The sequence below is a fragment of the Doryrhamphus excisus genome, linkage group LG1, assembly GCF_037039965.1.
Source record: "Doryrhamphus excisus strain RoL-2023G ecotype Guam linkage group LG1, RoL_Dexc_Guam_v1.1, whole genome shotgun sequence".
Classification (NCBI taxonomy): Eukaryota; Metazoa; Chordata; class Actinopteri; order Syngnathiformes; family Syngnathidae; genus Doryrhamphus; species Doryrhamphus excisus.
In genome coordinates, this window is record NC_136357.1 from 11,116,766 (window position 1) to 11,260,944 (window position 144,179).

A 144,179-nucleotide genomic window follows, 5' to 3' on the forward strand; every position below is an offset into this window, starting at 1 on the left:
TGTCTGGCGTCACCATCGCTGATTTTGAACCAACTCCCTCTGGTGAATTTTTGTACAGTATGTGCACGGCTGCATCATTTCCTGTGCAAACATTACTTCACTCTAATGGTGAGTAGCTTTTCTTATAGCCTTAATATTCTACCAACCCATGATGAATTGTGCATTCAGCCATCACATGTCATAAACACAATTGTATGATAAAAAAAAAAACTAAATCACCAAAAGCAAATTAGTTTATGCTCTCTGACATCTTATTGGTCGAATGCATTCATGGAAACAGTATTATGGGGCAGTCATTAAGAAGCTTACAGACGTTCTGGCAGATTAGGTTTTTCTCTTCTAATCCCGTAGATTAGCGCGAACCTGCTGCCTGAGAGTGTTTTGTCGTGCTGTACCGTTTCTTTACATTGATCTTTTTTTGTATGTGCGTCTTTGCAGCATAACTAGAGGATGTAGTGGATGCCAGCAAGGGAGAGAGGAGGTCAAAGTGCATTCTGACTGCAGACTGCAGAAAAAAAGCTGCAGATGAGGGCAGGATTTTGGGATGCATCTGGAATTAATAAAACGCTGCGTGTATTTTTTTGTAAATATTACATCATGGGAATATTTTAGTGCTTTTGGAAGGGTGTAAGCGTTTCAGCGCTGAGCTACAACCTGACTTACACCTGAGAGCGTCAACTAATTCTGGAGAGCAGATGGTGTCCACCGCTCTCTGAAACGGGAAATGGAACTAGAGCCTTGTGAGGAGTACAAAGTGGTGGACCTTCAGATGAAAGACGCCACACTTGAGCTTGCAGACATGGTCGGACACAGTGTGCTGCCCTGTGGTCCTGATGAGGTATGTGAGGAGCTGTGTACCAGCAACAATGGGGATGATGAAGGAAACAGTAAGAACACTGAGACCACATGCTCCACTGATACTAAAGAAGAGGGTGCCGGGATGACAAGATGCCAAGAGCAGAGGAAGCTGAAGAAGACAAACAGCTGGAAGATGGTGCGATTCCAAGATCCATCCATGGAGGATGATGTTCTGGAGAGAGACAGTTCAGTGGAGAGTCTCTTTCCAGATTATGCTTTGGAGGAGTGGACCATGACCTCCTTTGAGGAGCTGTTTGTGAAGGAAGACTGGCAGGACATAACAGGTAGGAGACCATACAATATTACTCTTTTGGCATGTCCTGCAGCTCCAGAAAGTTGGAGGACTACATGACAACGTACAGCTGTGACATTTACATTTCAGTAGTGGCCCTCACTGTAACATTGGTGTATGTACAGTTAGTTGCAGACTTGAACAATAACAATAACTCATACGAAATTTGGAGGAGAAAGCCAAAATCCACGAACAGAGGTATGACCATTTCATGTTAGAGGTTGTTTTCGTGGCGAAAAACCTCTAACTGACCAACTGACTGACTGACCTTCTTTCTTCTCCTGCGTGTACTTTAGATGACCGACTGTTGAGGAAGAAGGTACTGGAGGCTGCTACCGCAGACGCCCAAATTCCCACCTGGGGCCAGGAGGTCACCGTGAAGATGCAGGGTGTTCTGGAGGATCGTACAGTTGTAGAGAAGGACTGCAAGTTGGTGTTTGTTATCGGAGAAGGAGATGCGAGCCAGGTAATTACTACAGTGAGCTTTACTTTACATCATAGTTACTTACTTAGTAATATACTTTGGTATTTCTGCACCATGGTATGTTAAATAGTGGGAAAATGGGTCCAAAGGTCAGCCATTTTGCGGACAAAGTTACATTCTGGTACATCACCATTCGCTTAAAATAGAGTTACTGGTATTGCAGAGGAATAATGTTTTTTCCATGCTGCCATGGAGTTTGACTTACCAAATATGATTCCTTGCCCTACTATAGACAAAGGACTACTGTGGCTTTGAAAGTTTCCAGGTAATACTTTTTAACATTGTTATTACAGGAAACCTTCACTTCCCTGAAAGAAACTAGGCCTGGCTTTCACTTTAAGTGCATTGCTGTGTACAGTACTGTAATGTTTACTTAAAGATTATTGTGTGTATGAACTGAATCATTTTTCATGTCCACTGACCTTCTGCACTCTCTGCATTACACTAAAAATGTATCTGTTGTATCGACTGCCAAACAAATTAGGTAGTGAGCTAACACTATGCTAATGACCCGACTATCTACACTATCTATCTATTTAGCCATACTGAATTCAGTATTTGTAAGATACCAAGCTAATTTGCTACGCACCTTTCTAGGTAGTCAATCAAAAGAGGTATGTACCTACAGAGTTATCAAGGAAAATGTCCTCATGTCATGTTTTCACATCCTGTTGTGAACGTCCTGTTTCTTTAAATACTGATGAAAATGTTTTCATTGAGCCATTAAATTGACCAGAACCAGAGCAAGATGTCGTCCTTGAGCATCTACATGTCATCCTACATGTTCCTGTCGACATTATCCTCCCTACCAACCAAATTATCTTGATACACCATTTTTAGCAACCTAACTAGCTGTTAGGCTTGATCAAAAACAATCTCATTTTGAATGTTTATTTCCTTCTAAAAGCGAAAACATCAAACCTGAACTAGCTATTTACCCACCAAGCTAATTATCACTTTTGTACGTACCCTTACAACCTAGTTACCTAGCAAAACTAGCTAGTTAGCACCCTTGTTAGCAACCTAATTAGCCAGTTTCCTACCTCCCTACCCACCAGTATCGATCAGTCACCTACCAAGCTAATAATTTTTTTTACATTATTATTTTACACATCCTACCTACAAAGCTAGCTAGTTAGCTACCACCCTGCTAGCTACCACCCTGCTAGCTACTTTTTTATCTATGTATCTCTCTATCTATCCGTGTGTTTAGCTACATTAGCTATGTACCTACCTCCATCCTTGCAACTACCGGCATAATAGTACTTGTTCTAAGGCTACAATTTTACTTGCAGTAACACACTGCTGTAATGTGTACACAGGCACTGGAGGAGTGTGTGCTATCCATGCACAGGGGCGAGATCACATTACTGCTGGCAGATTCACAGTATGCATATGGGCTTCTGGGAAGGTAAGACTTGTGCAGCTGTTTATGGTAAATGTCAAGGCAACAGAATGGCACACTTTTTGATGGTCATCTTTATAAAAAAAAAAATATTGACGTGATATCGGGCCGAGGCTCAGGCCTGCTGTACCTGTTGCTGTGGGGGCAGCCTGTTTTTCCAGGGCAGCAAGGTTAATGAACCATAAACAGGAGCAGATGGCTTCCTCCGAGCCCCATTGAGAGTCCGCCTATGTTTGTAACCTCCCAACCTATGGGAGGACACTGCTCATGTTACGACCAATGGCTTAGGTTTTGAACCTTTCCAGTATAAACACAGCCCACGATGGTGTGACACGGATGAAAATATTTGTGTAAAATTGCTATTTGTTTAAAATGTTTGCGAGAGATAACCTCACAAGATTAGGTCAAGACAATAAAACCGTACCTTGATTTGATGGCATAATACATTTGAGAGAGAAAATACATTTAAACAGCCAGTTGTTGTTGATTATGTTGTTGGTATTGGTCATAAACAACCTCATTTTGGATGTTTATATCCTTCTAAAAATGAAAACATCGAACCTGAGCTGTTTTTTTAAATACCTGACATGCATTACAGCAGAGTAAACAAGATTAGGTGATTTCAGACAAGCTGCCATTACTATATATGTGCTAGGAGTGCATGGCAGCCCTCTGGTTCTGTTAAATGAACATGTTGCCGTAAGAGCTGAATGAAAACCAGGATATGGCAGTAAATGTGCATTTTTGTGAAGCACACAGGACTAATGCACAAAAGCAAAAACCAGATACAATTTTACAGCTGGTAGTGCATGTGATAATTGCCGGCAATATTGTGTTCTCAACTTTGTACTTTTACAAAATTTTTATAGCAGAGTGAGCTAGCGTTGTGAGTGTGTTATGTCCCGTCCATGCCAATCCAGTAGTTGGCAATGAATTTTTGTCCTCTTGCCCTCCATCTTGAATATTCTTCGTTTAAGACTGTTGTAAGACATGCATATGGCGTTGGAAATGTGACAAAAGTCGAGAGGGGCAAAAAAGAAATGTACGACCAGTTTGTTTCAATTAAATTAGAGTATTGTAGAATATACTTGCATGCGCACTTGACCACAAGCTCTCTATAGTGCTACATAGTACACATCGTACACGTGCGGTGGTTTTCTACACGTGAATGTATAATTCTTAAAACTGATTTTTGGCCGGACTCAGCAAAAGCATAGAGCTGCTTGTGATTGGTTGCTTTCTAGGATACCCCACCCTTGTGACTTTTTCCTCTCAGTTGATTGACAGCTAGCTATCTGTTCCATCATCTAACTCGAGGAGTCCCAAGTGGGGTAAATATGTTTATTTTGAATATATCATGAATGTAATAACAACAGTTATCTATATGTAATGGAATAGAGTAGTCTACAAGTCCACAACCACATGACAATTAACATCATGTAGACACTGTTAGTTTAGTAACATCTGAGCTAAGCTAACGTTAGCCTGTGTGACAGAATACAGCAGACCCAATTCACATTCAAACTTTTATTAAATGGTAGCATTTAATAAATGCAACAAATACATATCTCAAACAGTGACATTGGTTCAATAAGATGCTAAAAAGAAATACAAATTATCAACGTTTTTGCAAGACTTCTTGCAGAATAATTTTACACATATAACTCATAGAAAGTTAGGGATACAGAAACACTTTATGTTTCCTGGAAAGCAACCAATGACAGGCAGCTCTGTGCTTCTGGGTCCTGCCTCCAAACTTCCAAAGTCAATTTTGAATACGGCCCCCAAAACATAAAAAAATAAGTATTTAAAGAGTGGTTCTTTGATAAGTGAGGGGAGGGTTATTGTGTGGGAAAACTGAACCAGTTGACATAAACTAACAAATGGAGAGATTGTGTGTGTGTGTGTGTATACGTGCACAGTGTTTATCAGTGCTTTTATATATGTTTAGATATTATGATGACGTAATAGCTGTAATGAAGAGGAAGGAAGAATAAGGAAAAAATGAATGAATGAATGAGCGGCTTGAGAAAAACACAGAAAGATATCTTTGACAAAGCTAACTTCCGTTAATGAATTAGATTATTTTGAGAGTTGTGTCACATCTATTCTGTCTGTAATCCTTACACCAACAAGAATAGTATTGTGTACTGCTTTACTGGCTCCTCTCGGCGGTTTCTATTGAAAAGATTATACAAATCAGCAGACTAAATCCCAGGATTCTGACATTCCCAAACTACATTTGACAGCTTCAACATTTCTGTGCTGTAAAAAGACAGCGGGACAATGACAGAAAATCTTGTTCGTCTGTCTATGTTTTATTGATTGAACTCAGTTGCTTGATGCAAACACTGTGGCTAAGAGCACTTCCATGCAGTTATTTATTAGAGCAGTGCTCAAAGCAGGTCACGCTGCGGGATTCATTTGGCACAGTGGAGCGGTCGTCATCCCGGCTGTGCATAGCCCATGTGATGTCATCAGGACTGAAAAAAGGTGACTACAAGGCTAATGGAACAGTCTAGAAGGTGATTGAACACAACAAACAGGGTGGGCCGTGACTTGTCGATAATGAAATACAGTGATGTGTGCCTTTTGAAGGACAAATAGTGACTGAATACGCCATCACCTGCCTTTGAAAGGAACATCAGATTCCCTACGGACAAACGCTGTCGAGTCACTGGTACGGTAGTCAAATTTAGTGAGCCTCCTCTCAGAGAATACAATATGGTTAGGTCCTTCCCTAATGCCTTAAAAGCTAAATTCTTTTGCCTTTAAACACAAGTGAAATTAGCTTAGCATGTTTGATTTATTTTTCTCATGCTGCTGCGCCTTCCCTGAAGTATTCTGGCAGTTAGCTGAAACTGAAATTGAACAAAATCTTTGTTGTTGTGTAAACGCCAACATTTAAAAAAGAATTAGAAAAGGATAGTGTAACAAAGGATGCAGGGGCCACTTGTATGTTTTTCAGAAATATTTTGTAAAAAGGTTCAACATACAATTAAAGACAAGGCAGTAACAACATTTAAGCCTTTTCTCCATAAATACTGCCTTTAACTCTAGGTACAATTTTCATCATTATATGAAAACTGAGGTTTGATTATATTTATTCAGCTCAATGCCCAAACTGAATTAGCTTTTCTTTGGACCACCCATCCGCCAATTTGGTCACTAATGAAATGGTAAATTATCAAAAACATTACCTCCTTGCCATGAAACAGCATTACATTTTATGGCCTATTTTTCCTGCGTGTGAAATGAAGTGCAGTAATGTTATTTTAAACAGCTGTCAGCAAACATAAACACCAGTTTAGTACTAGTACAGTTTAGTGCAGCCAGAAAATGTCAGCTAGTTAATCATTGTTACAGCATGTGTCATCTGTGCTATTTATGAAGATCGCTTGCAGCATTTCTCACCAAGTGGCAAATATAAGTGTGTTTCACTTTCCCTGGCGTATGAGAGAAGTGTACTACAGGGGTACTTTTTCCTTCTATCAATATCAAGTTATTGTTGGAAATAAGTAGTTGTGTGGTCTGGTTAACGCATGTGAAACATGCAGTTGATTGATTGCCGTTCATTATATTGCTGGTTAAACATTAGTATTTAACTAATGTGGTCAGTCAGCAGTAAGTACAGTTTGACTTTTATTTCCATAGTAGCAAGATTCACACAATAATAAGGGTCTTAGGGTTAAACCCTTGGGCACCCATGTTTCCTATCCAAATAAAACATTAAGCCTCCATATAGTTCAAGTGGATAATCACCAAATAAAACCCTTCAGTAGAACTGGGTGTGGGATGAATCTCTGTTCTTTGGTTTAGCCTGCCTGAGCCTTGGTTGTACAAATGATGGCGATGAAAGCAATCATCTGTTCATTGCCGAGAATTCACACACTTACTGTGATGATTGATGACTGCATATTATCTACGAATGTGAAGTTTGTTTTGGCTGTATCAAAGTCTTGTGTTGTGATTAGTTTTTTGAGTTTTGGCTTTTTGACTGATTGATTACAACGTCATGTAAAGGTGAGTCTCCGATTATGCTGCCTTGCTTGTTTATCCAGGACTAATCTGGCAGAATGCCATCCCACCATGTCACTTCACAGCATAAAGTATCGTGATGAAGCCTTCTGTAATGGATGACTGTGTTGTGGTGATTTGTTTTACTGGAAATTTATAAAAGCTGTATTGTGCTGGCTATTTATTTTACACGGCAAATGAGTTGTTGGAAAACCGGTCTCAAAGTGTACGTTTATGAAAAAGCTCTGTCCCATTGTGTCGTTCAACAATTCCGTCAGAAAAACAAAGGCAGATGTTTTTTCACCTTTTTAATTCGTTTCTCAGCTTGCATACAGACATGTCTGGATGCTGACAGATGATGCTAGCCGTTCCACACTTTTTTTCTGTTTTCACTGTTACTTGGGCAAAATCTGACTGCTTTTTATACTTTTATGGCTGTTGGGCAGGCATGCAGCCTGTCCTACTCCAATCACTGAACTCACCATACTCAACATAATGCTAATTAAATAAAGTTACTGTTGTTTGCCAAGTTTATTTGTTAGTTGAGTACTTTTTTTTTGCTTTTTTTTGAGGTGGACAAAAAAAAACGTAAAATCAGATCTGTTTATTTGTAGGGATCGCCAGGACTGTACGGTTAGCTTTATTGGAGCACAGGTGCTCCTACATGAATTAATGCGGATTTAATGCGCACCATACGGGAATTCAGAGCGAAGTTACGATGCATACAAACAAAAAATGTATTTTAGCAAATGAGTGGGACAGCACTTACATCACAGAGAATAGTCATCTTTTCGAAGTTGCGGCAGTATCCATCTGATAACATACCTAGTTAGCTCTATGTCAGCGAATGCAGCTACACTCTCTCAGAGGAGTGTGTCCATGCTATATTTTCGTAGCACTATCACTAAATGACCCTTTCTAAAAGCAAAGGCTGGATGCAGGTTTCCACAGCAGTGCACATACACTGGCTTGAGGGGGTATGCTCTGGCAACAAGCTTCTGTGGGAACTTGTTGATGTTGATTACACAGTAAATGCATGATGGAAGAAACAGGTCATCGCTTGATCAATCGCATTGTAGCCCTGTGCTTTCACAACAAAAAAAGAATATTCAACTATTATTCTTACGTACACAATAGTTACAAAATCAGATTTGACTATTTTCAGTCAGTTTTGCAGGACTCTAGGAACAGGAATATTTTTTACATTTTTTAAGTTAAAGTCAAATGTCGGTACGTCCTTCCAATTTTTTTGTTTGTTCGTGACATTTCATTTTCTCTTCCCGCAAACATGTTTGCTATCACTGCAATGTCATCCTAACTAGGTCTTAAATTAATCTGCAATACTACAGTAGTTTTGAAGCCTTGCTTTGACTAAAACGTGAAAATTGACATAGATGCACGGGATGTGTTTGAGTTGAAATATCAAATGTTTAGCCAGAACAAATAACTTAAGGTGACAGGTGAAACATCTTGGAAATGGGCTCAAAGGTAATCATTGTTGACACTTTGAAGATGTTGGCAAATGCAGAGGCCTTTTCATGGCCTCACAGGCATACCCATGAGAAGCGAAAGGTAACAGTCCACATGGTTATATAAGCGACAACATGAAGACAGCCCTAAAAATCTAAGTCTTGAATGAGGTTATATGTGAGCTGCCATTTAACACAGAAAACACCTTCTAAACACTCAGTGTTTGTATATGCTGTCCAAATGTCACACATGAGATTCATGTTTTTTTATTTGCGTGTGTCCTTCCCGTAGATGTCCTTTTTCCTTTTATCACCATATGTAATATAAGACGGGCAAGAACTGGTACTTCTGCTTTTCATTGCAGCCAGACAGAGTAACTAATTCCCCGCAGAGGTTTTATAGGTTTCTGTCATTTTTATGGGCATGACTTGACTCCTCGACACTGTCAGAAAAAGTGTAAATCATTAAACACTTGGCTGTGCAAGGACTTGTCCCTGGGGTGATGCCATCAAAGGTACCGTATTTTCGTACTATAAGACACACTTAAGCCTTTAATTTGATTAAAATCGATGATGCGCCTTATATTCCGGTGCACCTTATGTGTGCACTGAGTTCAAAAATCTGAAAAATGTTGTGTTGATTGAATGGCTGACCATTTCCCACTGACACAGGGACGTAATCCGTACATAATACATACAATGGCAGCGATAAACCAATGAGAGAATAATGCGTAATATGTATAGTACTAGTGACCGAAAGGACAAGAAACGGCCGAAATGAGTTTTCTCCGCAGGGTGGCTGGGCTCTCCCTTAGAGATAAGGTGAGAAGCACTGTCATTCGGGAGAGACTCGGCGTAGAACCGCTACTCCTACGCATTGAGAGCAGCCAGATGAGGTGGCTTGGGCATCTGGTTAGAATGCCTCCTGGACGCCTCCCTGGGGACCATGTCTCCCAACTGGCCTGGAAACGCCTCAAGAGGAGCTGGACGAAGTGGCTGGGGAGAGGGAAGTCTGGGCCTCCCTGCTTGGGCTGCTACCCCCGCAACCTGATCCGGATAAGCGGTAGTAGATGGATGGATGTATAGTACATACATATGAAACAACATTGCACCCATCTCTCTGCTACTGTTGAAGACCAAGTGAAGCAAATTAATTTGGAGCTTGCCATCATTAGGAGAACTCCAACTTGTGGACATTGGTGTAAACAGGGCGTTCAAAGTGAAGTTGCGAGCAGCGTGAGAGCGATCGATAAAAGACGGCAACATATGATTGACACCACCATATGTGAATGGATTCCGGATGCTTGGGCTAAAGTACTGCATAGCTACCTGACAATGAGACTGACTCCGACAATGATGTGAGGGAACCCGCCATGTCTGATGGCGAAATTGTCCAGCTATTCAATTCAGAGTCATAAGATGAGGACTTTGATGGATGTGTGGGAGAAGAATGTTAAATAGTAGAATAAAGTTCAACTAAACTCACTGCTTTGCATCCGTTGCCTTTTTTTGTTTAGACCGCATGTTTTAGCATGTACCTTATAATACGGTGTGCCTTATGTATGCGTTGTATGTATGTATGCAACAATGACACACACGTCAACAATATCTCACTGCAGAGCTCAGATGTGATCTGAAAATTATTGTTTTTTTGTTTTTTTATCTGTATGATCACCTGGCCCAAACAAGTTCTACTGAGATGTCCAAAGCTGTTTCTGTCTCTGTTTTCCGCAACGGGAACCACACCCACAAAGGCCTCAAAGTTTAGGAGGAGGCCGTTGATCACCAGCAGCTTTAGTGAACTCCAGATAAGATCGGGCAAACATGTTCTCCTCTTTTTTATAACAACCATTGCTGCATTAACTTGACACTTAAAGGACCTGAAAATACAAATTTTCAAAAGATCTGTTTAGCTGTGAAAGGGACACAGCTGTATTTTTGCAACCGAGCGCAGCTTTTTCACAGAGTGTGTCTCTCGTTTAATCTCTGTGGATGTTTACTTATCCCCAACACACACCCCCACACACACACCCTCTACAGCAAGCGAGCTTATCTCTGTCATCTATGCAGGCTTTCTTGTAATATAGCACTGTCTTCAGTTACAGCTACTTCTCTATTTCACGGGCATGGGGTGTTTAGTGGGACCGTAACATTTATTTGAATAGCATATTTTTAGACAAGGCAACTCACCATTTGGCTGAGCTGGCTTTGTCGTGAATGACCACCACATGTTTTTTGTTTGTCTTAGTATATTTTGGTTGAACTTGTCTCTCTAAACTATTGGGTTTGCTGTGTCACTTCTCACAAATGGATTTTTAAAGTGCATGCACAAGTTGCTGGGATGCTCTTTAATTATCTTAATTACTCTTGAAAATACAGTTACTGGCCATGGGTCATGACTTGCTTCAACTTCAGATTCTAAACTTAACTCCAACATCTGTTATTTGCCAGTTAGATCTGGTTGGAAATTTGGAGCCACAGTAAAATTATTAAAGAATTTCAGAACTCTGCACTTGTCCAGCAGACAACAAATATATCATATTTGGGAATTTCTCTTGGAGATGAATGATCTGTCTATCTATATGTAGTTCTGTGTCACAGTGCAAACATTACAATCCATTTTAAATACCAAAATCATGCTAGGTTAGTGTAAAGAAAATCAAAATGTTAAAAACTTACAGTTCAGATGACTGTAGCTGATTGATGGATACTAGTTGCCAGCACTCCAGGCTTTGTACTAAGATATTTAGCACAGGCGATGTTACTGTTAGAACATCATAGGGGTGCTTAAAGAATGTTAAAGTGCTACTTAAAACATTGACACTATACATTTAATAAGGGTTCTTTGATGGCAACAGTTTGACCCAGGAATGATTATTTATATTCGAAAATAATTGGTTACAAATCTGACAAGCATGTCAAAATCGGACTTGACCTTTAAGGTTCAATGTAACATTACTGAGAGTATCTACACCCTTGCATCATGTCTCTGACTGATGAGTTAGTGAAAAAAAAATGTTTGTGTACGCTGGAATGCAGCAGTGATCTGTGTCACTGCGAGAAACCCTCATCATGCATCTGCAGCTGGCTGAAGCTATGTTGTTTAATCATGACGCTCAGCATGCTTTCAGGGCAAAACAAAATGTGAGGCGGCTGCTCGCTTAAAACTCCTCCTTTGAGCCGCCCTGAAGAAACACGAGTGGCTTCTAAAACAAATCCCATATGACTTCAAGTATGCTGTGTTCTATAGTGTTCAAAACACAGGAGAAGGATATGATTTATTTATTAATCAATTAGGGCCATCTCTCTACATTCAAATGTTACAATGGGAATCCCTTCCTCCAATATACCTTTTCCCAATTTCTATACTTCACTGCTCTCCATTTCAGCATCAAGTTCAGTCTGAGCAGTACAGGTAAATAAATAGTAAGGATGAGCCAGATACTCATAAACGAGTATCCGTTACGGATAATGCATTTTTGCAGAGTATGAGCAGCTCTTCATTATCCGTAATCGTAATGATGAAAAATCCTCAACATGCATTCACGCTCTGTGATTGGCCCGTCACACACAGTGACCGCCCCACCCTAGACGGACTCGCTGGCGCCTGCCTGTGTGTCAAGGCTGTACAGGGAGTTTTCAACCCTTTCATTTGCATTTTGCTCTTGAAATAAGTCCAAATAAAGTGTTTCAAACGATACAGCATTTTTTGCACATCTGTATATAAATCTACAACTTTGCCTTGTTCACTTTGGCAACTCTTGCATTGACGCCCGATGACGTCTCAGCCGTACAACATACACTTGAAGCTAACTGACATAGCTCACTAGCTATGTTATTTGATGGATACTGGAGCTCCCAGTGACGTAAGTTCTCTCCCACTCATGCACTAAAAGTCTCACAAATTCCTGCACGAGAAAACTTGTCGCTGGAGTGTACCCCCACAACCTGGTGTGTGTGCACTGCTGTGGAAGCCTTTGCTTGTCGAGGGGGTCATTTAGTGATATTGCTAAGAAAATACAGCATGGAAACACTCATTTATTGACACTCCTCTCTCCCTGTGAAATATGTAAACCAGGGATGTCTAAAGTACGGGCTTGTTAATGGCACATTACACAAACAAAATATAAAATAAAACTGGAAAAATGAAACAAAAATGCATAAAGTAACCATGAAAGACTGAAAGTTGTAGAAGATTTGATACTAAAAAGGAAAAGTTTTTCAGATCACTTGCACACATGCACAGTACACATAACAGAATAATAAACAATAAAAATACATGGCAAGTTCAGATTTACACCACGGCCAATTCCTGTTTATGTCCCGCCCATCCCGAGTACAGATACAGATTCAGTACTTGCTCATCTTTAATAAATAGATATTATCTATGAAAACATTTCAACATCCCTCAGTGGGAGCATGACAAAAATAATTGAGAACCACTACTGCAGAGGGATGTGAACCACATTCATGCGGTGTTGCAATGGTGTGTGAGAATAAGCATGTATGACGATGTCTGTGCTGAAAAGATGTGTGAGGTGACGAGGGGTAGCCTGGAGGACGGAGGGTACTCTGTCACTCAGGACAAGGAGGGTGAGTCATCTCACTGAGACGTCACTGTTTCGTCATCAGTCGTCTGGAACATTATATACGTACATGTTCACACACACACACACACACTTTGACCGTGAACCTAAAGACTTCCACTGATGCTTGAGTGTTGGGGATTAACTCCTGTCGTCATTAAAATTATGTCTGACTTGTTTGATGCTAAACTGATAAGCTGCAGTCATTTTAATTATAGTCATCACCTTATTTGGAGTAAAAAAACACAATTCACTTATTGTGGTCAAGTCCGGAACCACTTAACCGCAATAAACAAAGGATGACTGTACTTTTCAAGACTCTTGTAAAATATGTTTCCTTGGTTTTGCATATATACTGCTGTTTGAGAGCAAATGATCCTCATGAGTCTCCTTGTAAAAGTCAGTCACTTATAGTGAATTGCTGTTGAAAGGCCACCATTTGCTCTGCAGATACCCTGAGGCCAAGATTGGATTGATTTTAACAGGATCAGAAAATCAGCTGTAGATTATATGGAGACTTTTGAGAAGCTTGGCAGTCAGGACTTCCCCTGGCTTATAGCTGCAGCAGGAAATACAAACAAACAGGAGAGGGAAGCACATGGCGCGGAAGCAGCTCAGGGGCCTCACACTGTTTATTTCACTCTAATAGGAGGCTGTTTTTCGGAACATTGGTCAGTGTGGCAACATGCGAGGGAAAACAGATGTGACGTCTTACCGAGGGCAGGATAGCAGCTAAGCTACTTAACAAGGTTGGAGTGGTGCTGCACATCTAGCCAGGAGTCAAAACAGACACAACACACATCAACAATATATCTTTGTGTATTGGTCACAAAGCATAAAAATATACAAATACACAGTACATTTTCACTTCCTGTAGGTGAAATAACTTTTGACTTACTAATTTCTACATAACTCATTCCTCATTGGCCAGTCTACTAGTCAGTCATTGTCTGTACTGTAGTACAAATGATTAGTCATTTATGTACCCGACTTTTCATGAATCGTGTCAATCATTCCAATTCTGTGTGAGTGTTTGTTCACTTATGGAACCCGCTGTTTATTGGTCAGTTTGTAGCACATAGCACCAGGAAGTAAATTATTGTTGTGTCACATAATTATGGAAATAATTACTGTATTTTCCAGACTGTAAGTTGCTCTGAAGTATAAGTTGCATCAATCAAAATGTGTAATGAATAGTCAAAAAACATTACATTTTAATCTATATACTGTAAGTATATAAGTCGCACCTGACTATAAGTCGCAAGACCAGCCAAACTATGAAAATAAGTGTGACTTATAGTCCCAAAAATATGGTATTTAAACAGACGACAAGCAGTACCGTAATGGAGACAGAAAGTGAAATGCTTTTTAGCATCTGACATTTTCTTTTAATCAGTGGCTATAAAAAGAACTCATCACTAGTCATTGATTGATCTGATCTGTCATTGTTATCTTGTGAACCGTCATCAATGCATCAAAGTTAAATGTCATACTTTAACCTAAGCTTCAATAATTGTATTCACCCTAAAAGAATTATCAGGCTTTTCATAATTATGCAAGCTTCTCTCCACATGTATTTCTATATTAGTATGATATCCAGGTTGTAACCATAGAAACCACTGTGATGCACAACACTGGCCTTTGGAGTGGAGAGCCTGACGTCAAAGTAACTGCTGATTTGCTCTGAGGGACATTTTCCTTTCATTGAGAGCAGCGAGGGGTCTGCATGGCAGATAACAGGGTGAGTCAGACCACTATCACACATCTTAGTTAGGATGTCTGCCGACGCGCGACAAACAATTGAATTCAGTTCATGTGAAATGCAAACACAACTTCCCATAACACAGCAGGGGAAAAAGTGCTTTGCTTCGCTCAAGATGACCGACCAGATGTTGACACTGACAATACGACCGCGTCACACCGACGTCAGGCACTAAATCACTACTGACTCGTAAACAGTGAGTGTATTCACTCATTGTTGATTAGATTGTTTCATTCGTCGTGTGGCTTTACACGTACGGTGTTTATGGGAGCAGGAAAAACCGTGCATGCGTGGGTTTTCTCCGGGTACTCTGGTTTCCTCCCACATTCCAAAAACATGCTAGGTTAATTGGCCACTCCAAATTGTCCATAGGTATGAATGTGAATGGTTGTTTGTCTATATGTGCCCTGTGATTGGCTGGCGACCAGTCCAGGGTGTACCCCGCCTCTCGCTCGAAGACAGCTGGGATAGGCTCCAGCATCCCCCGCGACCCTCGTGAGGAAAAAGTAGAAAATTAATGAATATATACAGTAACATATTTTACTATGAAGCAGTGCAGTTGTGCACCACAGGAAGCCACAACCACATTAATAAACATGTACTTTTTTGGGCTCTTTCTGCATGAAAGTGTTTTTTGTGTGTCAGAGGGACCAAAAATAGGAAATATGCCACTAAAAAAAAAAACCTTTAAGTTGCCTGTGTCTCACTCAGAGCCTCTGCCTCATTAAACTTTCACCTCAGCTCTGCCGCTGTGCCAAATTATCAAGTCATTTTTTCCCCTGCAAGGTGGTTTGTAAATACAGAAACTCTCGAGCTCCTAACAAATGTTCAAGTGTCAGTATTTTAAGACCAACTAATAATATTTTTAGCTATGCACACTAGAAGCATTCACTTTGGATCCATTTGAATTTTGTCAAAACCCTTTCATAAAAAAAAAGTAGTTTACAAAGTGTGACTTGTGTGGTAGGCTTTGGCACCTTCATTCATTTTCTACCACTTATCCTCACAAGGGTCGTGGGGGTGCTGGAGCCTATCCCAGCTGTCTTCGGTCGAGAGGCGGGGTACACCCTTAACCTAACATGTTTTGTGGGCGCACCCTGGACTGGTACCCTGTCTCTCACCCGAGGAAAGCTGGGATAGGCTCCAGCATACCCACGACCCTCGTGAGAATAAATGAATGAATGTCAAAGTATTAGAGTACCAGTTGCCCAATTAATGCCAATTAATTACGTTTCCTTTTTAATTTCGCTAGGTAAGTGAACGAGTTGAGCGGCACAGCGGTTGAGTGGTTAGCGCAGCTAGGAGACCAGGGTTCAATTCCACCCTTGGCCATCTCTGTGTGGAGTTTGCATGTTCTCCCCATGCATGTGTGGGTTTTCTCCGGGTACTCCGGTTTCCTCCCACATTCCAAAAACATGCTAGGTTAATTGGTGACTCCAAATTGTCCATAGGTATGAATGTGAGTGTGAATGGTTGTTTGTCAATATGTGCCCTGTGATTGGCTGGTGACCAGTCCAGGGTGTACCCCGCCTCTCGCCCAAAGACAACTGCCTCGACCCTCGCGAGGAAAAGCGGTACAAAATGAATGAATGAATGAAGTGAATGAGTTACTCAGACAAATACCCATGAGTGTCGGTTCAGTAAAAAAATCTAAGCAACTCAGTCACTACTCAACTATTTCTAGTTCATCCTCATGGACATGATGTTGCCTCTGAGTCGCTCCTAACCAGAAGAACCTGCCTCATGTATACGCCTACCAATTCATGGAGGACAGGCCTCTCTACACGTGTTAAAATAAAGCCTGGAGCTGTCAACACACTTGGGAGCTCATTTGATCCATTAGATTTCTTAGCCTAACCTAGCAATGAAATGTTATCACGGTAGCACACATAGTACCGTTGATAACGTTTGTGGCCGAGCGCTGCCACTCACAAGCAGCAGCCCACTGGTGTGTCACTAATCACCCTCATGACACCCGAAACCTTGTAGATCTGTCAGTGAGCTCGCATTCTCAGATTACATTCAACAGCTCGCCAGTCATGTCGACCTTACTTAATGCTCATGATGGAAGTCTGAGCTCATTCCTTTGAACGTTAATCCTCCATGTGAAGAGTTGTTCAACGCGGTGCTTTAAAGGTCACCCCGCTGAACGCTTCCAGTGACAGCCTGCTTTTGTTTAAGATGGTAAGGTTTGTCCTCTCGGGCTGCAGCTGCTCTCTACCTGCATTGATTATTTGAAAAAAAAAAATGACTCAGGCGTCCTCTTTGTGAGTCATGAACCGCAAACTGGGTGTGTCCTAATGAGCCTGAGGTTTTACAGCCGAGATAATTGCAAAGCAAACACTTATTAATCACACCATGTACATTTGTGACGTTCATCTGAAACAAAAGCTCTTTCCATCAGGAAATGTTTCTAACTAAGTTTAATTAAGTTGTGTAGCTAGACATAACCATTTCCACAGTGTAGTGGAACATCAATAACAATAATAATCATGCCACAGGGCATCTTTCATGTTTTGATGATGATTAAACAACAGTGACGACTGTTGGCATTCATTGCTGATTGGTGCTCTCTGCAGAGGGAACAACCACTTTCAAGCATGTCATAATACTAGTTCAAATCTCAACTGGGGGGGGGGGGGGGGGGCAGACTTTAATCTGTCCTTGTCAATGCATAGTGAAAAGTATGAAATCACACCAGCCTCATTTATTTATTTTTATTAGCATCATATATTGTATGTGCATACAGTCAAAAGCTATATATCTAACTATATGATATTTGGAATTAACATTATATTTTGTATTATTTTTTTAAGTTATTTACAATGTTTGAAATTTTGTATTTGTCAAACTACATAATGTGTAGTTCATACTACATAATGTTCAAACTATATAATGTTTCTAACTTATATATTATTTTCTGTATTAATTAATTTATTCATTTTCTATCGATTAGCCTCATAAGGGTCGCGGGGGGTGCTGGAGCCTATCCCAGCTGTCTTCAGGCGAGAGGCGGGGTACACCCTGGACTGGTTGCCAGCCAATCACAGGGCACATATAGACAAACAACCATTCACACTCACATTCATACTTATGGACAATTTGGAGTCGCCAATTAACCTAGCATGTTTTTGGAATGTGGGAGGAAACCAGCGACCCAAATGCGTTGCGGTGCAAAGAGAACAGAGCAGAAAGGAGACAGAACGTTAAGTAGTTCATTGCTCTGTATGCACTATATGAACACATATGTAAATTGGATTTTTTGCATTGTGAGTGTTTAATCGTGAAGATTTTCTTTATATTGGTGGTCCAAACCCCGCATGGTACAGCAATGAAAAGTGAAAATGAGGCTCTATTGCTGGTTGTAAGTAACTTTGTATTTTGGATGCTGCTTTATCGTGATTGTTAAACCTTCCCAAAATGAATATGCAGACTTAAAGACTTAAAGTGAAAGATGCCAACATCAGACTGGAATAAAAGCTATGTAGGATTTTTACTTACAGTATCTATTTATAAGACTTGCTCAAAATGTGACCATGCGTAATACATATTTTTGACACGGAATCACCGTTAAATGAATGAACCAATTAATTGTGTTCAGTATTAAAAGTTAATTAAGATAAAAAGTGTGCTAGTGTAAACGGTACATGGCTTCAAGTCAAATGTCTGAAAGGGTATTTTATTGTCAAAATTATAGGGAACCACAGCTCTATATGATATTTTACATTTTTCAATGTTTTATTTATTTCAATCTACGGTATAATAATTTTTATTCAGTATTTAATTTGTATTTTTCTTTATTTTTGTAAATGTTAACTGTTTCTATTATTTTTTATTTGCACTATTATAGTTTATTTTTTGACACTACAATCTATTTGTGGTCATGGTGTTTCATGAGTAGGTGTGTGTGTGTGTGTGTGACACAAACAAAAAGAAAATAGTGACAGACTTTAACAGATATCATGGGAACAGATTTCTCTGCGTGGATAAATTCATTCCGCGGATTTTCTGGTTACACAAGTAGAATTTACCAGTAATGTAAAAGACAAAAGATCTCTTATAGGGGTTTTAGGCAGGATGTGCGTTAATTATCACTTACATGCACAGAGTTCAATTACTGATATCATTGTATTGTGTATGTACAGTATGTATATTATGTAATGTTTTCCAATAAGAGCAAAAAGGAGCACAATAACATAAAACATGTTGCGTATCGGGTGACGGCATCACATTCTTACAGTATTTGTTTGCACAGAATCTGCGTCTAATGGCGCTCTGATGTGTGAGGCCTATTTAGAAAGACTAATGGTTCCCGTGCAAACCAAGTCACGTGCGGATTAGTCTTCATGAATGAATTGACTTGTTTTCTTGTGCTGGTTAGAAACAACTGATGGCACATGAAGGAATGAAAAACTACAAGAGAGGACAAACCTGTCTTTCTTTGGTCCTGATTGCTCATGTCTGGGAACCTTCAGGCCTTGAGCATGTAGGTTTTCCAGGTTTTAGAGATATGTGCTGATGGACTTGTCTCCAGAGAGGACAGAGAGGTGAAAGGGTAACACGGATCATTCGCTGACATGCAGTAACGATAACTTTGCACAAGATTAATGTCTGTTGGACAGACAAAAACTGTGTCACTAACACAAGCGGCGTAAATAATTTACTCACAGAACTATCACTTTCCACTGCCTTGCAGGGTGGGGTCACATGACCAAACTGTACTGTATTATTTGGGAAAAAAAACAGTGTGTAAACAGCCTTTGCATATTGTTTTTTAACAAATCAGCATTGCCTTATTCAACCCAAAACCTTACAGCAGCTGGAATTAGATGAGGCTACTCATACTTTATTAGTCCTGTGACGGAAATGAAGGATTTTCCCCAGGTTGTCTCCTCTCTAAACACAAACTGGCTTTACTTGCATGCCACTGTCGGGTAGTATGGCTGTGAGCCATCTTTGTGTACGGTGTTGTCACAGGACTCAGATGACTGCAGAGCAAATTGACTTTCCGTGTGAGTGACTCTTAAGTCAGACGAGGCCATGGATGGGTTCACTCCAGTTTCACATTCTCAAACCAGCCTGAATAGCATCTTTAATTTAAAAATGTATTACTATTATGGATGTTCCGATCCGGGTTTTACGCTGTCAATACCGATGATCTATGAATGAAATCATCTGATACCGATCACATCAGTGTGCATTAAGCGCGTTTTAAGCACAGTGCAAAGAAGATAAACTTCCACTTCAGTAAAATACTCAGATCTGGGGAATATGTTGTGGTTATTATAAGAATAGACTGAAGATAGAATAGGATGAAAGAGTGTGTTATTGAGGAAGTTAACTAGCTTACCACAGCTATTGATCACACACTGTCACTTATTGATTTGTTTTTATTGATTTTCAATAACGCATTGTGACTAGAGGATGTTACCTTTAAGGTTAGCCATTGCTTACGGTCCCTATGTCGTTACATTGATTATTTTCCCTATAAACATGTTTGTGTCTTTTACAGAGAGCCTGACATCCCGGCCTGGGCTCCATTGCTGTACCAGCTGCAGCTGCTTGACGTCAGAGACAAACCAGATCCTTTAAATTTGCTCGTATCTGATCGCATCCGGATTGGCAACCAGAAGCGAGAGCGAGGGAACTTTCATTTCCAAAGGGAGGAATACACCATGGCTGCACGAGCATATTGTATGGCTCTGGATGTGCTGACCACGTGCAGCAGAGGTAGTAGAACCATCTGATCTTTTAGAAACTTCATTAACTGTACCAGCAGTGTTGGAATTGTCATACTAGTAAATAAAGAAGTCATCCACTAAATAGTGAAAAGTTAAACCATCAGTACCAGTGGAGTCAGCCAGCCACATCACTAATCATAACATCAGCATGCACAGTCACATTATCAAAAGCCTGGTCCTTAATTGTTTTGCATAATCACCTCTAATCAATATCCATATTAGTCCTAGCTTCATCTTCATCATGCTAATCATTGGCAAGGGAGAGGAAATGTTGAGTCCAAAACATGGGCTGCCTCATAATTCATCAATAATGTGGGAGCAGCAGCACATCAGTTTATTATTAGCGCATTATGAAGATTACGTCATAAGAGGATGAAAAGACATAACATTAGGTACATCTGCCAATCCAATGAGATCCACTATATGGTCTGTATGGAATTTCAATTTTCATATATTTTTTAAAATCAGTTTGACCTGTGTGCTGGCCTTTATTATGAGATGTTCTTAAGCCTTCTTCCTCTCCCATCGACCAAGCCCCCCCATTACTTTTTTAGAGAGGTGTGGGCAACTATTGGTTTATTTGTTTCTAATATCATTAACAGCAGCCTTTCCTCTGGTATTGTGTAAAAAGATCAAAAATGCTAAAAAAAAATAAAACGGGTCTAGGGGCTCTAATCTCATGTTACAGTGCAAGGTGGCAGTGCATGGTGTGCATCATGCAGTAGTAATTTTTATCCAGCGCACCACTGTGCACAACCGCAAACAGACTTAAACTTTAATTATTTTTTATGAGTTGTGTGAATTTGCTGATTAATGCAAACAAAGAAATAAATCAGTCAGCCTTGTTGACTGTATATTTCTCAAAAGCACCAAAAAAACCCAAAAAAACACCGTCAGTGACTGATGCATGATCGTGCCCGCTGTCTTGTGAAATGCACCGCGTACGTTATGAAACAAATTTAAGATTCCATGGTGCATACTGCAACGTATTGAGAGGGGTGTAATATTTTAGCATGCTTATGTCATAATGCTTGATGCCGTTCTTGTGCTACTTTGCAATTGTACCTAATATTGTGGCCAGTCAATGCAGGTTACCATTGCCACTGTCTGTGTACTGCTAACTGAAAATTAGCAAAATTCTTATATTGTAAGTAGCACATCTGTTTTATGATGACGCTGTGCACCGCTCATGTTACGGAACAAGTTTACCAAGTAACTTTAGATACGATTCAAAATAAAGAAAACCTCAATTGCACCATGTAAATATGCAACTACTACAAATTATAAATATATTTTTTAAGATCTAACTGTTTACATGTGCAATATAATCTTATAATTATGTTATATTATTTTCTGTATGGGTATTTGGTATATGGTGCTTTTTGTGTCTTTCTGCTGCTGTTGAAAATAAATAATTATAATTCATATGGCACGTTTTACACTTAATTCAACTTAATTCAAATAAAAATGCACATACATTTATCCATGATTTATCCATGCCTGTTCTCGTGTTGCAATTTGCAGTTGTAGCTAATGTTGTAGTAGCCGAATGAGTATTCAATGCTTATCCAGGTCTGCAGGGTGTTTAACAACTTCACAAAGCTTATAAACCACAGTGAGCAAACATACCATTAGTTAATTAAATAATCCACCTCCTTATCCAAATTAAAACAACCCAATAAGGATCATGTGTGGATGTATGACAATACTGTAAAGGGTGGGAAAGTCGCATCATGCTTCAGGCTACTAAGAAGTGTTTATTACTGGGGTCAGTGCAGGACTTGAGGAGTTGAGCAGTGACAGCACGTGTTGAAGCAACTTCAAATGAAGCTGTCATCATGACCCCCATGTAAGGACTCCTTCATTATTGTGCAACATTGACTTTTTCAACCCCACTGCATCATCTTCCTGTGGGTGTGTCTGTGTGTCACATCTTAATTCTCAGGGTTTTTTTTTTTTAATGTTTTAATTTTTGTCCCGTACCGAAGTACGAGGTGATATGACCAAACAATGACATAATGGGTACCATAGTAACTGTCAATATAATGATGTGTATACATACCACTACATACTACAAACCAATTTTGTTTTCATTAAAAAAATACCTTAAACTATATTAGGAAAGCAGGAAGTGAACAAATGTAACAGTTTAAATCAGGGGAACATGCGGGATGGTCCAAAATAGTGATGCTATTCTCCCTGAAGAAGTCCTTTGTTACCTCGTACTTCGGTACGTGACAAAAAAAAAACTTAAACTATATTAGGAAAGCAGGAAGTGAACAAATGTAACAGTTACTGATTGTAAAAGTACCAGATGAAGGGGTAGGATTTAATAAGCTTTGCTTCTTCCTACTCCTTTTGGACATGTGGAACTGTGAACTGATTATGTGATGCATTCAATTGTAATCTGATGCATGTTCAAATGAAATAAAACCATTACCATTACCATTACAGATACCAGTGATGGTGGCGTGAAGGAGGAGGAGCAGGAGGTTCACGACTACAGAATCAAGTGTTTAAACAACCTGGCCACCACTCAGCTCAAGCTGGAGCAGTACAATGAGGCCCTCAGCACCAGCCGAGACGTTCTGGCCCTTGATTCCAACAACGTCAAAGCCCTCTTCCGAGCTGGAAAGGTCAGGCCTCAAGAAGTCATTGGATTTTCCCTGTGCATGCGTGGGTTTTCTCCGGGTACTCCAGTTTCCTCCCACATTCCAAAAACATGCTAGGTTAATTGGTGACTCCAAATTGTCCATAGGTATGAATGTGAGTGTGAATGGTTGTTTGTCTATATGTGCCCTGTGATTGGCTGGCGACCAGTCCAGACTATACACCGCCAAAGACAGCTGGGATAGGCTCCAGCATACCTAGTGAGGATAAGTGAGAACCACTGGCCTAAATGAAGCATTTTCAAACATAAAATGGATAAATGAACTAACTAAATGAACTAAAGTACAAATATAAGGAAGAAGAAACATTCTAATTGTGAATGTAGTATTCTACATTGGCCACAAGATGTCAGTAATTGTTCACTGAGACAAGCAGATCACCAGAACAGGCATTTATTGCAGGTTTAAATGTTTAAATTGTCTCACAATAAGCACAATAATAGTCACACAGGGATGCCACACTGGGATGCCCAAGGGGCGAATAGCTGTGTGACTGAGTCTTAAGTTGGCAGCTATCATTAACAACTGGTGGGAGGAGCGAGTACATTCATTATATGACATGTCCATGGTGGTTGTGCTTTGTGAACTTGTCCTCAGATTCTGTCCGACATGAGAGAATACAAAGAAGCAATGGTGCTGCTCAAGAAGGCCTTGAAACTGGAACCCACCACCAAGGTACATCTACTGTACACTATGGATGTTCTAATCAGGATTTTATACTGACATGCAAATAATCCTTGAGGGAAATTGTCCAATGCATGAACAACAAACAAAAAAAATTTTATTCCAACAACTAAAGAACCATATACAAGTTCCATATATACGGATACTGATAATTGATAGCTGTATTTATTTTATACTCGTACTTGGTACTCATTAAAAGTGCTCTACCACTTACCATATAGTATATCTAGAAAAGTAAAGTGTTTTTTTCCAAACATTATTTATGTAGTATGTAATTCTGTTAGATGGCTGCACGTCGTTCAAGTGGTTAGCAGGCAAACCTCACAGCTAGGAGACCAGGGTTCAATTCCACCCTCGGCCATCTCTGTGTGGAGTTTGCATGTTCTCCCCGTGCATGCGTGGGTTTTCTCCGGGGACTCCGGTTTCCTCCCACATTCCAAAAACATGCTAGGTTAATTGCCGACTCCAAATTGTCCATAGGTATGAATGTGAGTGTGAATGGTTGTTTGTCTATATGTGCCCTGTGATTGGCTGGCGACCAGTCCAGGGTGTACCCCGCCTCTCGCCCAAAGACAGCTGGGATAGGCTCCAGCACCCCCGCGACCCTCATGAGGAAAAGCGGTAGAAAATGAATGAATTAATTATGTTAGACTCCAGTGTGTCTCTACACAATGTGCTTAAAAAAAGAAATCAGGAAGGGGGCAAACACTTACACAATATACAACACATATAACACTGTATATTTAATGTGAATGTATTAAAATATAAAAAAATAACACTGAAGCTACTACAGTACTGCCATGCCAACTGGTGCAAAGGTAAGAGAGCGATGGAGTCATCATTCCCAGTCCACATATGGCGTCTTCATCAGAACAGAACGTTCTCTTTCTCCCACGAGCTGTCCATACGTCCACATGACGATCCAGTGACCTGACCCATGTGGCACAGCGCCACTGACACGAGCACAAACTGTGTCTGCACTTGTCTAGACTCAACCAAAATATCTGCCGCCCTGGTAATTACACCCCAGCCAAAAGGCATAAAATACTTTCAACATGATTTAGCCTTACTGGGAGAAAGAACTGGAGTCTGATGGTGATGGTGCAAGACAAAATATGCAAACAGAGGATACTGGACTGTCTCTGGAAGCTTCAGCTATTTAGACTACTTACTAAATCAACCTGATCTTGTTTTGTATTGAAAACTGGGGCTGTGAAGCAGTCAACATAAGAATATTATGTCAAGTTTGAGTCTTTTTATTGCATTTATTATGTTGACCTTTTGCCAATGATAAGTCATGATTTATGCCCCCTGCTGGATATTAGGAAAACTACAACCCCTGTGGAGCGAGGCAAGTTTTCATTTTTAATCTTTCATATTTTGTTAGTTATAGCCTATTCTAATAACAACAATTATTATAACTTCATATCATTTTATTACATTTTTAACATCCAGTTTATGAATTGTAGTCGCACTTGTCGGATTGAGAGTTAAGGATTTGCTGGCCTCTTGTGGACATTAGGAAAACAACACCAAACGTGTGTCATTCAACTTCTATCTGGTTTTTAGTTATAGCTTAGAAATAATAATAAGTATTATTGCTATTATGGTTCTATTTTACTTCAAACATGCATTTTTAACAGTTTATTTACTGTATTTGGTGTACTGTATTTGCACTTGGCTATGCTTTGCTACCCTCTTCCGGACAGTACCAAAACAACAACTAATTATCAGGGTCTGTACCTTTTTGATGATGACGCTGGTGTTAGCACACCATTTTATTTTGGGGGGGGGGGGCGCGGGGCAGACCTAGAACACACTGTCAAGTTCCTTCGTGCCTTGCGCGTCCCCTGAACTTGAAAAAGGGGGGCTTTTCTCATCCAAAAAAAAAAAGAGTCGCGCCTTACGTCAAACCACAGCGCTAATATGAAGGGGATTTCTTACCGGCTGCCTCTTCGGTGTTGTAGCTCCAGCTTGCGCAAGGTTTGGGGCGCAGTTCTGATTACCTTTTCGATCCCACCTGTCTGCAGCCTTACCTGCTAAAAAAGGAAGTGCGCTCTAATGCAAACTCCCAGGTGCCCACTTCCGGTTCCGATTTTTACCCACCTGATCTCCCGTGTTTAATTTAGCAAAACAACATGATAATTGCAACGAAAATTCGTTATTTCCTTAATGAGGGCTATGAAAAGTATTTTTCATTTTTATTTTTTTTCCTCATGTTTGTCTTATCTAAATTATTTTGGACAATGGTTTGATTTGACACACACCAAAGGGGTCAAGAAGGACCTCTGTGTCCTCCCGTTTGAAGTGGAAGACGTGGGCGAGGAGTGGTGGGGAAATCTGGGCTTCCATACTGATACTCAATACATGTTCCTATGGGCTTTATACCAATTTAACGTTTTGCTACCACCTGGTGGACATGAGGGGAACTCCACCACCTGTGGAGACAATGGCTTTATTTCTAACTTTCCAATGTACAGTATTATTATTTTACAGACATTTTTTTTTACATATTTTTAGTGATCCCGGGCCAATCAAGAAAATCTTTGCTGCCATCTGCTGGACATTTTGTAAAGTGCAACTACAACAAACTTTATGACTGGATTTTCCAATGAAATATTCATTCATTCATTTTCTACCGCTTTTCCTTACGAGGGTCGCGGAGGTGCTGGAGCCTATCCTATAGCTGTCTTTGGGCGAGAGGCGGGGTACACCCTGGACTGGTCGCCAGCCAATCACAGGGCACAAATAGACAAACAACCATTCACACTCACATTCATACAGTGCATCCGGAAAGTATTCACAGCGCTTCACTTTTTCTACATTTTGTCATGTTACAGCCTCATTCCAAACTGAATTAAATTAATCTCTTACCTCAAAATTCTACACAAAATACTCCATTATGACAATGTGAAAAAAGTTTTTTTTTTGACATGTTTTGAATTGATTAAAAATAGAAAACAAAAAAATCACATTTACATAAGTATTCACAGCCTTTGCCATGAAGCTCAAAATTGAGCTCAGGTGCATCTTTTTTCCTCTGATCATCCTTGAGATCTTTCTACAGCTTAATTGGAGTCCACCTGCAGTAAATGCAGTTGATTGGACATGATTTGGAAATATAATAACTGTCTATATAAGGTCCCACAGTTGACTGTGCATGTCAGAGCACAAACACCAAGCATGAAGTCAAAAGAACTGTCTGTAGACCTGTGAGACAGGATTGTCTTGAGGCACAAATGTGGGGAAGGATACAGAAAAAATTTCTGCTGCTTTGAAGGTCCCAATGAGCACAGTGGCCTCCATTATTCGTAAATGGAAGACGTTTGGAACCACCAGGACTCTTCCTAGAGCTGGCCGGCCTTCTAAACTGAGCGATCGGGGAAGAAGGGCCTTAGTCAGGGAGGTGACCAAGGCCCCGATGGTCACTCTGTCAGAGCTCCAGCGTTCCTCTGTGGAGAGAGGAGAGCCTTCCAGAAGGACAACCATCTCTGCAGCAATCCACCAATCAGAACATACAAACTCCACACAGAGATGGCCGAGGGTGGAATTGAACCCTGGTCTCCTGGCTGTGAGGTCTGCGCGCTAACCACTTAACCGCCATGCCGCCCCCAATGAAATATAAGTAACAATAATTTCTTATCAACACCTAAACAACCAGACTTCAATAATAATTTATTATTGTGTTATTTTTATTTTACATATTTTTTTTACCATATTTTATATTTGTATTTGTAACAGGTTCTCTTCCAATTCTTGTGGTTTTTATTTCTGAACTTTCCAGTGATTTAATCCATTGTCATTGTCTGAAATGAACAGGCTTTCCATGCCGAGTTGTCCAAGTTGGTGCAGAGGCAGTCAGGAGGGAAAGCCACCTGGGAATGGAAAGCCAAACCTGCACAGGTCCTTGGAGACACCATTGCACCTTTTGTCATTCCATCCAAGAAGCAAACATCAGTAAGAACGCAGCAAGCTACAAGCTTCATCATCGTCTTTTTTAAGCATATTTGTTGTGTTTCAGGGAATCTCCTGGAAGGTTATACTTGGAGCACTGGTGGTGGCGTTGGCCAGCTTAGTGACCTCACTCATCCTGACTGCAAGAAACTGAACACCATCATTCTCTTGCTATTCTACTGTACTATATACTCTTACCAGTCACAGCATTAGGTACACTGGCACTGTACGTACATCTATCAAGCTGTAGCTGGTAATTACCGCCCTGGTCAAAATCTTAACACCAGTTGAAAAATATACCAGTAGCTCCACCGTTCTTCAAAAAGTGGTTTTCCAGGAGAAACATTCCTCCAAGAGGTGAAGATGGCTTCACCAAGAGCATCAACTGTCTGGAAGTGATGGCCATTTTTTTAAACTTCCCTTGCCATCCATCCCCAAATGTTCTCTATGGGATTTAAATCAGGGGAACATGCGGGATGGTCCAAAAGAGTGATGCTATTCTCCTTGAAGAAGTCCTTTGTCACCTCGTACTTCGGTACGTGACAAAAAAACCCAAACTTAAACTACATTAGGAAATCAGGAAGTGAACAAATGTAACAGTTACTGATTGTAAAAGTACCAGATGGAGGGGTAGGATTTAATAAGCTTTGCTTCTTCCTACTCCTTTTGGACATGTGGAACTGTGAACTGATTATGTGATGCATTCAATTGTAATCTGATGCATGTTCAAATGAAATAAAACCATTACCATTAGCATTACCATTAGCATTACCATTAGCATTACCATTAGCATTACCATTAGTCAAGCCAGCATTGTGAACTGCAGCACTGCACTGTTGAAAAACCCACAGATGTAAGCACTCACCGTTTGACAACCCTGCACCATCTGATACTCCACTGTACCACTGAATGAAAAGGCACCCCAGATCATGATGGACCCCCCTCCACTGTTCCAGGTAGAAAACACCTCAGGTGGGATCTCCTTGTCAGAGAATAAACCTTTTCCCTACCTTTCAGTTCTGTTGCGTTGAAGGAGACGAGGTCTTTGGAACCCTGATTAAAACCCCATTAATGTGCAAAATGCATATTCTAGTAATTGTTCAACTGGTCTTAAGATTTTGATCAGGTCTGTATATGAATGAAGTGGATTATCAGTCTACTCCACTTTTTGAGGTTTTATTAGAAAAATGTACAAAAAGAAAATGTGGGTAAAAATACTTACTATCCCTGTTATTATAAGTTATTACCTAAAGTGTATATAAATGTGCTCAACAAGTGAATGTGTTCGGACTGTAATGTGATATTATGTACATTGTGGATGAATTAAATAGATAAGAAATAATGTTTTTTTTAAACCTGTATTTATGAACACTTTGCTGTGTTTATGGTACTGTTTTTAAAAAGGCTATTATTAGAACTATAGTAATTATTTTCTTATATAGCATAACAGCTTTTTCTCATTTTACAACTTCATTCTTGTCATTTTAAAACTTCAGAAATAATATTCCTAGCTTACATTTTGTTCGTCATTTTTTTCATGACTTCATTACAGTGATATTTTCTTCTCAAACGTCCACCCCTTTTTTGTGGTAATAATAAAATCTCAAACTAAAAATAAAAAAACAAAACTAGTAACTCCTATAATCTTATTTTACACTTATTTCTCACAACGATAACATTTTCTATAAAAATACTTTATTCACATAGCATGTGATTTTCTCATATCTAATTTTTGTTTTTGTAAAAAAAAAAAAAAATTAGGTTCTCATGATGAACAATTTTCTCACAATATAATTTATAACAATCATAAATCCGCAAAATGCGTTTTGTTTTTTGTAGTTTTATTAAAAAATGTGTGTTACTAAAAAAAAAAAAAGTGCTGAACAAGAGAATGTGTACTGAGGAGTCATAAGATAGCTTTAAAAAATATTCATTCTCTTGTACTTAAGAAAAAAAAAAAAATCACATATGCTGCTTTTATGATACTAAAAAGTACTAATACAATGGATGTCCCATATTGGGTCTGTAAACTATTAGACACGATTTGGAATCTTTACAGAAAAGTATATTTACAAAGAAATAAATATCCAGCATTTCCCAGTAATAAAATCCTTCATGCTGATCGGAGTGTTTGAGGAAGTTCAGAGTTTAAAAATGTCGTTCTAGAGGTGGCAGCATCTGTCCAAACTTTTTTTTGCATTTTCTGTAACCAGTTTGACCTGAGAGGGAGGCTGATGATGAACCGTTTTCACATTCTTCTTCACTTCCCTGCAACCGAACCAAACAAAGAAAGTCAACTTCGAGTAACAAACACGACATGACAATGCACACGAGGCGCCCTCTGACCTCGCTAGATGGAGCACCGCCTCCACCACGTTGGTGCCATCTTTGGCGCTGGTTTCACAGAACAAGGCGCCGTATGCCTGCAAAGAGAAGCGTGAACGTGTGAGCACCAACATGTACATATAAGACGCGTGTATGTGTTATACACACCGCGGCCAACTTCTCGCCATGTGAGGTGCTGACACAGCGTTTCTGTGGCACTTGCTCTCTCAGGTCTACCTTGTTTCCGATGATGCAAACAGGGACTTTCTCCCCAGTGTGATCCTGGAACAGCACGCATCGCGTTAATTACACATGACAATTGGTCCTTAATTGGTTAGGACTTTACCTGGATCTGATCCAGCCAGCTTCTGATGTTCAGGAAGCTGCTCTCTGAGGTTACGTCATATAACAGCAGAACGCCGTGAGCTTTACGGAAGTATGACGTGGCAATACTCCGAAACCTGCATGGAGGTAGTACACCTTATACGCTTAGAAGGCTAGCTGGTTATAAACATTCTCATTTTGTTCACACCAACAATTATTAAGGCCACACTGCTAAAGGTTGGAAGGTTGACATTCACTTGTTAAACACCTAAAATTACTTTATTCTCACAAAATACAACTGTGAAACATTAAAAATAATGAATATATTCTAGATTTTATTTATTTTTATCATGATTTTTAAATGTATTTATGAATGTTTTCCTAAAAACAACTTATTAGTGTTTTATTATTATGTTCTCATCTATCCTCATACCAGTAACCCAACTTTTTAATATGCTAATATTCAGACTTTTTACATATAAAAACATATACATATATATATGTATATACACATATATATACATATATATATACACATATATATACACATATATATATATACATACATATATATACACACACACACATATATATATATATATACACACATATATATATACACACACACATATATATATATATATACACACATATATACACACACACACACATATATATATATATATACACACATATATATATACACACACACATATATATATATATACACACATATATATATACACACACACATATATATATATATACACACATATATACACACATATATACAGTGAAGAAAATAAGTATTTGAACACCCTGCTATTTTGCTATTTCTCCCACTTAGAAATCATGGAGGGGTCTGAAATTTTCATCGTAGGTGCATGTCCACTGTGAGAGAGATAAACTAAAAAGAAAAATCCAGAAATCACAATGCATGATTTTTTAACAATTTATTTGTGTGATACAGCTGCAAATAAGTATTTGAACACCTGTGTATCATCTAGAATTCTGACCCTGAAAGACCTGTTAGTCTGCCCATTAGAAGTCCACCTGCACTCCATGTATCATCCTGAATCAGATGCACCTGTTTGAGGTCGTTAGCTGCATAAAGACACCTGTCCACCCCATACAATCAGTAAGACTTTAACTTGTAACATGGCGAAGACCAAAGAGCTGTCCAAAGACACCAGAGACAAAATTGTACACCTCCACAAGGCTGGAAAGGGCTACGGAGCAATTACCAAGCAGCTTGGTGAAAAAAGGTCCACTGTTGGAGCTATCATTAGAAAATGGAAGAAGCTAAACATGACGGTCAATCTCAATCGGAGTGGAGCCCCATGCAAGATATCACCTCGTGGGGTCTCAATGATTCTAAGAAAGGTGAGGAATCAGCCCAGAACTACACGACAGGACTTGGTCAATGACCTGAAAAGAGCTGGGACCACCGTTTCCAAGGTTACTGTAGGTAATACACTAAGACGTCATGATGTGAAATCATGCATGGCACGAAAGGTTCCCCTGCTTAAACCAGCACATGTCAAGGCCCGTCTTTGTTTGCATATGACCATTTGGATGATACAGAGGAGTCATGGGAGAAAGTTTTATGGTCAGATGAGACCAAAATAGAACTTTTTGGTCATAATTCCAATAAGCGTGTTTGGAGGAAGAAGAATGAAGAGTACAATCCGAAGAACACCATCCCTACTGTGAAGCATGGGGGTGGTAGCATCATGCTTTGGGGGTGTTTTTCTGCACATGGGACAGGACGAGTGCACTGCATTAAAGAGAGGATGACTGGGGCCGTGTATTGTGAGATTTTGGGGAACAACCTCCTTCCCTCTGTCAGAGCATTGAAGATGGGTCGTGGCTGGGTCTTCCAACACGACAACGACCCGAAGCACACAGCCAGGAAAACCAAGGAGTGGCTCCGTAAGAAGCATATCAAGGTTCTAGCATGGCCCAGCCAGTCTCCAGACCTGAACCCAATCGAAAATCTTTGGAGGGAGCTCAAACTCCGTGTTTCTCAGCGACAGCCCAGAAACCTGACTGATCTAGAGAAGATCTGTGTGGAGGAGTGGGCCAAGATCCCTCCTGCAGTGTGTGCAAACCTGGTGAAAAACTACAGGAAACGTTTGACCTCTGTAATAGCAAACAAAGGCTACTGTACCAAATATTAACATTCATTTTCTCAGGTGTTCAAATACTTATTTGCAGCTGTATCACACAAATAAATTGTTAAAAAATCATGCATTGTGATTTCTGGATTTTTCTTTTTAGTTTATCTCTCTCACAGTGGACATGCACCTACGATGAAAATTTCAGACCCCTCCATGATTTCTAAGTGGGAGAAATAGCAAAATAGCAGGGTGTTCAAATACTTATTTTCTTCACTGTATATATATATATATATACACACACACATATATATACATATATATATACATACATATATACACACACATATATATATACATATATATACACATACACACATACATATATCTATACACACATATATATACACACACACACACACATATATATATATATATATACATATATATATATATATAATCCTGGTAGTTTACAGACTCTGTCTTCCAAATATTAAATAAAAATGTGTCCATATGTTTTTCTCCAGAAACTATTATTTCTGTAACACAAAACTTTATTGTTTTTATTGCTATATTAAGACTTTTTCATGAAATGTTATCATGTTACTATCAAAATATTCTGACTTTTTTCCAGAAAAATAACCCATAATATTTTCTCAAACATTTTTTTTTCTTGTAATTCATTTTCCAAATAGTACGGCCTTTGTCACGAAAGACAGTGTCCTTTTATATTTGGACTTTTTTTTTTTTTAAATCATAATGAAAAAAAAAATCACAAAACCATTACTGTTACTATTGCTACTTACTATCATGACTTTTTCACCAAAACCATGCATCCTTAATTTTTCAATATTTTGACTTTTTCAGCTAAAAAAAATATTCTTATTTTTGTAATTTAGATTTTGTTTTATCTAAAAAGTGTAATTTTTTTCACTATTATAAAACATTTTCCCCACAAAATAATGTAACCTTACCTCTATACTATTTTAACATTCTCTATAAAAATCACATTTCATTCTGCAAAAAACATTTTTTACAAAACTTTTTTCCCCCCACAAGATAATGTGGCTTCATTCAATATTGCAATATTTTTTGCAACATAATGTTACAACGGCTTTCCGAGAAAAATGTCAATGAATTAATGCTTACCTCTCCTGTCCAGCCGTGTCCCATATCTGCAGGTTGGTCTTCTCACCATCCACAAGCATCTTCTTGATCTGGAAGTCAACCCCTGACAAAACAACACATACTGAACATGAGTTTCAATGACATGATTCCATGATGCTGTATTGGCGTGTTCTTTAAACGGCCAGAAGTATCCATGCTTAACTAAAACGTGTAGTTTCTGTCGCTACCCATAGTGACGCTCACCCAGTGTGCTCTGCATGTCGGTTTTGAACTGGTTGAGCGTCAGTCGCAGCAAGAAGCTGGACTTTCCTGCTCCTGCGTCTCCTGCTAATACCAGGCAGTACATCGGCACCGTGTTGTCCACGTCAGACAACTCTTCAGGAAGCTTTAGGGGACAACATAAAAAATGGAATAACCATAACTATAATAAGCAAGGTCCATACTAAATTTGTCTATACAGTACAGATAAATGAATTAATATTATCTCTTATACAAAGACAATAATGCTCAGTGCTAAGGTAATAATTCAACAATGTGTTTATTATTGTGCTTATAGTTTGCATGACATATTGTGTAATATTTTGGGCACCAGCTAAATACTAGAAACAGTACTTTGTGTTTACATGTGCATTATTATCTTTTATTATATTGTACTGCATTAGATGGTGCAGGTGTACATCACTTCAATATGCGCCTACCTCTATCGGAAAAGCAGGTAAGTGTTTCCGTGATGATGCAATAGAACTTCCTCCGCTCGGCGCCACTGACAGCGCCGCTTCCGACCTGGCATCCAACAACTATCGCGGACGAGGAAAAAAAAAGGAAATTTAACATAAAAAGTACTCCAGAATGGAAATGTCCTGAACTCCACAGACCTCGCTATCGGAATGGACGCAGGAGCAACTGTAGTGTACGGTCTCCGAGGAGGCTCGGCCATCGTCGGTGCCAAAGTCGCTGGCCGAGCTCTCGGTGGTGTCCGTGTGTAGAGAGACGCCACTGTCCAGGTATTTGTCAGCCCACATGGACACGTTGGACAGGACGGAATGCCTGGAATCTACATTGGACCTGCAACACATATATTCATATATCATGATTTCCTTCAACTTTGAACCCAGCGGTACTTATACAGCGGCACGGCTAAAATATGACTTTGTTCCAATCTTCTCAGAGCTACTACGACAAATTATTACTAATATGATACTGTGTCACTTGCGAGTCAGTAACGAAACAATACGAGACAATAATAAAACCCATCAAAAATTGCAGGTCATTACTCAATACAGTATAACAGTCTGACTCGCGACGTCATCTTACAAAGATCGCTAAATTCAACACACAGTAACTTAACACTCAAAACGTACACATGAAAAATATACAAATGTACAAGTTAAAATAAGTTTTGAATTTTAAACTCATATTGGTACTTGTGTATATTTAGCTGTACCTTTTGAGTGTCAGGTTGCTGTGTGAGGATTTTAGCCTTTTATCTAAGATGTCACCATGAGTCAGACTGTACAAATGTACAAGTTAAAATAGTTTTTAATTTTAAACTCATATTGGTACTTGTGTATATTTAGTTGTACCTTTTGAGTGTCAGGTTGCTGTGTGATGATTTTAGCCTTTTATCTGAGATGTCCCCATGAGCCAGACTGTACAAATGTACAAGTTAAAATAGTTTTTAATTTTAAACTCATATTGGTACTTGTGTATATTTAGTTGTACCTTTTGAGTGTCAGGTTGCTGTGTGATGATTTTAGCCTTTTATCTAAGATGTCACCATGAGCCAGACTGTTATATTGATAATGACCATCTGCGATTTCCAGTGGGTTGATTAGACTAGATTAGATATACCTTTATTCGTCTTTCAGTGGAGAAATTTGGCAAGTTTGTTTAGAGTTTTCTCACAAATCAGTTTTTCCACTCCAAATTTGTGGGTTTGGCTTAAACACAGGAAATTACAGCACTTCAATTGTTCATGTAGATACATTTTGAGTGCACTTTTAGTTGATGAAAAAGCACTTTTTGTGGTTTGAGCCTGTTAAATGTATGAAAATATGATTTTATTTGTCACTGTTAAGTGTTTGAAAATATATGCAGTGTAAAAAAAAAATCTTTCGCCACTTCCTTGTATATTTTCCAGCCCAACTTCATTCAACAAGATCTTACCCGTCATGTTTTAGGGTGCTCTGCCTGATTAGTTCCCTCCTCTGAGCAGGGTTTTCATTTTTAGGCGAGAGGCTCTGGAAAGGAAATGGTGACGCTTTGAAAAGTTTTCTCGTCATGCTTGTTTGTCCTTAGGAGTAATTACAGCACCAAGCGTGAAACATACAGTACCTGTTCTTTCTCCGTCAAGGTGGAGCGCAGCCCGTCGTTGCTGTCGTACAGCTGCTGGTTTATGTCCCTGCGAGAGAATGGTTGTTTTGACTTTTTATAGGCCTTTATAACAAGTCCATAAGGTTTTTTTTTTTTACTTACTGTAGAATCTGAATGTGACTGGCGTACGACTGGTACTCTATCACCATCTTCTTTAACTCATTTGTTTCCCTATCAAGACAGACCAGTTTCCTTAATGTCACAATTATACAAAATTAAAAAAAATGATTCAAAATGAGGTTAATAAGATATGGAAAAAGTGAACTAGTTGCACACAGCCAATATGAAGCAAACATTTCAACAATGACACTACAGATGGTCCTCGGTTTATAGTTTCTTGCGGGTACGAGTGTGCGCCCATGTACTAATTAAAAACAAACTTAATCCGTTAACACAAGACGTACTCTATGTGCGGTCATTTTTTAAAAAGGTATAAAATGTCTGATTTCATTATGCTGAAACATATGACTAAATAAGGCATTAACTACCATTTATTACATATTAAACAAGTTTATGACAATATATTCATTATACAATACTTATGTCTAAGTTACTCATGTACTTACAGTAATTTTTAATCTTTAATTTGATCTAATGTACTATGTACTATGTACTCATCCCCAAGCTAATTTCTGTAGACTCATTTATTTATGTATGCACTGTTTATATGACTGTAATCGCTTTTAATCATATATATATTGAACACAGAAAGTGAACAAATTATTACTACAGCGGTACCTTGGTTTTGGTGATTAATCTGTTCCAAAGGGTCTGCCCAAAAACCAAATTGTAGAAAAACCTTAATACATTTTCCCCACAGGATATACAAAGTGAAATGCATACAAATGAGAAATGAAACTGGCACTTTCAACTTTCTTTAGCCCCATGGTGGGTTATTTTGCAGCAAAGCTCAAGAAGAAAAACACACACCTGTGGTGTAACTGTGTTAGTTAGCAAAGAACTACAGAGTCAACTGGTGAAGACATCATAGATGGGCAATGGAGCTTTGAGAAAATGACTTCCATTTGAGAGCATGCCAACAGGCAGGTTTTGTAATAAAGACACGTTATGAACACAGTTGGACTCACACAGTGGAATAATAACGTGAGTCGCGAATATATGGGATTCTTGTTTGGGCACCTGATTCCATGGAATGCGACGTGGGAAACAGACAAGATTTTGTTTTATTCCATTGTCATGTTTATATCTTTTGCTATGATTGAATTTTTCTTTTTTGTCCTGGAGAATGTGAACTTGCTGCAAACCAGTTTTTTAACCGAATCAGGTACCAATAATAGTAATACAATTCTTGCTTTAACTTATTCATTTTCTACCGCTTATCCTGAAGAGGGTCACAAGGGGTGCTGGAGCCTATCCCAGCTCTCTTCGGGCGAGAGGCGGGGTACACCCTGGACTGGTCGCCAGCCAATCACAGGGCAGATATAGACAAACAACCATTCACACTCACATTCATACCTATGGACAATTTGGAGTCGCCAATTAACCTAGCATGTTTTTGGAATGTGGGAGGAAACCGGAGTACCCGGAGAAAACCCACACATGCTCGGGGAGAACATGCAAACTCCTCACAAAGATGGAATTGAACTTGGGTCTCCTAGCTGTGTGGCCTGCGTACTAACCACTCTACCACCACACAGCCATTGCTTTAACTCATTCAATACCAAAAATGTTTTTATAAACCCTAATGCCTGATCCCAACAACATATTTATACGTCTTTTACATTTCTGGGGCATAAAAAGGTGATGACAGCTCCCAACTAATGCAATTTACAGTCACTAAGTGGCAGAAATGTATTTGAGCTCTGCAGAAATCACATGGACGGAAGAAACACGGATATAACGGGAAGGAGGAAGTGATAAGCGTGTGAAGGAATGTAGCGTGCAAAATGTTGGGCATTGTAGGGAAATTCTAACGCATGGTGACACACACACAAGCACACAAATAGTTGGGTTCAAATGTGAAAGTTGTAAATAGTTCATGGTGTTATCTTTGTACATAAATTGTCATTTTGATGTTGTGGTATAGTTTAGATATTTGAGCTGTCACAAAAACAATATTTTGTGTCAAAAGTGAAAGTTGTGCTTGAAATTTATCTTTTCTGGTTTTCTCCCTTTTTAGTCGGGAACAGATATCTTCCTGAAACGTACTCATGTTCCATTGCCGTTTACTAAAGAACAGAAAGAGGTAAAAAAAACAAAACTTGTATTTTCTAATGAAAGACGGGAGTCTAATCTAGGTAGATTCCGTGGTTTTGCCGACATACATCACAACATTCTGTGTGCTTGAAAGATCTGATCAGGTACTGGAAGTGTTGTCTTTTAAAAGTTGTCTTTGATTGAACTAATAATAATAATAATACATTTTATTCAAAAGCGCCTTTCAGGACATCCAAGGTCGCTGTACAGGAGATAAAAACACCAGTATAAAATACAAGATAAAAGACAACAAACAATAAATAAGAGCATACAATAAATCGGGAGAGGGGGGACCATGTGAAGCTGTTAAAGGGAATAGGCAAGTTTGAACAGAACAGAACTAGTTAAGTACGGCTGTTTAATAAATGAAATTAATTATTAGTTTGCTTGGACATATAAAAACTGACATTCAATCCCATAAAAACCTGGGCGTACAAAAACTGAGGTACCAATGTAATCACTGATACAGACAAGGGGTAAGATTAAATCTGCTCTGTTTCTCCATACTCCTTTTCAGAAATGCTGATTGTGAAACTGTTAGTGTGAAATGTACTCCAAATTATATAAACTTAAAGTAAAATAAAATAACAATTGTCAAGACAAACAAAATGACACAAATGAAGTTTTAGCCCTCCCAAAGCTGGGATATCGCCTCTCACCTTTCATGCTGAGCCTGTTCGTCGACGTACTTGTTCTTCAGCTTGTCCAGCTCTGACTGGAGGACGGCGATGTTGGTCTGCGCCTCCAACAAAGACGAATGCAGCACTTTGTTCTCCTGAGGCAACATGTTTGGGGACATAAAAATGAAATAAGTAGTAAGTAGCGGCTGTGTTGACTTCGTCTAAGGAGATACTTCCTCCCACTGAATCAACAGTACCTGTGTAAGGTCATCTATTTGTTGGTTCACTTTGAGCTCCTCCCTCTTGGAATGAGCATAGTGAGAGTCCTCTTGGCTCTACGGGAGACATTTAATTACAAATACCCTAACACAAACACTAGCCTTATTTTTTGTTCTCATACATGTGGGCATATGTTGTGACATTGAAAATATATATACGTATATATACTCTTTTCAATACAAATTTCCTCATCTACCTAACAAGTTAACTATCTATCCAAACTAACCATCTGTAGAATCCATCACCAGCATCCATCTTTCCATCCTGGTATATGTATGTGCAGACATTTTAACTGTTTCATTTTACTATAAATGAAACAAACATCCTTGTTTCTCTCAAAAATTTCAGGCAGTTGTCATGATTATCATTTTCAGTTAAAGCAAACAATGGATCTTGTAAAGACTCTTAATGTTAATTAGCTATTACACAAAAAACTGGTTTGTGCAGCTCAGCTCTGCAGTCCATGCACGTGACCTGCGAGCGGAAAAGAGAAACAACTTCGCTAATTGAGATTCCATTCAAAACAAAACTCAAGAGTTTAAAGCATTGGTTGCCAAACTGTAATTCCAGGTCAATGTGTATTTTGCATGGTGACATTACGATAACGTTTGACATGAGCACTGATAGATAAGAAATCATCTAACATATCTTTTCTTCCAATCTGGCGTCGTTCCCTTTGATTGAATTCAATGCTATGCTTTAAATGCTCCATATTCATTTCATACCAAATTGAAAAGGGAATTTTAACAATCGTGATAAAGCAGTATCTAATAAATATCACGTCATTTGGGCTGCATGTACATGTCAGGGTGCGTTTGCTGTGAGTGTCCATGAATGTATCAGCAACTTGTGCCAGAGGAGTCATGTGATGCACCTGAATGCACCATTCATAAAAAAAGCTAGCACAGCACTGAGAACAGTTTGCTAGTTTTTATCCCGTTTGTCGAGTATGAAGTGTCTATTATCTGACATGACTTTTTCCATGATGTACCAACTCTAAAAGAACATTCACCGCCTTCTTCATAGTATTATGAAGTTTTTCATCATCATATAATATTATATGTATTACAATATATATTAATAATATATATAATATTATTATATTATATTATTATTAATACAATATTATATATTATTATTACCATAAATTATTATCATAGTATTTAGTATAGTAAATACGAAAATACATACAACCAATTTTAACAACATGTTTATTACGATGAAAAAAAAATATTATTTTTCTCTAAGGGGGTCGAGTGGTTAGCGCGCAGACCTTACAGCTAGGAGACCAGGGTTCAATTCCACCCTCGGCCATCTCTGTGTGGAGTTTGCATGTTCTCCCCATGCATGCGTGGGTTTTCTCCGGGTACTCCGGTTTCCTCCCACATTCCAAAAACATGCTAGGTTAATTGGCGACTCCAAATTGTCCATAGGTATGAATGTGAGTGTGAATGGTTGTTTGTCTATATGTGCCCTGTGATTGGCTGGCCACCAGTCCACGGTGTACCCCGCCTCCCGCACAAAGACAGCTGGGATAGGCTCCAGCACCCCCTGCAACCCTTGTGAAGAAAAAGCGGTAGAAAATGAATGAATAATATATACATTTATTATTATTATTATTATTATCATAAATAATTATCATAGTATTCTGTATACTAAATATATATATAATATATATATTATTATCATAAATAATTATCATAGTATTTTGTATAGTAAATACAAAAATACATACAACCAATGATAAAGTATCTTTTTAAAATGTTTATTATGACATATACTATGTATATTATTTTCCTCTACGGGGACCCGAGGATTCAATTATTGGCACACATAGTCACCGCTTGCAGAAGACACAATTGCAGGGGGATTTTGTGTGCATCTTAACAAGAATAAATGTTCAATGCCTTGCATTCATTCTTGCTCATTCCTTGTATTTAAGTTACCTGAGGGGGAAGTGGGGCTCATACCTTTAAAAGTCGGTCCACCGTGTCTTGCAGGTCTGCAATCTGGTTCTCATGTTTCCTCTGCATGGTCCACAAAACTTCGTCCATTTTCTTGCGCTCCTATCGACACCAAACCGAAGCGGTCAGTGAATGTGAATCTTTCATCCGGCATCACAAGAACTCACAGCAACAACTTGAGGGAGGAACAGGCTTCACACAAGAAGAATCAATAAATGCTGAGGTATGCATCCATCCGTCCATGCGGGTATGCTGGAGCCCATCCCAGCTATCTATGAGCGAGAGGCGGAGTACACACTGGACTTGGTGTGGCGTGTAATTATTGTTAAACTCACCTGAGTCCTCACTTTTTCCTCTGCGCCTGCAAGCTGCTGCTGTATGTCGTCCTCCATTTCCGACAGCCGGGTGCTGTTCATCTCCTCGGCACTGTTTCCACACACACACACACACAAAAAACTCAGCAATGGAGGTAAAGTGGAGGAGGCTGAAATGATAAAGAGTGAACGGCTGACTGTCGAGGAGGTCTGTGGTGGTGAAAACAGACAATGTTTTGAAGATATTAAAAAAAACTGGCAGAGCAACACTTTTTAAGTCTTCCTACTTCCTTGAGCGAGGAATGTCACCATTGCCACGCCTCGTACCTCCAAATCACTGAGGCAAAACAGCTTTGACAATGAAGAGGGTCTAAAAGTTCTTGTTCTGGGATTGGGCTGAACATTTTAAGCTACAGTGCCTTTCACAAATCTCAAGCAGCTTTTTTTCCAACTTTCATTTGTGACATTTGTGCGCTAATGAGCTTTATTGTTCAACCTGCACATCAGGAAATACAAGAAACCTCACTTATTTCTTTCCTCAAACCACTGGCAGCGTATACAGTGTTTCTCACAGTGTTCTTAATATAGAACATTATGTAAGTAATCTAATTAGGGAAAAGCCATGACAAAAACATGACCTTGGTGGCTTTGTGATGTCATCAAACCAAGAAAATGTTGCCTGCGTATGTTTATTTGTATGGAACAAAGGCATTCCATATGTGGAAAAAATATTATTGATTCAAATCATACACACACACACACACACATATATATATATATATATATATATACATACACATATATACACACACACACACATATATATATATATATACATAACATATACATACATATCTACATACACACATATGTATGTGTATATACACAGTAGATACACACAAATAAGCTACTACTTGAACATGTTGTATGTATTTAAAAAAACTGACTTTTTCCATGATGTACCAACTCTAAAAGAACATTCACCCCCTTCTTCATAGTATTATGAAGTTTTTTAATTTATATATTATTATTATACATATTATAATATATATTATATTATTATGATTATACTTATCGTAGTATTTTGTATAGTAAAATGTACATACACACATACGTATATGTATATATACAGTAGATACAGTATATACACACAAATAAGCTACTACTTGTACTGTGCATCCAGTAGATCCATGATTTTTTTTAAATGCACATACATTCTTTATGTATTTACAGTGTATTTATATGTTCTTATTACTTGTACAATTATTTCATTTTTTTTAAAACAGTGAATTGTATTGCATCGTAATTGGAATGAATCACATTGCACTGTAATGGAGTGAAACGTATTGAGTGAAGTGCCTTTCCACCTATTTTGAATGTACTGCATACTCAGGCAAGTAAATGGTTAACAGTAAATGTTCGATAGGTTTGTACAAACATTGGTTAAAAACATTCATACTTCAGCAGACTTCAATTTAAAGCTGCTGACAAACATGCCGGCAGAAGGCCTGAAATACATATTAACCAGGATGTTGGCTGCTCATAATAAAAGCCATTATAATGTTTACAAATGGTGCAATGCTCAAGTCATCTGACAGAGGACTGATCAGTTATATATAGTATACAGTAGCATGGCATGACCCAGTAACAATATGCCAATATTGTCCAACTCTCAATTTTCAATACCGGGACATGAGAGTCCATAGAAAGCACAAAGCAAGTGGCCTTGTATATGTGAATAAAACTGGTGTCATTCAAGTCAACATTAAAATGTCCATCACCTGTATACTGCATTTTTAAAATATCGGTTTTCATTATCCGGGAAAAAATCTGATGTCTACGATATCATATTTTTATTTTGACATTCGGCCGATAATTATCGGACTTTATCGGTAGCGATTATTTATAGAAAAACATTAATACTTATAGTATCTATTTATTATCGCTCATGTAAAACCTTATGAAATACACATTTTTGAACCACAATTACTTTTTGTAAAATTCAGTTCAGTAGTTTAAATGAAATGAAATTAAATGAAATTAAATGAAATTAAATTAAAAAGATTAAGTGTGTAGGAGTAGGGGGTACACGGCTGAAAAGTTTTGGAACCACTGATTTAAAAGAATACATGAAGATGTGTTGGATTCTTCTTACCGCCTCAAACTGGACCCCAGCTGTTCACATTCCAGTCGGTTGTCCAGGCTTTGGCTGACCAGGGAGCAGACGACTTGCTCATACTGCTGCAGCACGGAAGTGTTTACACTGGCCTGAATGGTCTGGTAAAGATCAGCCAGTTGCTTTGTTAGACTGTAGGAGGAGAATACATTACATAAACATTATTAACCAGATTTTGCTATTTAACCAGGCTCCATACCCTAAAATGCCCAAATTAATACATTCTTATATTCGCTGGGTGAATAATTTTATAATAAAAACAAAACACACTGGCATTAAAAGCTGCGGCTATAGACAACCTCTTCATGTATTTATCATCTCCAATCAACGCCGATCTGGGTACCGTGAAATGGTATTATTTTTCCAGAGTGGGAAAGGTGTCGTGGACAGAGGGCTGCACGTCGGTCGAGTGGTTAGCACACAGGCCTCACATCTAGGAAACTGGAGTTCAACTCCACCCTCGTCCATCTCTGTGTGGAGTTTGCATGTTCTCCCAGTCCATGCATGGTTTTCTCCGGGTACCACATTCCAAAAACATGCTAGGTTAATTGGTGACTCCAAATTGTCCATAGGTATGAATGTGAGTGTGAATGGTTGTTTGTCTATATGTGCCCTGTGATTGGCTGGCGACCAGTCCAGGGTGAACCCCGCCTCTCGCCCGAAGAAAGCTGGGATAGGCTCCAGCACTCTCATGACCCTCGTGAGGATAAGCAGTAGAAAATGAATGAATGAATGTACGGACAGCATACAAGTAATGTATTATTAAAGCATTCTAAGTATAATAAACAAATTAATGTTTCACAAGGAAGCTACACTGAGTGAATCATTTAATGACACACTGTGCAAGTAATTAATGTGTAAAACAATTACTCAGACAATGTTTTATGGAAATTGGCAGTAGTCAGACGTTACAATTATCTTATCATGTAGAGCATGTGTGTCCCAACTTTTTTCAGGAAGGACCGCATGCAGAAAAATTGAAGGATGTGAGGGGTCACCAAACATGGGGGCCGATACCTCCTGGAAAGATAGGTCTCAGCCGGCCTACCAGCAGACTCTAATCTGTGTAAGCAAGTGTGAACGCAGATCGCACTAATAGACCAAAATCATCAAGAAGTAATGCATAAATACAGTGGAGTCCTTAAACAATAAAGCTGAAAGATTAATCTAAGATTAAAGACGATCAAATGAAATAAAAACAGGATTTTCACAAAGCGTGAAAATCAAAAGAAGTGTTCTTTGGAATAGTGACAAGAAATCAACAAAAACTGCAGAAATTCAAGGAATTCTCTTATTCGGTCAAAACGCATTTATTGTTTACAGCAGTTGTGAAACACACCTGGCTATTTATAGCAACGGGCGCTATTCATTTTAATTTGGTGCTGTCATCAGCAATACGGGGAACCTTTTGCCTTTATGCAATTTCTATTCTTGTACAAAACCCACTATAGCAACACAAATTGTAGTAGGGTATGTGACCTGCAAGACGTCATGTTGTCCAATAGAGGTGCAACTCTGGTCTGCACAGCTGACCAGACCACACTAACGTGACCATAAAGTTATCTTTTCTTTTTATTATATATTTTTGTTCCGGCCAGAGGACTTTAGTCGTGTGAATATACCCTATGCTGGAGCCTATCCCAGCTGACTTAAGGCCTAACCCTGGGAGGAAACCAGAGTGCCTGGAGAAACTCCTGACTATGTGGCCTGCATGCAAACCACTCGTCCACAGTGCGGCCACCCTAAATATGCTAAATCCAAATCAGTTGGGGGTCAATATATGCTGGGCTATCTGAAAAAAAAAATCCACATCTTAGATACATATTACAGCCGAAAAGGAAACATATTATGTGTAATAATACATCTCATTAATATTTTTTTACAATATGCAAAACCGATCAAAAACGGACCGAAAATGACCCCCGGGCCCCACTTTGGACACCCATGTTTATGTCAATTAACTCCATATGGTGAGAGGCGGACACCTAGCTGGACTTACCTATCAGGCAGAACACTTTCAGTGTCGAACCTGGCGGCGAACTCCAGGTTTGCGGTTGAACCTGGTCTCAAAGAAGTCGGAAAAACCTCCTGGAACCTGGACGAGAACCTGCTGTAGTCTATGCATCCGTCGTCGTCTGCTTCGAACTTCCCGAATAGAGTTTGGACCTCGGATTCTGGAACGTTGAGCTCCCGGCAAACCACAGTGAAGTCCTCGAACTCGATTTTACCCGACTGGTTCACATCACAGGCGGAGAAGAGCCTCTGCAGGTTGGATAGCTCCATTTTTCCCCCCCACACTTAAATCCTCAAAACTTCAACTGAAGAGTTCATTTGTTCCCCACATCCTCAAATGTACGACAGGTGCATCTGATTGGCCGAATAGATGTCAATGGGAGGGTTTTTGGCTTGGTCGAAGTAGCCGGACTTCCGCTTCCTGCTCAGACCTGTCAACTTGTGTGACGTCATCAGCGTGGGTGGGCATCTCCTACCTTTTTACCTTCAAGGTGTGTGTGACGCAGCCAGGTTTTTGTGGGGCTTTCCCATTTATTTCCTACGTGTTACAAGTTGATTGACATTTTAATAATTCAAGAATGACAAAATGCCGTTTTTTTTGCTGGTATACAAAAAAATCACACTAGAAGTATATATTTATTTATATTAGTACAAAAAGTAGTATAAGAGATCTACAAACTCTATTAACTTTAGTATTCCACATTCCTTATGTTAATCTTTAGCAACATTTTCTGACCTTAAATGGACAGCTTAAAATAAAGTTTTTTCAAGTTTTTGTGTGCTAAAAATAAAATCTATTACATATATTTACTTTATTTGTGTATGTAGCTCTCTTTATTATAGTGCAACAAGATGTTTTAATTTCCCCAAAAGTGTTTTTATGCCTACACACTAAAACAAATTAGTTAATTAGCTTAATAAATAAGAGTTGTTTCATAAAATGTATTTGAGCTTTATTTGGAAAAAAAATAAAGTGCCTTTTTATATGCAATACAAAAAATGAGAAGAAAATGATGTATGATACAAAAAATACATTTTCTTTTGTACACAGGCAGCTGAATTTACAAAACAATTGTACATAAAGAGCTTTGTTTTTAGTTACAATACATGTCACATTTCAAAGAACTGACTATAGTGGTTCATTTGGAGAGAGCACACTAGATTTCACAGAGCGTTTCTAACTTGTTTTACCAGCATGTTTTATACTAAATTAGCTCTGTCACGTCTTTTTTTAATTTATTTTTGTTATGTAATTGGCCTTTCTGATGCTATTAACACCACCACAGCTGCCTTTTTTTATTTTCTGGAAAATAACAGTCAAAGCAGGAAATCGTCTGTGCGATTGATTAGACCCACACACAGACAGTTTTGCAGTGCGATTCGTACCAAAATTAATACTATGCTTATCTGTGTTTGACATATTCAAATCACCCGGTGGTTGTTTACTACACAACAGAGATTTGAGTCGCCTGATGTACGTTGAAGCCACAAAACAAGAAAAACCACAATGGTGACAATATTAAACCACTGAGTTACCTGGTTAGTTTCACAATCTCAAGAGGCACCTCTTGATTATATAGTCTCTCACAAGGCATTCTCCATGTCCCCAAAGACAGATACTCGATGCCTGCCTTGCAACAAAACACTAAGGCTTCTCAAAATCTTGTGCATAAATCTCTTCGCATCTCTGTATCAATTTAAAAAAATTCCTGTGCCCAATTTGATGACTGATTTGAGAGAATTAATTAGTAAAATACATGACCTTTATGTATATAAGAATATAAGTTATTGCTTTGATGGGTTGAAGACCATTTAAGCAACAAGCAGGGAGTTTCCATTCATAAAAAAAAACAACATTCAAACTAGATGAAGGATATAAAACATGTATTATTTCCCTTTGTGAACATGAAAAAGAGACACATTTGGCCACAAAATATTAATATCCAGACTCGGGCTTAGATCAAGAATTGCTATAATGGACTCTTTTTGTGATAATTAAAATATAATGAATGTGCTTATTTGCAGTGCTATTGATCCTCAAGTGATAGCGTCTTTGTGCTTACTCGTATGGTTTATATTATATTCACTTCATATGAAGTGCTTTTGCATAGACTGCCTATCTTGATACCTGAAACAGGTTTTTATTCCCTTCATTGCATGTATAGTGAAAGAGGATTCTTGGTGTCTTTATATGTTATACAGTGTATTTTTTTTTTATACTTTGTTTCTCTGGATTTTTATTCATTTCTTATTCTTTTGCCTTTGATGTTTGTTGTTAAATAGTGTGCTGTGAGTTGACCTTGCTACAGTACAGTAGATAGTGCATAGCCTCAGTGATGGGTTGGCTGTTATTGGCTGACAGACTGACAAAACAACCCCAATGAAAAGTATCAACTAGGAGTACGGACATATTTTACTACATCTCTTCAAAGTGTTAGTATTAAGGACGGACTGCAGGGTAAATATTACAAAAGTCTAACTGTGCTCTCTTTATCTGCTCTGCTCTTGTTTACATCAAAAACAAGGGTAGTGGAAATAAGCCAAGATGGCGCCAAGCCAGTCAGATCTATTCTTGATGCCACTCATGACATTCATTCATTCATTTTCTACTGCTTATCCTCACGAGGGTCGCAGAGGGTGCTGGAGCCTATCCCAGCTGTCTTCAGGGCGAGAGGCGGGGTACACCCTGGACTGATTGCCAGCCAAACACAGGGCACATATAGACAACCATTCACACTCACATTCATACCTATGGACAATTTGGAGTCACCAATTAACCTAGCATGTTTTTGGAATGTGGGAGGAAACCGGAGGAGAACATGCAAACTCCACACAGAGATGGCCGAGGGTGGAATTGAACCCTGGTCTCCTAGCTGTGAGGTCTGCGCGCTAACCACTCGACCGCCGTGCCGCCCCCACTCATGACATGAGATGATGAAAATATTTCCAAAAACGGATCTGGGGTCGACTTTTATCAGGGCTGTCTTATATTCAGATGAATATGGTATATATTATGAGCATTTGTGGGTTTTTTTAGAAATGTATTGCGGGGCCTGAATGGTATACTATATGGTTCCCTGCCCCCCATTATGTCATGGGAACTACTTTAGCACAGTGCAAACTTGGCCTTTTGCAAGCACAACTTACATTCTGTTTTTGAGCAATATTGTGAAAGCACCAAAAGTTTGAAGGCGGTCAGTGCGCTGTGAATGCATCAAAAGAAATGTTCATGAACCACAGGAACAGCACAGATGAGGACAAAGTGCAAAAGTTATGTGATGAAATCCAGCCCCCCCCGCCCCCCCCAACCTAACCATCTCCGAGGAGTCTTTCAGCAGGTGCACTGTCACTCATATTCATTTAAAAGGTGTCCCTCCTGGTGAATCTTTACACCACTGAGTCTTTTATCTCCGATCCCAGTCTAACTCGAGGCCGTGGGCTGGTAGAAGAGATCTCCACTCGACTATCCTGTAAGTTCTGAGGCCTCTTCTCTGCCTCTGAGAAGCTCTTGCTGTTGTCAGGAGACGAGTACTCGTGGGACGGTGTGCCGCAGATGTAGTTGTCGTGAAGTGTTTGGTAGCCCTTGTGATCCGCCACCGAGGTGGCCACCGCGTTGCCGTTGAGCGGCAAGTTCTCAGCGGGCTTCACCACCATTCTGGGCTTCTTCTGTTGTATGTTGGGGCACTCGCCCTCTTTGAGCATGGACTTCATGTGGTCGCGGTGCCTGTACACCACAAACAGGGAAAAGACCAGCAAAGAGAACGCCAAAAGGGCGCACACTACGATTAGCTCGTTCCAGTAGGTCTTGGTATTGATCTGCGGGGAGCGAGCCTCGCCGGGAAGGATGACAAACTCGTCCTGTGACATGGCCGGTGCCCGTGTGCGGCCCATCTGAGTGGTGCTCTCGTGCTTGGCCTCGCCCCTCACGCAGTAGTTTGCCAGTAGCTGTCGGAAACCTTCCTCCACAGACCAGCACTCGTAGGTCTCCTGTTGGGCAGCCTGAGCAAACACCACCAGCCCCCCCTCTGGACTGGGGTAATGGAAGTGACCCGAACTCTCACTGAACACCCACGCTCTGTCAGCCAGATTGGAGCGCAGCACACACGGCAACACTTGGAAGGTGTTGGAGGGAATAATGATCACCTGACATGATGACGTTCCTGCGGGGAGATGAACATGACTCATGCTGCATGTCACCATACTCATCTTTGATTGACAGCCAGAAAGGTCACGTATGGGATCTTATTCAGCTGTACCATTACATGAATTACCACACTACGAAACATACATAACTGGAATGGACTATTCTGGATTAAAAACAAATATTCATAGATACCCACTACCTGTACATTTATGATTTTGTTATGATAATTACCAAGTCCAGTGCGGAGGTTATGTTTTGCCGACATTTATCTGTTTGTTTGTGTTCAAACTGAATTGCAAAGTTCTGAATGGATTTGGAGGAAATTTTCAGGAATTGTCGGAAATGGGATATGGAAGTACAGATTAAAAGTTTGGGGTGATCCCAATCACTGCCTGGATCCAGCATTTTTATTCAACGATTCTTTATTATTGCAAGAAATTACCATTTTCAGAATTTGTGTTATGTTCTTAACATGTTACACTGCCGGAATCAGGACATTTGGGAGTAGGTTGGAATTTATTTTTTGGGAAGGTTTGTGTAACCATGGTGACGCTATTAACAAAAACATTCAAAAATGAGACACTAGATTAGGTACACCTGTTATTATTTTAATTTACAAACTTTTCACAGCCTTGTAGCTCAGCCATACGGTCACGTAGAAACGTGATTAATGGCTTTGGCTAGATAAACTTCTCAACTCTAATGCTAGAGCCTGGCCACTTTCACGACTTGATGCTATATTGCTAGGTGCTAGCATCCTAATTGCTCGGATGTTAGCATTTAAGCTAATGTACGCATGTCTAATGGCAAATACACACATGGCATTATGCAGGGAGGTTATAGGACAGCTTTGGCACGTTGGGTACTTGAGGCTCTCTTGCTTGGTGCTAGCATGATAACTGTTAGCATGTTAACATTTTAGCTAATTTACTCATGTCTAAAGGCAAATACACACATGGCATGATGTCGGGACACTATGGGACTGCCTTAACACTTTTGGGACTTTGTGCTTTCTTGCTAGATGCTACCATGATAACTGTTAGCATGTTATTATTTTGATGTTTGTATGCCTATCTAAATGAAAATACACACATGGGATGATGTGTGGACACTATGGAACTGCCTTGGCACTTTTGCCACTTAGTGCTATCTTGCTAGGTGTCACCATGCTAACTGTTAGCATGTTGGAATTTTGGTTATTTTACTCCTGTTTAAAGGCCTACATCTACATGGCATGATATAGGAATGCTTTCACTGCACTTTTGGTGCTAGCATGGTATCTGTTAGCATGTTAACATTTGAGCTGTATTCCTCACATCTAAAGGCTAATACAGACATGGCATGATGCAGGGATATTGTAGGATCGCCTTGACGCTTTCGCTATATAGTGCCATCTCGCTAGATGCTAGCATGCTAACAGTTAGCATGTTTGCTTTTTTCCCCCTAAATTCCTCATGTAATGTATGCACGGCATTGCTCGGCGGCATGGCACAGCAGACACCGGGCCGGAGCTTCACAGCACAGGTTGCATGCCCATCTCAAAGTTTTCAGTAATATCTCAAAAAAACACTTTTGCCACTTTCACGTGTCATTCCCAACTAAACGATAGCCACTTGATAAAAAATAAACACCTAAACTCCACTTTTAAGAATGAATTGACTTCATCATTGGATTTTTGATGCTTGTATATCAATCATTAGACTGTGCAGTTGTACCTACAGAAGTAACCAATGACTATACTTACGTGTGTGTGCAGATTTAGCAAAACGTGCACTAGCCACTGTCTTGGTGCAAATAGCTGCCGCGTCTGCATTATCCACATCCTGCTGCAACACACTGCAAAGATACACATTCTTCTTATTACAAATTACCATCGAAATGTCTGCCTTGAAGGCCAAAATATCCCCAAAAAAACAGACGACTACATACTTGCTTGGTGGAGCCTGTCTGACATCAACACACTGCCTGCCATTCCAGGCGCAGTAAGGGTCCCTGGAGAGGATGCACTCCCCGCAGCTCTGGTAATTAGTGCAGTTAGCTACCGGGACCTCCACCAGTTCAGAGAAAGTGGAAACATAGAGCAGACCCTGAGGAAGAGAAGAAAGTGTGAGAAAGAGTGCAATACATTTAGTCATTGTCAGTGGTGTGCATAAACGAGTTCAAAAGAGTGTGTTCATTGAACACGCTCTTTTGTCCAACAATGTATTTGTAAATAAAGAACTTGAACATGAACTCATTCAGATTATGTGATCATCACCAGCGCCACTGTTTAGGTCCAGTTATTACCTGACGAAACAATTCCTAAAGGGAACCTATTATGCTCTTTTTCGGCACTTTGGATTGAATTGTGGACTCCGATAGATCACCTACATACAATAACCCACACAGAAAGCTTTCTAGATCTTCCTGATTCTGCAGTATTTTAATTGACTTCCTGCTTCCAACCCAAACGGTCTGTTTAATTTACAGTCAATGCATTTAGTACGCTTGTTATGGCTCTCCACAATGAGAGAGCTCTGCAAAAGTGCCTTACCCTTTCAGAGTCTAGTTCTATGTGCTGCACTGGCTGGGAGTCACGGAAGAGCACCATCTCCTCGATAATGTGCATCTTGTTCTTCACGCTTATGGCTTTATGGAGTTTGCCATCATCTAGAAAAAAGACACAGGTTGACCATAACAAGCCATAACATAAGGCGAATTCAAACACCATAAAAGTAGTACAATTTGGAGTGTTAGCATTATTATCTCTGTGAAGCCAGAGTTGTAGATACAGTTCTACAGTTCTACAAAAGGCCACCTCACTATGAAATAGTGTTTCTGTTCAAGGTTTCTCTGTTGTGTGTCCTTAAAGGAGTGATTCCCAACCACTAAGCCGAGGCACATTAGTGATGTGTTGTTCCACGGAAAATTGTCCAATTTCACTTAATTGGTCAGAAAATGTCTGCACAGCAACCGAGTGGTTAGCGCGCAGGCCTCACAGTTAGGAGACCCAAGTTCAAATCCACCCTCGGCTATCTCTATGTGGAGTTTGCAGGTTAATTGGTGACTCCAAATTGTCCATAGGTATGAATGTGGGTGTGAATGGTTGTTTGTCTATATGTGCCCTGTGATTGGCTGGCGACCAGTCCAGGGTGTACCCCGTCTCTCGTTCAAAGACAGCTGGGATAGGCTCCAGCACCCCTGCGACTCTCATGAGAATAAGCGGTAGAAAATGAATGAATGGTCAGAAAATGCTACAAATAATGTGTGTTTGGTCATCTATCATTGTCAGCCACGTATAGTGACAGGCAAAACACAGAAATGCTCTTCTCCTAGATGGCAAAAGGCATATAATTAACATGTTTATCCTCCTGTTGCCATGGTCTATATGAGATTTTTCTAATGTAAAATATGTGTCTTAGTGCAATAGAGATTGGGAAACACGGCTTTAAAAAAAAGTATAATAAGTTTACCGGTGCCAATGAAGAGCACATGGTAGGCTTTGTGCACCGCCTGCACTTGATGCACAGCAATCTGCCTGTAGCGAACGTGGCGTTTGAGCAACAGAGGCTGGCTGCGGAGTACGCTGTCCATGAGGAAGTGATCTTTGACAAAATTCAACACCTTGTCTGGCATGTGTAGTGATGACGAGATGTGCTGGCTACGGGCTCCATTCGTGATACACTGCAAAGGTGACACAAAATCAGATTTAGGAAATGACGCAAATCAGAAAAAAACAAACTTTACAAACTAACAAAAACATCCTAAAACTATTGGTGTGATGTGTGGTGCCTGCATGTTTGTCTTGGCAGGACGGGACTCACCGCTCCAGGTCGAGGTTCAGGGACGGGATGGTTATAAGTGTACCACTGTTGGGTTTCTCTGTTGACTTCACGGTAACGGCCGCTGAAGGCCTTTTCCACTTGCTCCATGGTAAAGGAACACACAGCAGAGCTTCCTGAAGCACCATTATACCTTAAAATTACATTAAAAACAACCAAGTTGAACACATTCAATAACAAAGATGTAGTTATACATTTTTATAAACCCTAACGCCAGATCCAACGTCTTTTACGTATTTTGCGTAAAAAACTATAGGAAAACAAATATTTGTGCCCAGGTGAAAGTTATGCTTGAAATGTATCTTTAAAAAAAAAGTTTGTTTTGTTCCTTTTCTAGTTTGCAACTATAATGATATTTTCTTGTAACTGACCAGCCACGGATGCACTTTATATCTATGTATACAGTATTTGTATATTTTATGAATATGTGTCACTATCACATATTAAGTATTATCAACTTAGTGAGAATGAGAAGTGTTTTTTATGGAAAAAATATTGTCCAACAAATATATATATATATATATATATATATATATATATATATATATATATATATATATAATTTATTTTATTTTTTTTTAACAAAAATGAGATGCTGAAACGCAAATGTGGGGATTATCCACCCTACATGGTTGTACATGGCAGGGAAAATTGTAAATTGCAGTAATCTCAAAAATTTATCAGAAATTAAAAAGTACTGGTAATATGTACCGTATTTTCCACACTATAAGGCATACATAAAAGCCTTAATACGTACAGTATGTATGCTTAATGTCCGCCATGCCTGCAGGGCTGCAAAATAAAATTTCACCCTTCTCTCCGCTACTATGAAAAACTAAGTGAAGCAAATCAATTCAGAGCTTTCCATCATTTGAGGAGCTTGCCAGCTAAAATCTACTTTATCAAAGATCTTAATATATTTGATTTTATTTCTACATTTTAATGAAAATATTACAAAAAACATATTTTCATTTATTATTATTATTATTTAATTAGCATTTATTTATATATTATTTTTCATATTTTATTATTATACATATTTCTATATTTGTATTTTGTCTTTTTTGCTTAATACCATTTTCACTTATTATATTTTATTGAGATCATATATTGGAGCCATTGTCTTTCTGCGAATGTTATTGTTACTTCTTCCCAAAGCAGCTACCCAATCCAATATGCATATGTTACATGCATGAACATTCTTCAACATAGTGTCAATAATAGTCATGCATTTCAAAGGAAAAGGATAAATATCCTCACCACTGAGAGGTGAAGACACCATAAAACACAGTGTTCTTCCAGTCCCCCGGGCTGGGTGTCAACACAAACATGTCCTGGATGATGTTAAACGGGAAGCCGTCATCAGGCAGTGAGCACAAAAGCTGAGCTTTGAGAAAGGTGGTCCACTTTTTCTGCAGGACCCGTTCTCCTCCCAAGTCTCCCTGCAACAAGAAGCTCATTTAAATTAAATAAAGATGGATTGGTTGGAGCTGTGTCACATCTGACCAGTAGAGTGTGCAAGAATGCAACATTGAAGTGCACAGGTGCCAATGACATGTTGGAACAGGCTGGGACAGACATTAAATAATAACAATGTGAGCTGCATACTGTACATTAAATACGATGTGTATACACGCTCAAGATGATGAAAAGGCAGTTTGAATAGATGTTGTTGGAGCGGGTAAAAAAGAAAAGAAGTCAAAGTGCAGTGCCCTGCCCATATCACAACTACACCCTGCAGGAGAAAATTGGAGGAAAGAAAAATAAAATACTGGCTTGGATTAAAAACACTCTTTTGTTTTTTGAAATCAACAAGGCAAGGAAGCAAAGCTGCCTATCAATTGACAACATTGATAATAGTGTGTTTTTGGTGCAGTAGACAAGCATACAAAGACCGCCTTTGCCTGTATATTAGTGGTACAAGACTCTCCTAGTCTTGGTCTGGAGGTTCATTCATTCATTCATTTTCTACCGCTTTTCCTCACGAGGGTGCTGGAGCCTATCCCAGCTGTCTTCGGGCAAGAGGCGGGGTACACCCTCGACTGGTCGCCAGCCAATCACAGGGCACATATAGACAAACAACCATTCACACTCGCATTCATACCTATGGACAATTTGGAGTCTACCAATTAACCTAGCATGTTTTTGGAATGTGGGAGGAAACCGGTAAAACTTAAAAAAGATACTTGGTACGCACTTTGATAAGATTTGCTTGGCGTTCACACTGTGTTCTTGTTGTGGGAGCAAATAAAAGTAAAGAACATATGTACTTGGGCAGTTTCTATGATATACTGTGTGACGCAACTCAAATATTCCAAATCAAAATGGCATTTCCTGGGATGAATACTTACACTGAATACTTACACTTCTACATGTGAATGCTACACCGGCCAAAGTGTTAAAATGGCAGAAGACACCATGAAGGAATGATGTGAAGAAAAAGAGGAATATGCTTTAAAAGTATAATTAATGTTAATTGGCGACTCCAAATTGTCCATAGGTATGAATGTGAATGTGAATGGTTGTTTGTCTATATGTGCCCTGTGATTGGCTGATGACCAGTCCAGGGTGTACCCCGCCTCTTACCCGAAGACAGCTGGGATAGGCTCCAGCACGCCCGCGACCCTCGTGAGGATAAGCAGTAGAAAATGAATGAATGAATATTTGCATTATGTCACAAAAGCTGCCGGTCAAATCTCTACTGCACTTTACTGTATAGAGTTTGTGAATGAAAAAAATACCAGTGTGTACACTAAGCACTATAAATTTATAAAATCACAAGTATGAATGTATAATGGCCAATAAGTAATAAGTAAGTTCTGTACCTTTAATGTAATATATGTCCTATTCTGGCATTTTGCACAATACGTAAAAGTAATGCATGTTTTTTCCCTCATATACTAAATGTTGGATTAAATCAAGTCGTTCTGTGCGACAAGAAAGAAATACGAAATAGTGGGTTTTTCTTAAAAAGCGTCAGTAGGGACCACTTCAGGATTTCTTAATTATAAGAAATGGCAGCGCTCTGGGAGTTGAAATGACATATGACCCTAAGGGAGCCTTATTGTAACAATTCTTCTAGCAAAGAAGCATTATACAATATTTCCCCTTGACTTCCTAATAGCACTTTTTATAATCCCTCTTTTTTTTAAATAAAGTGGTATTTAAATACGAAAGCAACACTATCCCTTCCATCAAGAGGCTGTTAAAAACTAATGCATATACATACATACATAATGAGGTGGTAAGGGAATGTATTTGGTAACAAATAATTCAAGAACAGGCTCTTGCAAGATTGACATTTCTCAAAGATTATGTATAGTATGTAATATACAGGAGCTTTTGCATGAATAATTACACTAAATACACAGTAGCGGCTGTCAAGTAGGAGTTGCTGAGATGGGAAAAACAAACAATTCTCTCTCCCTGTCTTTATTTTGACCCTTTGTCTTTGAGGATCACTGACCTTGCACACGCGAGCAATGCGTGACACGATGGTGTTGTCAAAGAAATCAAACTCCTTTCCCGCCTCACTGAAGAAGAAGTAAATCTTATTATCATCACCCACAGGGTTGCCCTTGGGCAGGCTTTCCTGGATGTAAGCGGAACCCACAAAGGCCGGGTCTGGAAGAGAATGATACATTCATACATACAACATTATAGATTTACTGTAATGTACGTACTTCAGGTTTAACAAGAAGGTTATTTCTGATAAAAATCTATCTTTAGAATTGTATGAATTTTCATTTTAAACATTTAAAAACAGGAAGTGATTATCATTAATTGCTGATGCAGGTAGGAATGAATAAGCTCTGCTTCTTCTGACTCCTTTTCAGTTACGCAATAATATCATGTGACTATGTTAAGTTGTACCTTGAAGCCAGTTGAGTGAATTTTCCGTTTTTAGAGCAGTTCCTTGGCTGAGACTCTTATAAATGATTGGTTCATTCCCCTGGAAATTGCTGACTGTCCCAGCATACAGCTCTCCATCTGCAGCACAACACATCAACATAAACACGCCCATCTCAACTGAAGTATCAAAATAAACTACATTTTACTGACTGATTTTACTGACCAGCCATGATGGCGGTGGACTTGTACTCAGGGTTAAAGGGGCAACGGCTCCGTCCATCCTCTGTGACAATCTCGCCAGAGTTGCTTCTGACGAGGGAGAAGTTGGCAGTGTTCTAGAAAATAAAATAACTCTTTTGGTCTTTGGTCCATATTCAGTCCTGCACATTTCACCATCCATTTCAATATATTTTATTAAGGGACAATACTATGGAAATTACATGAATACATGTCAGAATTCATAGTCCCCTCAATGAACCGCCGCTACCCATGTGGCGCCACACCTGCAGCTATTTTGACAATAATGGCTGTGTGTACATTTTTTCTATATGCATACTGCTAACAAGCTGTACACTGACTACTCCAAAAGTACATCCAGGTTGTATTATTGTCCCCTTAAAAGATATACTGTAATCAAAATGTTTGATGAAATGTGATCTACTGTATGTTACTATTATGTAACTATGTTACTATACTATACTGTTACTACATTATGTTACTATACTGTTATCTTTATGCATTAACCATTTTATTCCACAAGGGATACAGTACAGCCATTCGTCTTTTATTGTGGTTAATTGGTTCCAGACATGACCGCAATAGGTGAATTTCTGTGAAGTAGGGTTCAATTAATTCACTAAAATTCATAATTTTCATAGTTCATTCATTCATTAATTTTTTGCTTTTTTGCATTTGCGTTTTGCTTATCCTCACAAAGGTTGCGGGGGTGCTGGAGCCTATCCCAGCTCTCTTTGGGCGAGAGACGGGGTACACCCTGGACTGGTCGCCAGCCAATCACAGGGAACATATAGACAAACAACCTTTCACACTCACATTCATACCTATGGACAATTTGGAGTCGTCAATTAACCTAGCATGTTTTTGGAACGTGGGAAGAAGTCCCTGAAGAAAACCCACACATGCGTGGGGTGAATATGCAAACTCCACACAAAGATGCCTGAGGGTGGAATTGAGCTCGGGTCTCCTTGCTGTGAGGCCTGCGTGCGAAACCGCTCGGCCGCCGTGCAGCCCATTTTCATAGTTAGACCATAGAAAAATGTCTTACCGCAATTTTTTTTACCACTTTCACATGGAACGGGAGGAGAACTTTTTTTCACTCTATCATGTCGAACATGCCATGGCTGATTCTATGTCGCGTGAAGATAATGTAAAACTGTATGACGTCATGTCTCATCCATGTACCATTACTGACACCTAGTTACCAGAATACTACATACTACTTGTCTTTCAATATTTTCTTACAAATAATAGGCCATAATAAACCACAAAACAGCGATAAATTAAAAAAAATGATTTAACTTTTGAAAAAAAGAGTGATGGAACTGCAATGTAGCGAGGGATGACTGTACACGTGGGCTACATACCTACCACGCACCGCAGCTCATGAGAGTCAATCAACACTTACGATGTAAGCACAGATGGGGCTGAAGGCGTAGGTTCCACACACGTAAAGGTGAGTGCTGTTCACTCTCAGTAAGATCTTGATGTAGTTGAAGCAATCAGTCTGTAGCGCACACATAGGGAAGACTAAATGAGTTCACATAAAAAACAATAAAACGTATGCTACTAAAAACACATCAAATGCCTCCAACTCCCAATAATGACAGATATCAATTTAATGATGCATGAAATGGTTGGATTCTAACAAATTCAATTACAATCCAAGCCATTTCAATCAGCATCCCTTAATGCTAGTAGTGTACATAAAGCAATGCTTCTTGGTCCAGTCAAGTTAACAAAAACAGCATTATCGCAAAGCCTAATGTGTATATTCAGTACGAGGAACATTATAAAGGATAAAGGATGCAATATATATTGTGGTTAAATGTAAAGTTAGAAGTTGACAGGAAATTTTGTGCTAAATTATGTCAAGTGTTTGACTTTACAAAGACCACCAGTTGACTCACTTGCAGGTCTTTTCCTTTAAAACTGCATTCGTCTCGCTTCCTGTCTGGAGTTTTCCATGTGAGCTGGAAAGAGCACAGTAATATAAGACAAGTGTGATTTAAAAAGGTTTGGAGACACCACAAGGCCCCAGGGAACATATTTAGGAGTGAAATATTGCAGGAATTTTCTATGGAAATAAACTCAAATTCTACCTGTCTGTCTACAAAAGAAGTTTGAAAAACATAATCTGGGATATACTGTATTCTGTGTATATATATATATATATATATATATATATATATATATATATATGTACAGTATTGTATTGTATCATTTTGTATCAAGGGCCATCACCACCCTGAACTCAGACATACAACGTGCCCGGTCATTAGCATAATGCAAATGTGCAATATTTCCATCACTGCCTCTGTTACTACCTCAAACATATTTATTTATTTCACAACCCAATACAATACACTCATATGTGACTTTTACTCATCTGTATACACCAGTCATTATTTGCACTAAGACTCATTTATCATTGCACTAAAATTAATATATCTGCAATATGTCTGCTCCTGCATATGCTCCTGTGCGTATATTTTGTATATCTTGTATATATCTGGTTAAATTGTCTTTTTTACTCTACTTTTTGTATACTTTTTTTTTAACTTGACCACTGCACTGAAAGGAGAAGCTCTCCAATCTTGTTGTACATCTTGTATAATGACAATAAAGGCCATTCCATTCCATTAACTGTATTAGAGTTGAACATGTCAAAAATAAATCAGCAAATCATCCCATCCATTTTCTATGCTGAAGACTTCACTGCTTATGGGGGTGTCATAAAACTTCATGTCAAAAAATCTGAACTATGCCTTTAATTTCCATATAAATTGTCCAATTTGTATTTTTGTATACTTCCTTCTCTAAACTTTCAATGGAAACTTCCTACAAATGACAATAATTTCATTGAATTACTGTGTCACAGTGTTTTCTTACATTTCTGTGCAGTGTCATTTCGCTGATGTCTGACAGGTTGAGCGCGAACAGAAGTTCTCGAGCGCCAATGTACAGCTTGTTATCTTCTTTACTAAGCAGCAGAGATGTGAAGTTGAAGACCCCTCTGACTGAGAAACTTCTGGATGCCCTCTCGTCTGCATCTGTGGAGACAGAGGAAGAGGAGAACAGATCAGGGATGGCACAGTAATAATAAAAACCCCATGGGATGAACTAGAACAGATATTATGAACCTCACAAATATTATTTTCATGATAACTGTGATGGCCAAGTGTCTCGCTATTTTTATCCCTATGCCACTTTACACCTAAAATGACCCTGAAGACAACAACAAACACGTATTTCTATCACAATGGGTGTCTGGCTTTACTCCAAAGCACATTAGTGCCTCCTGACTGCAGCCAGGGGTTAAATCGCCAACTCCCCCTAATCACTGCTTTAAAAGCTCATGTGTTTGAGATTTCAAACAGCCTGAAGGCCTTTTTATTTGCCTGCCAGCTTCAACAATCTGCCTTAATTGCAAGCCAGCACAAACACAGGCAGTGAAAAACCGTAGAGGTGACACAGGACCATTGCTTTGAGCATGTTGATAAATGTATAAGGTAACTGGTGAAAGAAAGACCAAGAGGTCTTTATGCCTTTTGTGTATGGAATGTGTATGGGGTGGTACCAGGAAGTATGCGGTTTAAACAGGGATACAAAGAAAATGCATGGTTTAAGAGAGGAGAACAGAATAAAATACCTTCCAATTCCAATACGTGAGCCAGCTTTTTTTTTCTATAATTAGGCCGCCTCTAAATCAATTTTGACAAATTTGGCAGATTTATACTGCATCAAAACAAAATACACAGTTGGAAATAATTACAGTAGTACAATTACAACATGCTGTTATTATTAAATCAAACAGATTCCAATATTACCTGCAGTAAAGGTCACATAACATCTAACAACTCACTCGCTCACTACATAAGGGAAAGTGATTTCCTCTCAACGTGAGGAGCAATATGTTACTAGAAGTCCATCGTCGTAGCAACAGGGGCCTCATTTAAATTTTTCCTTATTTGTGCATGAAACCTCAAGAGGTTAATCTTTGCACACTGTACACCGCTAGGACTCTGCTCTTCTCTTGCCCTTTGTATTGAGTTGTGGACTCCTATAGAGCAGCTAAACAACATAACAGCACAGAAAGCTTTCTTGATCTTCCATAATCTGCACCTAATCCAGTTGTATTTCTTTGGATTTTGTGCTTCTTGTGAAAACGGTCTGTTTGAATTTATTTCACCCACGGCCCGCCTCCAGGCACACCCACTCCACTGTGGTTTGTCACACTCCCGAGTACCGTTGATAAACGGTATAGGAATTGATAATAAAGTGTGATTTATCTTTTTAAAATGACCGCTTTTAACATACAGCCATATGTGTTGGATCCTGAATCCTATGCGGAAGTAGAGACTGGACAGTCAGAAGTTTCTAAAAAAAAAAAAAGAGGTTACTTGTAGACGTCTCTCATTGGTAAGTAGCTTTAGCATTTTATGGTTAGGTCATTACATGCTTTTTAAACACTAATAATGTTTGAAAAACTTTGGTAGTAAATGGTACTATTTGCATCCCCACTCCCTGCATGCACACTCTATAATGCTACACCGACAACCGCTTTTGTTCCATGACGAACACAAAATAAACACAGTTAGGACACTGACAAAGTAACGTTGGAAAGGCATCAGGCTTCAAAAACAGTTTGTCGGCTAGTCCAGCTGCATACTGGCCCATGTTCACAAAACAGTCCAGTGTTAAATGCCGTTGACAGATTGAAATTTTTTTTTTGTTGGTAGGGAATCATAACCTCCAACCACTTGTGCCTGATGCATCGTTAAGAATTGTTAACAAATGTGTCTTTCCCTTACATCCAAAGAAACACTTCATATGAGCCATTGCTAACAAAGTAAACACAAGCAGAGCTTGGGGGAGGTCAGAGAGCGTATCTCGCCGACAGCGCACACCCATATAAGGAAGCCCACCTATGTGTGACATCACAAACCTCCAGCTTTACAACGCCAGGGCTCTCTTCCAATTGCGTAACCCTTGTTATCTGAAACTTTGGCATTGTTTACCATGAGAATACAACATTCTAACAACATTTGTAGGTCAGAAAAGTGGAAAAAGCATCACGGTTCCCCTTTAAAGCACATAAATGATGTTCGGGCAATGCAAGCGATAAGGAAAAAAACAATGGACGGCCACTAATTGAGGATCGTTAAAAGAGAAGGGCTTGCAGCCACACACAGTTTAACACTAAAAATGTCAGGGAACATAAATCATCTGCTTGCATGGACACACTGGCTACTAATGCATTAATCCTTTGTGGGGCCATTAACTGTTGGATGGCATACTTATACAGCAGGTTTTGCTTATGCTACAGTGGATTACAAAAGTGAGTACACCTCGCACATTTCAAAAAATATTTTTATTATTATTATACTGTAGTGTGTTATACTTGGGACAATACTATAAAAAGCAAACTTGAATATAGTTTAGAGTAGTCAGTGTATAGCTTGTATAGCAGTATAGATTTTACTATCCACTGAAAACCATTATTGTGTAAGTATCTGGCAACACAAGTGACGACACGTCACCTAAATTGTTCCCAAATTGTGAATATTTAGAGTGAGCACCATTGTTATCTAGCACTACCTTAATAATGTAAAGGCGGGGCACACCCTGGGCTAGTTGGCAGCCAATCGCAACAACTAACAATTTCGAAATATACATAGAATGGAAAATTCATTCATTTTCTACCGCTTTTTCCTCACGAGGGTCGCGGGGGTGCTGGAGCCTATCCCAGCTGTCTTTGGGCGAGAGGCGGGGCACACCCTGGACTGGTCGGCAGCCAATCGCAACTCACCTACAACTAACAATTTCGAAATATACATAGAATGGAAAATGATTGTAAAAATTGCTACACATTCTGAGAATGTGTCATGTACTGTAATAAAAATACTTGAAATGTGACCGGTGTACTCACTGTTGTGAAATACTGTACTGTACAGGCCCACCTCTTCCTGGAGTGGACCATGTACCACACCTTACAATGGATCAGAGCACTTACACAAGTCAAACAAACCAGAGTTTCGATGTCAAGTGTGCCCAACCACTGCATACACTGACTAGTGGGAGTGTGCCCTTAAACACAACATGCACCCCCTAACCTCAAAAGTTCAGGTGTCATAGGGTTAATGTCAAGCATTTCTGGTCTGGAAGCAGAAAAAAGTAATTTTGGAAACAAAAAGCTCTTAACAAAGACACCTGGTTTATTACCTTTAACTACTATAATTAGGCTAACTACTAACTATAATTAGATGATGCAATATCAGCAGTAGCTGAAGCCCCAAACAACTCACTCATAGCGCACCAGCACCATCAGACGGAAGGTAATGCGACATGTTAGAGGTGTGGCCAATGTGCTGTTTTTGTGTTTTGTGTTTGAAAAAGTCAATGTTACGTATAGTGTATATTTCTATGTTGCTATGTGAAATCAGTGCATCCAGGAAGGAAGTTCCGGGAATGCTTAATATGATCGAAGTACAAATACTGATATGAATATAAACTGTACTAAATTGTACAAAAACATGGTCACAGCATGGAAACGTTGTTGGAGGTTTTTGGAGGCTGAACAGGTGTGTCCCATTATGTGCATTAATGAGCCGCCTCTTTTTTTAGCTGTTTTAATAGCTTATTTAGAATGCACAGTAAAGAGAAAGACATGTCTCATGTATGGATTGTGGATGAAAATTCATAAAAAAGATCCGTTTTTCTTTAACTTTCTTAGGGGGCACATTTGTGAAAAATCCCAGAAATGTGCGGTACCACAGAGATAATGTAAAGAGACAGGTCGGACAAGGCACAACGTGATGAGGGCTACCAAACGGCCATACCAGAAAACCCAACCCATAAATGAATCAGTGCAGATGCTTCCACAACTGATCCCATCTCTGTGAATATGTCCTACAGGGATGACACAAAATAGAGGCAGAGCTGAAGGCCCCCCCACCTCTAGAAATACAGTCACTTCTTTTTGGAGTGTGACAGAGCTGCTTTATCTGACTGTGACATCCACGGCCCTTCAGGGAAGCACATAACAAGTGCACTTAGGGTCTCACAACCTCTGGCAGCTGTCAGCAAAGTGAGATCATTCCCATTATTATGTCATTAAGACTCATTTCTGCAAATGACACCGCTTGAAAGAGCTGCCTTAAACACTTTGCTGATCTATTTAGAGAGAATTAATTACATCGGGCTTAGAGAGAGATCCTTAAACACTCTCAAAGACGATTTCCAGATGGGTCCCAAAAAACGTACGGGCATAATTAAAAAGGTTGAAACATGCCCTCCAGAGGGGAGTTAAGGAGTCATTTGTCCTTTGGTGACAGCCCACTAAGTGCTTTCTTTTGTAGGGCAGCTATAACACACTGATTCAGTCAGTGCCCTCCCTTATTGAGGGTCTTCCTTTATCAGCTCTTACACTTGTGAGTGCAGGACATCAGCAGGTTCACCCTGGACTGGTCGCCAGCCAATCACAGGGCACATATAGACAAACAACCATTCACACTCACATTACCTATGGACAATTTGGAGTCGCCAATTAACCTAGCATGTTTTTGGAATGTAGGAAGAAACTGGAATACCCGTAGGAAACCCACGCATGCACGGGGAGAACCCCCTCGGTCATCTCTGGAATCAAACGTGGGTCTCCTAACTGTGTGGCCTGTGCAGTAACCACTCCTTCACCGTACAGCCCTATAAAGTTCACATATGGTGCAAATAAAGCTACCTTTGAAAGCAACATTTTACAAAAGAAAACTAAGTTATAGCAAGTTTTCTAGGTATTTTTCAGCTTTCCATTAAATAAAAGCTATGTGATTTCCAAAAAACGTGATGGGTCAGGGTGAAAAAATGTTATGCATATTCATTGTGTTTAGTATATGAAGGTTATAGTGCCGTGCAGATCCAAACATATATAGTTTAACCACATTCTACTTAGTACCCTTTAAACTACCGTAAATTCTACTACTTTTTCTGCTACTTTTTTCCCAAACTTTCAACCCTGCGGTTTATTCAGTGATGCGGCCAAATTATGTAATTTTTCTAACGGCCGCCAGGGGCTCTCGAGTAGAAAAGGTAAGATTAAGACCGGTGGAATATATGCGTCGAGCAAGACTGCAACTTCTTGTCTTGTGCATAAATTAAATTAGCGTGAACATACCCTCATCATGGAAAATGCAAAAAGAAAGGCATATGACGCAGCTTTCAAGCTAAAAGCAATCGAGCTGTCCGATAGAAGGAAACAGAGCTGCTGCACGTAAACTTGGCATAAACGAATCGATGGTGAGACGCTGGAAACGGCAGCGGGAAGAACTGGAGCAATGTAAAAAGACAAAAAAGAGCTTTCAGAGGTAATAAAACCCTTCTTTCTTTGTAAATATGTTTTAATGTGGGCACATGCGGCTTATATACATGCTTATACATGCTTATATACATGCGGCTTGTGTATGTACAAAATCGGTTTTCCTCTAAAAATGTAGTGGGTGAGGCTTATAATCAGGTGCGCTCTATAGTCCGGAAATTACGATACAACTTAGTCATTCACTATTTCATGTCTGTATGCCGTATTGTTGTTCAAATTTATTTGGAGTGTTACCACTCGTCAGTGTCAGTCAAAAGTGAACATAGAAAGCAAATAGAAATAACGGCAACGAAAAATGTCTAGTATACAATGTAACAGGGTACACAAGATAAAAAAAACACAGATTAGCATGTGGTTTAAGAGGGGACACACAGAACTTGCATGAACTCCAGTTGATTAAAGAAGAAAAGTACTAAATAATCAATTTTTTCTGAGAATGAGATCAGAGCAACTCCATTATTGTTTGGTGACACTCACCAGGCCACAATGGAGCACAAACTGAATTATCCTAAGCTACATGGAGATGCTGCTGGATGGCTCAACATGTGGAAAGTGATGCTGACACATGTGGCTTGCATAAAAAAAAGAAACAACCAAGAAAAAAGTTCCGGAGATTCACAATGCAGGGCTGTGACGTGCCTGTTGCCTACTCGTTGGACTGAATCTCGTTTGCAGGATACCGCAACATCTTGCAGAGGAGATGTGAATACAACTTCAGTAAACACAAGTCTGAAAGTTAAATTGTAAAAGCTGCTAACACAGAAAACACACGACGAGAAAAAAAAGGTTAATTAAAGTATCTGTAAGGAAAAATAACATCTCTGTGGTGTAATTACCTCCACCAAAGAGGCCATGTTTTCATGATCTGTCTCTTTGAGGGAAATTGAGTGCACTAGTAAATATTTCTCTGCAAGAACCAATAACCTGTCGGTACTTCATCAGTTTTATGTGCCGTGTACATTTAAACACTTGTAGGCGCTCTCTTGTCACCATAGCAACTCCAGAGATGCTTTTCTTCAAACTCTAAGCCGACGCACCATTAAAATGATTCCTAAGCTGTTATTGTAAGGCAAAAGAACTACATATTGTTGTTGCTCGCACAGCAGGGAGCAACAAATGTTTTAAAAGGTAAAATCTATGTTAAGATAATGAAGTAAATTATGTTAATGTGCTTTACCTTGTAAAAGAACCGCTGCTCTCAGGGATGTTGTTTTTTTTTTTCCCCAAGAAAAGGATCATGTGCTGCTGAGGGAGCAAACAAGGGCCGACCTCAGATTAGCCACAATAATGTAAAGCAGCTGCTCACGTCTTCTGGAACTTGCCGTGACCCTTCGCCTGGCTGTGAACACGCAAAAGATCCGTCGGGAGCGTATTCAGGGTGATGACCTGTTTCTAACAGTAGCACAGCTGCTTTGATCTGACTATAGTCTGTTTCATGCTGTGTACAGTCTGTACACCAGGAGCCAAGATGGAGAGACGCCATGACAGTGTGTATTTTAATAGAAACGCCCACCAATATTGGCTGTACTTTCGGTCTTAGCAGTTTATCTGTAGTGTTTCTCATTGTGTTTAAGGATTGTATCTGGGACCATTTGAAAGTGACAGTGACAACGAAGCAAGATTGTGGTCTTATTGAGATGGAAAGGTTGCTTTTGCTGGCTTTAAGACCAGAGTTCACACTGTATCCCATTGAGCCTTTTGTTGATGCAGAATGTGATCCCGTACCTGCTCCGTCAGCACTTTCTGCAGTTTCTCCTGCAGCTTCTCCCGCCTCTTCTAGTGCCTCCTCCCAAGAAACCAGAAAGATAAAAGTAAGTTGTTCTCTTTTTATTACCATTTCAAGTTGTATTTAGTGTTGTGTTACTACCAGTAATTTAAGTTCAATTTAGTTATAAGATTGACTTATCCCAAAAATTTACTTTGAGTAAGACCCTCAAACAATGCACAACGATGAGCCAATTCAAGAAACAATACAAGCAGTTGATATATATACATATATCATATATACGTATATCACTATATTGACAGTTACTATGATACCGATTATGTCACAGATGGTCATATCACCTCGTACGTGACAAAAACATTCATTCATTTATTTTCTATCGCTTTTTCCTCACGAGGGTCGCGGGGTTGCTGGAGCCTATCCCACCTGTCGTCGGGCAAGAGGCGGGGTACATATAGACAAACAACCATTCACACTCACATTCATACCTATGGACAATTTGGAGTCGCCAATTAACCTAGCATGTTTTTGGAATGTGGGAGGAAACCGGAGTACCCGGAGAAAACCCACGCATGCACGGGGAGAACATGCAAACTCCACAAAGAGACGGCCGAGGGTGGAATTGAACCCTGGTCTCTTAGCTGTGAGGTCTGCGCGCTAACCACTCAACCGCCGTGCCGCCCGTGACAAAAATAAAATTAAAAAATAAATAAATAAATAAAACATTAAAAAATAAACTTAAACTATATTAGGAAAGCAGGAAGTGAACAAATGTAACAGTAATTGATTGTAAAAGTATCAGATGGAGGGTTAGGATTTAATAAGCTTTGCTTCTTCCTACTCCTTTTGGACATGTGGAACTGGGAACTGATTATGTGATGCACTCAATTGTAATCTGATGCATGTTCAAATGAAATAAAACCATTACCATTACCAACTTACATCACAGTGTAGGTACAGAACTTGTACATAAACCGACAATCACCTGGAATCAATAGTAGTAAAATGTGTGAGGTTTACCCAATAATTGACCAGGAATCAATGTCAATGCTACACTGTGGTATAACCACATCATCTGCTCCAGTGTCAGTTTGCATTTCTTGCATAAGTTGACACATCTGGTTGAAAAGAGAGCACTGCTGAATAATGAATGACACTTTTATTCCCTTTGAGATTATGGGCGAGACCTTAAAATTGAAACTGTCCACACATGAGGAGATTATTAGCGAAGATTGGCGCCATAAGAAAGGATTTAAAGATGTAGGTTTAAGTCATGCAACATGGTCTGCATTAAAGCCTATGCAGGCCTCTTTTTTTTAACTCCTTGAACCCATGATCCCGCTGCAGCATGCATAATGACAACCAGACAAGCATTTACACCATAACACATAAATCCACACTCATTATTAATGGCAGATTAACCTGCTTATTAAGGCCAAGGCAGGGACCAGGGGACAGCCTGAAGACAAGAGGAAGGGAATAGATTGTGCAAAAATGTTACCAGACAGTCATGCAGGGATCTGGGCCACCTATGCTACTGAAGGGAAAAATCTGCAAGTTGTTAGCTAAGTAGAATCCGGAAGGAGCACCCATGAGTAAAAAAGTTGGTGTATAACCGATAATTTCCTTTTACATAAACTAACCAGCATCACCAGACTTTCTTAGACTTACTGCAGAAGCAATCAGATAGAAATGAATGCTTCTCCATGTTAGGTTAACCTACCATACAATAAAATGGGTAATTGTTGGGTTTTATGGGAGTTGTAAGCAGCTCTGTTGTTAAAGTCGTCTATTTCCTGCATGACCCCTCATGAAAATAGTTAAATAATGTTTTTCCCAAACAAGACAAAGAATGCTACTCTCAAAATGAATTGCTAAATTGGACAACAGCATAGACAACATTCCTCCTCGTGTGCTGCAGCTCCATTTGACTGGTCTAACATGAGGCTGGTGCATATTTCACGCTGTTTAACACTGGCTACACGCCTGAAAAACAAATATTTCTACCAAGACAGCCAGAAGTGAGAAACCTCCACTTATTCAGCGAGTGATTAATGGTGTGCATTGCCGTGAAATGCTCCGCCGGGGCAGAGCTGTGAGTTTTGCTCTTGGAGCGATTACCTGTTGATATGGGTGGGGAGACGGAGGGGGGATTGTAAATGAGGTAACATACAAGCTCAGACTGGATGTAATTCATGTCCATAAAAGAGCGCTAACTCAGGTTTATCAACAACAATCCTCCGTGACTCTAATGATGCCAAAGCCATTAACCACAGTTCAAACAGAAAGGCTGCCGTGATGTCTCCATCCATCATTTGGTATCATTTCCTACAGCCATACCGAGGCACATTAGATGTTTTAATCCACTTTGTCATCTCACTTGGGACCATTTATGACCTCCATGAAGACAAATCATGCAGCACACAACCTCAAAAGTGAAAAATAATAATGGGCAGATGAAATGCATGTTTTATTATAATAGGGCTGCAACGATTATTTGCATAATTCGAGTACCTCGATTACAAAAACTATTAGACTACTAGAAAGTACAAAGAGCATCTAAGGATTAAGCCCAGAGGTATGTTTGGCTTATTCTCTGGCTTTTTCCATTTGGCTTATTCCACAAAATGCCTCATCAAGAGGTTAAAAGAATAACCATCTTGAAACAAAGTATTCAATTTGCCCTGTACTGTATTGCCAATTCACTATCCATGTATTTTGTATTGCGTGTGACTGCTAAATAACCCGCCACGAGGCCAAAGAAAATTGCGAGTGCCAGCAATTTAACAAAGAAGGTGAGAAACGTTATTGAATTTGATCACGTCAAGGTGTACGAGAAGTACAAACAATATTTCTGGGTTTCTGTAACGGATTCATTTGATTTATCTAATTTCCTATGTACAAATTTGCGTCAGTTTTCCAACATTTTGCTTTTTTTTCTGACCTTTTGGAACGAATGAACAAAAAACGAGATACCACAGCAGATGAAGCATAACTAAACATGTCAACATGAAGATCAAGATAAGGTTTTGTTGATTTTATGTTGTACAGTTTTTTTTACCATTAGGAAGGAATTTTATTATTATTATTATTGGGGGTGTGATAAAATAGGGATATATCGAAATATCGCACTATTTAACCATATGCTAAATTATCTGGAACCTATCCCATTTTGGGGGGGGGGTCACTATCATCATATTTAGATATTATCCTTATTGTGGGCCATAAATCACAAATCAGAGCGAACCTTGAATCAAAAGTATCTTGAAGTTAGGAAGCACTTTGGGCTATGACCAATCACAGCAGAGTGGGCATGCCCGGAGGCGGGCCGTTGGTGGAATAAAATAAAACAGACCATTTTGTCAGGAAGCACAAATCAAAGGAAATACAGCTGTAATAGGTGCATATTCTACAAAAAAAGTTTTTTGTGTGTGCAGCTGCTCTATAGGAGACCACAGCTCAATTCAAAAGGTCAAAAAATGTCCATAATAAGTCCCTCTTAAAAATGGTACTGGTAAGGATATATAATAGCAACAGTGGGAAAAATCGTTGTGAAACCTGACTATAGTGGAGGTCAGCCAACACCTTGCCAAAACCTCTGACTCAGTAATGTTACCACTCTTACTAACACAAGAGTTGTCTGGCCTAGAAGAATATTGAGGATCACAAAAGTAAGTGGTTGTCATGCCGATGACAAATTATAACAAAGCATCGTTATTCTACTGTCAAATTCAATCCCATTGTTTAAAATTCTGTGAATGGTCCAACATGACTTGTGAGTAATTGTGTTTTTTTTTTATAAAAACAGACATACTGTTGCCACTGTACTTGAACACCTACACGATGAGGCACTGTAAAGTCAACAACATCCAGTTTGCAGAGTTCTGCTATTCACATAGAAACTCTGTGGAGGACTCAGACACTCCCAAAGCCAACATTGTTTTGGTTTTGGTGGGACTTAATGACACTCTTTACACAGGTTTTATTAGAACTATATGAAGTATGTGCCATATGTAGTATATTCACAAAATGATGATTACTTACCATAAGAGAAGGTGAGGCGTGGAGTGACATCATGCTCGGCAGCAGCCAAATGAAGAGAAATAAGAAGTAAAAGAGCGAAGACTTGGAGACAGAGGCAGGCCATCCTTATTGTCCACATGTCTCCCCGGGACAGGCAGCCTCTATTTGACTTTCAGGTTTTGGTGGAATTCATCAAAAGTTAGCGTGTTTTTTTGTCCCCCCTGCCTTGCTCCCGTCCGTCTCTCTCCTCAGACAGCTCCGGGCGCCTTGAAAGAAAGGCCTATGCAGTTTCGGGCACACCCTCGTGTTTGCAAGGGATGCTGGTTTGGAGGGATGGCGTGCACCTCAGCTTTCTATGGGCAGACTCCATGCATACACAACAAGGCAGGCTCCCTCTGATATCTGCAAAAGAAAAAAACATTAACGATAAATTAAACGAGCTTACAGAGACACCAAGAATAAACAAAAACAGGAAACTGCAAAAAACATGCTGCATTGAATGCATTAGTCGGAATGAGACTCACTACAACAATAGTGGAGCAGAACGAGTGTCTTCTGTATTTACTTCTCTGAATGTGGTAAAGAGGAGATTGAGGGCAGCAAGAAAACGGACTGCTGCAGCAAAGTGGAGACTGTACAGCACAACAAATGCCAGCTGTGCATCCTAGCTGGCTATAAAAAAAAAGCAAGCACCAATATAAATCAAATATTGACTGTAGCTGTGATGAGATAAAGTCATTGTAGAAAGTTTCAAGCTGCTCTTTTCATCGCACACAACATATGTAAGGTCAGTCTCTGCTTAGGGGTATACTAAAGTAATAGAACCGCCTGTGATCAGTGTCAGATTAGACATTAAAATATGACTCCAGGGTGTTTTTCAGGTCAGGTTCATTTGATAGAGTCAGCTGCTGACAACTCAATGCCACCAGCAGCACCTCTTATCTGCATCTGAATCGCTCCTGCCTGCTCTATTGTTCACTTCACTGCCTGAGACAAGAAATCTGCCGATTCTTGGAAATGTTTGTTTAAAGAAAAATGTGTTATTCAGATAAGACAAACTATATGCACATTGTTGAGAAGCAAAGAGAATGTGCAAATGCATTATGGTCAGTGATTCCAGTTCCCGGTTGCATCGGTGATGGACTTAGAGGGCAATTCACAAACGTTGATTAACCGACGGCTGCAGGATGTGGACGGAAACTCAATACGGACATCCCGGTTACAACTGCAAACACTCCATTACAGCGGCCTCGGGGAGAACCTAATTAAATGCAACCGACAGGAGGTTCAGTTTTATGCGAGACGTGACGATCGATAGCAAAAGGCGGCAAAGCAAAACTATTCTGGCTACACTGGCTCCGAGACGTGAACCGCAAACACAGACATCTCCAGAGAAGTCTGAGATGAGGAGGGAGACACAGATGTTACACAGGCAGAAATAAACACAGGATATATGGCAACAAAAAACAACTTTAATGATCATTTTAGATACTAACGCTTGCAGAAATGATTACTTCTCGGCTTTGTGTAACGAAGAAGACGATGAAATGCCACACATGCAAGAGGCTGAGGCTGAGCGAGAGCTGGAGTCAGCTAAAGTGAAAGAGAACAAGGGTCCCTCTGACAGCATAACAATCTATATGCAACTCTGCACTTCACTGCTCTCTTCTGCATCATGCATAAACTGAATCATCCCTTTCACTCTCCACATAGACCTGATAGTGTGCTCGGCTATGGATATGCCGACATCCTTCCTATAGCACATCCAGGAGCGTATACATCAGCCTTTTTGGGTCGACATGCTGATTCTACATAGTATCGGACTCCATGTAAAGTGTGGTGTTTTTATTTTAGTTACATTGGAGGGGCTGAATATGCTAAATCCATCTGATTTGTACAGTTTGAACACACCATTATTATTATTAACTACACGGGAGCCAGGCAACGACATTTTGTTGGCAATTTCACTGCTGTGTTATTGTGCAATGACAATAAAGTTTGTCTGTCTGTCTGTCAATCAAAGTACTTCCAATGATCCTTTCTGTTAGGCGATGCAGGGAGGTAGGAACGACTGCAAAATGGAGCAACAGCACATGAAGAAAAGAAACACGATAATAGAAGTTTTTTTTTTTTTTACGTCTTTGCAACAAGTACTTGGATTTTAACATTACACTAGCATTTAAAGGTTTGGACACAATTCATGCGATTGAATGAAAAATGGTTCTGCAACACCAGAAAAAAAAAACGTTTTTTATATTTTTAAACTAAAAAACCAGCAAGAAATGACATCCACCACTTCAACTGTACAATGTGCTTTGGAGTGCAAGCAACGGCAGTCACAATTGATTAACAGAAATCAGCTGAATCAGTCCATCACCAACATTGCATTTGACAGTTCATGCAGATGAATCTATTACACAAAGAAACAAAAAAAAAAAAAAGAAGTGGTGCTCAGACAAGGGAGTGAATCGTCATCCACCATCTTATTCATTAACACGAGGGCTGTAATTATAGGTCAGGGGTCGGGAACCTTTTTGGCGAAGAGAGCCATGAAGGCCAGATATTTTAAAATGTGTATCTGTGAGAGCCATATACATTTTTTTAAACATTGAATGCAATAAAATGTGTGCATTTTTATGTAAGACCAACAGTTTTAGATAATGGGCTCTAATTACGTAGACCAGGCACACTACCCCACGCCAATGGGGTGTGGCCAGCACACTTTCGTGAGCAGCGCAGTGTCTAATAATAAATCAAATACTTGTTGCCATTAATACAACTTCTGCTGCTGCATAGTTTTGCACCGTACTCCGTAGACGTATTTCATTCTTTTGGCCATCTTCGTCAGAAGGCTTGGTTCTGCAGCTTTAGCTATTTGACTAAAGGAGGAAAGTTTACATTTACATGTTTTTTTGACATCTCAATGGCCGAGGTAGACTACAGCATTACCCAGTAATAATCAAGTTTTGGTGTTTCAGGAAAGATAGATATGGTTGGCCGTATTGCAGCAGAATATAGATGGACAAATTAAAATGCATAAGAAAGTTGTTGATTTTGAATATTATTTTTAACAGTCATTTCTGTGATGCTTTACTTTAAAATGTTGGGAAAAATAAATGTTTATTGTGGTAAGAAATGCTTGAGAGCCAGATACAGTCATCAAAAGAGCCCTACCTGGCTCCCGAGCCATAGGTTCCCTACCTCTGTTATAGGTTATCACCTTCGGTCTCAGGCTGATACTGACACTTGGGGGCATGATACCTGGCCTGATACCAGACAAACCATGTGATGATCTTATTATCACATACTATTTAATCATGAGCTTATTATCACATACTATTTAATCAAAAGACCATTTTGTTTCCAGAAAATTTTCAGTTTATTACATGCATTATATCTAAACAGTGTAAACTGTGTGTTCACGCTTGTGCACTGTTCTCTGATTGGTTGTTTCACGGGCACGATACCAGAGCAGCGCGCTCTGAGTGGACAGCTACGGGGGCTGATACTGGACATGGTTAAACTCTATATTTTATCAGTATCACTGCCCTGGGCTTTGACACAGTATCATTTCGGCCTTTTCCCGTATCATTCATGGGCGGTTTCTAGGGTACAGGGCCAATTAATACTGTAGTATGTGATAATAAGAAAAACTCCCACATTTGACAGCTGTCTGCTCTCCAAATAACAATCTCAGTATCTCAGTGTTGTATGATAGAGAAGAACATAAGAACATATGTTTACATTGTATTTCCTGTGTGGTCACAATATTTTTAAAGAGGAAATTAACATTATATTTAGCCCATTCCCAGAAGTCTTTGCCATCACTTCCTGTAAGGCAGCTGCAGCCATTACGTCATAAAAGCATCCACTGTACAGTATATTATCCGAATGTGAGGACAGACCAATGACAGCACATCTTACTGTGAGTATTAAAAATAGCCACTGCTGAAACAGGTGGTGCCGCCATAATCATGCAGACCATTGGGGGCCAGCTGCAGAAGGGCTGGCGGATCAATATGACCCCACAGGCGCATCTGTCATCTCACATACCAGCCTCTTACGTCACAGATTTTGCCGTTGTGATACTCATTGTGCACGCCGCCTTTCAGTGGTGTGAGAGAGCAGAGGTGAGAAGGGAGGGAATCATCTGTCAGACGAGGCTGTTTAATGGCACACAGACTAAGAGGCTGATACCAGGGGCGAGCCTCGTAAGGGTGTTGACGTTGTTTTGCACTGTTGCTACCATCGCTTATTGTGTTTCTCAACACGGAGGTACAGTATGATTCACGTCTCACGTAATGTTTACACCAAGCAGTTCCTGATCAGGCTTGCATTGCCATCATGGGGTGTACGTAGGCAGGATGATAAGCACCTGTGTCAGCTTCGTAAATAGCATTTAATCCGACAATACATGCAACAAAAAAGACAAACCATTACGGTGCTGCTTGGGGACATTTGCCATTTAACAACAGGCATTCGTGACTGGGCATGCAAAATTTGGAGTACAGTTATGAAACTTTTGATATTTGACAATATTTCAACATTCATTCATTCATTTTCTACCACTTTTCCTCACGAGGGTCGCGGGGGGTGCTGGAGCCTATCCCAGCTGTCTTTGGGCGAGAGGTGGGGAACACCCTGGACTGGTCGCCAGCCAATCACAGGGCACATATTTTTTCATCATTATTTTAAAAATATATTTAAAAACAAAATTAATTACTTCAAATGTTTTGCCTAATGTAAAAAAATATATACAAATAATAATGAGAAATTAATGAAAAAAGTAATGAAAATAATTCATTCATTCATTTTCTACCGCTTGTCCTCACGAGGGTCGCGGGGGTGCTGGAGCCTATCCCAGCTGTCTTTGGGCGAGAGGCGGGGAACACCCTGGACTGGTCGCCAGCCAATCACAGGGCACATATAGACAAACAACCATTCACACTCACATTCATACCTATGGACAATTTGGAGTCACCAATTAACCTAGCATGTTTTTGGAATGTGGGAGGAAACCGGAGTACCCGGGGAAGTCTGACTTAAGCCTTTACATTCTTTCTTGCTTGATTTGTTCCATAAATTATTAGCCAAAGGTTTAATAAAAATGTTTGTGATGATCATATTTTATCATGTCATGTTATTACTCATTAAACTTTATTCAGATTTTAGCTTGTGAAGTGGATTTGATTTATTATTGAAACAAATGAATGAGATCAATTAAATCTATACAGTGTTAATATTTAATGGGCCAGTCTGCACTGAAAAAATCAGGCCCCAATGTCAAAAATGTTAAGAACCCTTGCTCTATACCACGAAACAGTTAAGAAAAGGTTAAAAAGTAAAAGCATTCCCACTCATCAGGTCAACGTCATTCATGCAGCAATTTGGAAGTAATCCTCAAACCCCCCATTAGGGTCACATTTTTCTATAAGCTTTACGTCTTCTTTCAAGAGCAAATGCTTCTCCACTGAATCACAGCAAAAAAACTATCATTATGGCAAGATTAAATAAAATAACCCGAGGTGAAATCTTTGTAGAAATGCCCATCAGAGTGACATAAAAAAGAAGTAAGCCGAAAGCTTGCCATTTTAATGGTCCTGCTTAATTTTTTATCACCTTTTTTGAAAACTGGCATGTGGCTGCTTAGAAAGTGAGTCATAAGGTATTTATGGAAAGACTATTAAACAACTCCCGTTATCCCGTGAATAAAAATGTAAAGTTTGCATTTCTGATTAAGGAAGTGTCGGAACATATTCCTGCTCGACCCATTTTAAGTTCAATCCCCAGACCCAGCTAAGAGCAATTAATGGTTCATTTTTACCCTGAATGAAGCATACAGCTGTAATTATGACCATATGCTATTCCAAAGACGTTTAATTGCCTCATTAAAATCTTATTTAACTACTCAACAGAGACGGGGGACATTTTGAACCTCGGGTTCAGGGGAGCTAACTTCATCAAGCTCGCTTCTCTGCTGGGGACGGTGACACACACAATCGGAAGTTGTGAAGAAGATCTTAGTGTGGACTTGTTCAAACAAATTTGAAGCAGTATTGACAGATTAGCGTCAAATACGGCCGGTTAGTATGAATAGGAATATTTCATCACCTCTGTCTGATACAAGTGCCTAAATCAGCCGGATCTCAGAAGTGGAAATATTCCTAATCATATTCCGTTTCATTCCTCCGGGCAAAATTGTCCTAACAGATGTAGAGCAGGCAAGAAGATTGCTGACAAAATGTAAAGTAGCTTAGTTACACCATAGCCTGCTTTCGCTATTAGGGTCCACGTTGGTGAAAGAAGAGTAGCAGAGGAAGGAAAGAGCATTAAAAGAGCATAATAGAAGAAGATTACGCAAACACACAGTTGTCTTGTAGTCTCATCACAGTCAAATTTGTGTCAAGTTAACAACCTGGTAAGTCGAAAAAACCTCAAGACATCTTCAACCATACTAACATTGCAGACCAAAACACCTGAAATAAAGTAATGCTAAGAGTCCAAGTTTGTGCCAGTTTGCGCCAATGCAATTTGCTGTGGCGCCTAGTGTCACCAATAAGGTGCCTAGTGGCGTGCAGTGGCTCAAACTGGCTCGTGGTGCCTTGTAATGGTGGGAAAAATTGAGTTTGGTGGCAAGAAAATTTCAAAATGTTTTAAATTTTTGTTGCGCCACTTGAACCAAGCAATAGGTGCAAAGTGTCCACCAAGTGGAACCAAATGTCGTAAACAATCCGCCTATTGGAATCCACTGGAATGTAATGGCGTGAGCCAAGTTGCACCAATGATGCTAGGAGTCCATTGGGCGGGCGCCAGTTGGTGCCAGTTTGCGCCAAAGATTATGTGATTGCCGCATAGTGGCTCGCTGTGGCGCCGAATAATGACAACATGGCAACATGCCGAGCGAAGATAATTTGGCGCCATGGCGAGCCACTATGCGCCAATCACATAATCTTTGGCACGAACTGGCGCGAACTGGCACCAACTGGCGCCAGCCCAGTGGACTCTTAGCAAAATCTAACAAGACCAAAGAGAGCTTCTTTATTAACATGTTTTTTTCATCGGTCCGAGAATTCCTGCCTGCACCCTTGCATGATATGAAAAAAGAAACCATAAAATCACCTTCATTGAGACAAAACCATATTTTACATACTTTTTCTAAAGAACATAGATATTAGTGAATGAGATGAGATGGTATCTTTAAGGGGACTTTGGATGTGAGAATACATTGGTGGAGCTCTAGCAGGACTTCCAGGTAAGTGAGGGAAAATAGAGGCTGATCCAATGATTTTGCGGGTTATTTGCTTAACCTTCTGACTGTCGTTTGTTGTTCACATGACTGCTTTAACTGCCGTTTCACTGATGATCACACTCAGTGTTTCTTTTACTAAATTAGATCTTTTTAACGTGATACTATGGCAAAATAGTGTTTGTGACATGAGTTGGCAGTTAATTAACACAGCAGACATTTTTTTTTTCCTTTTTGCCCCACCTGCAGACTGTGATGGAAAGTCGGAGGAAGACATTGGCCAAAACAAATACTGGAACAGTATGACAAATATTAAGACAAATACTGCAATATACAGTAGAAGTTATCAGTGGTTGACTCTCAAATATTTTCTAAAAAAAACATGCATAAAACAATTCTAAATGTGTATAAATGGCAAATAAAAGGAATAAATGAACATTTAAGATGACTTTTATCTATTGAAAACATGTTTGTTCCCAAGTGAGAAACAGAAATAACTCAAAATAGCAAAATAGAAAGGTGGGGTCAGTGTGGTGTGTCTTGAAAAAAAATGTTGTAAAGCAAGTTTAAGATAGCAAGGTGCATATTGAAACATATTGAGAGGGGAGTAATATTTATATATAAATATAATACAGCTCATGTTGGCCATACATGTACCTGTACCTAATGTTGTGGCCAGTCAATGCAGTTCATATGTATTGAGTTGTTCAGTGTCTGTGCAGCGCTGTGCACCATGCAATTGCGCACAATCGTAACTTTGGATATAAACCAAAATACAGAAGCACCGCTGACCATGTGGCTGGCGAATCACAGAGCATGAAGAGTGAATACATAATGAGCATTTTCTTACGAATATGGATAATGATGAAATGTACTTGTTTCCGTCAAAAATGCATTATCCGTAAATGAGTATCCGGCTCATTTCTACCTATAAACCTTTGTTGCCACAGTCATATTTGTACATATTTATTTTTGCTAATCCTCTGGTAAGTGCATGTAAAATACAAATGCACGGATGAATCTCTCATGACATGCCAATGGATGTTAAATCCCTCAGTGTGACTTAGCGGCTGCAAGAAAAAAAATTCCACTGGCCTTCACAATGGATAGAGGAAAGCCATAAACACAATGAACATAGTGCTGCAACATTAGGGATTGACATATTCTACAGAGATGGAAAAAAAAGGCCATGAGAGTGCACTGTGATTAGATGCACAGATGAGCTTCTCATAAGATGCTCTCCACTGCACAAATGGAAACCCTGTAAGACGTCTCCTGACCCTACATTTGAAGCTATATTTATTATACGTACATGTCACCACACTTTTTAGCCTTGTGTTTGTTCTGTCTAACTCAGCAAGCCAACACGTGGTAAACAAACTGCTGCCATATGCAGCACAGCAAAGGCAGCAAATTCAGAGAGAATGAAAAAGATACACAGTCTTATACTGTTTGACATATCGGAGGTCTTTGTTTTTAGGAAGGGTCATGTGTCTGCCAGGTGAAACTGGAAGTAGGTCAGGTCTGTTGAAACACTCCCACTTTGAACGTCTCTGCGTGTTTACTCTATAAACCTGCTTACTGGAGTGAAATATTGACAGCCATGAGGGTGGCAATGATAACACAGCATCAGCCCCCGAGGCATTTTATACAGTGTTCATCATAACAACAGCAGATCCAAAAATCGGTTTTAAACAATGACATATTGTACATTGTTTGAGCATGTCTACACTTACTGTATAACAAACACAGGCTACTATAAGCCCTGACTCCCTGCATGGGCTGACTGTGCTGTGATTGGCTGTAACTGTAACCTCAACAAGTGCCTTCAATAGCTCAGGTGGAAGTTCAGGTTGGGACCGGGACGTTGTAGCCGCTGCCTGATGGATGATAACATCGTGAGCCTCAAACTCACCACACCCTGCCAAGTGTCCGGCCTCAAATGCCGCACCAGTCTAAAGCTTTTCAAAGCGCCACCCACCTCGGTGAGACATTTTTGAGGCATATTTTGCAGTGTGTAAAACTTACAGGTTAATAGGTGACTCCAAATTGTCCATAGGTATGAATGTGAGTGTGAATGGTTGTTTGTCTATATGTGCCCTGTGATTGGCTGGCGACCAGTCCAGTCTCTTGCCCGAAGACAGCTGGGATAGGCTCCAGCACCCCCTATGATCCTCATGAGGATAAGCGGTAGAAAATGAATGATTAAATCCCATTCAAACTTGACCATTGCATCCCCATTGCATCACATATATTACCATAAATTCCTGTTAATTCCAGTTCAAAGTTTCCTTCACTCTATTGCTTGAATTCATTTCAATTTCCATGGAAAATGTATAACTTTAAAAAACCCTGAAATTGTTCAAACCTACTTACCGACGGTGCGAAAAAATGCTACATTTTCTAAACACCTTTATCAGCCCCTTCCCAAAAGTAAACCATAGGAGGTTAAAAAAGAGGTTAAAAAAACCAAAATGACCAAACAATGTTATGAAAGCTAATATTGACCTTTGGACCACTCAATCAGTAACAAAGCATTGAAACATTTAGCCTGCTTGAAATCGATTAGGCTGGTGTGGGGTCCATGAAAGGCTCCTCCCTTGATGTCCACAACCAGAAGCTGCACGCATTCCACTGGCTTAGCGGCTCAGACACAAGCTCAGGCTATAGGCCACTGGGCAAAAGAGCGGTACACATAAATCACTGTTAAAGGCTGATGTTGTCTATTTCTCCGCATGTCCATCAATGACAACTACAAGCCCACCAAAAGGATTTGACCAAGATGTAAAGATAGGGCTGCTGTTTTGAATCATGCATATATCCTGTTGATTATGTAATTAAACATGGACCCCATATTTATTTGGGGGAAGACCATCTCCTTTATGTGGGGTCTGTAATTGGGCCCCCCCCCCCGACTCTGTGACCCCACTTAGATAAATAGCGGGATGCGCATTCCTCAGTCTTAAAGAGTCACACTTAGGTCTTGGTATGCCAGTCATTTGAGCCCTCATGTGAATCCTTCGTTGGATCGAATTCCAATCATTGATATCCAGCATCCCGGACGACCAGATGTGACCCGTGAGGCCAGCGTATCAGGACAAACCAAGCGGGGCAGATGAGCTCTTGTCACTCAAGAGCGACCCTCCATTGACAAGGCAAAATACAATCCGGCTAATGCTGTCAATCAATGCAAAATACCAGCAGTGCTCAATTCTCGTCGTTTGCTCGCAGCATTACATAAAAACTGATTCCTATAACTAACTTTTAGCAGAAATGTCTCATGTATCAAAAAAAAACAGTCTGACACTAAAAATATACAGCGTGCATGCCTTAGCACGCCAACTGCAGCGCTCTAACCCAACACAGTAAACTCGTACATACAACACTGCCTCATTACCCATCAATGGCGAGGGAGGTGCATTCATGAAGACTAGAATTCCAGACATCAGCATTACAACACAAGCAAGTAGCCAGAATTGTCAATGATCAATTACTGATACTGGCACAATTTATGCACTTAGGGTACTACAAAATCTTGCATATTTTCCGCACAGTGCTGTGATGTGATAATCACGACATGATAGTGATTTGATGTGGATAATGTTGAATGTGTACTTTGAATTTTTGCTTGTAATTTTATATATTGCATGTTTTGGAAGCAGCTACATTGTACATCAAATACAGTGTATTTACCTTGTATTAAATCTAGTAATGTGATGCATGTTTTCATTATTTCCTATTTTGTTTATAGTCAGGTCGGGCGATATGGACCTTAACATGTATCACTATATTTTGGGGATGTATCATGATATGACAATATAATTAAATTCAGGCAAATCTTGTATAAAAACCTACAAACCTTAACCCATATACCGTAATTAAAAGTAAGCTTAGACATGATACTGTGTGTATCTGTGTTCAAAGCAAGCCAGTCTATTCCAGTTATTGAGTACAGCAACATTAGATCCACCATCAGTAGTTAAACACACTTGTTTGGCATCGACCCTAAAATGTACATTTTTAGATGATCCTAACTGACCCTGTTATGAACTTTTCTTTGCCAAGAATCTTTTGTGTTGATGAGTAGACTCCAATCTTCTTTCCTTAGCGGAGGCTTCAGAACCATTCAAAATGTTTTTACTTCCTTTTCCCCCCTTCCGTCACACTTGACGTGGTTGGGAACACAACAAAATTACGGGGCTTGCATTGATCCCCAGGCTGGATGATTTAATGGCTGACTGGCTGTTCCATTTAAGCAGACAAGCATAATAAGGGGATTAGCAGCCTATCAGATGACAGACTTTAGTGTGTTGGGCTGCAGGTATACGGCTAAACCACCAAAATCACATGATTTGATGAGCTTTGTGCAAATGCATAAATAATGTGGTCTATTCAATGTACAAAAATGGTCATGTTTACAGTCGCACCAAACGATTCAAGACACAACGCTCACAAGTTAAGAGATTAGCAATTGAACTTCAAAAAGGGGCCCTCAGAGCACATGTACTACTTTGTTTTCAAGGAGACAAGCCCACCCACTCATGTGGTTGGAGATGCAATCTGTTGCACCGCACGCAAACCCCCACAGCTGGAGGCATGTAGGTGGGTACTGATGTCACGGAAAGATGGATGTGAAATGATCTGTTTCTGGAAAGATGAGACGCGTCACTCTGACATTTGATCTGGTAAACGTGTTCTCAGACGGCGACACGAAGTGAGAGTCCAATGTGTCGCAACCGCACGGACAGGAAGTGCCGCATGATGACTCTTTCACTTTCATGTTTTATTTCTGTGTGATGCAAATTTGAACACATTATTTATTCAACAATTATAAAACACTGAAAACTTTATATACGGGACTCTCTGAAGTCAAGCAATGAAAATTAGAAAAATATGCACAGGGGTTCAAAGAATTCAAGAAACAATACAAGCAGTTGATGTTTGCTAAAGACAAGGTCTTGAACCAGCCATGGTGTGCTATATATATCATTATATTGACAGTTACTATGGTACCCATTATGTCATTGTATGGTCATATCACCTCATACTTTGGTACCTGGTAACAATAAAATTTGTAAAAAATAAATAAAAATAAAAAAATAAAACCATTACCATTACCAATGTCAGAATTCAAATTGCTGTCATATTCTAACGTGAGAGAGGTCTATAGGCGGGCGTGGGTGGAATAAATTAAAAAGAGCTGGAGTAGGTGCAGATTCTGTACGATCTAGAAAGCTTTCTGTTCAGATTATCATGTGTAGCTGCTCTATTGGAGTCCACAACTCTATGCAAAGGGCCAAAAAAATAATATTGAATATAAGAAAATTTAAGATTGGTCACCTTAAAAGCGTCTGTATTATGATTGGGTGATATTTTTTATGTACCGGTATACATTCTTCCAATGATAAGAAAATGACTTATACTGCTATAAAAGTTGATGACTGTGCGCCGCGGCAGATATATAAGATGAATGACAGCTGGGATAGGCTCCAGCATGCCCACGACCCTCGTGAGGTTAAGCAGTACAGAAAATGGATGGATGGATGAAATGCTGTCATTGTGAGGAGAAGGAATGCCCGTGTGTGTAAGTATTTACTCGGCAGACCGCTCAGCCTTGGCACAAAATCATTATAAATACTAAACAATCCCTTTCTGATCGAAACTGGTTGAATTGGTCATAAACCCCGTCAAAAGTTGGCTGAATCTCCTCTTCCAGAGCGTGAATTGAAACTAGCAGGGTTAGCTTGTGTGGTTGTGTGTGCGCGACTCCAGCTAGATGAGTATATTTTCACCAGGTTGTGTTTTACAGCTGGAATATAAGGAACGTTTTACAATCCCCGGTAACGACATGGAAGTTCTGAGTGAAAAAATATAAGAACGTAGCTCGTCTTACCCATAAAGCCACACACAGGGAACGCACGTCCATGACCGTCCTTCAAAATAAGAGCCCCATTTGCCCCATGTCTGCCGAAACAAAACAAGAATATGACATTTACAAAATATCTTCCATATGGTGTTGGAATTGCATGGGTGACTACATCTTCCTTCATCACAAGCAAAGGCATTGCAGTTTGTTGACGGTTTAGTAGCAAAGTGTGCAGAGGCTGACGTCATTGGAGAAGTTATCCAGTTTATTACCAATAAATAAATGTGCTTGACAATTTGAGAATATTTCGTTATATGATTTGTAGCTTCTCATGCATGCTTCTCGTCTCTACTGGATTAAAATTTTATATAGTTTTATATTGTCACATCGTGATACATTCTGAAAATATTGTGATATATGCATAGGTCCATATCGCCCAACCCTAGTCTAGTTAACAAAAGTTTTTTTGATGGTGACAGTTTGACCCTGGAACTGATTACAGTCAAACCTCTGCTTTTCGTATGACCCGGTTTTCGGCAAAAAATTTTGCCTTAGCTTTTATACAGTATTGCATGTACAAACTAGCTACGTACTGTATCAATCAACAAAAGCAAGTGCCCAAACAAAGCACCCTACTCAAGTGCTAAATAACCCACCATGGAGCCAAATAGAGTTACGAGTGCCAGTAATTTGGCAAAGATGCTGGACGTACTGGAAGTTGCATCAACAATACGTTCCATCCATTCATCGTTTAGAATTATTTTTCATAGTTTTCTACCAGTAAAACTACTCCATCCATCCATCAGGGTACACCCGGGACTGGTCGCCAACAATCGCAGGACACATTTCAGTATTCGCCTAACTGAGGTACTACTGTATTTTCCATATTCTGTTTTTTTTAAGTGAAAAATAATTTCAGAATAAAGTGAGCAAAGGATGAAATTGCCTTCATTCAAGATGACTAAAAGATAAGTGGTTGAAAAAGCACGTGTCACAATAGCAACAACCCCCTAAAAGCTGAAGAACACGGTACAAGAGTTAAGTGGTTCCTTCTCTACAGTTTACAATGTATGAGTTTGATGGCGTCATCACATAAATAGGACAAGCATAAAGAATGATCACTACTGTGATTTTCCCAGAGTATTTAAATGCAAGTACCTGTTAGCTTTGCAGATGTGCTCTAGCACAGCAGAATTGTGTGCCTGAACCAGGCAGGTGGATAAGTGCCAGAGAAAGAAAAAAAAAGCATATCTGCAGCAATGTGAGCCCTGCAGCCACTCACACTGCACACAAAACACTGTCTTAAAATATCACGTCTTCCAGCCGAGAAGATGAATTATTCACATATTGCTATCTACAGTGCCTCTCTTCCTAAAACATCGTCCCTGCTGTCCTGTCCTGTCCTGTCTGTCAGGCCTGCACTGTGTCTTTTTCTACCACATGCAGGAGGCTTTTAGAGTAGTGTTGCACTGAGCAGTCACTTCTCCACCTCTATTTGTGGAGCCATATAACAGTAAGGAGAGGAGCGGTAGGCAGACACAATGTAGATTTCCACATGACAACACTACAGGTAAAGTGGAGGGAAACCTCTCACAAGGAAGCGGTGCTCCCTTGAACCTTTGAAAAAGAAAGTGCCGCTGTCCAACATTCAGTATGGACAGTTGTGCGACAACATCATTTTAAAAAGTTGAAAAATGGCAAGTTTGGCTAAAAATGCATGGATTCTTTTTTTTACTATATAAAATGCATTACCGGGTGGCACAGCGGTCGAGTGGTTAGCGCGCAGACCTCACAGCTAGGAGACCAGGCTTCAATTCCATCCTCGGCCATCTCTGTGTGGAGTTTGCATGTTCTCCCCGTGCATGCGTGGGTTTTCTCCGGATACTCCGGTTTCCTCCCACATTCCAAAAACATGCTAGGTTAATTGGCCACTCCAAATTGTCCATAGGTATGAATGTGAGTGTGAATGGTTGTTTGTCTATATGTGCCCTGTGATTGGCTGGCGACCAGTCCAGGGTGTACCCCGCCTCTCCCCTGAAGACAGCTGGGATAGGCTCCAGCACCCTCCGCGACCCTTGTGAGGAAAAGCGGTAGAAAATGAATGAATTAATTAATGAATACAAATAGGCATTCAAAAGATGCATTCAAAGACTTTCATATCATATTTTATACCAGTCACAAGGTGTCAGTGATATTGCCGTAATGTTCAGTGAGACACAAACTACTTTTATTGTAGTTGGGAATTATCTCAATGACAATAATCCCTCATTAAAAACACTGGCTACTTTTGCAGGCGCCACCCCTTGAACGTTACTTCCTGTCTGCCACTCACTCTACTCCCCTCAGGAATACATTTATAAGAACACAACGAGCATAAGTCTCATTTATGTCAGAAATGGCGTATTTTCCTCTTATTATGTCCACTATATTGGGTAATACGAGTACAAGGGTGACCATAGCGGTAGAAAATGAATGAATGAATGAATGAAACTGCATTACCCTCAGATATTGGAAAAGGGAGTTTAGAACATTCAGTTTAGACAGCACAAATGGTGTGACAAATTAAAAAAAATTGACTCCTCAATGCAAGGAGGATAAAGAGGAGATACCAAGAATATACCATCAAAGGTTCCCTCTTTGGCGATGAATGTAGGTGGATCACAAACACGATGCCTGGATTAGTCTGCTGCTGTGTCAGGATGCACATTTAAAGGCAATGAGAGTTGGACAATTAATTGGTTAAGATTACACTCGGCTGTGTTAAGCCTTCTCACGCCTTCTCTCCTCCCTCTTTGGCACTTGCGCTAATGGGAGGGATTGAGGCGTGGGCGTGCCACGCTGTGCCGCAAAGTGTGCTTGCCGCGGCCCGTGCCTGGTCTACGAAAATAGATCGCAAGGTGTGAATAATTTACTTACTTTTCACTGTGTTCCTGTTTATGATATACGTACATTACCTCAAAGGATTGAAAATGTAAGTATCACTATTTTTGTATTTGCGGAACCATTTTAAAGCCTAAACATCTTGTATCTGAAGTATTGATATTTCCGTATCAATCCGCATGTCACTACTCATAATGGAGAATGCGTGGAGAGCTGCATGAGAGTTGGGTCCACTGTCACTGGACTGGTGGGTTTCAGCCTGGCTGGACGACCGATTGCTCGGACGGACAGCACGGGCTTGGGGGCTAATTTGCTTCTTGGCGGATGTGAGACTGGTAGTGACAACGAAAGAAGGAAAGACAAAGACAAGAATTGTGAGGCTGTTCGGGTCCGACATTTGAAGAGGATGACTTTCGTGGTTTTAGTTGCCAGGAGGAGGACAAGAACAGCAATGAAATACTTTTCTGGTAAATGCAGTGTTGCATTTATATTTCTGGGGGTGTTATTTGAGTCTTGGTGCTTAATTTGAATTCATTAGGCACTACTATTAATAACATTAATTACTCTTAACGACATCATCAAAACAGCTATATAAAAAATAGTCTAAAAATAGAATGAATGTCTATGAAAATAATACAATAATTACTATCGACAAACTTTGGAAGTGTTGTTTAAAGTGTGAAATCACTTTTACCAAGGTGACACTTTGCTTTAAGTTCACTTCCCACCTAAAATACAAACATTTTCTTGCGCTGCAAAACAACCTCAGGCTTGTTTTGAACTAGAAGTACTCTGAACTTGGGAAAAACTGATAAAAATGTTTTTAAAGTATGTGGATTTTGCAAGCTGTTAATCTATAAGAAAAAAGAAGCCACACAGAGCCAATAAAGTAAGTTTGACTGTCTCTATCAAAGGACCTAACAATATTTACAGTATATGATACTGTACAGTCAACAGAGAGCTGGTATTGTGTATGTGGGGTTACATGATGTATAAAGGAAAATAAAGCAGAAAACTAGCCAGATTTAGCAGTTATATTCCCACGCTGGAAATGCATTTTACTGTAATGTAGCACAATCTATTTTGGGAGCAAAATGTCCCGTGGAGCACATAGTTTTAGATGGTAATGTGAGGCGTGTGCATGGTGTGCGCTTCGGAGGGTGCGAACAGGTGCATTCACACTCGACCTCCCTGCACTGTTTATGGATCTGCCATAGAATAATGACATTCCAGTGCTACATCCATCCTCTTTCATAATTGGGATGTTTGACAGAGAAACATTTGACTGTTCTATTAGAAAGTTCGATTAGAAATTGCTGTGGAAGCTCTAAAGTGGATTACCCTTAAGAATATACAACCGGTACAAACATCGGAATCAGAATCAGAATGCCCTTTATTGTCATTTTACATACGTATATTAGAATGAAATTGCAGCAGCTCCATTCAGTGCAATACAGTATGACCGTACAAAGTATAGAAATTAGAAACTAGAAGAATAAATAAAGAATAAATAGAAGAATTAGAAGAATAAATAACAAATAACAAAGGGTCTACTTCATTGTAGAGGACGATGGGTTGCCTTGATTACATTGTTACATCTTGTTGAGGGAGATGATGGCTCGAGGAAAGAAACTGTTTTTTACTCTGTTTGTCCGTGCACTGATGGTCCAACAAAACCTGGAGTTGAAACCCCCATCAAATGTGAAATAACCTCAAGTATGCTATTTTTTTTCCTCTGTTTATATTAGCCAAGAGGCTAAATGCAATGATGATAAAAGATCTGAAAATTATTCCGACGTAGGATAAGACTTAAAAGATAAGACTTTTCAGATAAGACTGTTATAAAACATTAACTTGCCATAAGCAATCATTTGCTTCATTTGAAAATGTCATTTTCTTTTCGTTTTATGAAACGTTTAATATGTCTTGTACACCGATTAGATAACTGTGACCAGGGAAGTAGCAGGAATATCAGAAGAGCTAAGTAGCACCATTAGCAAAGTAAAGGGGCACATCCCGGAATGCTCTGTGATATCAAATCACAGAGGCGGAGGAGGGGGGCGGCATGCTAAACGAGACCCCGCCCGGAGGCTGGATCCATTAATCTTGCACTTGTGACAAGGAGTGCACAACAACAAGCTCACCCGCTAACGACAAGGCGGTGCTGTGTGCAACACATTATACGCCGTCCGCCAACCCCCGAAGGTCAAGTGTCAGTGAAGTCGCTCGCGTTTAGACCTTTGTTATTAAACGTACAACAAGTGGGACAGGTGTGAGGAAAACGGGGGTTATGCAAACCTTTCCATGGTATGATATGGTTTCCTCACGCTGGTGAGGAATCAAACCCATAGCTTTTTGGCTTGTTTCATGTCAATTGGTCTTTTTTAAAAGCCCAACTCAAGAGTCGCTGTGCCATTAGAGATATCTCAGAAACTTGGCTCTGTTCCACATCCACAGCCGTTTCCCACATCGTGGCACAGTGCAGGACTGGGAATAAACACAGCAGCCCGCTGTGCTCCCAGAATGCATGTTTGCAGAGTTCCCATCAGAGAGTACACAGTAATAGGACTCCCTGAAGGCCTGTGTTTAACCTTTAGGTTACAAGTGGCTGGCCACTCCACAGCACAGCCCCCATTACCACCTCTCGGAAAATTAACCCTTTCCTCAGCCATTTCTCTTCATCAGCACAGACTGACATGATGTGATGGGAAGTCAAGGACAGTTGACTTTGATGTTTAGGATGGTTCTTCTTTATGTGCTTGTTTTAATAGTTTGACGCTAATTGCTGGCAACAAAACTAAACAAACTATGGTAGTAACTTAAGTGACTTAAGTGACTGTAAGGCAGTGATGCTCTTTTGCTCGTTCCCAAGGTCAGCATCATCCGATTTCCTCTTCTCCACTTCCAAACCTCGCTTGAAAATATAGTAACAAGTATACAGATACTTAAGCTTCACTTGTGAGTAATCACGTCTCCAAATAGTGGAACTCGTTGTCTCTCAAATTGTTATTATTCTTACTCGTCACATAAGTGACTCAAGTTTTTTGCTATGTGCTAACATAAAAAAGTAAAATGAACAATTAATGCTTTGATGATCACAAAGCGGTTAGCGCGCAGACCTCACAGCTAGGAGACAAGGGTTCAATTCCACCCTCGGCCATCTCTGTGTGGAGTTTGCATGTTCTCCCCGTGCATGCGTGGGTTTTCTCCGGGTACTCCGGTTTCCTCCCACATTCCAAAAACATGCTAGGTTAATTGGTGACTCCAAATTGTCCATAGGTATGAATGTGAGTGTGAATGGTTGTTTGTCTATATGTGCCTTGTGATTGGCTGGCGACCAGTCCAGGGTGTACCCCGCCTCTTGCCCGAAATGAGCTGGGATAGGCTCCAGCATCCCGCGCGACCCTCGTGAGGAAAATGCGGTAATGAATGAATGAATGAATGAATGAATGAATGAATGAATGAATGAATGAATGAATGATCACAAAGCTGAGGTTTTGTGAGGTACAATGAGATATTGTGTTACAAAAAGCTAAATAAAAAGTAAAAAAAAAGTAGAGTTAATCCCTTGATAATGGCTCAACTGATGTTTTGTGAAGTACATTGAGGTCTTGTGTTATATGCTAACATCTTGTGTGACGTCATACATAATGGTGACTGATCTTTTGGAGTAAGTGTCACAATAAAAACACAAAAAGCTAAAAATAAAAAGTAGTTATTCAAGTAATGATCTCTGAACTGAAGTCTCACGAGGGGCATTGGTGTCTTGCGTGATATGTTGATGCCTTGTGTGAGATACGCAATGATGGTTGTTTAAAAAAAAAATTGCAAAAGAACCAAAAAAAACAAAAACAAAAGAAAATCTATAATGAGCAGCGTTAATGTTTTGGTTGTTGCTGACAATGGTTCAGACTCTGAAGTTTTGTGGGTTGCAATATAAATAAAACTTATTATTATTGAATAATTATATTCAATTATTATTGTAGCAGGTATAACAGCACCTCTTTTACAGATTTTTTACAGATATTACAGATCAAATGTATAGTCAGCACTTCAGACGGAAGCATACAGTATATAGTCTAACATTATGCTCTTGATATTTCAAATGAAATAAATGATATCATCCATCCATGGAGATTTTGAATGTAGCACAAAAAGTACAATTATGTATGCTTGTTATCTAAGCCTCACATTGGAAGGAGTCAACCTGACAATAGAAGCAGCATACCAGAGACTGGCCCTTGGTATGCGCTTACAACATGGAAACACATCCAGTACCAATGGTGGCAGCACATGTGATGAAACACAATACAATGTATTTCTTGTGCGTCCTATTCAATCCTGTGGATAGATTTAGTCATGTACAACAGGTTGCCCACCGCTTAGAGCTACTTGGCTGCACGATGGAATAGTGTATATTAATAGCATGTATTCAGCAGACTCCATCACAGCAGTGTCACAAAAGCACCTTTCAGTATTCCAACTGACAATTGACTCAATGCAGGAATCGACCTCAAGTTAGCTATCGTGGTGTCATGCCACGCCATACATTTCCTGTATTTTCCAGCATTGATATAACAGGCAGCGTGCTTTACCAACCAGGCAAAGTGTTTGTGACAGCATCACACAAGCGGCTCATTGTGGAGGCCGCCAGCATCCAGAATGCAACTGCCAGCTGTTTTCTTTGTGGATCACAGCAAAGGAAAACAGCAGGCCAAGGTCAGCACAGACAGGCTTTTCTCCTGCAAGCAGACAACAACGCTCCATCCACGGGGAACTAAAACAAAAAGTCTATGTCACATGGACCGGATCATTATTCCAACACCCTAGTGGAGTCATCTGCCATTCCCAAATATTCAAACAGGCGTCCGTTGAGTGTAGCTCCAGCGGGCTCGCGGAGCATTTGAGGGTGATTGTGAGACTTATCTGCAAAGTTCATGCACGGCAGCCTTTTGAGAGGGATGTCAGGCTGTCTTCAGTTTTCTGTAGAAGATGTCGCTAATGCCCGCTCTCCTCTTTTTGAACTATGCACCAACAAAAGCACACAAAAAGCACACACCTCTGCCAAGCTGTGTTGCGAAATCAATTCTGGAGCATCTTAGCTAAGGAGGAAAGACACACACAACTTCCTACACTCAGAAATAAAGAAAATATAAACAGACATCCATCTATTTCCTATGCGTCTTTCGCTCATTTGGGTCGCGGGGGTATGCTAGAGCCTATCCCAGCTGACTATCCCAAGCCCTGGACTGGTTGCCAGTCAATCACAGGGCGCATTTAGACAAACAATCATTCACACAAAACAGTACTTTACATACTTTTTACATTTTACATACATACAGTATTTTAAAGAAAAATATCTATCCATCATACCAAGCATGTTCTGCTGAATATTAAAATTTGGTAACATTTGAATTCAATTGACTTTATTGACAAATTTCAGATGTGACTTTTGACTTTAGCTCAAGGATTTTTAAAGATGTTGATATTATCTTTAATAATTCCATCAATTTGTGAATTTATACTAAAATGTGATCTAAACCTGCTTGGAAAAATATTGATATAATAGTTAATATTTATGAAACATGTATTGTTATTATTGTTGTTGTTACATTAGTTATTATTAATATTATTAGGTATTCCTTAATTATGATAGTTTTTAATTACTTGGTTTGTGGATTAACACCAAAATTATATGCAAAACTGACATTGACATAGATTTAGAAAAATATCGAATTACTATTATCCTTATTATTACTATCAATGTTATCATTATAATACAGTATATACTGTATATTGAACATATACAGTACACACAAATATACATATGTATTTTTTGTATATATAAATATATATATATATATAAATATATATATATATATATATATATATATATATATATATATATATATATATATATATATATATATATATATATATATATATATATTTTACATTTTCTTTTATTCCCTTTTTTCAACATTCTGTATATACTACAAACTATAGCCTGACAGTTACACCATCAAAAATGTAAAACTTTAATTGATGAACACCCAACCACCTTGGAGCAGAAATTTTGAACTTTGTTGATCCACAGAAAGATCTTTACTAAAAACTTTTTTTTTCAATGTAAAAGGTCTAAAGAATAAACTAGAACAGGAAAGCTGATACATATCTAGCCCATGTTTATTATTGACAGACTCTTGACCTGCTTAATGACTTGGAACAAAATTTTCCATTTACGGTTTTACCTAGTTTACCACCCACTCTGTGGGCTTACTGTGGGTAGCTGTACGTGACTGGGGGTGATAGATATGAACTTCCCCACCATCATGTGATTGTTTTCAATCAAACAGCATCTTTACCACATCAGTATCGACGTAGACCACAGGAAGGTTCCATACACCTACTCTCTCTGTCTATGAGGATGTATGTGGTTGCAATGTTCTCACAGATGAACCAGCAAACCAAAAACATGAAAGAAATCTTACAAGTGCAACATGAAATACTACAAATCTCTTGTGACAAAGTCCTGGGGTCAGCTCACACTCACCATAATCTCTCTCTCTCTCTCACACACACACACACACACACACACACACACACACACACACACACAAACTTTACAACTATCTTTCAGGGAAGTGAATGGACAGCCTGGCATCACCCCAACAGGTAACCAGAACTGCAAGAGCACTCACATCAATCATTTATGAGGCCACTGCACGCACACTTTTAATGAGGTCTCCTATCATAACAGCAGTACTTACACTCTTGTCAGCCATGAACCCAAAACTCCTTTCTTCCACCTCGAAACAGCCAAAGGGGAAAAATCCACAGAAAGCAGCAGTATAAGCTCAATGACAGCTCTGACTGAGCGGCTCCACGCACTCTCTCTCGTTCTCTTCTCCTCTCTGACACCGTGTGGCTGGACTGGGCTTGCTGGTGCTTCGTCAACGAGTGATGGGTCGTTCGCGAACGATTCACCTCTTTGAAGTGTACAAAGGTACCTGGTTCTTTGTTAAACGAGACGTTTTTTTTCTCGTCTTGTTTTACTATCAAAGCCACACGTGATTGGTCACAATGTATGTGTCAACAGGAAAATTAACAGCAGTAACAAACCTGGATGCTGCTTTGTAATTTAGTTTTGCATATTTTATTTTAGATTATTGTGTGTGCGTGTGTGTGTGTGTGTGTTGTTTCACTGTAAATATTTGGAAAATGTACAAACAATACACACAATAAAAATCGGGCCGTTTTTCTAATTGAGATGGGTCTTTTTCATGTTGGGCATATAAATACACATATACATAATAGACATATAAATATAAATGTTTCATATAATTGTAATTTGTTAAGGTACATATTTTCCAAATGTATCAAATTTAAGCAACAAAAAATACGAGGAGCCATTTGGGAGCCAAAAGAGCTGGCTCTTTTAGCGAGTCGAGTAAAAAAAAACAGCTCCCTAAGATGAGCTGAAATTCCCATCACTACAGTCAACACACCAGAGCTCCTCCTAGCCTGGAGAAGTTCATGACTCCAGCATGATGTCTCATTTCTGACTGTTACAAGAAAAGCTGCATATTTTAATTTAATGTATAGGCGAAAATATATATATATTATAATAATATAACAGGTTTATATTGTTGCTTTAACATATGAAAAGCAACCGCACGTTTGTCATGAATGTTGCCTATTGTGCAAAAATTGAAATTTAAATGAAGTTCTAACAGTGATATGTGTCCCTAAAACATGTTTATGAGTACTAAAATATGCATCATCTCCCTCACTTGCTTGCTTTCCCCACTTTTGAACTGAATTTTATTTCACTGTACTTCACATAGGGACTAAGCTAACCTATCAAGATGTCATCGTAGCTCTCATGTTTGCGTCCTTTTGTCACTCCTTAATGTTGCATTGTTCTGTGATGGGACCTGTTAAGTCCCCGTTACACAAAGCAAGAATCAGCACAAATCAATCAGCCGAAATGAAAAAAATTCACAATTGAAACGGCAATTTCAATACATTTGAACTTTTCGACTGCAACAGAAAGTCATTTCCTATGTACTTGTTCAAATATAAGTATGTAAGTATGTAAGAAATCTGCAGCTTAAGACCAAATCCTGCTGGACGACAGCCGGCTGAAGTTGAAGCAAGCAACAGTGGCAAGGACAAACCTTTCAAAGGCTCAACGTACAACACAGCTGATGTAACATAGTCGTGACACGAAGCCCCTATGGATTGCATACACACATCTTTAGTCATAAAAAAAATGATGCTGTTTGTTACATTCCAGTATTGAGATTATGTTATTTCAATGAACGTTACTGAGCTTTGCATACAAATATGTGTTGTGTTTAACTTTTTATTCTGCTTCTTTAAAGCGTATCACCAGTTCTAAAAACATTTCCTGAAAACTAAAAGAAACAGGCTAAAAATACTCCAGCAAATAAACATGATAGGTGTGCAACAACAGTACCCTCATTTATTTAGTGACACAGAAAGCAAAATGAACAAAACCGAACACGGTTGCTCATTTAGGAACAACATAGCTGGAAAAACAACAACTTGCCAAAAAGCCCAATTTCTTGCCTTTAAATTCACTGTTATATATAAAATGAAGTTTGCATAACCTGTTATAAATTGTATTTAGGTGGATGTTATGTGATATGTAAGAAGCTGCTAACACAAGTTGCACTTTGTTGAGTCATCTGTAACCTTAAAATACCTCCACACTTAGGCAGCCAATAAGTCTGCCACCCCACAAGTTACCATAATGGTACAACCTGACATTTTCATATAATTTTACGGCAAGACTAACTGACTCAAAATCAAATAGTCAAATAGTCAACTATTCTAAGACACCCCTACTGTAGGCCAATAAAAAACATGCCGTGACCCATAAATGGTGCACAGGTTGCACTTTGGATGACGTTGACCTTTAATCAACACTAGCAATGATATATTAACCAGTTAGTATATAGTCCTCACATGGTAGGTTATTATATTTCTATGCATTTCTATTAAAGGGGACCTATTATGCTTGTTCCACTTTCCTGAGCTATAAATGTTGTTCGAATGTTGTATTCTCATGTTAAACGATGCCAAAGTTTCAGATAATGAGGTTTGCACATTTGGAAGTGAGAACTAAAAGAAGTTTGGGATGGATGAAAACGCTCGGTTTAAGAAGGGGTAGTAAAACCGCCCGTTTGTGATGTCACAGAGGAGCGGACTGCCTTATATGGGCGTGGCTGTAAGCCAGATATGCTCTCTGCCCAAACTCTCCTTCTCTGATTACGTTGCTAGCAATGGCTAGTACAGGAAAGCCACATTTGTTTCAGTTCCTAAAGACGCCACCATCAGACAGAAGTGGTTGGAGTTCCTGATTCCCTACCAGCAAAAGAAATGCATTTTAATCTGTCAAAAGCATTTCACACTGGACTGTTTTGTGAACATAGGCCAGTATTCAGCTGGACAAGATAAATCGCTGTTTATGATCAACTCCTATACCGTTTATCCACTCCTATAAAGTTGGGTTTGCAGATTAGCGGCACAAAGCAGAGGTCCTTAAAAGCACTCGGGAGTGTGACCAACCACAGCGGAGTGGGCATGCCTGGAGGTGGGCCGTGGGTGGAATAAATTAAAACAGTAGAGTCACATTACATTACAGTCATGTCAGCTGACTTTGATTCATGCCACTGGAGATCTCTCAAGGCCGGGATACAAAGGAGGAAAAGCAATATAAAAACAGAGCTATTCAAATCATGCAAGTTCCAAATATGACTTGCTCAAGAAGCTGAAAGACAAGACGTACTTGAGCTTTCTGGCTTGAAAATGATATTTCACAGCATTCAAGTGAAACTGCAATTTGTTAAAAGGTCTTGTTCAAGTCAAGTTCTCCCTGGAAATATTCCCTGGGTAAACAGAGAAGCAAACGATGGCGAGGTGTTGAAACAGGCACGACTGTTTCTAAAATAGCTTGTGCTAATTATATGTTTGAGGCATGTGCTGAGGAGGGAGACACAAAGACGATTGACTGGGGTCGAGGTTATTAGTTAGTGCCTTGTCACGCAGACACTGTGGATGTCTTCTTCTGATGCTGCCTAGATGGTGTTAGCACACCTCTGCTTGAGTGTGACCACCTGCTGCTCCTATTGCTGCGGAAAAACCCAAGAGGCCATCCAGAACCTCTTCAGCAGACGTCTAACCACACTCTCCAGACTAAACACACGCAGCGCCTGCACTGTTTCACTTACTGTAGCTAATGTGACATCCGAGAGTTTGATGCCTCTCTCACATTGCTGCCATCTGTTCTACTCACAATCAGACCTGAACAGCGGCTAAAATTCCATGACTGACAAGCTTCATACACTCCGGATTGCCCTATCACTTGTATGTGTGTGTGTTATCATGATTTACGGCACTAATGCATCAACATGGTTGTTCAATGCACCAATAAAAGGTGATGGTTATGCAAAAAACACATTTTCAGAACAAATCAGAGCATGTGAATGAAGGTTTGAAAAAAAACCAATTATAAAACATTAGTAAAAACAGGTAAAAATAAATGTACTGTACTTATCATGGTCAGGTTTGGAACCGATTAACCACAATAAATGAGAAATGACTAGATATCAGCCTCTCAGATATGAGCACTACAATACGAACCCTCCATTCCAGACACCAGCAGTGCCAGGATAAAGCCCACTTGATCACAACAACAGTGTGTGCTCACGCGTTTAGTCAAGAGTGAAAGTGATGCCACACATGTGGCAGTATTTTTTTGTTAAAGTCCGAAAAAGGTGTTGTAACTGAGTGCAAAACTTGTCACGCACAAGTTTCCTGTGGTGGCACCAAATTGGCGAAGTTGAATACGGCCAACCTCATTATGCATTTAAAGCAGCATCATAATAAACAGCAGGACAATTTATGACCACAGAGAAGAAGAAAGATTTCAAAATAACAAATACATCTATGTATGATTCATGCTGACATCAGATCAATATCAATATTGGTCGATTGTCAAGGCTGCAAAGAAAATGTTGGGTAGTCATCAGTATACAAATATTGCATACTTATACAAAGCAAGCTTCCTTATATATTAATTGAATATATTCATTGCAAGAGCAAAGAGCGATATGGTTTTTATCATTAGAGCCTGCTTGACATGAAATAACACCCCTATGGTCACCCTTGTACTCGTACTACCCAATATAGTGGACATAATAAGAGTAAATACACCATTTCCGACATAAATGAGACTTATGCTCGTTGTGTTCTTATAAATGTATTCCTGAGGAGAGCAGAGTGAGTGGCAGACAGGAAGTAACATTCAGGGGGTGGTGCCTGCACAAGTAGCCAAGTTTTTAATGAGAGATTATTGTCATTGAGATAATTCCCAACTACAATAAAGTAGTAGTTTGTGTCTCACTGAACATTACGGCAATATCACTGACACCTAGTGACTTGTGTAAAATCTGACATGAACTTTTGAATGTCTATTTGTATTTTAATTCCTTCATTCATTCATTTTCTACCGCTTTTCCTCACAAGGGTTGCAGGGGGTGCTGGAGACTATCGCAGCTGTCTTTGAGAGACAGGGTAAACCCTGGACTGGTCGCCAGCCAATCACAGGGCACATATAGACAAACAACCATTCACACTCACATTCATACCTATGGACAATTTGGAGTCACCAATTAACCTAGCATGTTTTTGGAATGTGGGAGGAAACCGGAGTACCCGGAGAAAACCCACGCATGCACGGGGAGAACATGCAAACTCCACACAGAGATGGCCGAGGGTGGAATTGAACCCTGGTCTCCTAGTTGTGAGGTCTACGCACTAACCACTCGACCACAGTGCAGCATGTATTTTAATTAATTTAGCCAATTTTATGCTTGAAAATGCTTAATTTAGTAAAAATAAACAAATGTTTTAACTAAAATAGGCCACAAAAAACCATAATAAATTCATGTATTTCTCAAAAAAGATAAAAGCGTGAAGGTGTGAATTTCAAACCGCAACGTGTCAGAACAGTTATTTTCCATGACTAAGAGTTAAGACTTAGTCAGAATGATAAAGACATTTTGAGGATGTTGGAGAGGTTCATGTGTCATTCACCACATGCTCCTCTATCACACTAGCTCAGATTATCTGGTGTATGCAGGATGTGGATTTTTTTTTATCCGTAGGGGAGTAAATGTATCCGTGATGGCTCAGCGCGACACCTTTGGCACGGGTGGCAGAGCAAGCCTAATGTCCCCCACCCACACTGGCAGGAAGGTAAGACCTCCCATGTGACTCACCTTAAGTCCTTTCATTAGACTGCTGCACACATGCTTGTTTTCTCTGCGATTATTAGTCACCAAAATGCTAGTGGAGTTCCCAGCACTGCCAGTCACATGTCGCAATGTGTATTTTACTATGACGCTGTTTTGCTCACTCAGTGCTAGCTGCATGTGGTCGTTCCTCTTCAATGTCCCTCATTAATCTGCGTTGGTTAGTTATTAATTGGGTTAACAATTTGTGAAACCAGAGCGGCTGTCAGCGTTGGCAAGGTGAAAGCCATAAAAAAAAAAAAAAAACAGGATGAACAGCTCGGATGCTCCTCAGGTGGCCCATGTCAGCTGCTCAATTTGCCTGTATGGTCCTTGTTGAGTCCCCCCAACACACACACACACACACACACAACACACGTGCACATACAGGCACAGCCGACCGACAGATAGGGATTTAATCAAGCATTTCCATAGCGGAAAAAATTGATTGAGCAGTGCAATTGCTTCTCAACAATTTTCTCAGTGTCAAAAGATCTGTGCGCTGAAAATTGGATTTTAATACAAGATGACCGTATTGATCTTTTTTTTTTAACCATGCATAAGATCTCTGAGTCTTTGTTGGAGACACTTTCCTTTAATTGGTTCATTTCATTAACTGTTAAAAGTGGCATATTTGGTTTGTTGGGATTTTAATTATCAGCTGATGACTCCTTAAGCAAATAATAGAGCATCTAAGTAAAAAATAATTAGCATATTATAGTTCAAAAGAGTAACAGTAAAGCACTTCAAACAGTAATTAATTGATGGACTATCAATTATGAGAAACTTGTATGGCGAAATATGGCTTAATGGAAAGATAGTTAAAATACCATCCATGCCGTATATGGACAAATCTCTTGGGACACGTCGCAAAATCAATTAATTAAAGTGAGAGGTTGGATGCTATTGACTATATGTCAACATACGACAGCGGTGTAATGACCAGGTGTCCAAACACTTTTGTCCATATACGGTGCTGAGGTTGAATACAATCTATATTTCACTCTGTTGAAATGGAATCATTCTATTCCAGGGTCAAAATGTCACCATTGAAAAAAAATCTTCCAATGAGGCAAAATTACCTGCATTTTGCTGTCGGGTTAGCATCAACAAATCAAGCATTCGAGCTTCAACACATCAAACCTTATTACCCACCTGAAACACCAGCATCACTACAAGGCCTGAAGCCCGGGGCTTGTTCTTATTGCAGCGGCATTTGAAAAGTGCTAAAAAAGTTTGCCAATCCAATCCAACCATGTTTGTAAAGCCTTCTAAACACAAACACTGTGGACCAAAGTGCTGTGCAGAATAATATTCATTCATTCATTTTCTACCGCTTTTCCTCACAAGGGTCGCGGGGGTGCTGGAGCCTATCCCAGCTGTCTTCGGGCGAGAGGCGGGGTACACCCTGGAGTGGTCGCCAGCCAATCACAGGGCACATATAGACAAACAACCATTCACACTCACATTCATACCTATGGACAATTTGGAGTCACCAATTAACCTAGCATGTTTTTGGAATGTGGGAGGAAACCGGAGTACCTGGAGAAAACCCACACATGCACAAGGAGCAGAATAATAAAGGACATAAAAGTATAAAAAGTATCAAAAACATCAAAGATATCAAACAAGAATATAAAAAAAACATACACAATAAAAAAACAATGGAAATGAAATGAAAAAATAAAATATATTAAATAATAACAACTTAAATCGTGGGTGGCACGGCGGTCTAGTGGTCAGACCTCAGACCTCACAGCTAGGAGACCAGGGTTCAATTCCCACCCTCAGCCATCTCTGTGTGGAGTTTGCATGTTCTCCCCGTGCATGCGTGGGTTTTCTCCGGGTACTCCGGTTTCCTCCCACATTCCAAAAACATGCTAGGTTAATTGGCGACTCCAAATTGTCCATAGGTATGAATGTGAGTGTGAATGGTTGTTTGTCTATATGTGCCCTGTGATTGGCTGGCGACCAGTCCAGGGTGTACCCCGCCTCTCGCCCGAAGACAGCTGGGATAGGCTCCAGCACCCTCATGAGGAAAAAGCGGTAGAAAATGAATGAATGAATGAACTTAAATCGTGCAAAAGACCAGAGAAAAGAAATTAATGTTAATAGCACTGATGTCATGATATTTAGTAAGGACACATTGTCACTTCTCCAGGTGTGCACAAACTACATTTAAATCTATATTTAAAAACGAATAAATAAAAAATTATCGGTATGGGTCTTGAGAAGCAGGACATCAGTATCGATATCGGTATCAGTATCAACTTAAAAACATATATTGTGCAACCCGAGTGAAAATGTGTGCTTTTTTTACAGGCCGTGTGATGGGGCTACTGCAGCGGTTCTTCTCGGTCACAACCGCCCTGATTTGAAATGTAGTACTATTGAGAATCTGAAGTATTTCTTTATTTGACTGTACAAACCACTGTATGAGTTGTTGGCACAAGCATAGTTCAAGCATGAATAAAGACACTAGCAGGCCTGTCAGCCTTTAAGAAATGTAAGTATAGTATAGCATCTATAGTACTATAATGCATAGTATAGTGCCCCCTGTTTCCCACTATTTAGGAAGCACTGCTACTCTGTCTGAAATATCACTACAAGCAAAGCAAAGCAAATTAAAGTACAAATGTGTTTCCCCTCTTTGTTCTCCCCAAAGGTCATGGGATAGTGGTTTATGTGTCCAAATACATGAATAAGTATAATGCCCCTGAGACTCTAAAGTCAAATAGTAACTAAAGGAAGTAAAAAAAAAAAAAAAAAAAAAAAAACCCAAATGGTGATTCAAAGCAGGAAAAACCCAAGGATGAATAAGTTATGACCGCAATCTACATGTGGGGCAGACGAGACATGAAATATTAACCCAGCATCTGACTTTAAGGTCTAAGCAGTTCCTGAATAGTCACTAGAACACGCAGAAACTGCACACATCCTGCAAATACACAAAGTCAGAACCAGAGTTGACGTAATGCGCTGTGCAGCGTCCCTCATTTGGGAGGCTGTCCAAAATATCTGCATGCAGATATCATCAGTGCATCACACACACTCACACACACATCAGCAACTTAGTACACGCCCAGTTTTGGTACAAAGAATCAAAGAGCGCTCTTAGTTCTGACACATCTTTCAAATGTTGGACTATGACTTCATCTTTTTGAGTACAGCCTCACACTAGCTAGAAGTGAATACAAATATGCAAATGAGAGAGTAAATGACTTCACACTGAAGGTAGTTGCAGTATGAGCAAGCATGTCTCATCTTTTACCATGGAAACCAAACCCATACACCGGTAAATGCACATACATGCACACACACACAAACACACACACACACACACCGGGGAGAGCAATTGCCATGGCAGCCAGCGCCGTGGCGACGAGAAGCAACCACATTTTTAGTGGGCACTCAGTCAAACCTTGTGTCCATCACGTCTCCTGACGCTTTTTAAATTTTTTTTTTTCAAGAAATTACCTTTTAAGTCTGGAGGTGCACAGCGGGAGAAGCTCACAGTCGACCAGCCAAGATGCTGTGCAGGGATCCCGAGAGAAGACCGGTGGTGGATGCTGCTACCGCTGAACCGGCACGGCACACACATGCATCTCCCAGCAAGAGCAGCAGATTGGAAAGGGGAGGGGAGGAAATATATAAAAAAAAAGAAGAGAGAGAAGCAGGAGTGGGGGTTGCTCTAACATCAGCAAGAGCATTACATCATAGGCTGCACTGGACGGAAAGGGAAGGCGGCACTCCTTGATAGCACGTTGAAATTCAATATGTGGGATCTCATAGGTGTGAAATGCTCTCAGTGGTCTTAAACACACAAATTGATAGATTTGATCCCCTCTGAGGTTAGCTGTCATAATAGATTTAATATAATGCATGTGGTTTGACCCTGTACATGTGCAAGAAATCCCATCATATCTGCACAGTGTGATGTGATGTTGCGTGACCAGTGCTTACTTACAGATAATCAAACTGTGGATAAGGTCACCTGGAGATTTCTTGCCACACTATAGCGAGGGAAAGCAAAGCAAAGAAAACAGTTGTTAGGAGTTGGTGTATTTAATGGTGCTGTCACAACACAGGAGGAGTCTTGCAGCACATCGACTGATGATAATAAGACACACGTAATGGACGCCTTTTCCCCTGGGTTGGCATGTTGTGTTAACCAACCACAAACACCCACACAAACTAGATAAAGATAACACATTTTTTCCAGTGATGCCGGTTGATTTTCAAGTTTCCCAAAGAAAAAGTGAAACGTCAGTTTTTGTACAATCAGCAGAATGAAAAATGCATAGTAGTTTATTTAGAATTAGGACACTACAGACATATTGTAGCCAAGACATGTTAAAATAATTTTTACTGTGCGTGTGAGTGGGTGGTTTATGTGTTCATAGGGTACACAGAAAACAATGAACAACTCTGTATCTGTGTCCTTTTTCCTCATTTCAATCATTGCTGCTCATGAGGCGTTTAAGCGCACTTGTTAGAGAATCTGTGCCTTTTTTAATTTAGGACAGCTGACAAAGAATGTTGCAAGTATCAGCCCTTTGATAAAGAAGGTGAGAAACACAATAGAATTTATGAAAAAAGTCGTCTCACAAAGGTAGGGCCCATTCCAATAAGATTGCAATGCAAACTGTCCTTAGTTAACACAGATTGAAGGTGAGTGGTTGAACAGAGACACATAATGTGCAATGATAATTGTACCCACTGATGAAGTTTACACTAAAGTTCAAGTGAGCAAGTATACAGAAGTAACCGTCAACTGAAAAATGCACTTTTGGGGAAGTTTGCCCATCATTCACAGTCCTGAATACATATTTATTTCCCTTTTCTGTACATTATAACACCAGAAAACGAGTTAATATGAGCTGGCTAACAATGCACGTCATTGGGACACACCTATTTTGACTATGAAGCCCTCTAAAAAAAACATCCAACAACATTTTATCATGTGATACACATGCTGTGATCATGTACTTGATGACAACATGTAATACTTACAGTATTTTGCCCTATGTTGATGATGTAAAACACAAACGAAACTTTGTTTCTTCAGGCGCATTGATTTCACATTGAGCATTTATTGTAACTTACGCTACTTATGTCAATAACAGCAGCATTGATGAAGCGACAACACTTCCAATGGCCACTCTTCCAGAACAAATGTGTGCTCCAGTCCTCAGGTAATAAATGTTGACAGCAAACGAGTCTTTGTAAATTGAAGTCTCGGTATCCACTCTTCTAATATAGAAGTCTGTTATGTAAATGGAACATTGTTGGTGTTTGTTGAGCTTTGGTGTCAATACATATTTCCCATGACATCCATTGTTAGCCAGCTCATATTAATGAGTTTTCTCATGCTAGAATGCACAGAAAAGGGAAAGAAATATGTATTCATGTTCCACATCAGGATTGTGAAAGATGGGGAAAATTCAAAAAAGTGCAGTTTTCCTTTAACTCAAACTTAAGTTGGTAAGTTGGTAAGTGCCTCCCTCCACTCATCTCTATCACACAAAAAATATCTTCTCCTTCTCAGTGAAATCCATAGGTGTGGTTGTTCAATTCTGTCACGCCCCAGGGTAAGCTGGATCACCAAAGGAAGGATCTCTGTATTTTCTCTGTATTTTTGCAGCCTAATAGCCAGAATACTACATATAACTTGTCTTTCAATATACTGTACTTTTTTAACTAATAGGCCAGCAATCCATCCACCCATTTTCTATGCCGATTATCCTCACTGGGGTCTGCTGAAACCTATCCCAGCTGTCTTTGGGTTGTCTTTTATCGACTAATGCTTTGGAATGCATAAGATAATTTATGCCTTTATTAGTCCCACTAAATTCTAGAGAAGCCGTAATTCTTTCTGATCATGTGGTCACGTATTACTTAGTAGTAATTACTTAGTACTACTTTACAGCAAGAAAACTAATGTTGTAATAGCCGTAAGGAGCCAACACTAATACAACTGATGAGTTCATTGTAAACAACCAACATTTGTTCAGCAAAACCAACATTTAAAGCCAATAAGTAAATTCCTTTCACAGTTTGTGAAGGTACCTGTGTAAAAGGGAATGCCGCAATGCCAGGATTAGGGTGTGACGTTTAACACCTCAAAAAAACATCTGTTGCAGTATTTTATACATAAGGTGGATGAATGTACCATCTTCTGATACAGCTCTGACGTGACAATTTTGCATTATCTCTGAGTGAAAGACTGCTAATTTACAGGTGTAGGTTGATGTTATGGAAATACGTGTAATACATGTCTGATATACATAGTTCTGCAAGTCTAAGCCTGCCTTAGACTATTAATACACCAAGTACTAAATATTAGAAACAGCTCCAAGCACTTTACTGACTAAGGCAGGGGTGGGGAACTTCCAGCATCTGGGTCTCAGACATTTCTTACCACGCAAAAATATGTATTTATTGACTTTTTTCACTTCCATTTTAAGCCCTGTGATTGGTTGGCGACCAATCCAGGGTGTACCCCAACGCTCGCTCGATGACAGCTAGGATAGGCTCCAGCACCTATTGTGAGGATAAGCGGTAGAAACCGAATGAATGATTGAACTTCTATTTTCAAGTAAAACATTACAGAAATCACAGTGTTAAAAATACTGTTGAAAATATAAAACATTCTTATCTACTACCATGCAGGTGGTCCGAGGCAATGCCAGCTGTCCCTCCAATATTTTATGGCACCAAACTTGATTATTACTGAATGATGCAGTAGCTTACCCAGGTTATTGAAATGTCAAAAAGTAAACATCCCTCCTTTAATTAAAAAGTTAGCTAGCTAATTCTGCAGCGCCAACTGTTATGATGAAGAAAGTAGCAAAAACAAAGAAAGTTGAAAACCATACAGCACTAGAAGTCGCATTAATGGTAAGAAGTATTTCATTCATTATTGGTTAGCTTCAGCATAACAAGGCTGTTGAAAGGAATAATTTCACAGATTTATTATATTCTAACATTGTTGTTGTAGCTTAAAAATGCACACATTTAGTTGTATTAAATGTTTTTTTTTAAATTGCTTGAAATAGCTTACAAAAGGTTCCCGACCCATGGGCTACAACATGTATTATGCCAATGTTGTTTGAGTCAGAATGATATCAAAACTGGTGTCACATTATTTTGCCTGCAGCCTGTAGTAGGTCCTATTGTGTGAACTTGTGTGAGCTTTTCGCTGTATTCTGCCATGTGGTCACATGCACAAAGCAGTGACAAACTACAGAGACATTTACAGTAATTTAAACCAAATGAAGCCAAGGCTAACTTACATCCGCCATGTGTCTGCCATCCTGTTTCCTTTGAAAGCTTATTAGATTTAAGAAACAAAAAACATTCAAATTAGATTACTGAACCCCAAAACAGAGATTCGGTTCTAAATTACAGATCTGACGCACAAAAGCAATGTCATCATGAACAGTGCATGTTCTGTATAGGCCATAATAGTGTGACCAATCTGCTTTTCTATGTACAGTAAGTCTCATTTTTAAGATACAGCATAAAAGATTCCTGGCGTGCCGATTATTGTAGGTTGGCTGGAATGTAGACTGTTCAGGGGACAAGTGCGATTTCCAGTGTGAGCAGCGAGGAAGGAGGGAGGGACCGTCACAATGTAAACAGCAGTCCAGATGGACTCGACCTCTGCTAACACACATCATATCTGAATCCGTTACGACTGCAGGGGACGACAAGCTGGAAATATTATTGCACCCCAGAGTGAAAAGAGGCTTTCTGCAAAGTTTCAAGTATTTTATGGCAAAAAATGACAACAAAGATCCTATTGAGAGTGAGACAGAGAGCGGGGTATGACCATGACTTTGAGGCCGTCCTACTCCGGAGTGATACAAGAGGCCAATTCTGCGGTTTTATAGTATAAATCCCACTAAACACTGATGTGAAATTAGCACATATTATTAGTATTACAGCAAATTATCTGTAGATAAACATAATTGTATGCTTTTATTTATGATGTCTGTATATTTCAACATAAAAATAATAATCCTGTTCAAATCACAGTAAGTGACATCTGCAGCGCTCCCTATGGGTTGTGTTTATATTTTGTAACACATGCTAACATACATGTAATACGGATATCCTGAGTTGTATAATCACTAAAGATTATATTATGCTTTTCCCACTTTACTGACCTAAAAATGTTGTTAGAATGTTGTATTCACATATTAAATGATGAAAAGTTTGGAATTGTGCTGTGAAAAAAGTTAGGATTCGGCTAGTCCAGCTGCATACTGGTACATGTTCCCAAAACAGTCCAGTGTGAAATGGCGTTGACGGATTAAAATTTTAGGAATTGTAAACAAATGTGGCTTTGCTAGCAAGTGAACAGAGGAGCAGAGCTTGGGGGAGGGCAAATAGTTTATATGTAAGGAAGTCCACCCCTCTGTGACATCACAAAGGGGCAGTTTTACCACGCCTTTTAAAGCGGAGCGTTTTGAGCCATCCTAAACTTGTTTTTCTGCTGCTGCTTTCCCTCTTCCACACACCTGGTACTGATTCTTCATTGTATATGTATATATACTATATATATATATATATACATGTATATATATGCTACATGCATTGGCATAAGTAAAAATCTGCACATCTTGGGTTCATTGCCTACATTACCACTATGACACATTTTACTTTATTTTAGTTTTCATATATGCAGCAGTTAACTTCTTTTTACACTTTATAGTGAAGAATGCTAAAAAATACTTGGGGGTTAATAAAGGTTATACAAGTGCATTTACTTTGCCTTATTGCTTTAGGGATAATATAAATGACAACTGGGACAATTTAGAAGTACCAGTGTCACACAATATTGGACTAAATGAGATCTGCTTCTCCCTACTTGTTGAACTTTGCAAGTGTAAATGTGATGCTCTTTTAATGTAAATTTGTTAAGCCTGAGCAAAATAGACTAATCCACAAAACCATTGGACTGTGAAACAGAGTTCCATGTGTATTTCTTACTGCAAGCTCTCCAGTGTGTATATACGCATAAGGCAGGGTTGGGACTCTAGCACAGATGCCATCAGTAAAATTTAAAAAAGATGAAGAGCAGCAGTTGCATTTTATTACTGTCTTAGAATAGTTCTCTTAATCCCCAGCATAGAATACTTATAGCCATGAGATAAAAACATCTCTCCAAGATGCAGCAATAACAATAAACCCAAGACATACTGTAAGTGAGGGCAGACAGTCATGCCAACACGATGTATACTATATGAATAGTTGGTGCCTGACCTTATTGCATTTATATGAGGACAATTCATCTATATCATAAGGCAAAAAAAGAGCATTGACTCATCCATATAGTCAAAGTTAAACCTGTATTTGTTTCCCCAAAAGCCCCTGATCTGAAGTGAAGTGCTAATCTGCCTATGGTTGAGAGGCTACAGGTATTGTCTGTTTCAGCTTGTTTACTGATTCTCACTGCCGTATCATGTTCCACGTTTCCCGGGCAACGGCGCGATTATATTCGCCTCAGCATTCAGGCCCCATTCTAGTGCCCCGGTGAAACACTCCTCTCGTCACCACAGTGGGTCGACAGAGCAGACGGAGAACAACATGCATTGTTATTCAAAGAAAGCGAAGTGTGGTGAAATATATATATATATATACATAATACAGAATTCTAAATGCGGTCAATAAGTAAATAAAGAAGATTAATAATTATCTGCATCAGGGATTCTCAACTGGTGGGTCAGGTCAGGTCATTTTCAGTGAGTCGCCGGTCTTGCAAAAAATAAATTGTGTAATGATCCGATATCCCTGAATGCACCTTGCCACAATGAGATGCATACCATGTTTGGGAGACTTGGTCAATGTTGAGGAGACATTCAGTGTGAACCATCAACGTGCCATCCGTTTAAACACATGAATAGACATCCCTTCTATCTGATGGAGAAACACACCCGAAGCGCTATAAAAAAAACGGCAGCGTCAGTGTGCACGCGGAATTCCGCCCTCAATGAGGATTCACAGGTATAGTTTCATGCCCAGTTAGATTTATTGACCCAGTCAGACAAAACGGAACGGAATGGAAGCGTCAGAAAAGTGGGATTTCTTGCCTTCTTTCGGTCCTGCCGGAACCCCTGATGAGTGTGTGGTGGGTTTTGTCCACCTCCCAGACCAGAAAGCTGTCATTTCAACAGCTTCAAGAAAGGAGAAAAAGTGACAGCCGCGGACCTGAAAAATAGGCAAAAAATTAACCGTCAGAAAAGTGGGACTTTTTGCCTTTTTTAGGTCCTGCCGGGACCCCTGACGAATGTCTGGTGGGTTTTGTCCACCTACGAGAGCAAAAAAGTGATGTTTCGGCACCGCCAAAAAAGGAGAATTTGTGACAGTCACAGACCTGAAAAACAGGCAAAAAAAACAAACCGGCATAAAAGTGGGATTTTTTGCCTTCTATAGGTCCTGCCGGGACCCCTGATGAATGTCTGGTGGGTTTTGTCCACATCCCAGACCAGAAAAGTGTCGTTCAAACACATAAAAAAGGCAAATTTGCTGCACTTTTTCCCACCATGTAGTTTTATTATAGTTTCTTATATTGCCGTTAACTTATTGATACACTTGAATGAAAATCAAGAACAACACCATGCGTGACTAAACTTATGTCATAAACTACCAAAGTCATAAGTCATTTTATTTAATTTTAGTTTTATGCACGGGCAAATACTAAGCAATCTGATGTTCCTCACAGAGCTTTACAGTGAGAGTGGAAAAAATAAAAAGGGAGCACGGGTACAAGTCCATTTTTCAACTCTTTTTTGCATTTTGCTCCTGAAATAAGTCCATACAAAGTCTCGTACAACAAATCGTGTTGCGTTGAAGCTCTGTGATGTCATGCTGACAAGCTGACATAGAGCTAACTATCGTATGTTATCATATGGATACTGCAGCGATGTAGTAAAGATGACTATTCTCTGTGACATAAGTGCTGTCCCACTTATGCGCTAAAATACTTTTTTTTTGTTTGTATGCATCGTAACTCCGCTCTAGAGTCTTGCGCAGCACGCATTAAAAAAAGGAAGTGAAGTGTTTTTTCGGCATGCATTTACTCATCAACTAGGGGTCACAGAGGCTCACGCCTGTACGAGTCTTCTGCTGCCTGATTGTGCCACAAAACACAGCATGGACACATTCATTTGTTAGTAATATAATTAGTAATATAATTGCATGTGACGTGATGTCAGTCATGTGACGTGACTGTATGTGTAGCTCAGTCCATGTGTGTACAGGATGTCGTTTGTCGGGCTATGATACATGAATATCATACATAGTCCCGGGGAAATGGAGGCCTTATGATGGGACTGTGTGCATGCGCATTACTGTGTATGTTGTTTGAGTTTAATCATATGTAAAATTGTGTTATTTATGAAATTGCACATTGCTGCTATATTTTTTCTGTGCTCTATGTATACGTATATTAAAATTTAGTTATGTGTGTGTATGACAAAAATCCAGAGGATAGGCAAGTTATTCATCTGTCAAGCAGTACTACACAGCAGGCCTTCGGAAACTGACAAGACCGTCTCTACAATGTAAATATTATTCCAATTGCCTGCTCTCCATGTTTAATCGAAGATAAGACATTAAATAGACTCCACGCTCAAGGGTCTCTCCTCCATTTCAAACTGACACGTCTTCCATAAAACTGTTCTGTTTTTCTGTCTGAGGTGAGTTGCAATTTGAGGGTCTTCTTAAAGAGCTGGTATGTAGGCTACTTTGAACACCGCTCGCTTGTTTCCATCTGTCATCCTTCTAATGACAGGGGGGGCGATTTCAATAAATATATATATTTTTAAACTGCTCGACTCCTCCTTCGACTCCTCAAGGTGAGCATTGAGCATGGAGCGTGCATCTGATCAACATCCATAGCGAAATCACCTTCTTTTATTAATTTTCTGCCGCTTATCCTCACGAAGGTCGCAGGGGTGCTGGAGCCTATCCCAGCTGTCTTCGGGCGAGAAACGGGGTACACCCTGGACTGGTCGCCAGCCAATCACAGGGCACATATAGACAAACAACCATTCACACTCACATTCATACCTATGGACAATTTGGAGTCACCAATTAACCTAGCATGTTTTTGGAATATGGGAGAAAACCGTAGAAAACCCTCACAAATGATGGCCGAGGGTGGAATTGAACTCGGGTCTCCTTGCTGTGAGGCCTACTCTACACCTCCTGTTAAAAGCACAAGGCATAATTACAATTTCCTAATTTCTTCTGTATGCTTGATTTAATTGGTCATTAATTTGAAGATACTGTTATGTTGTTAGTTAGTCTCTCTAAAGGACAAACACATCCACAAAGTACTCAAACTAAATTCAACTTGCATTACACAAAATGCTGTAACAATATAAAGGCATCAGCTAGGATAGGCTCCAGCACCCCCGCGACTCTTGTGAGGATAAGCAGTAGAAAATTAATGAATATAAAGACATAGTTTTTGGACAAAATTTGTAAGCCACGATTTGTTTGTTTTGATAAACGTTTCCACAGTCCAATTTATGTCAGCAACTGAAAAAGAAACGAAAAACAATGGCATTATAAAGAAACAAAGCAAAATGACATTATATGTACTTTTCGAAAATAAACACTTTGTTTTTTTCTTTACTTTATTTTCTTTTTATTTAACCTACAAATGTGTCAGATCATTTTGCCTGACCCTATAGATATAAATGTAGATATAGATATGTTCCCAGGCAGTGGTTCCACAATTGGGGTACATGAATAAAAAATTAAAAACAATTATTGCCTCACACTCACAATTGCGCCTTAACGCCTCACAGTGCAAGGAGAATAGAGTAGAAAGGAGACAGAAAGGACACTATGTGCATTACAACTGGAGCTGTTAATTCATACAAATATATCAAATCCTGTCCTGCCATTTATCTTTCTGTTCATAAAGTAGAAAACAGGATGGATGGATGGACAAAATGAATTAAACGATTAATTATGTTCAATATTTCTAATTATTTAAAGATTTATATATTGTAAGTGTGCAGGAGTAGGGGATACATGGGTCTAGGTCAACTGTGTGAAGGGGTACGCGACTGTAAGGAGGCAAGTGGGAGCCACTGCCCTCAACCACAGCATGCATGGCACAACTGGTCCAAATCATCTCCAAAATTAGCCCATCCCAAAAACAGCCCAGATCAGAAGACGTTGCACCCTCTGCTCAAGGTCAGATATACATTATACGACAACTGTTCACATTCCACATACTCAGGCGAGCACAGAGAACCACGACACCCGTTCAAATCCCTACCAGTATGAAGTGTATAGCAAGCATCTATCTATCTTGTTTCCAAAAACACTTTAAACCGTTCTAAGTCATCTTTCTGGTGTCTAAACTGCATCATAAACCCCACACATGCACTGCCTGGCTGGCGCGTGGCATTGATTGTGCACAAGCAGCTGGAGGCTGTTTTATTGACTGATGTGTGTTGGGCAGAACTGATGACTGTAGTGGAGTGGAGTGGATTTTTTTTTGGCACACATGGAGGAAATAAATGTCATGCATGCAAGAAGACAAATGCATTGCTGAACATTGATGATGATGATCAGCTTCTGGATTACTGACTAAAATCCATTGTGGGAGCGTCTGTGTGAGTAGGAACATATAGGCACATTAATTACCAACTCGTAAGTCAACATGTCTGGGGAAAAAAAAGTAGTAAGAAGCGCTTATTGAATCCTTCCCCATCTCAATGACTCAGCAATTACGGTACTGATAGTTTGTTCAAGGAAAATGTGTAATGGTAATCTTAATAGAGTTTGTTAACAATTTATTCATCGTATCCTACTATAGAGCACCAAAGGTATGTCGTCATTTGACCTAATAATCAGGTCAATAATAATAATAATAATAACTTGCTGCATGGAATAAATAGGAAACCGTCTCGGTCATTGTCATAGCAACGCAGGATAACCTACTTTATGGTTCAACATCGGTGGACCAGCCACAATGCCTCTCATGATGTCTTAGCCCGATAGCACCAGTTCTTTTTTTTTTTTTGGGCTTGGCAATTAATTAATTAATTAATTAATTAATTCATTTTCTACTGCTTATCCTCACGATGGTCGTGGGTGTGCTGGAGCCTACCCCAGCTGCCTTAGGGTGAGAGGCGGGGTACACCCTGGACTGGTCGCCAGCCAATCACAGGGCACAGACAAACAACCATTCACACTCACATTCATACCTACGGACAATTTGGATTCGCTAATTAACCTAGTATGTTTTACCCGGAGTACCCGGAGAAAACCCACGCATGCACTGTAAGGCCTGCGTACTAACCACTCATCCACCTTGCAGCCGGTGATTATTTTAATTATTGGATTTTTTTTTTTTAACAATGCTATTACATGCATAGAATCAAAGATCCCTTATTTATAATGGGAGCACTCACCACAAGTATCTTGCAGACTTTACAAATTTCTGCTTTAAATAAAAAGTGCTGACTCACACATATAGTAAATATTAGTAGCAGATGAGTCCACCAATAAAATGAATGTTCAGTTGCAAAGAAGAAAAAGAAAGAGAGAACAGAAAAGATTGATAGGCCCTGGTAGCTCAGGATTTCTGTCCAAGAGCCAAGTGTCATTCACAGATGTTGGCTGCTTCGATGTGGAATAAAACATTGACACATGATAGAAGGAGAAGACACTTATCAGATGTTCTACAGCCCTGAGTGTACTGAAAACTAGCCTGGTCATTTCTTCTTTTTTTTTTTTTAAGTTTCTGTGTGCGCAAAGATGACTTCATAATGACACACTGTACAATTTAACAAGACCCAACACGCAAAGAGAGAGATCCTTTTTTTTTTTAAAGACAGAAGCTTACATTTATTCACTTCAAAAGGCCCAAAAATGCTGAATAATGACTTTAAAAACACACAATCTGAAGGCTCTCTAATCATCTTAATGTTTGAATGATGATAGCTGCAGTCACATACATTACATTTATAGCAATGAGCTGCTACAAACATTGTTACTATGTAATACTATGCAATAGGTTTGTGTTTTGTTTGTTTTAATGCTGAACATGACCGGTTCATTTATTCTTACGCTAAATTCAACTGGAACTGGGACTTGAGGGCAGGGGAGGGCATCCAGACCAACAACAGTGGTTAATATTATAGTAGTTAATTTATTTTGGAAAAGCAACTGGGATTTGATAGTTAAATGTTCAAAAAACAAGATGCATGAAGCCCATTGAAACCTGACTTTGATCACACCGTACTCTTTGATAATACACATTTGTTTTAGGGACTGTGTTTAAAGAGATCGTTTTAGCACATTAATATTGTAGTGGTTAACTTACTTTTACACCAGTAAAAAAATGTAAATATAACTGCAGCAGGCTGCACGGCAGGCGTGCACACAGGCCTCACAGCTAGGAGACTCGAGTTCAATTCCACTCTCTGCCCTCTCTGTGTGGAGTTTGCATGTTCTCCCTGTGCATGCGTGGGCATACTCCGGTTTCCTCCCACATTCCAAAAACATGCTAGGTTAATTGGTGACTCCAAATGTGAGTGTGAATGGTTGTTTGTCTATATGTGCCCTGTGATTGGCTGGCGACCAGTCCAGTGTGTACCCTGCCTCTTGCCCGAAGACAGCTGGGATAGGCTCCAGCACCCCCGGCGACCCTCGCGAGCACAAGTGGTAGAAAATGAATGAATGAATAACAACAGCATATGAAGCTCACATTAGATTGTGCAGGTGTACCTAATGTTATGGCTGCGCAGCACCAGTCGGGTAATTAACTTTTGGTGACTGTGAGTGATTGGATTAGGCACAGGTGGCGTGTGTCAAATATCAAAGTGCTAAGTGGACTGTGTTGTCATGTAGCGTCCATTTAATCAAATGCGTCTTTCTTCTCATGTCCTTAGGCTACCAATCTCATATTACCCACATAAAATAACTGCAGTTTCACTCCTTATGTCTTCATTACATGTCTTCTCCCTTGAAAAAAAAAACCACAAAGAAGAAAGCCGCAGATGAATAACAATGAGTTGGGGATTTCGGCGATGACGTGTGCTGCTGACACTGATCAGCAGAGAGGTAACTGAAGCAGTTATCAAAGCAGGGATTTAGGCCACACATGCATCTTGGTCTACTGACATTCAGCAGCCTGGAGCAGAGAGCCTCAATTGTATAACGTGGACATGATTCAACTGAAGTTGTGGACTTTGGATGCCGTGTTGTTGAAGTGCACTCAACGCAGCCAAAGTAAAGTAGAATAGAAATACTTGTACGTCCTGACACAGGTTAAGTGCTTTCTCTTGTATAAACATCAACCTCGTATTACGCTCCTGTCGTCTTGTGGTCCACTCAGTGCTAACATATAAAGCCCTGACAGTTTTAATAAGGCAGAAAGTAATAACAAAACATACTTGCTAACTCCTTTTTTTTTTAATCCCCACACATAGTGAAGCCTGTCTTTCCTTCAAACAAACTGCTAGGGGTGTCATCTCACGCTATCTAAGGAAATTTAGACTCTTCCAAAACCCACAACACCTTCAATATGCACCTATGAGTGCTACTTTTATGTTTTTGTGTGTCTGCTCTGGAATTGCTCCAGGTTGTAAATCAGAAACCCCCCCCTACACTCGGTCAAAACAGTCTGAAACGACTCTATGCATTCCCTAAATGTATGCAATTATGCACACATCTAGAACATGTGGCATTAAGAAAAAAAACAGACACTCACTGCAGTCTTTCTTAGGCACACCTATACAAGACCTAAATATGTTTTTATGAAAATTTAAATGCTACATTTTGATTGCCACTGTGGTGTTTGCAAAAAAAGTTAATCAAAATAGTGGTACATAACTCATTTTCATTTTTTTAAAGTAGAAGTAAGGAAAAATATATTTTTACATTTTTTTAGTTAGCTGTACAACGCAATTTACTTAATGCAATTATATTCACAACATAAAAATTATGTTTGATAATATTTTAATGAAATTGCTTAATTTAAATTGTATTGTAAGCTGCTTTTGTTATTTTTCATCATAATCATTATTGGTAGTAGTAAGCCCATTATAATGAATCAGCAGCAAGAAAGTTATGTTTTGTGGTTTAAATTTAATTATTTTAGTTCATGAACATGAATGATGATATCAATACCACATACACACATTGCAAAAAATGCTAATATAAAAAATGTAAAATGTAACTAAAGACTAATACAGTTGTGTCTGTATAGTGTAATATTTTACTGTAAAATCTAAAAAATTTAAAACCAATGATTTACTATTATTGTAAAATACAGTATATCGACAATATTTTTAGAATATATTCATAAAATTATATATATTTTAATAAATTTTACATTGACATGTTAGTATTCATAGGCTATTTTTTATAGTGTTTTTTAGATATTAGCTGTATTGAATATTATATTGTGTACCTAATGGTACATTATAACTAGCGTCAAGGAGTGTTCACTGTGGAAAATTGCACACAAATTGTTCACAAGATTGTCTTACGATGGCCAGTTGAAAAAACAAGAGTGCTGCTGCTTTTGTGGACTAAATTCTACAAAAAAAAACTTAAAAGGTAAAATTGAAAGGTTAGTAGCCACCCCCCGGAATACAGATTAGTAAGTACATGTAGGTGATAGGATCACACACGTGCACACACACATCTAGATATCAAAGAACCCTTCTTGAGGCTCTGCAAAGCCAACAGGTGCTCGATTCAATTAGAGACAAAAGCTTAGTGTCTATTACTTGGCCGGTCACCACAGTCCAGTGAAGTCATAGCCTCTGAAACTAGAAAGCAAGCTTTGTTTGTTAGGTGACTTATTAGTCAAATGTGAAAGTGAAATAAATAATAAATATTGTCATCTTATCCATTTGAGCACTCTGAGTGTGACTAAAAACCACAACTTAACCCATATAGTAATTCAAAAATCATTAAATTCTAAGTAAGCTTACCTATGGCACTGTGTAGTGGGTGTCCAAAGCATGCCAGTTGAGGATAGACAATTTCACTGGCAGTTCTTTGGTTGGTAAAATCTGCAAGAGGACATGGCGCTAGACTACAATTGGCTACATATTATCTTATTAAGCATAAATCTGCTAATTTATTAAAGTTTGTCCAATGTAGAAATTTTGACTTTTTTTGATTTATACAATTATCCCTGACTTTTATATCTCACCATCATTGTCTTGGTTAAAACAAAATTATGTGCCATCCATCAGTGCAGTACAAAAAAAAAAAAAAACATGCACAAGCCTAATGAATGAATAATAGTCAAAGTCGGCCACCCACACACTTTCCCTCACATTCAAGGATGGCATTGTTACAACTATTATTAACTGTGACAAACATTTAAAGAAAAAAAAAACAGTTAATTGAAGTTATTGTTAAATTAAAACTAATTGTTAAGCATTGTGAAGTTAAATTTAATATTTTATTCTCATTTGTAGTCAATCTTTTCACTGTTGAATTATCTTATTGGATATATAATTGTCACTATCTGTATATGTACATACACACACAAATATACACATACACAAATACATATATATATATATATTTAAAATCACTTTAGTTCAAGTCAATGCTATTTTAATTAAACAAGTCACGATCACCACCTAGTGGCTAAATATTGACAACGCAGGTCCAGCAGATATATATATATATACATATACATATTCACACGCACAGATATGCTATTGGATAAAATAGAATACATTAACATTTTTAAAGACAGATGCGACAACTCACACTTTAAACGGAGCCAATTGACTTGTATTATCCAATTTTTTCATTCTTCAAAGCAAAATACTTTTGATTCATAGCCTGAGGACACATCAAAGGAAGGCAGCATTCACATTTTTTTTAAACTGAGGGAAAGGTGCACTGAATTCCAATCAGCTAACCTACTTTTTTTTTTAAATGTGTAAAATTTGGAGCAAAATGGCATGTTAAAAAAAGTACAACAGGGGTGTCAATTGATGAAAATATTTAATCACAATTAATTACATTCTGTCCACTTGTCCAGGTCAAAATGGCAAAGTATTTTATCGTAGTATTTTATACACAGAAATGGCAGTCTGGTTGATTTAATGGTATTTTTTGAAAACTGCTTGCAGTGTGTGAAAATCTGAAAACACCATCTTGTCTTTGTAGTGTAGATAGGCAATACAAGAACGATGGCGTCACTGACTCTCTTCCGCCTCCTCGCAGTCACATGACCAGAAGTGCTCTTTGACCACAGGCCAATATAATATCTGAATATTTTGAAGGACATTATTCACCTTAGTGGATATTTTCGTACTCCGTCAAGTTATTCAACTTCTCTTAAATCTTGATGTATGTCTTGCATGTATGTGGTTCTTTGTTGTTCTATGGTTTGGAGTATCAAATGATTCCATTTGCGTGCCTGTTGACAGCGCCACACATAGGTGTGCCTTGTGTATTACATTGTTTTCACTCCCATATGGATATAACTACGTGTATAGTAATTCGGCGATGTGTGAATGCAACTTTTTTTCAACCCGTTAAAGAAAAACGGGGCCCTGTTGTGACAAAGTGAATGAGTTAGAACTCATCACTTGTCCCTTATATGATTATATTCATGATTTCATTGTTTCGGCTCCAGCACCCCCGCGACCCTCATGAGGAAAGGCGGTAGAAAATGAATGAATGAATGAATTGATGTTACGTCATTTATAATAGTACTGCTTTAATTCTAAATTCAACAGCTGTTTAGCATTTGGGATTTATTAGGAACATTTATTGGGAACAGGTGTACATGTTTCATCTTACCTGTGGACACTTACCAATAGAGTCACCTGCAGGAATGTTTGGGGGAGGAGCCGCCAAGAGTCTCTGGGTTTTATAGGTTTGGTGATGTCATTAGTGACATCATCAGACCATACCATGTACTGGGGATGAGGGGGGGTTGTTGGTTTTATGGGGATTTAATCTTGGGTTAGAGGAGGGAAATATGTGTATGCGTGAATGTTTTATGAAGAGTTGTTGCAGCATTGGGGTCACATACAATTGTATTGTTGAAATCCAGTTTGTGAAGAGTTACATTATTAGATGTGTTTGGTAAACCAACCTATGGGATATAGTGGGACATTCTAGGCAGGTTGAGAGCCCAATAAAGTAGTAGCTTGGGCTTCTTTGGGAAGGGCAGAGTGTTGAGTGGCTGTGTTGTGACAACCCACACAGTACAGTACAGTACAGTACAGTACAGTACAGTACAGTACAGTACAGTACAGTACAGTACAGTGTTTTATTGATGTGAGTGAATAAATGTTTTCTTGCTGTTTTGGGGGGAGGAGGGTAATATAATATATCGTTTGTAATAATATATAATAATAGATAATTCAAGTAATTTTTTGAAAATGTCAATCCCATTATTATTATTATTATTTTGCTTTTAGTGTTTTTCATAAGTTTGAATCTACCTTGTTAAATAAATGTGTCAAACCTGGGCGAACTTAATTTTTTTTTTACCTTCGGACACCACATTACAATTAATCAGGCAGAATTAAGTTCTTATTTATAATAAATGTCCCTTTGAAAGATCATTTTTTCATACACCTAACAACATGACACTTAATGATATTCAATAATCCATCCATTTTCTATGCCGATTATCCTCACTAGGGTCATTAGCTGGAGCCTATCCCAGCTGACTTTGGATGAGAGGCGGGGTACACCCTGGACTGGTCACCAGCCAATCACAGGGCACATATAGACAAACAACCATTCACACTCACATTCATACCTATGGACAATTTGGAGTCGCCAATTAACCTAGCATGTTTTTGGAATGTGGGAGGAAACCGGAGTACCCGGAGAAAACCCACGCATGCACGGGGAGAACATGCAAACTCCACACAGAGATGCCCAAACGGAGATTCTAACCCAGGTCTTCCCGATCTCCTGACTCTCCTAACCACTCGGCCACCGTGCGGCTGTTGAAAATGTTATTTATTGAAAATATGTTTGCCTATATATCCCAAGCTTAAGAGACACCCTGTACTACTACTACTACTACTGTAAATGCATGAGGATACACCTTGAGCATGTACTCGCTGCACATTATGTGTAGATGATGGCAGTGATGGACATCATGCAGCAAAACACAAGAGAAAAATTTGTTTTTTGTATAAGATATGCACATTATATACTTTCAAACAGCCTCCTACTACAGGTAGAACATTCCCACAGTAGTCCTATATAGTACTGTAGTAGTCGGGTCATCACATCTCTTTTGACAGACGTGCCAATTATCATCTTGTAGAGACGGCATCTGTGGTGTAGGTGTGAAATGGAGATGATTCTCAAGTACCTGAGCAGCAATTGCTTATTATGAAAGGAGCGTGTGCATGAGAGAAAGACTGATTTGGGCTGCTGGCCACATACTAATTGGTTGAGTGCTAATTAGGCAGATGCACTCATGATTGGGTTTAACATCAGACTGCATTTACCTTGCGATTTTCCCTACCCTACATGATTTTGACCTAGTTTACACATATCACAGTTTTGTAAAAATTTTACCTTACTTATGTAGACGTCACTGGAAAACATTTGGATAAAGCTGGTTTAGCTGCTCACTGAGATAAAGTCTGATTACATGTGCTAAAGCCTGATGATGGTTTGACAAGGTTTGTTTGACAGTTGAGGCAGATTTTTGACCAGAAATATTTTCCAAATTATACACTTTTGGGACCTTTACTTTGGAGGTTCCACTGTATTTGCATGTGTAATATTGCACCCAGAGAGAGAACAAAATGTGAGACTTTTGATGTCTTGTGGCACTAAAGGGGAAGTGAAAGTTGCTGCATTCAACATTTTCAGCTTTTTGAGTTGCATTCTGCCAAGTGCAGTAAGGCCCAGAGGGTCATATTGCAACTGTTACCACAGCTCTTTTGGTATTCTCATGATTCTTGAAGAGTCCTCTAACCACCTGGATGAACACATTCCAGTATTGTAACTGTTTCCTGTCTAAGAGCCAGCAGGCAGCCATGTTTTCTTTGTGTACAAAAGCATCTAAGTTTGTGTGAGGTATCCAGTAGTACAATAAGAACATTATCTCTAAAGAATGACCTTCACTTAAGTCTTAGGGAGTCTTCATGCTGGTTTGTTCAATACATGATGGGTTATGAAAGTCCTGATGTCTCCTTTTTACGTCTTATACAAGGAATAGCCAAGGTCAGTGCTTCCATCATCATTCTCCAAGGTGGATTTCAGACTTGGCATTTGGCGAGTGAGGCATGTCTATGTAACAGATGCCAACAGGGAAGGGATGGCTGGGTGAGAAAACCTCAGGCTTTTAGCTCGTCCTGTTGTTAATACACTGCGAGACTCTAACTGGATCTATTATGCCGAAAAATAAAAGTGCTTCTCGTATTTTTTCCATTCAGAACCTGCATGTCATCGTTGGGCATTGTAAAACATTCCTTACGTTAAAGTCGCAAAACACAACGTGGTGAAAATATACTGTGCTGTGTTTATTTTGGGATGGGGCTGTTTAGTATTTGTAACCGCCACAATTGAGCCATCCGTTGGGGAAGTACTCTGTGATTACATCCGCAATTCCGTGAACACGGAAATTATACGGCCTTACAATGGTAGTACTTGAAAGAACTATACTGCCACATTTCCACTAATCCGTACAATTTGGGTGGTTAAATCCTGATTAGGCTTGCATTTCCTCCATAAGATGTGTAAAAGTTACATTCTGTACAACATAATAGCACCAATGAATTATCATAGAAGATAAACTGTGTACTGACAGTCATTCATAAAGAAGTGACACATACGATTCATGAGGGTCGCAGGGGTGCTGGAGCCTATCCCAGCGGTCTTCAGGCAAGAGGCAGGGTACACCCTGGACTGATCGCCAGCCAATCACAGGGCACATATAGACAAACAACCATTCACACTCACATTCATACCTATGGACAATTTGGAGTCGCCAATTAACCTAGCATGTTTTTGGAATGTGGGAGGAAACTGGAGTACCCGGAGAAAACCCACGTATGCACGGGTAGAACATGCAAACTCCACACAGAGATGCCCGGGGATGGAATCAAACCCGAGTCTTGTAGCTGTGTGGCCTGCGCGCTAGCCACTCTACCACCGTGCAGCTTGTATTTTAATTCATTTAGCCAATAATATGCTTGAAAATGCTTAATTTAGTAAAAAAACAAACAAATGTTTTGACTAAAATAGGCCACAAAACAGTGGTTAGCAACCACTCCTCTGCCGTGCAGCCCGACACATACAACAAACCATGTTATTGTTTTTCCATTTCTTTTAATTGTAACGTGGAAGCAGGCAGACTATTTTCTCTTGACCAAATCAGGATGAGAAGCTTGTTCCTATACAAGTCAACCATACCGTGTAATCAGGCAAACCAATTCCTGAAAAATAGGATGTTTTTTGGATGATGGATACACTACACTACACTACTGTCAATGGATACCCTACAAAAAAAAGTGTCCCAGAGTGTCTTGAAGTGTTGCCCATTAGATTCATAAGGCAAAACGGCATAATTGCATAGTTAAGTTTAAAATATGTTAAACGTATTGGCTTTTAAGCCAAAGGATTTGCTCATTTACATCATGAAAGTAAAGAAGTGGCGATTATACAGTTGAGTTTTTTCACTGTTCTATGTCTGCTGGAAACTGTGAGAAATGCAAGAGTGAAGCGAGTCATGTTTTTGGGTAAGACGGCGAAACAATGAGATGAAACTTGCAACAAAGCTTTGTCTGAAGAGAAGTGGAGCAGAACATTTGGGTGGTAAAACTGTACTTTGTTTGCTACGGTGACATCAAAATAGTGGTACATAACTCATTTTCATTTTTTTAAAGTAGAAGTAAGGAAAAATATATTTTTACATTTTTTTAGTTAGCTGTACAACGCAATTTACTTAATGCAATTATATTCACAACATAAAAATTATGTTTGATAATATTTTAATGAAATTGCTTAATTTAAATTGTATTGTAAGCTGCTTTTGTTATTTTTCATCATAATCATTATTGGTAGTAGTAAGCCCATTATAATGAATCAGCAGCAAGAAAGTTATGTTTTGTGGTTTAAATTTAATTATTTTAGTTCATGAACATGAATGATGATATCAATACCACATACACACATTGCAAAAAATGCTAATATAAAAAATGTAAAATGTAACTAAAGACTAATACAGTTGTGTCTGTATAGTGTAATATTTTACTGTAAAATCTAAAAAATTTAAAACCAATGATTTACTATTATTGTAAAATACAGTATATCGACAATATTTTTAGAATATATTCATAAAATTATATATATTTTAATAAATTTTACATTGACATGTTAGTATTCATAGGCTATTTTTTATAGTGTTTTTTAGATATTAGCTGTATTGAATATTATATTGTGTACCTAATGGTACATTATAACTAGCGTCAAGGAGTGTTCACTGTGGAAAATTGCACACAAATTGTTCACAAGATTGTCTTACGATGGCCAGTTGAAAAAACAAGAGTGCTGCTGCTTTTGTGGACTAAATTCTACAAAAAAAAACTTAAAAGGTAAAATTGAAAGGTTAGTAGCCACCCCCCGGAATACAGATTAGTAAGTACATGTAGGTGATAGGATCACACACGTGCACACACACATCTAGATATCAAAGAACCCTTCTTGAGGCTCTGCAAAGCCAACAGGTGCTCGATTCAATTAGAGACAAAAGCTTAGTGTCTATTACTTGGCCGGTCACCACAGTCCAGTGAAGTCATAGCCTCTGAAACTAGAAAGCAAGCTTTGTTTGTTAGGTGACTTATTAGTCAAATGTGAAAGTGAAATAAATAATAAATATTGTCATCTTATCCATTTGAGCACTCTGAGTGTGACTAAAAACCACAACTTAACCCATATAGTAATTCAAAAATCATTAAATTCTAAGTAAGCTTACCTATGGCACTGTGTAGTGGGTGTCCAAAGCATGCCAGTTGAGGATAGACAATTTCACTGGCAGTTCTTTGGTTGGTAAAATCTGCAAGAGGACATGGCGCTAGACTACAATTGGCTACATATTATCTTATTAAGCATAAATCTGCTAATTTATTAAAGTTTGTCCAATGTAGAAATTTTGACTTTTTTTGATTTATACAATTATCCCTGACTTTTATATCTCACCATCATTGTCTTGGTTAAAACAAAATTATGTGCCATCCATCAGTGCAGTACAAAAAAAAAAAAAAACATGCACAAGCCTAATGAATGAATAATAGTCAAAGTCGGCCACCCACACACTTTCCCTCACATTCAAGGATGGCATTGTTACAACTATTATTAACTGTGACAAACATTTAAAGAAAAAAAAAACAGTTAATTGAAGTTATTGTTAAATTAAAACTAATTGTTAAGCATTGTGAAGTTAAATTTAATATTTTATTCTCATTTGTAGTCAATCTTTTCACTGTTGAATTATCTTATTGGATATATAATTGTCACTATCTGTATATGTACATACACACACAAATATACACATACACAAATACATATATATATATATATTTAAAATCACTTTAGTTCAAGTCAATGCTATTTTAATTAAACAAGTCACGATCACCACCTAGTGGCTAAATATTGACAACGCAGGTCCAGCAGATATATATATATATACATATACATATTCACACGCACAGATATGCTATTGGATAAAATAGAATACATTAACATTTTTAAAGACAGATGCGACAACTCACACTTTAAACGGAGCCAATTGACTTGTATTATCCAATTTTTTCATTCTTCAAAGCAAAATACTTTTGATTCATAGCCTGAGGACACATCAAAGGAAGGCAGCATTCACATTTTTTTTAAACTGAGGGAAAGGTGCACTGAATTCCAATCAGCTAACCTACTTTTTTTTTTAAATGTGTAAAATTTGGAGCAAAATGGCATGTTAAAAAAAGTACAACAGGGGTGTCAATTGATGAAAATATTTAATCACAATTAATTACATTCTGTCCACTTGTCCAGGTCAAAATGGCAAAGTATTTTATCGTAGTATTTTATACACAGAAATGGCAGTCTGGTTGATTTAATGGTATTTTTTGAAAACTGCTTGCAGTGTGTGAAAATCTGAAAACACCATCTTGTCTTTGTAGTGTAGATAGGCAATACAAGAACGATGGCGTCACTGACTCTCTTCCGCCTCCTCGCAGTCACATGACCAGAAGTGCTCTTTGACCACAGGCCAATATAATATCTGAATATTTTGAAGGACATTATTCACCTTAGTGGATATTTTCGTACTCCGTCAAGTTATTCAACTTCTCTTAAATCTTGATGTATGTCTTGCATGTATGTGGTTCTTTGTTGTTCTATGGTTTGGAGTATCAAATGATTCCATTTGCGTGCCTGTTGACAGCGCCACACATAGGTGTGCCTTGTGTATTACATTGTTTTCACTCCCATATGGATATAACTACGTGTATAGTAATTCGGCGATGTGTGAATGCAACTTTTTTTCAACCCGTTAAAGAAAAACGGGGCCCTGTTGTGACAAAGTGAATGAGTTAGAACTCATCACTTGTCCCTTATATGATTATATTCATGATTTCATTGTTTCGGCTCCAGCACCCCCGCGACCCTCATGAGGAAAGGCGGTAGAAAATGAATGAATGAATGAATTGATGTTACGTCATTTATAATAGTACTGCTTTAATTCTAAATTCAACAGCTGTTTAGCATTTGGGATTTATTAGGAACATTTATTGGGAACAGGTGTACATGTTTCATCTTACCTGTGGACACTTACCAATAGAGTCACCTGCAGGAATGTTTGGGGGAGGAGCCGCCAAGAGTCTCTGGGTTTTATAGGTTTGGTGATGTCATTAGTGACATCATCAGACCATACCATGTACTGGGGATGAGGGGGGGTTGTTGGTTTTATGGGGATTTAATCTTGGGTTAGAGGAGGGAAATATGTGTATGCGTGAATGTTTTATGAAGAGTTGTTGCAGCATTGGGGTCACATACAATTGTATTGTTGAAATCCAGTTTGTGAAGAGTTACATTATTAGATGTGTTTGGTAAACCAACCTATGGGATATAGTGGGACATTCTAGGCAGGTTGAGAGCCCAATAAAGTAGTAGCTTGGGCTTCTTTGGGAAGGGCAGAGTGTTGAGTGGCTGTGTTGTGACAACCCACACAGTACAGTACAGTACAGTACAGTACAGTACAGTACAGTACAGTACAGTACAGTACAGTACAGTGTTTTATTGATGTGAGTGAATAAATGTTTTCTTGCTGTTTTGGGGGGAGGAGGGTAATATAATATATCGTTTGTAATAATATATAATAATAGATAATTCAAGTAATTTTTTGAAAATGTCAATCCCATTATTATTATTATTATTTTGCTTTTAGTGTTTTTCATAAGTTTGAATCTACCTTGTTAAATAAATGTGTCAAACCTGGGCGAACTTAATTTTTTTTTTACCTTCGGACACCACATTACAATTAATCAGGCAGAATTAAGTTCTTATTTATAATAAATGTCCCTTTGAAAGATCATTTTTTCATACACCTAACAACATGACACTTAATGATATTCAATAATCCATCCATTTTCTATGCCGATTATCCTCACTAGGGTCATTAGCTGGAGCCTATCCCAGCTGACTTTGGATGAGAGGCGGGGTACACCCTGGACTGGTCACCAGCCAATCACAGGGCACATATAGACAAACAACCATTCACACTCACATTCATACCTATGGACAATTTGGAGTCGCCAATTAACCTAGCATGTTTTTGGAATGTGGGAGGAAACCGGAGTACCCGGAGAAAACCCACGCATGCACGGGGAGAACATGCAAACTCCACACAGAGATGCCCAAACGGAGATTCTAACCCAGGTCTTCCCGATCTCCTGACTCTCCTAACCACTCGGCCACCGTGCGGCTGTTGAAAATGTTATTTATTGAAAATATGTTTGCCTATATATCCCAAGCTTAAGAGACACCCTGTACTACTACTACTACTACTGTAAATGCATGAGGATACACCTTGAGCATGTACTCGCTGCACATTATGTGTAGATGATGGCAGTGATGGACATCATGCAGCAAAACACAAGAGAAAAATTTGTTTTTTGTATAAGATATGCACATTATATACTTTCAAACAGCCTCCTACTACAGGTAGAACATTCCCACAGTAGTCCTATATAGTACTGTAGTAGTCGGGTCATCACATCTCTTTTGACAGACGTGCCAATTATCATCTTGTAGAGACGGCATCTGTGGTGTAGGTGTGAAATGGAGATGATTCTCAAGTACCTGAGCAGCAATTGCTTATTATGAAAGGAGCGTGTGCATGAGAGAAAGACTGATTTGGGCTGCTGGCCACATACTAATTGGTTGAGTGCTAATTAGGCAGATGCACTCATGATTGGGTTTAACATCAGACTGCATTTACCTTGCGATTTTCCCTACCCTACATGATTTTGACCTAGTTTACACATATCACAGTTTTGTAAAAATTTTACCTTACTTATGTAGACGTCACTGGAAAACATTTGGATAAAGCTGGTTTAGCTGCTCACTGAGATAAAGTCTGATTACATGTGCTAAAGCCTGATGATGGTTTGACAAGGTTTGTTTGACAGTTGAGGCAGATTTTTGACCAGAAATATTTTCCAAATTATACACTTTTGGGACCTTTACTTTGGAGGTTCCACTGTATTTGCATGTGTAATATTGCACCCAGAGAGAGAACAAAATGTGAGACTTTTGATGTCTTGTGGCACTAAAGGGGAAGTGAAAGTTGCTGCATTCAACATTTTCAGCTTTTTGAGTTGCATTCTGCCAAGTGCAGTAAGGCCCAGAGGGTCATATTGCAACTGTTACCACAGCTCTTTTGGTATTCTCATGATTCTTGAAGAGTCCTCTAACCACCTGGATGAACACATTCCAGTATTGTAACTGTTTCCTGTCTAAGAGCCAGCAGGCAGCCATGTTTTCTTTGTGTACAAAAGCATCTAAGTTTGTGTGAGGTATCCAGTAGTACAATAAGAACATTATCTCTAAAGAATGACCTTCACTTAAGTCTTAGGGAGTCTTCATGCTGGTTTGTTCAATACATGATGGGTTATGAAAGTCCTGATGTCTCCTTTTTACGTCTTATACAAGGAATAGCCAAGGTCAGTGCTTCCATCATCATTCTCCAAGGTGGATTTCAGACTTGGCATTTGGCGAGTGAGGCATGTCTATGTAACAGATGCCAACAGGGAAGGGATGGCTGGGTGAGAAAACCTCAGGCTTTTAGCTCGTCCTGTTGTTAATACACTGCGAGACTCTAACTGGATCTATTATGCCGAAAAATAAAAGTGCTTCTCGTATTTTTTCCATTCAGAACCTGCATGTCATCGTTGGGCATTGTAAAACATTCCTTACGTTAAAGTCGCAAAACACAACGTGGTGAAAATATACTGTGCTGTGTTTATTTTGGGATGGGGCTGTTTAGTATTTGTAACCGCCACAATTGAGCCATCCGTTGGGGAAGTACTCTGTGATTACATCCGCAATTCCGTGAACACGGAAATTATACGGCCTTACAATGGTAGTACTTGAAAGAACTATACTGCCACATTTCCACTAATCCGTACAATTTGGGTGGTTAAATCCTGATTAGGCTTGCATTTCCTCCATAAGATGTGTAAAAGTTACATTCTGTACAACATAATAGCACCAATGAATTATCATAGAAGATAAACTGTGTACTGACAGTCATTCATAAAGAAGTGACACATACGATTCATGAGGGTCGCAGGGGTGCTGGAGCCTATCCCAGCGGTCTTCAGGCAAGAGGCAGGGTACACCCTGGACTGATCGCCAGCCAATCACAGGGCACATATAGACAAACAACCATTCACACTCACATTCATACCTATGGACAATTTGGAGTCGCCAATTAACCTAGCATGTTTTTGGAATGTGGGAGGAAACTGGAGTACCCGGAGAAAACCCACGTATGCACGGGTAGAACATGCAAACTCCACACAGAGATGCCCGGGGATGGAATCAAACCCGAGTCTTGTAGCTGTGTGGCCTGCGCGCTAGCCACTCTACCACCGTGCAGCTTGTATTTTAATTCATTTAGCCAATAATATGCTTGAAAATGCTTAATTTAGTAAAAAAACAAACAAATGTTTTGACTAAAATAGGCCACAAAACAGTGGTTAGCAACCACTCCTCTGCCGTGCAGCCCGACACATACAACAAACCATGTTATTGTTTTTCCATTTCTTTTAATTGTAACGTGGAAGCAGGCAGACTATTTTCTCTTGACCAAATCAGGATGAGAAGCTTGTTCCTATACAAGTCAACCATACCGTGTAATCAGGCAAACCAATTCCTGAAAAATAGGATGTTTTTTGGATGATGGATACACTACACTACACTACTGTCAATGGATACCCTACAAAAAAAAGTGTCCCAGAGTGTCTTGAAGTGTTGCCCATTAGATTCATAAGGCAAAACGGCATAATTGCATAGTTAAGTTTAAAATATGTTAAACGTATTGGCTTTTAAGCCAAAGGATTTGCTCATTTACATCATGAAAGTAAAGAAGTGGCGATTATACAGTTGAGTTTTTTCACTGTTCTATGTCTGCTGGAAACTGTGAGAAATGCAAGAGTGAAGCGAGTCATGTTTTTGGGTAAGACGGCGAAACAATGAGATGAAACTTGCAACAAAGCTTTGTCTGAAGAGAAGTGGAGCAGAACATTTGGGTGGTAAAACTGTACTTTGTTTGCTACGGTGACATCTCTGACATTAAAATGTGCTTTTCATACTTCAATTAACACATTGAGATTTGTATACACTCACAAATAAGATTTATGCACATTTTCTGCTACTTAATCCTTAATTGACTTCCTCTCTCGGATTTACAGTTGCTTGTGTTTCACCCATTGAAACACTCTCATTTTAATGTTGTTTTCACCACTAAATGCAATCTACATAGGCAAAACCTACCTTATGCTATCTGAAACTGAGCGTAGACATTCAGTCGTATTTATTAATTTAATAATTTATCTAATATGACACACCTGGATAACAAATAGTCAGTCACTTGTTCCAATAATTTAGCTTGGGTGGCTTCAAACAAAAGGTGATATCTATGCTGATGTAAATATCTGTAAATATAAGATGAAATGTTGCCCTGTGGTGTGTACGTCTCTGAATATCTGTATGGCAGTTAGGAATGTTGCACTATTATTATTATACTATTTAGACATTTCTCACAGTTAATAAAGCTTTTATGATGACAAAAATTGACACTGGATTAAAAATGAATTGTGTTTACATTTTCGATGGGAAAAATAGTTTTGGAAGTAGAACAACTTCAAAGTCAACAAGCGACTGTATCATTTTGTAGCATTGGAACAAATGTTGATTGTTATTATGTTGATTTAATCTAAATTTGACAAGTTTAAATCTGCAGCCAGGAGCCTTATTTTGACAAATTCTAAATAAATATTGTCTTTCCAGTTACAGCCTTCATTTTATTTACTTAGACTGTTTGGTCTAGAGACAGTGCCACAGAGGAAAAGACTGGAAGCAGAACTGGAGTTACCAGAGATGAGGATGCAGAGGTTCTCACTGGTAGTGACCAGGATGGATAGGATCAGGAACGAGTACATCAGAGGGAAATTACATGTTAGAGGCCTTGTAGATAAAGTCAAAGAGGCCAGACTGAGATGATTCGGACATGTCCAGAGGAGAGATAGTGAATGTATTGGTAGAAGGATGCTGCGTTTAGAGCTGCCAGGTAGGAAGACCAAAGAGGAGGTTTATGGATGTAGTGAAGGAGGACATGAGGGCAGTTGGTGTGAGAGAGACAGATGCACAAAACAGGGTTAGATGGAGGAGATTGATTTGCTGTGGCGACCCCTGAAGGAAAAGCCGAAAGAGAAAGAAGAACTTTGTGGTGACTGCACTTTTGTCTTTAGGAGCTTTTTTAAAGCTGGCTTTGCGCTCCTCTCTACTGTGTTCATTCTGCCCTTCTTCCGCTCCTCCTTTCCAGCTTCGCTTTCTTTCATTGTTTTTCTTTTTTTTCGCCTCGAGACACTGTATTTTTCTCTCTTGCTCTTTTCGGCTTTTCTTTATTCTCTTTTCTGAATAGTTCTGGTACTTTAAGAGGAAGGGAAAAGGCAAGGGCCACAGAGAGGGTGTTATGGGAGGTTAGGTTCAGTCAAGAAGATGCAGGAATAAAACTTCCTCCCACACTGCATGCAGTGTCTCTTGGAATGACTTTGTCATTGACTTGAAGACACACTCCCTACCTCCTACTGCATGTGCGCCACCTTGCTGGTGACAACCCTCACAAAAGTGAGTACAGCCTTCACATTTCAGTAACCATTTTATTCCATCTTATCTTCTCAAAGGACAATACGACAGAAATAAAAATTGCATAGACTCTAGAGTAGTCATTAGGAGTGCCACAAGATCTCATGCACAAGATCTCGTTAGATGAAAATGTGACAAGATTTATTGTTTAAAAAAATGGTGGGCACTAGGCTTGAGACAATAATAAATTAATCTCGCAATATATGAAAATGAGGTTGATCATCATTGTTTTCCTTGTTTCTCGCCTCCAAACGGGGAGGAAGAGCGTTCAATCTGTGCATTGGTTTCAGCACCTTGGCGTTTGTTCTATAGAACAATGGGATGAATGTAGTGAGCCCTTTTGTCAGTCATACAGTTGATGGATGGAAGTGGTATACACACGGAGTGCAGAAGAGTGTAACATATTCGTAAATACATGGACAGCACTGGACTATAAGCTGTTTATAAGTTTAAAGAACAAAGAAGCGAGTAACTACAGTGGTCAGTATACAACTTGCATAGCAGTGGAGATTTACTAGCCGCTGAAAATGATTAAACACACAGCCAACATTGTTTAAACTGGCAACACAACTATGCAGTAGCATATTCTTGTTCTGCATGAGTGCTGCCGGCACTGAGGAGCTGCGGTTCATTTAGGGAAACACAAATTCCGTTAGAAGCAGAACATGATCCCATCCTTCGGCAGTTTGCCAACATGACAAGGAGCCATAAGACACCTCCAATTTGACAAGTACCTTGCTGAGGATGCTGAAGTTGTAGGTGATGGAGTGGAAAGTATGTCTCTAGACCCTCAAGTGGAAGGAAGTTGGAGGAATTTGAGGTGTCTAACACCCACCAGCTCCACCAGGGATGTCATCATGGAGGAGCGGAAGAGGATTCCAATAACAGCCTGTGCATCTCTGGTCAATTCTATGTCCAAGAGAATGAATACAGCACAAGATAACAATGGTGCTTCCACAAAATATTGACACAATTTGTTCACTGTGAGGTGTGGTCACTATTTAGACAGCAATGATTTGGATGAATGCTGAAATATGAGGGGTGTACTCACCAAAACATATAGCCCACAAATTCTGAAAACTCCTAATAATAAACATTGGTTATGCAGTGGAATTGTAGTTTTCAGTATTAAATCATTCTAAAAGGTCAGACAAAACAGACAAAAACAGAAACTGATAAAAAATTAGGCAATTATTCCCTAGGAAATAAAGTGAATCCAATCAATCCATCCAAACACTAAACAATTAAAATGACGAATGTATGGAACTTATTGTTGATTGTTGATTTCAACAGGGGCGGCACAGTGGTCGAGTGGTTAGCGCGCATGCCTCACAGCTAAGAGACCAGGGTTCAATTCCACCCTCGGCCATCTCTGTGTGGATTTTGCATGTTCTCCCCATGCATGCGTGGGTTTTCTCCGGGTACTCCGGTTTCCTCCCACATTCCAAAAACATGCTAGGTTAATTGGCGACTCCAAATTGTCCATAGGTATGAATGTGAGTGTGAATGGTTGTTTGTCTATATGTGCCCTGTGATTGGCTGGCAATCAGTCCAGGGTGTACCCCGCCTCTTGCCCGAAGACAGCTGGGATAGGCTCCAGCCCCCCATGCGACCCTTGTGAGGAAAAAACGGTAGAAAATGAATGAATGAATGAATTCAACAGTGTTTCTCACCTTTTTTTTTTTATCAAATTACTGGCATTGACAACAGTGACGCTGACAACTATCATGCTGTAATTTATTTATTTAAGACTCGGTTCAGCAATGCACAGGGTGCTTTGTTTTTACCTACTACCTTTATTTATTGCTTTCATTATTTTTATTTGATTTTGTAGTTTTTACTGTATTAATTTGTACTTATTATTTATTGTTTTACTAGTCTGTGCAGCACTGTGGAAACAGTGTTTATGAAATGTGCAATATAAATAAAGTGCAGGGGATTAGATTGGATTGTTTGGGTACTTTGCAAGTATTGGCTGCGCAGTAGTCGAGGGGTCAGCCACACAGCTAGAAGACTTGCGTTCGATTCCCTGCTCTCCCCGTGTGTGCATGGATTTTCGCCGGGTACTCCAGTTTCTTCCCACATTCCAAAAGATTAATTGGACAAATTGTCGATCGGTATGAATGTGAGTGTGAATGGTTGTGTGTCAATGATTGGCTGAGAAGACTGGGATAGGCTCCAGCATGCCCGCATTACACGCCATATTGTACAAAATATGAGACAGTGTATGAAAACAGGACAAAAACTAAATAATTCGTAAAATGAGGCGCATGAAAACCATGGTTTGACTGTATTAGTTATAATTTATTTCAATAATTTTGTTATGGAAAAAACCTTGTTTTATAGGGATGATTGTCTTCCAAAATATTAATGGGCCAGTCATTATTTTTGTGTGGTTAAGTTTCACATGTTAAACTAATCACAGCTGTGTGTGAATACAATTATCTCCCAGCTGAAGTGTGGGCATTTGTGCTTTGCAAGAACATCTTTATCTTTGCAGAGGAATGACAGGCTACCCTTACAGGAAGTGGCAATGCTCAGTGGGCTACTGCTAAAAAAAACAATACAATGGTTGTTTTTTTTTAAAACATGTACAGTATAACTGATGATATATGGAAATATATAGAGAGGAAGGAAAAATTCATCACTGGAAGACAAAACCATGGCAGACAGTTAATCTCCCGATATCATGACGGAAATCATTCCCCTTTCTTTATGATAGGAAAAGACTACAGCACCCTGCACCTTTGGCTTCTATCTCCCAACTGCACATTCTTGCCCGAGACAATTTAATGCATGACTCAATGGCATTGAAAGTGGGCTTGGATGAATTGGAAATGATTAAAAATGTAGAATTGACAGGGAAACCGATAAAAACTTTCCTTGTATAAGTAAGAAGAAGCACGAAAAAAAAGAAGGCAGCATGATGGAATGGCAGGCTTGAAGGGGAGAGAAAGGTGAAAGACAGATGAAAGTGAAGAGAGATAAAAGCCGGAGTGAGGAGGGTGTGGGATAAGGCAGGAGGAAGGGAGGCAGAGATGAAAGCAAAATGAGAAAAGATAAGAACAGAGTGAGGGAGACAGAGAGGGAAAAAACAGAGGAAGAGATAGAGTACGGAGTGGAGAGAGCGGTAACCATGGAAACAAGGGGAAGGTACAAAAGAAGAGATAGACAAAAGGGTTTGATTTAAAAAAATAATGAAACTTGGGTGAAAAGAAGAAGTCATTCCGGCTGAGATTTGTTACTGTGAGCTGGAGGAATAATACAAACGGGAAGGACAGCGACGACGTGTCCGCACTTACGGTAGGAAGGCGTCCATGTCCACTGAGGAGCATTCCCGAGACCTCTGGTGTTAATAGGCTTCTGGGGCTCATTGTGGGCCTCACCTTGAGTAAATCTGGGCCTGTTTCACAGTGAAGGACACTTGGCGTTATTAAAGGTTCCTGCAGTAAATCAGCTGTAGAGATTTCAAAGCATAGTCATTCATCCATTTTCTACCACATATATCGTTCAGAGTGGTGGTGAGCTGGAGCCTATCCCAGCTGACTTCAGTTGAATGGCGGGCTACACCTTGAACTGGACACTCGTCAATCACAGGGCACATATAGACAAAAAACCACTGATCAGTGGAGTTACACCATTACATCATTAGTGAAGGTCATTGTTTGAAACATGGTGTAAAACATAAAGGTGTATATGTTCGTAATCTGATTTTCGGTATAGAACATATCTGTGAGGGGCGGCACGGCGGTCGAGTGGTTAGCGCGCAGACCTCACAGCTAGGAGACCAGGGTTCAATCCCACCCTTGGCCATCTCTGTGTGGAGTTTGCATGTTCTCCCCGTGCATGCGTGGGTTTTCTCCGGGTACTCCGGTTTCCTCCCAGATTCCAAAAACATGCTAGGTTAATTGGCGACTCCAAATTGTCCATAGGTATGAATGTGAGTGTGAATGGTTGTTTGTCTATATGTGCCCTGTGATTGGCTGGCGACCAGTCCGGGGTGTACCCCGCCTCTCGCCCGAAGACAGCTGGGATAGGCTGCAGCACCCCCGTGACCCTCGTGAGTAAAAAGCGGTAGAAAATGAATGAATGAATGAACATATCTGTGAGGGACAGGATGTTGGCAGTATAGCCATGTGTATACTCCGTAACAAATACAGTGAAGCCCCAGCCTTTACCTTGCAGTAGTTCCAAGGAGTAGCCAGAGCTTGAAGACCCTCTTTTGTTGTCTCCTGCTTGGCCTTCACGGTGAAAGGCACTGTTCAGTCGAGATCGGGAACGAGGTCACAAGCTGGAGCTATTGGTTCTAAGGCAATAAGGTATCATTTTATTAAAGAATATGCAGTATGTTTGCCATTTTTCCTGTGTCATTAAAAAAAACAATTAAAGGTGTTTACACAAAAGGTAAGCAGTTTTATGTTTTTGTATTTTCACCCCTTACTAAACCAACTAACCAATCTGTGACCTTAAACCGAGGTGCACAGGGGACCTTGATGATGGGATACCGGAATACTGCAACATACCCAGTAATAAACTTCTTTCCAGGTGAGTAAATTCAACACATTTTATGAAGGGATTCTATTAGTACATCTCTATACAGACTTGAAGACAGACTGTGGTTTTTGAGTCTCTTGTGGCTATCACTCCTACACCCCCCCGCACCACCTCCACCACTCTGTTTTTCTCTCACTCCCCCTCCCTCTTTTTTCCCCTCTCTTGATCTCTCGCTCCCTCCTGCCCCCCCCACCACCACCACCCAACTCCATCACTCTATTTCTCGCTCTTATTGCTTTCTCTCTTTTCTCTTTCTCTGCTTCCTTCCATAGCTCGCTCCCTCTCTGCACCCCCCCAATGTTCCTTTTATATCCTCCTTACTGAATGCTCTTCTCCTCTCCTCCTTCAACTCTGTCTTTCCTCTTTTATATTCAGTGATTTTTTTCTCCTTCAATGTTGTCTCCAAGCAGAGCTATTTCATTGCTAATATTCTGTCTTCCTGTTTAGTGCTTCACTATAAATGGAGGAGGAGGAGGAGGGCGTAGTCTTTTATTTAGTTTTTTTTTTTAAAGATATTATTATTTTGCTATGGTCCTCTCTACAGCCATGGATGTGCGCAAGATTTGTGGAGCAAAAAGGAAACATCACAAGGAGGTTCAAGATTATTCTGCACATTGTTGTTTATTTTGTAGTCCATTAATATAGTCTTACCTTTTGCCTCACAGAAGCATCCCTGATTAAAAACAAAGACTGTTTCTCTCCTCTTTGTTTGTTTCAAGTTATTTTGGTGTCCAGATTCTGACCTTATCTCGGAGGAGCTAGGAGCATTCAAGTTAACTAAAGGGTGTGGCTGTTTTTTTTTATACACTTTTGCAATATTCCATCTGCCTATCTTACACGGAGTCAAGCTGTCTGCCTGTACTGAACTCATGAAAAGCTGTGCCAATTATAGGAGGTCCTCATGAGTGGGATGAGGACACTGTTTTCCACTGAAAATGGATCAAATCAGTTGAGGGACAGTGATTACATGACAATCACAGACAGGTGTCAAAAGTCTCACAAAATAGCCTTGTCAAAGGTGTAACGGTACATCAAACTACTCCTTTTATACAGAAGTGGGATGTTGTTGTAACAGGTTTCAAATAAATACTTGTCAGACAGCAACAATTCCTTTCAATACAAGAGGGTGGTGAAGTTCACGGCTGGCGAAACACTGAATGTTTTTATTTGCTCATTAAGAGGATAACTCAAAAAAATAAGGGACTCATTCACTTTGGTTTTAAAAAAATGCTTGTTTTCAGATACTCCATTTATATATTTTTTATAAATTTAAACATTTGTGTTATTACCTTTCATCTGTATATGAAGTACATTCATCCTCCTACTTCAGAAAAAGATCTGATTCTTTCTTGTAAAAGTCTGAATAAAAGAGTGGATTACGAGTCTACAACGGTTTTGATGGGTATCTTTACCTGAGGTTAACGCCAGCTTTAGCAGGAAGTTGACCAGACACCATGTAAAGTGATACTGTATTCACTGTACTTGTTTAACATGCTGAAGTTAGTTTCATGTTGGATATTCATCTTCTTCTTTGTTTTTGGGCTTTTCCCTTCAGGGGTCGCCACAACAAATCAATCTCCTCCATCCAACCCTGTCTTCTGCATCTGTCTCTCTCACACCAACGACCCTCATGTCCTCCTTCACTACATCCATAAACCTCCTCTTCGGTCTTCCTCTACGCCTCCTACCTGGCAGCATCCTTCTACCAATATATTCACTATCTCTCCTCTGGACATGTCCCAACCGTATCAGTCTTGTCACTCACATGGACAATGTGGAGTCGGCAATTAACTTAAATGTGGAATGTAGGAGGAAACCGGAGTACCCGGAGAAAATCCGCGAATGCACGGGGAGAGCATGTATAATAAAAAAAAATAAAAGTGAGGCTGAAATGCAATCCATTCAAAGGGGAAGGATGCCAGCAACAGAGTGGGGTAATGAATATGTTCATTCATTCATTCATTTTCTACCGCTTTTCCTCACTAGGGTCGCGGGGGTGCTGGAGCCTATCCCAGCTACACCCTGGACTGGTGGCCAGCCAATCACAGGGCACATATAGACAAACAACCATTCACACTCACATTCATACCTATGGACAATTTGGAGTGGCCAATTAACCTAGCATGTTTTAGCATGCACGGGGAGAACATGCAAACTCCACACAGAGATGGCCGAGGGTGGAATTGAACCCTGGTCTCCTAGCTGTGAGGTCTGCGAGGCTAACCACTTGACCGCCGTGCCGCCGTAGTAAATATGTTGAATCTCTAAATTAATTAAGATTAAAAAGGTTTATGTTTTTGACTTGACTGAGGTCAAGTCAAATATCTGAAAGGGTACGCCACTGTAAAAAGTTTGGGAACCACTGAGCTAAGGTACACCAAAATACAGCAGTTGCCGAGAAACTAATCAAGAACTAATGAGCAATTAATGAGTAGAGTAGTTACTGAGGAACTAAGGCACATACATTTAGAGTAGTTACTAAGGAACAAATGATTTAATGAGGAACTAATGAGCAGTGGTTAGGGTTAAGTAGGTTCCTCCCTCATTAACTACTGTTACCCTAAAGTCTTTTGTGCAGCTGCTTTGTTTTTTTTTTTGTTTTTTTTCTACAGTCCAATGATGAAAATGCCAGTGTGAATACTTAGTGAGTGAGGAGCATCTTGGGTCCAGACAAGCGTGAACACAGCCTTAGTCTTGTACTAACATGGCATGCAAAAAGAGTCATGTGGTGTTTACAGTAACCGGAGGTACTGTATGTGTGCAGACATCACTACACAGATCTGATAGGATCGGTCAAGCCAAGCCACCGGCTCAATTACTCAAGGTTCAAAATACACAATAACCTGACCAACTCACATTCTCCTTTCTCTCCCCGTGTCTGATCGGAAGAAAACACTCACCTGAGCACTGTAACTATAACAACGCTAAACCTGAATCCACAATGGCACCAGCTTGCCTGAAAGTGAAAGGATGTTGAATTATCTCCATCACACACACAAACACAGAAAAACAGAGGGTCGGATAGCATGCAGCCTGTCACTGAGCTAGAAGAAGCTGACAATGTGTAACATGCAGAAAAACAAGTTCAGTGACTAATAAGCTCACGTTGCTATCGTAGCGTGTGGATTTGTCACAATGTGTGCATTCATGTTGAGTTTTAACACACAAAAAAAGAAATGAAACAAACAAATGGAGTTGTCATCAATGATTCATCTGATTATTCAGTCAATGTCTCCCATACATCAACTCGGGACAAAACATTAGGCACACCAGTAGAATCTATGATATCCAATACATGAGCTGTACATGACAGCTGACACTATCCCTTTTTACAAATACAATAATGTACAGTATTGCTTTGTTAATGTGTCTATTATTGTTGTTTCCAGTATTTAATTATTGATTTAATTATGACAAGGCAAAGCACACACTTGACAGATGTGATTGTGTTGACCGGACAGTTGAGAACAGAAGAGGAGAACCAGGTGAAATGGATATAGCTTCAAAAAAGCACTAAATGGCTAACTTTCAAATCAACATCAACATCACTGAGACATGCATTGACCTGTATAGAAATAATAGCACCCGTCATCATCATAAAGTTCACCTACAAAATGCAAAATTGTACTACTGATACAGAGAAGCAAGCTAAAAGCAGGAAATGTCTACATGAATGAATATCTGACAAAACACATCGCCGCCATAGCCAAGAAAGCATGTGATGTAAGGGGCCTGTACTACAAAGCAGGATCACTCCTCTCTCCTTTGTGGATTAAGTCCGGCTATGCTTTTTCCACCGTTCTGACCTATAAATGTTGCTAAAAAGTTGTATTATCATGTTAAATGATGACAAAGTTTCAGATAATGAGGTTTGCACATCTGTAAGTGAGCCCTGAAAAAATTAGTAATGGATGCTCTGAATGCTCAGTTTCAGAGAGTTTTTTCTAACACCGGCTCCCTGTGACATCACAGTGGACTTCCTTATATGGGCGTTTTCAGATACAAGCTGTACGCTTGCTCTTCCCCCACTTTGCTGCACCGTTTTATTGCTCTGATTTCACGGTGTTAGCACGGAGCTCGCGGTAGTAGCTTCCAGGAAATCTTTGTTCAGGTTTGAAGGACCGCTATCATAACTAAATAGGTTTTATTCATTAAATTTATCAGTGTCCTAACTGTGTTTATTTTGTGTAAGTAAGCAGTTGTCTGTGTAGCATTATATAATGTGCACCTGACCTGCATGCATGCAAATTACACGCTCACCGATGTCTGGAGATGTTAATAGGCTTTTTCTACCACAATCGGTGTGTCTACGTTTTTTAAACACAGGTAGTACCACAAGAAACGTGTAATGAACACATTTACACTACCGATGTTGTGCCAAGATTGTCTGCAATTAGTTGACGCAGAACTACCTTACCGAATTCATACACGTTAAGTCAGGGGTCTCCAGCCAGTACCATTAGCTCATTAGCTAACACTCCTATACTGACAAAATTAGACAGTGGGGTTTGGCAGTAGTCCTTATGTCTTCGTGATGCTTGGGAGTGTGACCAATCACAGCAGAGTGGGCGTGTCTGGAGGCGGGCTGTGGGTGGAAAAAATGTAAACAAACCGTTTTGGAAATCCCAGGAAATACAGCTGGAATAGGTATAGATTCTGTGTGGGTTATTGTGTGTAGCAGCTCTGTTGGAGTCTACCAGTCAATACAAAGGGACAAAAAAATTGCATAATAGGTCCCCTTTAAAAGTAAGACTTTGTTGAGATTGGGCCCAAAACCCTTTTGAATTTCTCCATCGTTGGAGGGAATGGCTTCTGTAGTCGTTATTTTCCAAAGTGGCAAGTTGAAACAATGCACTTGCAGTGCCCCCCCCCCAAAAAAGACAGACAATAGTTTCCTTTTTCAAGTATTTTATTTTATTTCACCATAAAATTGAAATGAATCTCCCATCTCTTCCATTTGTCGCCCCTCATTATTGCTGTCATGACGGCTCCTCTCATCAGCTCCTCTGAATTTCAGTGCAGCAGGGTCTTTTTTCTTTTTTTTTCATTTCTGTTAGCTACATACAGTAAGTGTATATATCATTTAAGTCTGACCATTGTACAAGCATTGTACTCATACAACACGACTTACTGCTTTGAATTTTTTTAAATATATTTTGTTTTTATTTGCAACTGAAAGAACTAAACAAAAACCGTCAACTACACTAATAAAATATAGCACTGTAGTAGTTATGCTATATGTACCATGCGCTAATGTGTGTCATTAATGAAGCAGCAAACTTACACATTCAGTCTGTGATTTTCTGCCAGCCTTCCTTCCTGCATTTAGTAGCTGCATATCTTCTAGAACTGCAGCTATCGAATATTTTAGACTGTAACTAGTGGAAAAAAAGAGAAATCATTATTACTTTGGACATTACTATGACTAAATTACATACTACATTATGTTGATGGCTGTGCATTAATAAATCCTAAACTTAAACAGGCTTACTCTTAAATACAAAGGTTTGTGTTGTTATTTTTTTTGGTTGTCGTCAACATTTCAAGTTTTCTCATTTCAGGTGCCTTGTGCTCTATTTTCCAAAACATTTACAGTAAAGTCTCGTTATATCGATATTCTCGGGAGTCGGAAAAAATACCGATATAACCGGACTATCCATATATCCGATCCTGCGCCGAACTGCATTAAAAGTGGGCAATAATGCACTCGACATTGTTCTATAGAATAGAACAATGTCGAGCAGCTTAAATCAATCTTTGCTTAAGGATTTCAATACCAAAAAAGAACACGGCGAACGGCTGCTTCCAGTCAACTTTATTTTTCACACTTCCACCACCAGAGCGCAGCACACACACCGATTCCCGCACTTCCTGGTTCACAGGTCATGCTCAACCCGCCCCACATAGCTGGCCAAACACATGCCACATGAAAAACAGTGATTATTGCAAGCGATAAAAAGATATCTGAATACAACACAATTAAATACATGTATTTGTACGCTTGTGTCTTCGTTGGAATAGGTGTGTATGCTATGTCAGTTGGTTCTTCTGTTGCAGGCATGTGTTTGGCCAGCTATGTGGGGCGGGTTGAGCATGCCCTGTGAACCAGGAAGTGCGGGAATCGGTGTGTGTGCTGCGCTCTGGTGGTGGAAGTGTGAAAAATAAAGTTGACTGCTGTCTTTGGGCGAGAGGCGGGGTACACCCTGGACTGGTCGCCAGCCAATCACAGGGCACATATAGACAAACAACCATTCACACTCAAATTCATACCTATGGACAATTTGGAGTCACAAATTAACCTAGCATGTTTTTGGAATGTGGGAGGAAACCGGAGTACCCGGAGAAAACCCACGCATGCACAGGGAGAACATGTAAACTCCACACAGAGATGGCCGAGGGTGGAATCGAACCAAAACATTTATAATATACCATTTAAAAAAAAGTTATAAAACTAAAGAGGGCGTGACCCTGCAATGCATGGTTTTTCCTCCTTGAAGATAAACAACAAAGAAGCAAGGTTCCATGTAGAAATGGACAAGCGAAAATGCTGCTATAAATACAGTATAGACATCCTTGTCAGAGGCGTGTTTGTTTCTGAGGCTTTTGGGGGGGAATCGAAAGCATGCTGTTGTCGGGGGTGTGTGATCGTCCCCTGATCTCAGACATCGGAAGTAAACATTTGAAGTCCCATCAGAGGGTGAGAATGCTGGAGAGTTGGGCATTCACTTCTTGTATTTGTTTTCTCATATGGTCATAGGAAATACCAGACAGATAAATAATGAATAAAATTTGGCCCCTATTGGTCCTCAAGTCATTTTCACCAAGGGATGAGCAAGTCTTAGGTTTTGACTTTGAGATTATTTTTAATCTTTCTAGTTATTTGCACAGTGGCGAGTGGTTAGCATGTAGGCCACACAGTCATCAAGAATCAAGAAGACCTG

General features: G+C 39.5%; 3 protein-coding genes and 1 long non-coding RNA gene across 4 annotated transcripts; 2 read left to right on the plus strand and 2 right to left on the minus strand.

Annotated features, from left to right (window-relative positions):
* Window positions 1-303: 303 nt before the first annotated feature.
* On the plus strand, window positions 304-29,493 carry fkbp16 (FKBP prolyl isomerase 16). Its single transcript, XM_058076068.2, has 8 exons — window positions 304-1,142; window positions 1,447-1,616; window positions 2,957-3,045; window positions 20,386-20,603; window positions 23,069-23,250; window positions 23,881-23,958; window positions 27,787-27,924; window positions 27,989-29,493. The coding sequence occupies exons 1-8, from the start codon at window positions 725-727 to the stop codon at window positions 28,073-28,075; spliced, it is 1,380 nt and encodes a 459-aa protein (XP_057932051.2). The 5' UTR covers window positions 304-724; the 3' UTR covers window positions 28,076-29,493.
* A 231-nt stretch (window positions 29,494-29,724) lies between these two features.
* On the minus strand, window positions 29,725-46,147 carry rasef2 (RAS and EF-hand domain containing 2). The gene is made up of 17 exons (XM_058076067.2): window positions 45,758-46,147; window positions 43,738-43,890; window positions 41,604-41,694; window positions 41,275-41,370; window positions 39,283-39,360; window positions 39,065-39,180; window positions 36,291-36,359; window positions 36,150-36,216; window positions 35,982-36,055; window positions 34,691-34,880; window positions 34,514-34,612; window positions 34,059-34,200; window positions 33,837-33,918; window positions 30,593-30,707; window positions 30,415-30,528; window positions 30,268-30,344; window positions 29,725-30,189 (listed from the first exon to the last, which is right to left on the minus strand). Exons 1-17 carry the CDS (start codon window positions 46,039-46,041, stop codon window positions 30,084-30,086), a joined length of 1,953 nt encoding a protein of 650 aa, XP_057932050.2. The 5' UTR covers window positions 46,042-46,147; the 3' UTR covers window positions 29,725-30,083.
* Window positions 46,148-47,977: 1,830 nt separating this feature from the next.
* Window positions 47,978-94,885, minus strand: sema4ba (sema domain, immunoglobulin domain (Ig), transmembrane domain (TM) and short cytoplasmic domain, (semaphorin) 4Ba). The gene is made up of 15 exons (XM_058074617.2): window positions 94,708-94,885; window positions 71,967-72,347; window positions 60,718-60,878; window positions 59,736-59,798; window positions 59,234-59,332; window positions 57,812-57,923; window positions 57,610-57,726; window positions 57,203-57,360; window positions 54,997-55,178; window positions 53,719-53,869; window positions 53,368-53,578; window positions 52,449-52,564; window positions 51,845-52,002; window positions 51,660-51,751; window positions 47,978-49,931 (listed from the first exon to the last, which is right to left on the minus strand). The coding sequence occupies exons 2-15, from the start codon at window positions 72,082-72,084 to the stop codon at window positions 49,159-49,161; spliced, it is 2,511 nt and encodes an 836-aa protein (XP_057930600.2). The 5' UTR covers window positions 72,085-72,347; window positions 94,708-94,885; the 3' UTR covers window positions 47,978-49,158.
* Window positions 94,886-135,706: 40,821 nt separating this feature from the next.
* On the plus strand, window positions 135,707-138,010 carry LOC131130745 (uncharacterized). Its single transcript, XR_009130079.2, has 3 exons — window positions 135,707-135,987; window positions 137,161-137,229; window positions 137,783-138,010. It is a non-coding gene; the product is annotated as an uncharacterized LOC131130745 (long non-coding RNA).
* Window positions 138,011-144,179: the final 6,169 nt, after the last annotated feature.

What these genes read in the sequence shown, in the direction of transcription:
- fkbp16 (XM_058076068.2), top strand. Translation starts at nt 725, where the DNA reads ATGGAACTAGAGCCTTGTGAGGAGTACAAAGTGGTGGACCTTCAGATG. An exon ending in GAGAAGGAGATGCGAGCCAG is followed by an intron (nt 1,617 to 2,956) that starts GTAATTACTACA and finishes ATGTGTACACAG; the next exon opens with GCACTGGAGGAGTGTGTGCT. An exon ending in GCTGACCACGTGCAGCAGAG is followed by an intron (nt 20,604 to 23,068) that starts GTAGTAGAACCA and finishes TTACCATTACAG; the next exon opens with ATACCAGTGATGGTGGCGTG.
- rasef2 (XM_058076067.2), bottom strand. Translation starts at nt 46,041, where the DNA reads ATGGAGCTATCCAACCTGCAGAGGCTCTTCTCCGCCTGTGATGTGAAC. An exon ending in GAAAGTGTTCTGCCTGATAG is followed by an intron (nt 43,891 to 45,757) that starts GTAAGTCCAGCT and finishes CTCCTCCTACAG; the next exon opens with TCTAACAAAGCAACTGGCTG. An exon ending in CTGGGGTCCAGTTTGAGGCG is followed by an intron (nt 41,695 to 43,737) that starts GTAAGAAGAATC and finishes GTGTGGAAACAG; the next exon opens with TGCCGAGGAGATGAACAGCA.
- sema4ba (XM_058074617.2), bottom strand. Translation starts at nt 72,084, where the DNA reads ATGTGGACAATAAGGATGGCCTGCCTCTGTCTCCAAGTCTTCGCTCTT. An exon ending in GTCCACCGCCATCATGGCTG is followed by an intron (nt 57,727 to 57,811) that starts GTCAGTAAAATC and finishes GTTGTGCTGCAG; the next exon opens with ATGGAGAGCTGTATGCTGGG. An exon ending in TTCACTCAACTGGCTTCAAG is followed by an intron (nt 57,361 to 57,609) that starts GTACAACTTAAC and finishes ATTCTCTTCCAG; the next exon opens with ACCCGGCCTTTGTGGGTTCC.